General features: G+C 44.0%; 2 protein-coding genes across 3 annotated transcripts; one reads left to right on the top strand and one right to left on the bottom strand.

Moving 5' to 3' along the window:
* Nucleotides 1-5,514: 5,514 nt before the first annotated feature.
* Nucleotides 5,515-67,801, bottom strand: IFT81 (intraflagellar transport 81). Its single transcript, XM_080940771.1, has 19 exons — nt 67,728-67,801; nt 64,201-64,365; nt 63,353-63,456; nt 62,402-62,582; nt 60,207-60,296; nt 56,722-56,787; nt 56,304-56,414; nt 54,604-54,688; nt 49,086-49,249; nt 47,916-48,011; nt 45,884-46,030; nt 30,662-30,811; nt 27,343-27,471; nt 25,867-25,956; nt 16,988-17,074; nt 15,932-16,003; nt 15,385-15,474; nt 10,492-10,530; nt 5,515-6,150 (listed from the first exon to the last, which is right to left on the bottom strand). Exons 2-19 carry the CDS (start codon nt 64,342-64,344, stop codon nt 5,968-5,970), a joined length of 2,028 nt encoding a protein of 675 aa, XP_080796897.1. The 5' UTR covers nt 64,345-64,365; nt 67,728-67,801; the 3' UTR covers nt 5,515-5,967.
* A 21,200-nt stretch (nt 67,802-89,001) lies between these two features.
* P2RX7 (purinergic receptor P2X 7) lies at nt 89,002-122,164 on the top strand (the record flags this gene model as incomplete). Of its 2 annotated transcripts, none has more annotated exons than XM_080940732.1 (13): nt 89,002-89,126; nt 98,521-98,689; nt 99,872-99,940; nt 102,706-102,778; nt 104,161-104,257; nt 107,481-107,561; nt 108,216-108,345; nt 109,657-109,793; nt 114,418-114,508; nt 115,728-115,793; nt 116,147-116,296; nt 117,597-117,698; nt 121,667-122,164. In XM_080940732.1, 13 exons carry the CDS (start codon nt 89,002-89,004, stop codon nt 122,162-122,164), a joined length of 1,788 nt encoding a protein of 595 aa, XP_080796858.1. The 2 variants fall into 2 exon arrangements, with proteins under 2 accessions (XP_080796858.1, XP_080796859.1); XM_080940733.1 differs by lacking the exon at nt 89,002-89,126 and adding an exon at nt 96,410-96,525.
* Between the last annotated feature and the right edge of the window lie 3,723 nt (nt 122,165-125,887).

Genomic DNA, 125,887 nt, shown 5'->3' with positions numbered 1-125,887 from the left:
TGCAGCACCCTCCATAAGACATAAAGGAAATAAACTAAGTCACAAGACGGGTGTCTGGAAGTCCAATGAAACTGTTCTTTGTAATAAATGTTGATATCTTCAGATACTGTGGTTTTCAGGAAATCTGGGTCGTTCTGCTATAAGCCACCACTATTGTGGGTCCCGTTGCCTATACTGATACCTAGACTTTATGCTTTTCTCCCATGGCATGCCACCTCCAGCTGTCCCCACTGCCATCTCGACCACCCTCCAGGCCCGGTCAACTCCCACTTCTTTGAGGAAACCTCCTTGACTTTTTTCATCTTCTGGTCTTCCCTAGACCCCCTTCTCATTCTTCACTTCACCACATCTCCACCTGCTTTTATCTCATTATTGCCCAGGCTGGTTCTGAACTCCTGAGTTACGGACCCTCTTGTCTGGTTTCAGCTCCCGAGAAGCAGGACAGTAAGCATAAACCACTGTGGCCAGATCCAGATGATGTCTTTTTTTGTTTGTTTTTTTGTTTTTTAGCATTGTGAGTATAGATTTATTTAGGAGAATTGAGAAAGAGCTCCCCAGAATGGGGGGGGGGGGCTTACGGAGGAATATTCTAGATGCCTGTTTCGGCTGACATTCCATAGCACCAGAATATTTAACACCTGGTTATTAGGCCTGGATATTTATTGATGCTTAATGTTATTTTAGATCTGTTTAATCCTACAGCCATACATTTTATTTTTTCCTGTGCCTTTTTGTATAGTCTAGTTGAGAGATGCTTTGGTGGGTCCTTGAGGCCAAAGGCAATGCCAAATCATTCTTCTTACTGCATACTGCTTTCTTTATATGTTCATACACGACAACTTTAAACTTAATGGCAGTAACAATAAACTATGATTTAAAATCAGATACTATGATAAAAGCTATTTAAAGTTTATGAATTATTATGACTTTTTCATTTATAAATTTTGGAGTACAGCTGACCAAATGCAATTGAAGCATCAAAAAGTAAATCTGTGGGCCAGGAGGGGCTCGTGTACAGAGCACAGGAGCTGAACTCACAGTGGTGCTCCTTCCTCTCCCGAGGCCACTCAGCCATGCACCGAGATCTCCCATCACTTCCTGAACATGCCATATACTTACATAAATTTTAAACTTATTTACCATGTGTGTGTTCTTATATTTGTACATGTGTATGTATCCTGCATGTTTATATGTGGACTCTGTGTGTGTGTGTGGGGGGGGTGTGCGTGTGTGCACACATGTAGAGCTCCAGGAGATCAGAAAAAGGAACTCAGTTCCTATAAAGCTGGAGGTACAGGCAGTTGTAAGCCTCCACATAGGTGCTGGGAACCTGAGCCAGCCCCTCTTAACTGCTCAGCATCTCTCCAGGCCCTAAAGTGTTTTTATATCTTCCTTTTTTTTCTATAAATTTTTCATAAGATTTCCATAAAAATCTTAACATATCCTTGCAAATCTAGGCATGTCTCACTTTTTAAAAAGTAATTCCTCAAACCACTCAAAATATATAATGATACTTTTCTACATAGTATTTGAGTCTATGCATTTGGAAAATTCTGTTTATTGTGTTATACAACTTTCATTTCCATAAGGGTTCAAAGGTCAACTCAGACCACCTTTCCATTTCATAACTTAGTAAAGAGTCACACACAGAAGATAATACTTGTATGTAAGTAAATATTCTCCAATTCACAAAGAAGCTATGTCTTGGCAATTTTATAGGAAAATGGCAAGGAATGTTTATAAAGTAGTTAAAATAGTTATGATCAAATAAATGTAATCATATCTTGTAGTATTGCTTATTATGTTTTCTTTTTATCCAAAAAAAATATTGGAGTTACAGATGGCTGTGAGCCACCATGTGGTTGCTGGGAATTGAACCCAGGACCTCTGCAAGAGCAGCCAATGCTCTTAACTGCTGAGCCATCTCTCCAGCCCCAAATCCACTGTTTAGTTCAGAAACAGATGCCAACTTGTTTACAAATAACTACTGGTTACAATGGACCCACATCAAGCCAGCAGTTAAGAGCACAGGTTTTGGATGCAGGCTCTGCCACAGCTATTACCTGGGCCACAGTGTGAAGTCTCTCTAACTGTCCTGCCTCACTGTAAGAATCACCTTGCTTCCCAGACGCTTCTGGGACGATGCCTGGCACACGCCCGGCACTCAGCAACAGTGCAAGCCTTTTATCTTCATTGTGACTGCAGAGCTTTGGGAGATGGTATCTGCTAATGCGCTGCTTTGTTTAATTAATGTTTTAGCCAAGTCCTTCGTCTGATCCCACAGTTCTGTGCCCGAGTCTCTTTAAGGAGGGAACTGCAATGCAGCTCCTCTTCAGAGCGGGGGAAGGCAATCTGCAGCAAGGGCAGCAGCAGACCAGCTTTGGCTGGCTGGCAGGGCTCCCTCAGAGGTCCCTCCAACAAAGGAAGCCAGGGGTGAGTCACTGAGCACCAGAGCCTGCTGCTCTCTGCTCATTTCTAGGCTGCCCACCATGTGCTGCACTAAGCTCCTCACAGGGACAGACTGTCACATCCTGGACCCAAGAGGAAACTTAAGACCTCAGTGGGAAACAGGAATCTTTCATTTCTCTCCATATTCTGAATCGTGAATTTCCATAACAGTAAACCAGCTTAGTGACTGACTCATGGCTCTCTGGTTCTAGAAAGGAAATTGTGAAATTGCCAGTGACCAAGAAAGTACTTCCAGTTTGCCAAAAGAGGGAGCACGGGAGCAGAAAGCACGTGTTTGTCCAGGCCTCTCAAAAAAACTACTTATTTGGACTCTGTGTTTTATTTTTTTATTTCTTTTGCAAGGACTGGGTAAGAACAAACCATATTCTTGCCCAGTGAACTTGCTATTTTTTTTTCCAAAGACTGTCTTAAGACAGAAGAATGAAACATTAAAACACACAGATCACCTTTAATGATCTTTCTCTACCCTCCGCAGACAAAACAGTCACCACATGCCTAGCTGTCACCGCAACCAGCTCTAATCAGACTGCCCTCGTTTAGGGGAGAGGGAGGAAGGACTCGGCCAGCATAAGTACCAAGGTGATTACACCGGTGACAAAGGTGCAGATCTGTCTCTCTTCTGGCTGCTGTTGACTGTCTGAAAGACAGTGCGGTACGCATGCTCCAGACCTACCTCACCACAACATGGCGAAACTGTGGGCAAGCAAGTTATGGGGAAGGCTAATCATCAGAGTGGGCACCCATTACCTGCTCCCAGAGGCAAACTCCTTCCTGCCAAGCAAGAGGCATGATGTAAGCACCTAGAGCTCTTTGTGGAAACAAACCTGTTATTCACCCTCATCAGGCGCCAACGTTGGGCGAGGACCTGTGTAAGATGAGGCTTCTCTGAGAAACAGTTATTTTTTTAATATAAACCTTGCCTTTGTGAAGATAGCTTTGTCTGTGTTACTCATGATGCATTTTCCCCCCAAATTCAAATCCAAAGAATCCTGCCAATTTACACATTTTAAGTTTGAGTACATATATAGCCTCTTATTTTACTCAAATTATTTTAAAAAATGCTTGGTTTCATCTTAGCATTAAAAAACTTAAGAAATACACTTGGAAAGTGCATAGACCTTAAAATTTTCCATATATATATATATGTCATGCATGCTAAGAATTCAGCAGAATGGCAAACATCAAATAAAAGCAAATGTGACTCAATAGCTTGTTTTAGAATTGCCGCCTGCTATCAAAGCTACACAGCAGCCAGCATTAGCCTTAGGGGAAAGCTAGCCAGTTCAGTCTGGGTCCCTTCACTCTCCAGTGTGCTGAGGTCTTCTAGCCTACTCCCCAGCTCTGGAAATGTGACCTTGAATCCAACTGATTATAACAGGAAGTACATCCGAAGTCAAGATTCTTCTTAAAGGGCATATTTACAGGGTTAGTTCCTGAACCAACAGTGAGAGAGAGGATTGCCACGGACAAAGTCCTCACAGCAGCTGGCAGCACCAGCCCCAGAGAAGGAAATCTGACTGCAGAGGCAGATTCGCAGCCGACATTTTTCTCCTTTATTTGGGCCATCACATGAAAGACAATTATTTTCTAAAATGATTAAGTGTGCTCATCAATTAGCCAGTTAGCATATTAACCTTGATGGAAAAAAATGGAGCAAGAACTTCTTTACTAAGTACAAGCTGTCAAAACTGTCAGGGCTAGTCAAAGCTTCTTAATGTTCCAATCAAGTCATGGGCAAGTGGAAGGGAAATTCTGCATGAAACCCATTAAGCTGTGTTACTAAGTGTCCAATGTTACGTAAAAGCTATAAATAACTTGTTCTTTTAGAGGTTTTTTCCAATTTGCTTTTCTTGAAGTGATAACAATGTTCTGCTTCAATTATTAAAGCCATTTTGGAGCTGCCTTTGTGTGTAATCCACACACTTGCTCTGTGCAGAGGAAAGATGGCAGGTGAGGCTCAATCAGAACCTGGAGTGGCCTGGGGCTGTCCGTCACAATTCCAGAACTTAGGAAAATGTCAGAATGTGGGGCTAAAAAACAGATCTGCCTCTGGGTGCAGCGATCTCATGAGATTCCCTCTGGGGAGGTCAAGTGCTGTTTTTGAAAAGCCATCTAGTCTTTCAAGTCTTCACTACAGGATTCACATTCTGGTTAATGGGGCATTACATGTGACTAAAACCACGCCAAGCCTACAGCTGATCCCACACAAACAGCATCTGTCTTGGTGAGCAAAACTGATTACTGAATTAAGAAGGGTTTCTTCCCTTACACTACCAATGCCGGTAGCTGACACTTGTCCAGATAAGAGGGCAATTAAACTGAGGACCAGGCTTAGTCACAGATGCTCATTTTCTCCTTCCTCCTCTTCTCCTTTCTCTCTGTGTGTGCCCGTGTGTATGTACACACACATACATGGATCATATGCACAGGCACACATGGATGTATGGAAAGCAGAGGTAGACACTGAGATTCTGATTACTAACAAAGAAGCTTTCAAACAATTGTTGAGAGCAGATTAAACTTGGGACAAAGAGATCCATGTCTGTATATTTTACCCAACACATATTTTCATTACTTTTTAAAAAGAGTAGTTAAAAAGAACTAGTCTACAAAGGGCATACTAACAATTTAAAACCTGGGTTTTCAACTCTAAAGACATTTTAAAACTCAGATTGAAGCAAAAAACAAAAAAGTAAGAGAGAACATGCAAGTTTAATATCTTTCTTTAATGAAATCTTTAAGTCTGCAGTCCCCATGCAGCAGAGGCTGGGAGCACCTTATATTCTTAACGTCACTGGAAGCCTCGTGTCAGCCTCCAGCCTCTGCTGCATCTGTATTTTATGACAATTTCATATTTGTAATAACAACCCTCAAGACAACACAACCATTGCATTACGAAGTCCACACCTGGTGAAAATGAGTGAGAATCCTGAGATGAGACATGAATGTCATAAGACATTTTTAAAAGAAAACTTTTGACACAACTATGTTATTTAAGATCAGCAGCCATGACAGGTCTCAGGCTTTATTTGTTTTGAACTCACATGAACAACACAAATGCTTTTCACAACGTCAATTGGTTTGCATTTTATAGAAGAGAAAAGCTGAAGTGAAACCACAGGGACTGCTGACTTCAGACAAGCGTTTCCTCAGTCCTCTAAGTCAGAAAACGAGACTGAGAAAAACATTAATCCATCGGTTATTACAGCTTTAAAAACTACATGGTTCTTAATGGACACATGTTTACATTACAGAGAGCAAGCTTAGCCCTTTCTCATAAAACTCAGGAGACACCACTCGATGACTAAGCTAAACAAACAACGAAAGCCTCTTCTTCAGTTAAAAAGCCCTTTAAAACCTGATCTGCCTTCACTTCATTTCCAAGACAACTTTAGAAGGGGCAGCTAGTCTGAAAGCAAAGGATGAATAAGTCACTTCCGAGAAGGAAGCACGTTATGCAGATGCGCAGATGTGACCTAAGCCCAGCGGACACAGGGCTCAGAGAACCAGTCGGTCCTCTCCGCCCTCCTGAATTACCTGGCCAATAGAGGCTGGGTTCTGCTGCTTCAGAAAGCACTGTTTTTTACATTCCATCAGTTGTTCAAGATCACGCCACATTTTTGCTTGCTTCATGTTTGGACCATGACTTTCTCGTACAGCTTTTTGTTTTTCCCGGAGTTTCTATCATTAAACAAAAGAAAACAAAACACCAAGAATAATAAATTATTGGTTAGAGGGATTTACTTCTGTCATTGTGACTCAGAGGAACATGGTATGTTTTGAACATCTCATGAGTGTTAATAAAGCAAATATGCTCTCCTCTAAAACACACAAAGAATATTTAAAACGTTAACTAAATTTAAGGTATATGTAGAATAACCTGATGCTAAAAAGGTCAGAAGAAGGGGCTGGAGAGATGGCTCAGAGGCTAGAAACACGTGCTGTTCTTGCAGAGAACTCAGGTTTGATTCCCAGCACCCACATGGTGGCTCACAAACATCTGGAACTCCAGAGTTCAGGGGCACACATTTGGTACACTTACATAAATTTAGGCCACTATTCATCCACATAAAACAAACATATTGCTTCTTAGTCTTTTGGCTAAGATCAAGGGAAAGAAACAAACAAATAGGTCATGAGAGAAATGAGAGGAGAAGGGATGGGGAAGGGAGGGGAGGGAAAATTCACAGGAAGTACAGAAGCAGACCATCTGCCAGCACAGAATCCAGACCAAGTCTAAGGGCCTTCGGGCCAGCTGAGGTCCTGTCACTAGTTATGAACAGGTACTTAGGTTCCCTGGATATTGGTTTGCTTTCCTTTCTTTCTTTTTTTAAAAGATTTATTTATTTATTTTATGTATGAGTACACTGTCGCTGTCTTCAGACACACCAGAAGAGAGTATCAGATCCATTACAGATGGTTTTGAGCCACCATGTGGTTGTTAGGATTTGAACTCAGGACCTCTGGAAGAGCAGCCAGTGCTCTTAACCGCTGAGCCATCTCTCCAGCCCAGATCTTGGTTTTCTTAACTGCCAAATGTAACTAATAATCAGGGACACAAAAAACATGCACTTTATACTATTTTTCTTCATGTAAAAACATACTTGATAGGCTAAATTATGTTGTGTATGCTATTATCATTAAATATATGTCTGTACCTTGAAATCATACACATTCTGTGTAAGTTCAAGTTATCAAATCACATGCATATCTTCTTCAGAGAAGTCAATGATTTTTTTAAAAAGGTGTTTACCATTTAACAGGCCAAAATCTTTATGAGAAATATTTTTAAAAAATAAAACTTATTGCTAGCCTGACTATAGAGCACAGGACAGCCAGGGGTACATAGAGAGACCCTGTCTCCAACACAGAAAGGAAGGAAGGAAGGGAGGGAGGGAGGGAGGGAGGGAGAAAGGAACAAAGGGAAGGAGGAAGGGAGGGAGGGAAGAATGAAGGAAAAGAAAAGAACACTTATGTTTTCCTTTGTAGGTATGGATGTTCTGCTTGTAGGCATGTCTGTGCACCAGATACATGTTTGGTCCCCATGGAGACCAGATGGGTGTCTAATCATCAGTCTAGAGTTACAGAAGGACATGAGCAGCCATGTGGGTGCTGGGAATTGAATCTGGATCCTCTTAACCACTGAGCCATCTCTCCAGCCCCCAGAATTATTTTTATTACTGTCTGGATGATTCCACCTGCTAAAACTGGTTTACTTATTGACTACTATTATAAATAGAAGTGAAAATGTTTTCAATGCATTGTAAAATTATACTTTGGTTCTGAAGGAAATGAAGGAAGGCTGACAGGAAAGAGGAGTCAGAACAAAGAGGCAGCAAGAAAGAAGGGTGGGGTGGCAGCTCGTGTGTGTGCACGCACGCGCACACACACACACAGGGAACCACTGTGACAGAAACGTCAACAGATGCGGTGTGAGGAAATCATCAGGAGGGTGAGAGACAAGCAAGCACACAGCCACAAGGAACACACTCATCTTTCCTCTTTTAGGACACGGCTCGTCTACCGATCTTCAGGACAAATGAGAGCCCTGGTGACTGCTGCTTGCCCAAATAAGAGAATGAACCAGGATGCAGGCGAGATTTAAACCACTGATTAAATACTGTCCACCCAGCTATGGGTACTGAGAAATACAACAGTTAACAGTAAGAGAACACACAGGGGAATTTTCAGAAATAATTGTAATGTAGCCAACCATTTTAAAAAATGTTTTACAGAAAGCACAGGCCTAGTATGTTGTGAGTGATGTATCTCACCACAAGCACTTTTGTGTTCACAAATTAAAAGTATTTAAAAAGACCACTAAAGTATCCTAAGATTTTTAAGAGTTCTGAGCATGACCTTTTCAGATGTGGTAAACTTAAATTATAATTTTTCTTATATTACTGAAATAATTTCTCTCCCAAAATGCTAACAACTTGTAAGAATTACTTAAAGACCAGCTACTGGCTCAGTGGCTGAGCACATTTGTTACACTCAAGTGTGAGGACCTGAGTTAGGATCCCCAATACCTACATCTGTAACCTCAGCACAGGAAGGGAGACAGATGCAGGAGAACCCCCAGGCTTGGTGAGGGGGACCTGGGAGCTCACAGTTCAGTGTGAGCTCTTCTCTCCAGGGACCAGGTGGAGAACAATGGAGGAGGGCAGCATGGGGCCAGGACCTCTGTTTGTGTGTGAGCACACACTTGGAAACACTAGCTCTACTGTGGGGCTATCTTGGAAATCCACTCTAGAAGTGAGAGGAGTAAGAAGTGTTCAAATTCTGTTATGGGTTAGTCACTGACTCACTCTGCTTAAAAATCCTTTATATCTGATCGATCCTAAAGCTTTCCCCCAGATCTTGCTTAAGAAACATTACACTGGAAGGAGAATTTCTTCTTAGTGCTGGAGACTAAAACCAGGCTTTTGCAGGCCTTTTCAGCATGTACACTGTCACTGAGCCTCACCCAGCCCAAGGAACAGCTGTAATTGGGCTTAGAAATTAAGCTTGTAGAGATATTTAAGGTTTTATAAGTGCGTTTTTATACTCATCAACATTCATCCAGATGTTCTAAATTAAAAGATTACATATATGTCATAACCCATAATGAACAGATAAATATACATTCATATCTTTATTATATCATATATTAAGATAATATGTTCATTATATCATTAATATATTATGAATATAATAAATATAACACATGATATTAATGTATAAATATTTTATATATTATAAAAATATATTTATATATTCATAGTATATATTATAGTTCAGTGTGAGCTGTTAAATACAAATATTTTTATGGTATATGAATATATATTTATATAATATAATAATATATTTATAAAATATCTAATCAATAAATATATTACTGTATATTTATCTATATGTGTTATGAGTGGTTTGCCTACATGTCTGCTGGTACCACATGTATGTCTGATTTGCACAGACACCAGAAGGGGACATGGGATTCCTTGGAACTGAACTTAGAGACAATTGTGAGCCACCATGTGGTTGCTGGGAATTGCACATAGAAGAGCAGGCGGTGCTCTGAATCACTGAACTATTTCTCCAGCCCCATTTCTTCCTTCCTTCCTTCCTTTCTTTCTTTTTTTTTTTTTTTAAAGATTTATTTATTTATTTATTATGAGCACACTGTAGCTGTGTTCAGACACACCAGAAGAGGTCATCAGATCCCATTACAAATGGTTGTGAGCCACCATGTGGTTGCTGGGAATTGAACTCAGGACCTCTGGAAGAGCAGTCAGTGCTCTTAGCCACTGAGCCATCTCTCCAGCCCCCCTCCTTAAGCCCCATAGGGAATAATTTCATATTAACATAACATGGAATTTTTAGATGAAAGCCTACTGACCTACTGACATACCAAAAATCTAAAAAACCTATTGTTAAATGCATTATTATACAAATGAAGGTTTATATAAACTAATTCAAATACATTAATTTCTAACATGAAAATTCCATTTTTTTCCCTTTGGATGCAATTCTGACACCCTATAACATAGCAGTTCTCAAACTGTGGGTTGCCATCCCTTTGGGGACCAAGTGACCCTTTTACCAGGGTCACCATCAGAAAACACAAATATTTGTATTATAATTCATAACAGTATCAAAATTACAATTATGAAGTAGCAACAAAAATGATTTCATGGTTGGGGGTCAGCAGCACACAAGGGACTGACTGTATTAAAGGGAAGGTTGAGAACCACTGCTCTAAAGAATCAGGTATAAAACTTACAAGTTCCTCTCCCCCCTGTATATGTGTGTGTGTGTGTGTGTGTGTGTGTGTGTGTGTTAGGACTTGGCTCTCTAGCCTGTGAGTCCTGGACGCTGACCTCAGGTCATCACACAGGCTAACACTCAGCACCACCTCACTGGTTCTTTATAGTCTTCAGAAAGGAAGCAGTGACCCCTCGAAGCTGTAGCCTCCAAAAGAACGAGTGTCAGAGCTATGCAATAAAAAGTCTGAATCAGAAACATTAAAAAAGTACTTCTTACCTTACCGAGGTTTTCTTGTTCAGTAATATTTCTGGTATACTGTTCCCTAGGGAGTCAACAGAATATCCAATCTTAGCTTGACTGATTTAATCATACAATGGAATTATAAATCAACACATCTGTATGCATTTACAGTTTAGGGCAGGATCAGAACGGGACTCATCAGACACTTTGTTTTTCTTCATGTTTAGTCATTTCTTCCAGCAAACAGTAATTTAAAAGGGAAAAAGGGACAAAGCCTTATATAGGAAATTAGGAAGATTAAGATATAATACTATTTCTGGTTAAACTACCCTTAAAACTGGCAACCCATTTGCTTAAATTACACATTGCATTTTAGAGTCTATTAAATAAACAAGTGTCTGACTCTCCAACCCTGCTTCCAGGAAGCCAGCCTGCAGAAGAACTCCCACAACTTCAGAGACATGGAAGCAAATACTCATTATTTCAGCGGCACAGAGAACACTGAAAGCTGTGCACGGGACGGGCTCATGCAGATGCAAGTCATCTACTGAAAGGACTGACAGAGTGTGAAAACGAGGCAAATCTGTACACACTGAAGTAGAAAACTCTAAACGAGTATTTAGATAATTTAAAATTATTTTTGTACACACACATGTGCATATACATATATTTCCCATGTATGTGTAGCATGTTCATGGTTGAATACTGTACAGTGTACACTGAAGTGTTAACAGTAGACTGCTAAAGCATGAGCCATGACAATATGGCCTGCACCTTTCAAATTTCTTATTTTATTTCATGTATTTGGGTGTTTTGTCTGCATGTATGTTTGTATACTACATGTGTGCCAAATTAGTCTGAGGCCATAAGTGGGTGCTGAATCCCCTGGAACTGAAGTTATACATGGCTGTGAGCCACCATGTCGGTGCTGGGAATCCAGCCCAGATCCTCTGGAAGAGGAGACAGTGCTCTTAATCTCTAGGCCAGTGTTCTTAACCTGTGGACCTCAACTGCTTTGGAGGTTGAAAACACATCCACAGGGATCACCTAAGTCCATTGGAAAACATAGATATTTACATAATTATTCATAATAGTAGCAAAATTCATTAGCTGTATGGCTGGGGGTCACCACAAGGTGAGAACTGTATTGGGGCTTCAGCATTAGGAGGGTGGAGAACCACTGCTTTAAGCCATCTCTCCAGTCATTCTCCACCCCCATCTCCTTCTTCCCACCCTTTTAACAGGATCTCACAGAGCACAGTATAGCCTCAAATTTAGCTGGCCTTGAATTACTGAGCCACCTGCCTTCACCTCTTAAGTGCTGTGTTTACAGGGGTGTGACACCACACATTAGGTCCTTTTCTTTCCTTTTCTTCCCTTTCCTTTCTTTTTGCCTCCCCTCCCCCTTTCTTTCATTCTTTCTTTCTTCCTTTCAACAGAGTCTTACTAGGCATTTGGTTGGTTTTGAATTCACTCAGGTAAACAAGGCTGGCTTTGAGTCCACAGCGATCTGTCTGATCTGTCTGCTCCGCCTCCTGAGTGTTGGAACACACACACACACACACACACACACATACACACACACACACACACACAAAATCAAATACACACCTTAACAAGGTCCTGCCATTTTTCTCAGGCCCAGTCCTAAACCCATGATCCTTTAATCTCAGCCTCCCAGTGCTGAGGCCCCAGGTATGTGCCACCATGCTCACCACATTTTGTCTGGAAAGCACTCCCTTTCTACTTATAATGATTAATTTTTGGTTTTACAAATAATTTTATAAGCTAAAAATCATTTAAAGAAAAAATTCAAAGAATTTAAAAATTAAAGTATAATTATATTTTAATGCCGTGTAAGAAAAAAGTAGGATTTAAAGTAGGTGACATGTTAAGGTTAAAGGGTTAAGGAACAGATGGAAGTGTCCAGAGTAGTTTATGCCAACCTGACCTCTGACTTTTATGCACATTGTGGAAAGTGAGTTTAAAGTCCTGCAGGCCATCCTGACACAAGTGTGCTGTCTGTGCTCCTAGCCTGGTACCTCCTGTGCATCCCCATCCTAGCCCCTCCTGTGCCTCAGACTTCGAGGATGAGATGGAGTCTTTTAGGGAAAAGGACTCTCAACTGAGAAATTGTCTCCATTAGATCAGGTTGTAGGCAAGCCTGGAATTACATTTTCTTAATCAGTAATGTGTGTAAGAGGGCCCTGCTCAGTGTGGGTGGTGCCATCCCAGAGTTGTCAGTCCTGGGTGCTCTACAAACTCAGGCTGAGCAAGCCATGGGGAGCAAGCCAAAGAGCAGCACCCCTTCATGGCTCTGCATCAGCTCCTGCCTCTCACTAATTGGATTCCTGCCCTGAGCTCCACTGATTTTGGTGCATAGTATTTTATCACAACAATAGAAACCCTGACTGAGCAAGGAATGTGGGAGGGATCTTTAGACTCTGTATAGTTCTTTGTTTATTTAGGGTTTTGTGAGACAGGGTTTTTCTGTGTAACAGCTCTGGCCTCAAACTCATAGAGAACTACCTGCCTCTGCCTCCCAAGTGCTGTGATTAAAAACATGTGCCAACATGCCTGGCCAACTCTTATATTTAAATGCAAATACTGTTTTTGTTTCTCTGTGCAAACTTAGACTGTACTATTTGAAGAATTAAGCAAGATAAGACAGAAATCCCAGCAGCACCACCCGAGCAAGGTCGTGCCCCAGCAATGCAAGGCACAGGAGTGGCGAGAATGGGGATGCCCAGGAGGGACCCAGGGTCTTGCTGAGAAGCACAGAAGGCACACTTACATCAGAGGACGACCTGCAGGACCTTACTCATGTCGCTAGGCTTGTTGGCAAGCAGCTGTAACCTCTGAGCCATTTTGCAGGTCCCTTTTACAATGTGTATATGCACTGTGGTAGTCATGGCACAATACTTTTCTACAAGAAAGCTTGGGGAACATGAAAGTTTATAATTATGTGTGCATGTCATATGGGGATGTGCACCTGCACGTGGGCTGTGTAGAGGCAGCTGGCTTCAGGGACCTCCCTCTTTCTCTTCCTAATGTCTAAGCCAGTCTCTCTCCCTGAACCCAGAGCTTGATTTTCTGGGTAGACTAGCTGGGCAGTGAGGCCTGGGAAATGTCTGTCTCTGACCCTCACTGCAGGGGTTACAGAAACATGCCATCGTATCTGCTCTCTGTGTGGATGCTGGAGACTCACACTCAGGTCCTCACACTTGTGCAGTGAGCACCTTGCCCACCGAGCCATCTACCATCTTCTTCCCATGTGGGTTTTGGGGACAAACAAACAAACCCAGGTTGTCAGGGAGGAAGGAAATATACCCTTATCCACTGAGTCGTCCTATGGGCTCCATGCTGACATTTTTAGTGATGAAGTAATCCTGTCAGAAAATCATCACATTTAACAGTTCAGAAGCAATTATATAGCCTTCTTTATTTTATACTGATAACCTTGAAGAACTAAATGAAAACTCTAAAATGTCTGTTCTTAAGAACAAATCAACTATTATTTTTTACCACTGACAATATGACTGTAAGAACAAGTATGGGCTGAGCAGTAGTAGTGAACACCTTGCTACTTGGAGGCAGAGGCAGGTGGATCTCTGTGAGTTTGAGGCCAGCCTGGTCTACAAGTGAATGTAGTACTCCTGGTTTGAGGCTAGGAGTACACAGAGAAACCCTGTCTTAAAAAAAAAAAAAAAAGAAAGAAAGAAAAGAAAAAGAAAGAAAGAAAAAAAACCCAAATTTTAAATTGTTTGAAAGAATCTGAATAAAGACTTTTATAGTTTAATGCGTGAGAGCACGTACTAAATCATTCTATTTATAGGAGATCTCCAGGCTGCCTTGCCTTCCAGCACACTACTCAGACTCTGCAACAGACAATTTCTACAACAGAGAAGTTCCCAGGCTCCTTCTGGTAACACTAACGCATGCACAGTTGCTCAAAATCTCAAGTGAGGGCTCAGCCAAATGTGACCCCTCCCTTTAGTGTTCTTTCTGGAGAGCAAGAAGAAAATGTCTAACTGTGACGATGGGCGAAAAAGGCTTATCTACCATGACTGCATTTTTCCAATTTGCAAATATTTTGCAAATAAATTATTTTAAGGCAAGACTATGCCACAGTTGAGACTACAACAACTTACCCTTCAAGGACTAAGCAGTGTTTACATATAGTTCTCATTTCAGAGGCTGGCATACTGTAGTCACATGCTTCTAGCTAAAAGGCAGTTGTCACACTGCATAATTAGCAGGTAGATGACCAAAGTCCCAGCCATGTGAGCTTAAAGAGAGGACATTAAAACGCTAATGCTTATGGAGAGCACATATAAAAGCACACATACTCCTGGGGCTTGGAGTGGGGTTAATGATTGATGATGTGAAAGGCTTTGGAACCAGACAGTGGTGATGGCTCAGCATGATGAATGGAATAAGGGCCACTAATCACATGCTTATAAATGGCTAAAGTGACAAATTTTATATAAATAGATATATCTGCTACATTAAAAGCAAGGAAGAAGTACAATTATGTGCACTCTTACCCCATTAGGAGAGCTAGACTATCCTACAATTCAGTCTTCAACAGGAGCTTAGCATCTGATAGCTAAAATACTCTGTTCCTATTGCAAATATAAACCTTCTATAGGTAAAGACACGGAGTCAGTTTAATCTATACACACCAAAAAAACTTTGACTATTTCCATGTTATGTTTTGTTTTACATGTACTTTATGCTTATTGTAACTAATAAGATTTCAATGCATATTATCAAACCTTTTAAAATATCAAGTACTGACAAAAATACATTCATATAGTTTTATGCCAAAATTCTTTTAAAAAATCTGGACATGTATCTCTGTTTTTAAAAATAAAGTTGTAAGGGAAAAAAAAGACATGGAATCAATCATATAAAAACACAAATCACTTGCCTAATTGCTTTCCTCTTTTCTTGTTGATCAGAAGAGACGTAGGCCTTCATCTCATCGGTAGCTCGACGAAGCTGAACTTCTAGGTTCTAAATACAAAAATGAGTTTCAGGAAGTTGTTAATATGAGGGAGGGTCATTTCAGACTGGGCCTACAAAATGGTTCAGTGGGTAAAGGCCCTTGCCACAAAGTCCGACAACTTACGTTCAACCCCCAGTACCCAAAGGGTAGAAAGAGAACACTGAGTCCTGTAAATTGTTCTCTGAACTCCACATGTGCACCAGGGTATGTGGTATATATAATCACATACATACACAATCAATAAACCAATGAAATAATTTTGCAGTCAGTTATGGTGGTGCACATCTTTGATTCCTCTCAGGAAGTAGAGGCAGACAGATCTTGTTGAGTTTGAGGTCAGCCTAATCTATGTAGTCAATTTCAGGACAACCAGGACTATAGAGAGACCATGTCTCAAAACACAAACAAACAAAAGAAATGACAAAATTTAAACGTATTCAGGAAAGCTTCAGACCTTTGCCTTACCTTGATCATGCAGTTTGTATAGTGGTATTTACTTTCTTCTTGAAGACATTCTTCACGGAGTCCTCGCACTTCCTACAGTGTATAACGTTACATGGGCAACAGATTATTAAAAGAACAAAGACACATCGGCTGCAAATGCACAAGAGAAGAGCGACTATCAGAACCATCTCCTCGAACAAGCTCATTTATGACAACATTGGAGGCAAGCAGCTCTGGTCCTGAGACTAGTCCTAGCATGTTTTAACCTCAGGTGCAGTTAGTCATTTATTAAGTTCTATTGAATGTCTAGCACTCTTGGAAGAGCTAGGGACACAGTGGTGAGGAAGAAGGTGGGGTCCTTCCCCTCATAAGTAAGGAAATAGGAATGAAGACTGTTCCTGATGGAGGCAGGTTCCTGTGGACAACTCAGCACTGGGGAGATGGGGCAGGGAGGTGGGTCAGCCTGGGGTGGGGAGTGGGAAACTTGAGGCAGAGTGATCAGAGGTGTGCTGAGTAGAAGCTAACTTTCAGGCTGAGATCTATATGCTCAAGGTAATGGGGAAGAAGACACTGAGTGTCCCAGGCAGACAGGAGCACACACAGTAACCTCGAAGTAGAACTGAGCTTAGCCAGTTTGGAGTTCAGACATAAGGCCACTGTGCTGGACAAGGAGGAGGACTACAGGAAACAGTATAACCTTGACCAGGCATCTGGAGCTCCATACAGGTCAGCCTGAAGGTTAGCTTTACTTCAAGTATACTGGGAAGCCAATGGAGGGTGGCTTATATATGACACCATGTCTGCTCTAGGAGATTAAACATAGGAAGACACAAGTGGATAGATGGTTATAACAGGGGTCTGGCCAAGAGAAAGTGGATCTTAGGCTTTGATGGTGGTCATACAGATGGAAAAATTCAGAGTATACATATCAAGTTTAAAGGGATAAGAATTTCTGGTACTTTGGAGGCATGCTAGGAGGCGTCGGTAAAGATGCAAAAATGTAATGACACTGAGGGGGTGAAAATGTGCACTCGGGCAGCTTTGGCTCAGCTGTTAGAACAAATGCTCTCTTCTTACCTGCTCTAATTTGGACCGGTTGCTTTCAAGGCCTGCTGCACAGCTATCATACTGGGCTTTCTTCTCATCGCACTCCTGGGTCAGTTCCTAGTTTGAAAGGGCAGATGATTAAGTGAAAAACAAAGGCAGAAAACGCGCCTCGGAAACAATGCGCGCCCTTGTCAGTCCTGTAACTTAACTCTAAGTTTCCTGGCATACTTACGAGTTATTTATACAACTGGACATTTGAGAATTATGACAGATGGAGGTGCTGATAAGAACAATGGCTTCCATGTACTGATCTGTGTGCCAGGCTCTAGCTTAGCAGCTGGGAAGCAACAATGAACAAGCAGCACCCCAGTGATGCTCAGAGCCCCAGGAGCACCTCAGACCTAATCCAACTTCCTGGAGAAACCTAACCAAGAATGAGGGATTAGTAAGATTGGTTAGGGAAGGTGAGCAAGGGAAAGGAGGTGCTGGGAAAAAAGAAACACTGTGTTTCCAATAGGGTTGGAAGCGAAGGAGAACAAAAATTCAGGGATGTGTGAGTAGTCCATTTCTGGACCGAGCCTGGGAATAGGGGGTGAGGAGGATGCAGAGGGATGAAGAACTTAGAGTCCTATTAGAACCCTGGACAGTAACTAAATGTACAATACTGAAGGAGGTGCTGACTGTCACCTCCACATACAGCTTAGAGAACATCCAGGAAGGTCAGAACCTTGCCAAGATTAGACTGCTGTAAAGGGCAGAGTCGGTGAATTCAAGCTCATTCAGTAGTTTCAAAGTTTATTTAGATATTTTGAAGGAGATAATCAGAAATCTCCTGCAAATACACAGGGATGATAAATATCTGCAAATGCTTGTTAAGGAAAAACAAATGTCTCTTAAAATCCAAGGCTGAACTGAATTGCCAAGGAAGTAGAATCATCAGTCTTAGACACAAGAGACTGGCAGTGGTTATCTTGGGAAAAGGAGTCTGCACAGCAGAAGGACAGGAACATCCATGAGGTAGGAGAAACTACCGGGAACATGAGGGTGAGGAACTGGCACTGAGGACCCTGTGGCAGACCCAAGCTGCTAACAGTTTGGAAACTCCCAAAGGGTTAAGGGTTAAAGAGGAAGGGTTAAAATTAGCCTGAAGACAACTGTAGTTATACAGTAGCATCCTTGGAAACAGGAGCATACATTGAGAAGTTGCAAGCTTGAGTCCTGCTGCACGTGCTGTCTGTCTCTGTGGCATGGGACTATATATGGCTGGGTGTAACGAGAACAGTGTGAAAGCAGCAGAGAGGGCTGTGGTTCTGTGGGTTACATAAGCTAAAGCAGTAGCCAGGGAGGTGGCTCAGTGGGTAGCACACTTGTTGATAAGTCTGATATCCAAGTTCAACCCCTGGGACCCACACAGTGGGAAAAAACTGACTTTCACAAGTTGACCTCTGTCATCTATGCATGTATACACACACACACACACACACACACACACACACCATACTCACACACACACCACACACACACACGCACACACCACACACACACACATGCACACACCACACACACACATGCACACACCACACACACACACACAATCCATACACACACACAACACACACACAACACACTCACACACACAACACACTCACACACCACACACACAACATACTCACACACCACACACACACACACACACAACACACTCACACACCACACACCCCACAAAATAAATAAATGAATGTAACAATCATATGTCTTTTACATGAGAGAAAAAGCAGCAACTGTATGTGCTTAGAAAGCTTCTCACTAAGATGAACTTGCTACAGTTGTTTATAGAACCTTTTTTAAAAACAAACCAAAATAACTGGGAACATGCAGTTCTAGTTTGTCAAGAACTTAAAACTTATCTTGTAGACCGAGTGGTCTTGAACCCACAGACATCTGCCTGCCTCTGCCTTTCAAATGCTGAGATTAAAGGTGTAAACAACCATGACTGGCTGATAATAATAATAATAATAATAATAATAATAATAATAATAATAGTAATAGTAATAATATGTAATTTAATAATAATTATTAAAACTGTGAATCTGAAATGCAGATCAATCAAAATATACTGAGGCTGCCATGGGTACATGAACTTAGGCACATGAATTAAGGTTTAGATTTCTCCACCTACATGGTCTAAGAACTTGCAAGCTCCTAGCTTATGACTGTTGTAAAACACTAGGCAAAGTAAGTGGGCAGCACCACCTTCTGCCAGGATTCAGGAGACAAGACCTCCACGGGGCACGGCTGCACACAGCTGCTACCCTGGCTCTCAGAAGGCTGAGAGAACAGGGGTGAGTTACTTGGGCATTTTGTTTTACACAATGACTGAGAAACAGACATGAGTGTGCACACATACACACAATAAATGAGTGAAACAAAACTGAGGGCTGGAGAGATGGGTCGGCAGCTATAGCACTTGCTGCTTCCTCAGAGGACCTGGGTTTGGTTCCCAGTGCCCACGTCAGGAGGCTCACAGCCTCTTTTACCTCCAGCTCCAGGGAGTCTAATGCCCTCTTCTGACCTCCATGTGCCCCCATGCAAACAAGCAAATGAAGGACCAATGAATGAATGAATTACTTTTATGGAGGGTGGCTGCTTAGAAGGAAGGTATGAACCACAGGCAGCAATGGTGAGCACTGGTAACTATGGGGCGAACCTAAAGCAGACATGACTGTATAAAGTAGGAACTAGAATAGTAAAAACTCTCAAAGATAGAGAAATAAGAAAAAAAAAATGCCAGAGGATAACAACACGTGTGTGATGTTTCTGTGTATGTGTGTGTGTTTGTGTATGCATGTGTGTGCGTATCTGTGTGTGTTTATCTGTGTGTGCATGTCTATGTGTGTGTATGTATGTGTCTATGAGTGTGCATGTGTGTGTGCGTGTGTATGAGTGTGTGTGTTTATGTGTGTGTATGCATGTGTATGTCTATGTGTGTGCATATGTGTGTATATGTCTATGTGTGTGTATGTGTGTATGAGATCATTCTAAAGTCTATATACCGGCACACAATGTTAATTAACCTTAGTCTTTATTAAGTGTTGTGACTAACACCCACCTCTAGAATGCTTTCCAGCTAGAAAGGTTTCTGAAACATTACTAAATATAACTATCATCCACCAGAAAGTTCAACAGTTCTGCAAATCTGGTATTCAACAGTGGGATGAACACATTCTTTTCATGATCAAATTACCAAAATCATGCTGGCCTCATGTTTCGGTAATTATTAAATTGGATCGCTTGGCCTTTTATCGGCCCCCTGCAGTCTCACTCTGTGGACACTTTTGGTCCCCACACCACTTGGCACTCCAGGCTGCCTCTAGAACTCAGGCACTGTTCACTCCACCACCCCTGTTGTTTCTGTCCTGCCCCGGTGTGTTTCTTTCCTCTACTGCCCAGCACGGCACAAACATGACTCCAAAGCCCGGCAGCTTTTCAAACACATTTATATATTAAATTCTCAATCCACAAATTCTCTACACAATAAGCTTACATCCAAATGGCAAAGATACAAACTGCCCTTTTATATGAAATAAAAGACCCATAGAAACTCAGAAAGAGTAACAACAAACTTACCAATCTAGAGATAGGCTGAGAGAAGCATGCACGTCTGCCTCCATCTTGTCTCCGCCTCCTGCCTCTACTTCTGCTCCTCGACTTTTCCCACCTATCTCTCTTCTGTCCAATCATATATCGCCTTAACATAAATCTACAGCCTCACATCTACTCTACAGCCACATCTAATTCCTGCAGTTTACAGAACTACATTTTACAAAAAATGCCCAAGGAAAGAAAGCATGACTGACTAAGCTGTTGTAAAATATGCAAACAAACCCTAGAACACACAAGGACCCATGGCGGGGGCTACTGGTCTGTGGAGTAATTTTTGAGGCCTCTATTAGGAAGAGCACCAGACTTGTAGGTACAGACATACGAGCTTTTAAAAAAAAAAAAAAAAAAAACACTAAGGAGGAATGACTAATGCCTGAAGGGAGAAGGAGGAAAAAAAAAGGCAGAAGACGACAGAGATGCTGGTTTTTCTAATTAAAAAAATCTAGGAGTGAATGGGAGAATACAAAGACACCACAGTGTAAGCACAATCAAAGCACACAGGCAAACACTAAGATAACACACCAAAATAAACTCCATTGTCAGAGGAGTGGTGAAAGAGTTGAAATGAGCACAAAACCAGAGCAAACCAGTTTCCTTACTTTTCTGGGAGGGAATTAATAGACACTATCTGATGCAGCAGGTGACTGATGGTAAAGTTAGACACTCAATGGCTAGAAGAAAACCACACGCTGGAACACAGTCACTCCAGCACACACACAAAATGAGAGCTAAAGAGAAAAATTTTGTACAGGCTTTAAACTCAAAATACAAACATAATATGGTACCACTAAGACTAAATATGTCTGTATGTCAGGAAACAGAAACAAGCTAAACCTATCTACAAAAATACACCTTTCAGATTATATTGCACAGCACATCTAATTTCAGATTTGTCTCAAAATGTGTAAAGCAGAAGAAGGAAAAAATGTATAGCAAAAAATTTTCACCATGTCAATCAGGGTTGATTGTCTGCTTTCAATAAAAATTAGTATTTAAGATGTGTGTGTGTGTGTGTGTGTGTGTGTGTGTGTGTGTGTGTGTGTGTGTGTGAGTGTGTATTTGTGAGTATGTTAGAGAACTTTACACAAGGTTCTCCACATGCTATATAAAGCTCTACTACTGAGCTACATCCCTAGCCCCTAAAAATAGATTTTTAGAAAGTAAATATATATATAAAACAAATTCAAGGCAGCCATTAAATAATTATTAGGGCCTGTCACAGATGTAAAGAGTGCTGACTACTCTTCTTCCAAGACCTGAGTTCAGATCTCAGCACCTACACTGGGCAGCTCATAACCATCTATAATTCCAGATCCAGAGGATTCAAGGACTTTTTTTTAGCTCTTGTAGTTGTCCCCCACACACAGACAAACATGCACACACTAAATACAAGTAGTAATAATAATAATAAATCTTTGTTACATGTCTTTAATCCCAGCACTCAGGAGCAGAAGCAGAGGCTGGTGAATTTCTGTGAATTCAAAACTAGCCTAGTCTACATAGTAAGTTCCAGGCCAGTCCAGGGTTACACCATTAGACTCTGTCATTAAGTAAATAAGCAAATAGACAGGCAGACAAAAAAAAAAAAAAAAAAAAAAAAAAAAAAAAAAAAAATCTACTTACTAACTCCCATAAAATTTCTGGAAAACATTTAAGGCCCTATTAAGTTATATTCTCTCTCTTTGATGAAGAAACAGATACGAAAAATAGTATTTCTGAGACAAGGTCTCAGATAGCCTTAGCTGACCTTGAACTTTCCTTCCTTCCTTCCTTTCTTTCTTTCTTTCTTTTTTTTTTAATAGGGTCTCTCTGTATAACAGCCCTGGCTGTCCTGGAACTTACTATGTAGACCAGGCTGGCTTTGAACTCACAGAGATCCTTCTGCCTCTGCCTCCTGAGTACTGGGATCAAGGGCATGTGGCACCACTAAGACAGGGCCTTAGTGACACTGTTTACTCACAACTGGGACAAGAGATCCACAGAAGAAGGAAATTTCTTACATTTATAGACTTGAAAAAAGATTTACTTTTATTTATATGTACATGTATGCATGTCTCTGTGGGAGTCTATCACATATGTGCAGGGGCCCATAGTGGCCAGAAGAAGGTATCAGATCTCTGGAGCTAAGTTACAGGACATAGTGAGGCGCCCTGTGTGGCTGCTCTGACCTAGACTCTGGTTCTGGAAGAGCAGCAAGTGCTCTAAGCCACCTTGAGACTGTAAAGGGGAGAAGAAGGCTCTGTCTAGAAATAAGACCTACAAGGTAATCTGGGGTTTCTGTGCTCTAGGAAGCACAGCGCTTAGTGAAGGTACTAGCTGGGATATAAGGCCACACCTTAACCTAGGATGGAGAGAAAGCTGCAGGGGGTGTGGCTGTACCCCACTATAGCATCAGCCTCTGTGGTCAAAGATGACCTCATTTCCCTTCCATCCCATCCTAGCCCCAGTTCTGGATTACAGCTGTCTGCCACAGGTCCAGTTTCGCTTGGTTCTGGGGATTAAAGCGAGGGATCGGGCATGTTAGGCAAGCACTCTACCAACCGAGCTCCACATCCCCATCCCTCCATACTTTCCCTTAAACAATGCTGTACAGCTTGAATCATGTATAATTTTAGGGCTTGGAGAGTCTTTTGAGACAGGATCTCATGTAGCCCATGGTGGCTTCAAGTTCAATATGTAGATGTAGCCAAAGATGATCCTCCAGCTCTACCCCTTCCAGCTTAGTCTTACTTTTATAAGAAAAGAGCAATCCATCAATAAAAAGTATTTTAAGAAAACTATTAGATTGCATACTCTAAGTTGAGCGTACAGTCACAATTGCATGTAAGTACTCCTTTTAATTACACAGCTATAGAATTGCCTCTAAGAAAATAAACTTTTTCTTATAAAAATTTAGATAAATGTTAAGTTGTGAATCTTGAGTTGATAATATTCTTGATTTTAAAAAGTTATAAAATTTAATCTTAGAATGCTTTCTAAGAGAAATAGAAACACTCAATGATAGCTCATTAAAGTTGAAAGTATACAATAGATTAAAATACTCTTGGTCTTTAAACATACGGTAGTGTCACTGGGCATGGTGGCACAGGGCATGGTGGCACAAACCTTTAGTCCCAACACGCTGGGACTGGGGCAGGCTGATCTCGATGATTTCAAGGCTAGCCTGGCCTACATACTGACTTCAGGCCAGCCAGAACTACAGAGTAAGATCTTCACTTAAAACAAATTGAAACAAAATAAAATAGAAAGGCACCGCCTAAGGGATGAGGGATTTCCTTAGCTCATGAGTTCTAAGCAACAGTCAGACCCTCTTCCAAACACTGAATGTAAACAATAGCTGTTAAGACTTGGGGATGTAGTTTACTGGTGCAACACTTTGCTTAGCATATGTCAAATGTTGGACTCCATCTGCAACATCATAATAGTAAAAACAAACAAACCAAACCTTTGAAAGGGTTTAGTGGTAGTGCTTGTCTAGCATGTGAAAGGTTCTGGAGTCCATCTTTAGCACCACAAAACACACAAATAAAATCAAAGACAACAGAGAAGTTAGTAGTCGACATTTTGGCACAGCAGGACTAAAAAGGCCATCGTGTGAGAACTTAAGAAGGTATTGGGAGCTGAGGTTCAAGCATAACTAGCTCCTACAAGAGGAGGAAATCACCATGATATGGAAAAAAAGAAATGGTGGTAAGAAGACTGGCAGATGGCAGAAATAGAGAAAAATCCCCAAAGACTCCAGGGGGTCACGTTACATTACTAGTGCACCGTTATAGACACATGCTCTGCTGTTTGCTACCATACAATCTTAGACAAATCCCTAGTCTCTATGTCTGCCTCCTGGCCTCCTTCCATTCTTCCCTCTCTTTGTTCCTTTCTTTCCATAAGTCCCTGTCTCTTTGGATTGACTGTAAGGTTTAAATGAGAAGTGTCAGAATACAGGGTACATTGCTCGTGCTTAATAAATATTGTTAATATCAAATTACCATCACTACCTCTAAGTCCCCATTGCTAACTCCCCTACAGCTTCTCTGGTTTAAAACTTCCTTAGAGTTCCTCTGTCCTGTTCTACAATATATTAAGTAATATATATATATATATATATATATATATATATATTACTTGCTCTTTAGACGTGATTTCTTTTATCTTGCTTGAATTTTCTTATGTGCTGCTACTATATCACTTAGAGTATGAACCAGAGAGAGCAGAGCTGTCTCTTCCATCTCCTCTGTGATGGTAGCAGTGTGTAGTGAGACAGACTGAAATAAGGCATCTTAGGTCGGACATGATGGCATTCACCTTTAATCCTAGTGCTTGGAAGAGGCACATGGATCTCTTTAAATCCAAGACCAGTCTGGGGTAAACAGAGTCCAGAACAACCAGGGCTATGTAATATGGGAGAAAGACCCTGGAGAAAGAGAGAAAGGGAGGGAGGGAAGGAGGGAAAGAAAGAGAAAAAGGAAGGAAGGAAGGAAGGAAGGAAGGAAGGAAGGAAGAATTTGCAGACTAGAATAAGACCCCTACGTTTGCCTCCCATTTGTCTATCTGGATAAGCTTCTAAACCTCTCTCAGACTGCGTGGCATTTTCTATAAAAAGGAAATGATATCTATAACTGACTTCAAAGTCTGTGATTTTCCATTCTGGAGCTAACTCTGACAGATGGTGTTCACGTAGAACTGGGTTTCTAGTTCCGTCCTCAGGCACAAGCAAGATGGCTCACACTCAAACTTAAAATTACTCCAGAGACTGATGAAGCAGCAACTCTAACCAAATGCTAGAGGCCGCTGGATCTTGCTGAGGAGGGCACTCACCTCTGACAGCTCTTTAAAGCTGTGGTTAGAACTAGCCTCCACGTGACTGCACTAGTACTTATCTACTGCGTTTGCCTGCTGTGCCTGCCAGAACAGTAAGCTCGTCCATCTAAGGCTGCCCTGCTAGTGCTGAGATATTTTGCCTTCACTTGGCCACAGGAGAATGAGATTTAATATTTACAGCTCTCAAATGCAAATGACTTTTAAAATTTTCATTTTGGATTTCTGTTTGAATTCCTTCTCCTCAGCCCTCACTGATTTATGACAAAGTAAGTGACATAAATCCAACAAGACCTTTGTGGCCCCATCATCACTGCCTTATGTCATGTCAGTACAGTAACTGATTTCCTTCCTATTACCTCCAAATCAGATACGTAGAGTCCACCTAGTATATCCAAGCCGACAGCTAAAACCATCAAAATCAAACTTACTTGACATTTCTGACGCAACTGCCGTAGTTCTTTTATAACTGGGGCTAAAGCTGACTTCTTTTCTGATACCAGGGAATTCAGTTTTTTCACCTGTCATTTAAAGCAAAAGGCATGACATTTTAAAAAATGAAAAAAAAATGCTGCATACATAAAAATCCTAGTACAGTTAAATACAGATTTAAAGAAGTAAAACCTTTAATTACTTTAGTGCCAAATAACAGGAAAGAGATTGAGTAGGTGTTAATTTCTCATTTTCTTATTGGGAGGGGCACAGGGTCTCACTAAGTAGCTCTGTCTGTCCTCAAATTCACAGAATGAGAATCTGCCTGTCTCTGCTTCCCAATTGCTGGGATTCCAGATGTGTGCACTAGGCCTGGCTAATAGATGGTTAATAATTCCTGAGCAAGGTGAAGGACAGTTGTTGGTTCTAAATGTCAGCTATCCTGATTACACACCATTCTGAGGAGATGTCTGTAAGCTAACACTGAAGGCACAAAGCAACTACAGGATTGCTGTGTACGGTTATATCGTTAATGTCTATAAGACATATGAAACACAGGCGGTCACGTAAAGTAAACACAAATACACATGGGTGGTTTTCAGTGTATGCAGTGTGGAGAACCCAACAGAACAGGGGTCCTGGAGGCCTTTTCTATACTAAATACTATTCATTTTTAGAAACTAGCTTTGGGCAAAATCCAGAAAGTTCTAGGATATATTCAGGGAAGTCTTTGAGTTTGGGGATGCAACTATTTACCAATAATAAGATTTTAATATCATGATGCTTGATAAAAATGTCCCAGTGCATTTGTGTGATAACAGCCCTGAACCTGGAATTTCAAAGACATACACAAAGATGAAATAATTCTAGCACTTATTTTTAACATAACTATCTCTTTAATGTTACATTAAGATACTAAATAGGCACTGTTTTAAGTTGAACATTACAATGGAACAATTCCTTGATAAAAACACCACATATGAGAGGATGTGGGAGAGAGTGAGGTCTCCAGTGCGTCTGGGCTGCTGTCAACACGAGCAGAGCATGTCAGGACCGATGCCTGCGTCCCGAGGGCGAGGTAAGGCCTTCCCCAGTCAGATCCTTCCTCTGCCTGAGCATGAACGCTGACAGTGTGTGCAAAAAAATGTCCACCATAGCTTTCTCCCGTAGATGTTGAAGCCTGAAGATGGCTCCCCTACAGAGACTGCTCCTAACAAGAGTAGCTAAGCTCCCTCCTTGTTCCTCTGTTCACAATAAACTGCTTAGTGGGGGTGCAGCGGCAGCTTCTTAGAGCCTGGATCACCCGATTCCAGCTTTTCTCTATATGTGCCTGTGTCTGTCCTTTGTTTCTTGCTGCCCCAGGAAGTCAACCCCTGTACCATACAAACATATAGCAAAAGAGATGAAAATTTAAATGTTTAGCTGAAAATTACACACACACACAAAGTAAGTCAACAGGACAGAGGCGCCATTACCATCTCTGACATGTCGTCCAGGGTCCGGCCTTTCATCTCATCAACCTCGCTCTTCAGGGCTGACACTCTCTCAAGCTCCTCTTGGGTGTAACTGTATCCAGATATACCCTTCTTTTCTTCAATAGTTCGCTATAAGAAATCAACAGGCCATGAGTACTGGCATCTTCTTCTCACAAGAAATACTTCCTATTTCTGCTGAAAAGTTGTGAAGAACATACAGTTGTTCAGAATCCTAACAGACAATCTGCACTGACTTCAATTATGATTTCCTCCAGAAACACGTCTTTATACACTATAAACTGTTCAAAGTTGCCATACTGTCTTCAGATGCATAGGAAACATACCTAATCCACCAGTGACAATGCACTCATTCACCTATCTGCTGCTTCTTATAGACTAGCTTTTCTGAGCATAGTTCTAGTCACTCATATAGAGCTGTGAGCAAAAATGAGGGGGTTCTTCTTTCTGGTGGAACTAGCTTATTTCTAATAGAAATAATAATAATAATAATAATAATAATAATAATAATAATAATAATAAACCAAGTAAGTAGAATACATTCAAGGTGAGAATAGATTTGCTACAGAAAGAATGACATCTGAGCAAAGCTCTACTAGAAGTGGGACCCATGCCATGGAGTAGCAACCTTAGTGTGGAAGAACAACACGAGAGTGCAACATCCTGGCTGAGTGGAACAATGTGTGTGAGGTTGCACACATGTGAGGCTGCACATGTTTGCAGAGGCTGAGCTCCGGTGTCTTTCTCAATTGCTCTCAACCACAGTTTTGTTGTTTATTTCATTTTTTTGAGCAGTGTTTGGACTTCACTGATATGAGTCCAGCCTTGCCAGCAAATGCCTACAATCGTCTTGTCTCTGTATCCCTGGTGCCAGCCCTGCACTGGTGTAACTGGTGTGCTTCACTCTGATATGGTGTGAAGGACTGAGCTCAGCTCCTGCTGACACGGCAAGCACGGACTGAGCCAGCTTCTAATGCCTGTGAAAATGTTTCAGGGAAGAGACAATGGTCAACCGTGTTAAAAGCTGCTTAAAGGTTGAGTGGGGTGGTGGTGCATGCCCACACTCAGAGACAGAGGCCAGCCTGGTCTACAGAGTGAGTCCTAGGATGGCCAAAGCAACACAGAAATACCCTGTCTCAAAAAACTTGGGGGAGGGTTGGTAGGGAGAGAGAGAGAGAGAGAGAGAGAGAGAGAGAGAGAGAGAGAGAGAGAGAGAGAGAGAGAGAGAGAGGGAGAGAGAGGGAGAGAGAGGGAGAGAGAGGGAGAGAGAGAGAGAGAGTGAGAGAGAGAGAGAGAGAGACCCTCAAAATTGAAAGCACTTGTAATCTAATGAGAAGTTTCTGAGGAATGGCAAATTTTAAAACCTTATTGGAAGAAAGCCAGGCATAGTGGCACATGACTCTTAATTCCAGCACTCAGAAGACTGAGGCAGGAGGATCAGGACCTCATGCTCAGACTATCTAGTGAGTATCAGGGCAGCCCTATCTCAAAGAATAATAAAAAAATACTGAAGAATATTCCAAAGGGTTGGATTTCTGGGCTGCCAATCGAACTAGCATAAAAGAGAAGAAGGCACCACAGAGAATTAGCCTGCGGCTCTGCAAGTAGCTTCACTGTGGGCATGATCAGCATCCAAGCTGTGTGCGGAGGACGACGGCACTCAGGGAGACAGAGCGGAAACAGGGATGTAACTGCCTAAGAGAGACACAGACTTCAGGGTTTTCACGGTACTATGGAGACAGATGTAGAACTCAAGACTTGTCAACATACAAGGCCCCTGGCAAATGCCTTGGCTTCCAGCTAATGCCTCAGAGGGTTACATCTCAGAGATGTAGGGATAACCTAACCGCCAGACTCAGGCCCAACAGTAATGGCCAATTCCAAGAAATAAAGTCTCTGCTTGTGGTGTAAGGACTACTGTCTTTTGAGTAAATAAAAATTAGAAAAATGCCAGCTCTAACATTACCCCTCAGTTGGATTAAGTGAGAAAAAAAAGTTAAATCTTCCTTTTAGAAAATATAGCTAGGCCATGAAAATGTAATTATACTTATGTCTGATATCCAATAAATATTATGGATAAAGAAACTGGACCAAGCCTCTAAAAAAAAAAAAAAAAAACCAGAAAAAAATAGACAAGAGAAATGGGTATCTGAATAAACTTCGAAAACAGGACCTTTGAAACCAAGAACTAGGATCTATAAAACTGAATAAACTGGAAATTCAAAGATGGAGAAACAAACAATTAAGATTAATAACTTTGTAACTGTTTTAAATAACAAAGTAAGCACATATACATAAACAACATGTGGCACACACACATATATGTAGGCTAAACACTTATGCACATAAAAGTAAATCAATCTAAGAACCAAAGAAGGCACAAAGCACAAGACAATAAAACAAAGTAAATCACATTGAGAAACAATAGTGTGGAATGAAAACACAAAAAAGTGGTACACATAATTAAAAAAAAAAAAAAAAAAAGACAGGGTGGATGAGGTGGCTCAGGGTAAGGATGCTTGCTGCCAAGTCTGATGACCCGAGTTGTCCCTGGGACCCATGTGGTGGAAGGAGAGAGCAGACTCCTAGAAGTCGTCCTCTGACATCTACACATGTCAATTTTTAAACTACTGTCATTGGGAACCATGTTGGGTTCACAGTAAATTTTAGTCTTAAATCTCTACAAACAAGCTGTTTATTATCACAACACTGAAAAGTGAATGCCCTTGACCTCAGCCAGGGGTGCTGTTCACACAGCATCCTGATGAAATAGCTTCCCCCATTGGGAAAAGGAGGGGCAATGTCACACCAAGAGGACTGCAGGGACCTGGCGTTCAGAGCAGCTCAACAGCAATGCTTCACCTATTACGTGCCAACCAAAGCACAAACACAGGAACAAGCCTGCAGGCAACCTCCACACAGCACCTTCCCTGGATATTTCTTTCCAAAGCTCCTTGGAAGCGCATGTGTAAGCCACGATAAATAAATGTCTTACAGTCACTCGCTTGGAATGATAATTTTACTCATATTAACTAGCTAACCAAAAGAAAAATCCACTTGGACTTCCAACTTCTATTAATAACCCCAAAGTAGGCACACATATTTTTTTTAAAAGGCAGTACTTACTGCTGTATTTTTTTAAAAATGAATCAGCTTATATGACATCTCTGTAATTAATCCAAGAAAATTAATAATTGGATGATTTTTCCAGTAAAAACAATGACCTCAGCATAAAGCTACAAGCCGTTAAATAAGCCTCCTGACATCTGTATTTTTAGTAGCCATGATAAAGCTGTATTACCAGTTGATGTTGAATGGTTTCCTGACGTTGCTTTAGAAGTTCTTCAGTCCTCTGCAAGAGCCCAAATTCAGCCTTAAATTCAGCTATTATCTGATGCTTCTTTTTGAAAACTGTGCTTTTGCTTCGAAGTTTACTGACGTATCGCTTGAACTGCAAAAAAGAACCCAAGCATTATAAATAAAGGCATTGTATTAGAAAGCCTTTCTTCTCTTTTTTAGAAGTCCATCAACCCCAAATACATAAACACCCAGCTCTCTTAGAAAACTAGTAGAGATTAACTGCTTAATATTTAAGCACTCAATGTGTATGTGCCGTATGCAATGCAGAGACAGACGTCAGAGAGGGTGTCAGATCCCTAGGAACTGGAGTTACAGATGGTTGTTGTGAGCTTCCACATTGGTGCTGTGAACTGAACTTGGCTCTTCTTTGTTTTTTTAGATACGATCTCTCTGCAGCCCTGGCTGTTCTAGGACTTGCTATGTAGACCAGGCTGGCCAGGCATGTGCCACCATACCCAGCTATGAACCTGGTTCCTCTGTAAGAACAATGAGTGCGATTAATCACTGAGCCATCTCTCCGCCTTAAGACTAACTGCTTAATTAAACAATAAATATACATCTTCATTTTTGAACTCAACTAAACATTCTGAATCCTCAAATAAAAGCTCTTCACTTTAAACTTTACAAATAAAAAAAAATTAGAAGAAAAAAAAATTCAGAAACTGAACCTCGACCAATCCAAAGGCCCAAAGCAGACAGCAGATGCTGAGCAGCTCTGGCCCTGGTCTCCTCATGGCGTCTTGCGACTGACTGTGTGCTGCTAGAAGAGCTCCGGACTCGCTGGCTCGACACTGAGTACCTGCCACCTGAGAAATGCCTGTGCCTGTGTCTTTAGGAACCATTTTGCACATCCTAAAATCTGAGAAGTTGAGCACACTGCATGTTAGCAGGAACTCATTCACTTTAATTCAGCCACTTACCTCCATGAGCCAAACTATGACTACAGTACGCTAATTGAAGATCCATTATTAAGAAATACCAACTAAAGTCTGGAAAGCCAAGTGAAATGAAATGTTTCAAGAAAGTCACACGATAAACATTATTTATCACATATTACAGCACTGTGGCAGAGACTACTACAACAAACAAGGCTCTCTACTCTTAAGCTTAAAGAAGTCATCCGGGTTTACAATTCTGGTGAGAACTATAAAGAACCGAAGGAACCCTGAGAGCACAGGGTAGCTAAACCTGTGCTGAGGGGAAGATAGAAATAGAGATGTGGGTTAGAGGAGGGGTTCATAGGAAGCTTAGTAAGTTATATCTAACCCAAAAGGGAAGGCGTGGTCCATCAGTGACGAGCATCCCAGGAAGTAGGAACAGCCTGTGCACAGGTCCTGAGACACTGGCTCCACAAAAGTACTGCTCAGTGTGAGAAGTGAAGGCAAACGAGAAACTACTGCTAAGGAACACTAATACCAGCTCCTACCATATCCAGGTCTGTAGTGTCTCTAACACAAGTAGCATTTCATTAAATACGTAATCAAAACTTGTATCGTAGGAACCCGGGCTGCCATAAATATATAAGTATACCACTTCCACAGGACAGAGAGCTCCTGTACTGCCACCCGAGATAGTCACCGGCACAGAGAACGCACACTGCTTCTTCTCGTTTTGTTTTGTTTCTTGATTTTTGGAGACAGGCTCACTGCCTTTGCTGTCCTGAGCTTGTGATGGAGACCTGGCTGACCTTGAACTTACAGAGATCCTCCTGTCTCTGTCCCCCTAGTGTTAGGATTAAGGGCATGCGCCATGACAGCCAGCTGTACAGTGCTTCTTAAAACTAATTGTTTAAGATGGTGAGTTTAAAAAATAACATACTTAATAAAGCAATGAGCATACCCATGAATAAAATCTTAGAAATGAGAGACAATTTTGTCTTAATCCTAGGCTAAAGTTAATCTAACAACATTTTTCAGTGCCATTCAAGACAGCAACTCAGACAGCCATGCTTAAGACCTTAACAAGGCTGCAGAGAGGCCCTATGGCACGTGGGCTATAGCACTAGCACTGCCAGAAGCACTGCAGACTCATTACACATTTGATCCTGAATTAATTTTTGGTTACCGTATGTTCGAAACCTTTTACTGCTGTCACCTTTGTGTGTGTGTGTCTGTCTGTCTGTCTTCAAAATTCTGTTACATCATCCCATAAACTTACCATCCACAGTTTTAGAAAATAAGCCGTAGAGGAAGGAAGTTCTTCATTTTCTTTGTGGATTTTTGAGATAGGGTCTCTAGTCCAGGCTAGACTGAGCCTGGACATGACACTTGGCCTTGGCCTCCACAGTGCTGGATCACAGGCATGTGGTAACACACTGAGTTTGATTATATATGGGGGAGGGAGAGGAGCTGATTGTTTCACTGACCCTTGTAGCCAAGGCTGGCCTTGAACTGACCCTCTTGCCTCTCCTTTCCAAGGCTAGGAGTACAAGCATGTACCACCATGACTGGCTCCCCAAATATTTCTTTATAATTAAGTTAGTCTTGCTACTTAGGAATCCAGTCCCTACACTGCAACTTTTCAATGTCTGGGTTAGAAAAGCTGCTGGAAAAAAAAAAAAACTTTGAGCAGTAGCAAAGTACCTAGAGTCTAATAACTTGCTCATTTTCCCTTTAAAGCATAAATGTGTAAGCCACATATAAGCACAGCCTCAGAATCCTTAGAGTAACTATATGTTCTATTAAAAGTGTCCTGGGCAAAGCGCCCAGGATGAAATCAGCCCTCCTCATCTGGTACCCCATGTAACATCCAGGCCAGTTTCCCTTCCCTATCTTGTGCTCCACGACTATTTTTAAAAGCTAAACGCTAGAAATGCTTTTGGTGGAAGAGCAATCCCACGAGTTACTCACTGCACTCTATGAGAACCAGTTATTATTTAGCCTTCATTGTACATTGTACCTAGGGGAGGGTATAGTCAGGGTCACATGACACAGTTCCACACAAGGAAGCAATAGGTGGCCTTCTAAGTACTCTGCTGCTCCTGACTAATTAAAGAGAAAGAGACACATCACCAGTGTTTTCATTCCTGGACACTCCTAATTACTGCCTGAACTTTAGGTTATTTCTGGGCTTTAAAATAATATACAAAACAACACAAAGTCATCGACTCTTCAAACACTTAATTTTTTTTTTTTTGAGATAAGTATTTTGCTGTGTAACAGAGAAAGGCCTCCAACCCCAGACCCTCCAAGTGCTGAGATTACAGCTTTGTGTCACCGTGCTACCTTAAATATACACTTTATAACTTCTATAGGATATTCTTCCAGACACAGTCAAAAGGAACTTGTGTTTCCCATATTCTGCCAAACTACTCTTCAGAAGGCTATTTATAATCTATTGTAATCTATCTAAAAAGTGAACAATGTCCTCTGTAGCCCGTTCTTCTTTATTAGGACGCTCGGCTCTCATCATTGCCTGAGCACCTACAGGGACTTGTGGAACAGCCTGCCTGCCTCTGGCTCATCTTGTCACCAGTCTTGTCACCAGCCTGCTGTGTCTTGCCTCTGCATCTGCAACAGTGATTTTCAAACTTTCGGGTCTCAAGAACCCTTTATGTAATCTTTTTTATCTGCCCCAGGCTGGTCTTGAACTCATCCTCCTCCTAGCTCATTCTTCTAAGAGCTGAGATTACAGAAATGAACCACCATGCCCAGCGATCCTCTTAAAATGATCAAAGATTTCAAGATTTTATGTAGATTCTATCTATTGATATTTACCATACTAGAAATGAAAATCAGCAGTGCAGTTACCACAAATTCTAGGACACAAGAAAAGCAAGCACATGCTCTGCTGACTCTCACAGACGCTACTGCGAGCTCAAGAGAAGGTCGGGGTAAGCTCTCCCCTCTGGCTCCTGTCTCAGAGGGGTTACAGTGGTGCCTGGAGGGACGGCCAATGACAAAAACTCAGCAGCAAAGTGGCAATGCCAGAGTGTCCAGACACCAAAGACACAGGGAACCGAATAGACGGAGGAATCGCACAGAGGCTATACGTGAGTGGGCTGGAATGCTTGCAGGAGTGAGATCAGCAGGGTCAGCTGGGTACCAGGATGGAGAATGATGGACAGAACTGAGGGGCTGAAATGACACAGACACAGACTAGTTAGTAGTAGGCATGGGGAAGGCTCAGTGAGAACATGGAAGTAAAGACACTAAGAACATAATGTGAGCTGGGATGGCATGTGGAAGAAGAAGCTGGAGTAATTGGTATGTTGACTAAATTAAGCACTTCGTGAGGGGACGCATTAATACGGGCATAGTGGCACATATCTGTAATCCTGACATTCAGGAGTCTGAGGGACAAAACAACAAACCTGACTTTGAGGCCAGCCCGAGCTAGATGAACACATTGCAAAACAAAACACAGCAAAGCAAAACAAAAGCAGACACTACGGATGTAGCTCAATGGACAGTGCATATGCTAGCATGCTTCTCTCTCTCTCTCTCTCTCTCTCTCTCTCTCTCATATTCTCTGCCTGCAGATCAGGATGTAGCTCTCAACTACTTCTCCAGCACCATGCCTGCCTAGCCTGCCACCATGCTTCCTGCCATGACAACAATAAGCCTCTGAAACAGTAGCAAGCCCTAGTTAAAGGAAACTTTGTAAGAGTTGCTGTGGTCATGGTTTTTGCTTCACAGCAATAGAACAGTGACTGAGACACATGTTATCATCTACTGCAATCAGAGCACTTGGAAGATGGATAAACAGTTCAAAGGTCCTTTTTGACTACATGAAAGGTCAGTCTGAGTTATAAGAAACTCCATCTTAAAAAACAAACAAACAAACAAAACACCAGAAAAGCAAGTAAGCAAGAACATACACTGCTCTTAACGAGGCCCTAAGTTTAGTTCCTGTCACCTGTATTAGCAGCTCATGGCCACCTGTAACTCCAGCTCCAGGGCATGACACCCTCTTCTGATCTCTGGCATATACATACAGGTTTTTCAAAAACCAAAAGTTAATTGATTGTGTAAATAAGTAAATCCAGTAGGGAACAAAAGTTATAGGCCCCTCCCACTTCGATACTGAAAAGTGCCTGAGGATGGGCTATGACTGTGGCTACTGCCACTGTCCTGTGTCTGTGAGCACTTGGAAAAAAGTGCTTCAAAGTGTTCTCGTTAAAGTAACTGCAAACATATTTCCAAATAGTGCTAAATTTTACAAGTATCAGACTGACCAAAGAGGTAAGAAAATGACCTTTAGAGAGAAGAGAGGTGGTACTGAAAGTTGTATGACTTTCTTATTTTTATTCCAGCAAACTTGGATTAAAATATCAACAGTGCATTTCCACTGTTTAAACGATGACACCTTTCCTAAAGGAAAGGGCTGCTGTATTGTAAATAATTTGTTGTTTTAATTTTTCGAGACTGGGTCTTACCATGTAGATCTCTCTGGCTGTCCTGAACTCACTATGCAGACAAGATCAGACTTGTCTCAAACACACAGAGATCCAACTGCCTCTGCTTCCCGAGTGCTGGGATTAAAAATGTACACCACTACATCTAGCCAATAAATGCATCTTAACTTAAAAAACTAGTTGAAAAGTTTCTTGTCCAATAAAATCTTGGCTAGGCATGGTGGCTCAAACCTTTAATCCAAGCACTGGGGAGGCAGAGGCAGGCAAATCTCTGAGTTTGAGGCCAGCCTAGTCTACAGAGTGAGTTCCAGGACAGCCAGGGCTACCCAGAGAAACCCTATCTTGAAAAACAAAACCAACAGCAAAAAAACCCCTCCACCACTGCTGCCTCAAAACCCTAAATGTTCTTTGCTTAGTTGTAAAGGTTTTAAAAAATATATCCTCAAGTGGGGTTGGAGTTAGAAGCACTTGTCACTCCTACAGAGGCATGGGTTCTTAGCAGTCACATGGGCATTTACAGCCACATAGCTCTGGTTCTAGGGGATCTCCAACCCTCTCCTAACTTCTGAGCGTACCAGGCATGCATGCATACATACATGCATACTTACATATATTCACACATATGTGTTACAAAAACACACATGTAGGAAAAACACTTATACACTTTAAGTAAATGTTTAAAATTAAAGAAGATATTTAGTATAGTTTTAAAAAAATAATTTCAAAGTAGATATTTACAAGAATCATTTCAAGCAGCCGGAAAGACAGCTCAGCAGGTGAAAGTCCTTGCTATGCATGCCTGATGACCTGAGTCCAGTACCTAGAGCCATGTAGGAAGCCAGATGTATCCGTGTACATCTGCGATCCTAGCACGCCTGACAGGTGACGGGAAGCAAAGTGGAGAATCGGCAGCAAGTACCTGAGCTACGCTGGGGTGTGTGGCTCAGAAACAATAGACTTCAATGCAAGCAGGAGGAGAGAACCAGCTCCCAAAAGTTTCCTCCTCTGTCCATGTGTGTGCTGGGGCATGTGCATACTTACCCTCAAACTCATGATGAATTGATACATGAGTCTTTTATTAAAAGAAATCAATTTCATGCTAGTGAGGCACTTCAGTGGGTAAAGGTACCTGCAGCCATGCCTAACAACCTGAGTTCTAACCCTGGGACCCAAAGAGTAAATGGAGAGATTCGGTTCCTAATGCCATCCCTGGCCTCCACAGTTGCTCTGTGCACACAGATATATACACATGTAAATGAATGAAAATGTAAATTTAAAGTGAGATGAATGACTTAAAAAAGAACAATCTAAACATCATATCTTTAAAGATACAGTGTTTCACTGTGTGTGTTCATGTGTGTGAACTTGCACATGTGAGTGTTAATGTCACACCTGGATTTTATGTGGTGGTAGACACCGACTGGGCCCTTTTATTTCAACAGCAAGCACTACTGACTGAGCCACCTTCTTAGTCACAAACGTAACTGTAAAGGTTCCTGGTGCCTGGGAAGGTCAGAAGAAGGCAGCAGATCCCCAAGATCTGGAGTTATGAACAGTTTTGTACCACTGTGTAGATTATTGGAATTGAACCTGGGTCTTTTACAAAAGTACCAAGTGTGCTTAACCGGAGAGCCATTTCCAGACTTTAAAAATGTTCATTATTATTATTAATATCATCACCATCATCACCATCATCATTATTTATTTGTGTATGTGTGTGCGTGCAGGTGCTCAGAGGCCAGAAAACAGCATCAAATTCCCAGAAGCTGAAGTTAAGGTGGCTATGAATAATCAGGTTATGTCTGATGTGGACTCTGCGCTTCTAACCAATGAGCCATTTCCCTAGTTAACAGACTTGTTTGAAAAAAAAAGAAAGTCATAATTTTAAAGGTGGAAAAGAAAGGCACTGGCTATAAGCAACACATCTGTGAAGATTAGAAAAAAGCTTCCCACCCACCATACACGGTGATAGGTCCCTCAGACAAATATGCCATCGTTACAGTGAGTGAGAAGCTTGCCACTGGGCAGAAAAGTGCAACTCAGAGCTATCACCAATCATGTGGCACTGCACACATGGGACAATCGTGTGTACACATGGAACAATCATGTGTAACCACTGCACATAGGGAACCAATGTTGTCATCTGGGAAAGATCAGCCCCCACTTTCAATGCTCAGGTCAGTAGGAGTCGTGCTGTTGGGTTTAGGCTGTAGGTGCTAAGGGAACACTCTCTGTGTAGACACTAGTCTACCTGCAGGCACTGGTGTGGGTGATGGATCAATGATCTACAGCGCTAGCTCTGTCTTTAGAAACAAGATCACAGACTCAGCTCCTTCATGATCGAGATGGAATTTATCGAAATGTTCTTCCTCCTTTCATCTGTTCACTGTGTCCTAACCTTTTACAGTAATGATCAGAATCAGGGCTAGTTTACGCCTGACACCTTTCAAGCCTAACGGGAAAAGAATTACTGGGTTCTCAACCTCAGTCTGAGCACTTACACAAAACCAAGCATCTGCCCCACTCCAAACTTTTTGCTTCAATATCCAGCATGAAAATTATATTCCAAGTAATTATGTGGAAGGGTTCCACAAGACAAGTACACAGTAAGCACACTCTGCTTCCCAAGACTATACAGAGCCATGCATATTTTAAAAGAGAAATTAGAAATTCCACCAAGCCCTCAAGTTTCTTCTCACAACCACTGGGCCAGAGTGAGTACCGTTTGTTCTCACATCCCATCAGCCCAACTGCCATGCTATTTTCCATGTCTCAGTTATCACATCTTTGTCAGCTCTCTGGTCAAATGATACTTAAATAAGAAGTCCATAGAAACAAGCTTGATGGAGCTAAGGAGTTTGGAGACAGGATGCCACCAGGTACATGTGGCATGGCTGTGTCAAAGGCAGCATCCCTGTGGGTCAGGCTAGTTTTTCTCTCACAGGCTCAGGAGCTTGCTCTCAGAGCTGCTACCTGTTCTAAGCAAAAAGAAAATGTTTCAAAGCAACCTTTGTTTTCTACTAAAATGGCTGGCTGTCTGTTCACAACAGCCAGCATAACACAACATAAACATGTACACAAAAACTATCCCAACCTTTCCCAACCTGTTAGTAGTACATTTTTGACTTTAAATTAGAAAGTCTCAGCAGGCAAGCATGAACGATGTAATTACGTGCATATGGTAGCAGCTAGTTAGCTGTGCCTTCTTTACAGTCTATAATGAACAATGTTATATATGCTGGTACCAATCAGCCTTAAGCAGAGGCTGGCCCAGGACCGTCTATCTGACCACACCTCCTAGTCTGTGCCTCTCCTGTCAGACTTCCTCACAGCTGTCCCTACTCTAATGAGTCTTCAGCTGCCCTCCCAGTGGTTTCAATGTTGCAAGAAAAAAGATGAAAAATTTTAAATCTAATACCACATGCATCCCATACTACTTTTATTATACTAAGCAGAGCCAAATTTATTTGGTCCGGTTTTGTTCTATCTCATAGGAAATTTTAGGACCTACCAGCCCCGCCATGACAAAGAGAACAATGTGATTTGAAAGGTTCTAAAAATATCTCAGGCTTGCTGAGGCTCACTTGGAAGGGTGGATGATTCAACCACAAGTGTCAAAATCTGGTTCCCAATCTTTCGGGAACTGACAGCTGCAGCGATCTTGCCAGGATTCCCTTATCTCCACGCTGCCTCTCTTTGAAGTCCTTAAAGAAGATTTCATAACCTTCCCTATTTAGCTCTAGGATTTCTGGTGGTGGCTGTAGAATGAAATGCTTGGCTGTTTTTAAAGCTGCTTATAATAGTGTTTGACTAAGCACATTTTCCGCTGCAGAGCTGCTTGTGATGGGGAGGGAGAGGGTGCGATGGGCTGCCCCCAGCAGTGACCTGTCAGCCCATCGGCCAGAGGAAAGTGACTAGAGGTTCATTTGGTGCTATAAGGGACTTAGACCCAAAAGACATGAGTCAACTGGAATGAAAACCCTGGGAACATAGCCTACAAGTTTAGATTGCTGACTAACAAATGGCAAAATATCACACCAAAAGAATTGGCTACATGCTACCAGATTAAATAGCAAATTTAAGTTTGTGATCAGGAATATAAAACTACTTGAGGATGTAGCTAGGGTCCATGGCTAGGGTGCAGAGTGACTAATTTTTCATATCAACTGAAGCTTGCAAAATAGTGCCAAGACATTTGTTGATATTAATATCCTGGTTTAAAAAAAAAAAAAACGAACCTTTCACTGGGCAGGCAGACCTCTGTGGTTTTGAGACCACCCTGGTCCCAAGTTTCAGGCCACCTAGACAGCACAATGAGACCATGTACACAGAAAAAAGTAAGGAAGGAAGGAACTGAGGTGGGAGTGGGGAGGTGCAGGAGGGAACTGCAGGGTGGAAGGAAGCAAGGAAGCTAGTTTTCATTCCCTGTCTGTACCCAAGCTGCATCAGACCACAGCTGTCCACAGAGACGCTGTCTGCACACGCACCAGAAGGCCACCGTGACAATGTGAGTGGAGAACAGCATCGGGGAAGCGTCTTGGAAGAGGCTCCACTTGAGCCTTCTACTAGCTGTGGAGGAAGGAGCACACTGTCAGCAGCACCTGTCACCAAGGGCACTGTCACAGTCCCGCCTCCTCATTATTGCAGATGCTTGTGCTGCTGCTCCAGCTCCATGACAATGAGATATTTCGGTGTCAATGCAGGTAAACACTTCCAAACACAGGTAAGATCACTTCATCTTAAGATCTTGTTCCAACATCTGAAGTTATCTTAACTTGGAATAATGGCAGTGATTTGCATTTAAAACCATATATGGATTTATGTTGTTTAGATTAAATATTATTTTTACATTATGTGTGGATTGTGTGCCCAAATGTATCTATGCATCACTGGTATGTGGTGTCCAGAAGAGGATGTTGGATCCCCTGGAATTACAGATTCCATGTGGCTGCTGGGAACTGAACCTGGGATCCTCTGGAAGAGCAGCCAGTGTTCTTAAACATTGAGCTATTTCCTCAGCCCTCCAAATGAAGACTTTTAACTAGAATCTAATATCAAACTAACTTACAAATTAAAATGTGTTTTCTCTTATAAGTGATAAAATTTAGAAAAGTCACACTGAGAAATTTCTATATGTTCCTTGCAGAGTGATTCCCACTTATTTTACTCATTGACTTTTAAATCTTAATTAATTAATGTATTTAGGTTTTTCAAGACAGGGTCTCTCTGTGTAGCCCTGGCTGTCCTGGAACTCACTCTATAGACCAGGCTGGCCTCCAACTCAGAGATCATCCTGCCTCTGCCTCCCGAGGGCTGGGATTAAAGGTGTGTGCCAACACTGTCCAGTGACTTTTAAATCTTTTTTTTCCTTACAACTTTATTTTTAAAAAAACAGAGATACATGTACAGATTTTTAAAAGCATTTTGGCATAAAATTATATGAATATATTTTTGTCAGTACTTGATTTTTGTAAAGGTTTGATAGTATACACTTTTAAATCTTTTTAATGTGGAATTTTATTCTCAAAGTCTTATTTTCACCTTAAATATGTGGTTCAGAGAAAAGAAGAACTGAGGTAGCTGTTCTCAGGAGAGGATGAGAACATGTCCCAACTGTCTGCTGAGACACTTCTTCAGACCCTAGATGCTGCTCTGCTCTACTGTGGGAATACAATTTTGAGCTTGAGAAAAGGCTGTACACAAACCTCAGAAACCCTGAGCCACTCAAAGCCCATAAAGTTACAGAAAAAGTGTTAATATAATCTAAAAATTACAAAACAATTGAGGAAAATGAAAGAAACTAACACCATAAAGGAATTAATTTGTTAACTCAAATAAAAACTAAGCTAATAGTTAAAAATGGTTCCATTGTTAGAACAAACAAAACTACATCAGAATGTGTCAAAGATATATGCAATTATTATTTTTAGACTCTACACAGGTGTTCTGGGAGATTCTTTGGCTCCTACTCAAAACACAGTACAATGCTACTCGAATTTCTCAAACCCACAGAACATTACTTCTGCTTCTGTCTCCAGAGACAGGCCTGACATGATTTACAGGTGTGTTATCACTGGTTTCTCTCTGGAAGGGTTGGACTGGGGATAGGAAACAGCCCGGTTTTCATACTATGAGAATCTCTTCAGGGAGCTCTGTGGGTGGCTGCTCTTCCAGAGGACCTGGATTCAATACCCACAAGTGGTTAACAAGTCTCGGTAATTCCAGGGGCTCCACCTCTTTCCTCTGGTCTCCACAGACACCAGGCACGCACGTGGCACAGAGATATACACATACAGACAAAACACCCATACACATAAAGTTTTAACTGGGCATGGTGCCTCACTGATCCTCGGCATGTCTCTTACCCTAACTATATTAACAAGATTACCATCACAAGTGCATTGCTATTGTTGCACATCCATTACCAAAGATATGAGTGTTTGGGGGTTTTGTTTGTTTGTTTGCCATTCATTCTATTTATTTATTTACCAAAGATATGTTTTTAAAGACATATCTTTATGTGACATGATAACTGCTCAGTGAACAGCTGCTGTGATAATTCTTACCAGCACTATCTTACTCCATCTTGAATCTAGGTTATGTATCAAGTAGAAAGTTCTTCATATTTTTTTAATAGCTCCAGTTTGAAGATTGGTTTCAAATTTTAAGCCGTGAGCTAGAGTTCTAGCTGTCACGCTCTCCACTTAGTGATAACATGAACATAGTCTCGGGAGCTTCTGGTGTTCTAAGGACCCTGCCGGCCCTAGAGCAGTGGGTCTTCAGAGTGAGCAGGGAAGATACACTACCCTACACACTCAGTACAGTCACACTGGCAGGCGCGTGCCCAGTGGGTGAGAGGCACTCAGAGGACCGACTCCCAGAGCATGGGTTCTCACATAAGTTCCTCCCAGATGCATTAGCACACTACAGAATGATGGCTCCACATGCAATATGGTGACTCGGCCCGCTTTGTAAGAAGTTCTGATGTTTATTATTTTTGAGTTGTTTCTAGATACAATCGTCCCCATTTTATAGACAGAAAATCCTCAGAAAAGTCAAGAATCTTTCCAAGGTCAATAGAAACATAGATTCAACTTTGGACAAGTCTCAGCTGTGCAATGCCATCGTCTCCCTGAATGCACTTAAACAGTAAAATAAAGATGAAAATAATGTTCTCATTAGAGCAAACAAGTGAAAACCGTCCAGCACAGTGCTCTGCACGAGGAAATCGCAAAACTGGAGTCCTGCTTCCTCACTGTGTGATGGTTTACACAGGGAGTGGCATCTTAGGAGGTGTGGCCTTGTTGGAATAGGTGTGTCACTGTGGGCGTGGGCTTAACACCCTCACCCTTGCTGCCTGGAAGCTAGTCTTCCACTAGCGGACTTCAGAAGAAGATGTAGAACTCTCAGCTCCGCCTGCACCATGCCTGCCTGGATTCTGCCATACTCTTGCCTTGATGATACTGGACTGAACCCTTGAACCTGTAAGCCAGCCCCAATTAAATGTTGTTCTTTATAAGACTTGTCTTGGTCATGGATCTCTTCACAGCAGTAAAACCCTGACTAAGATACTCTGCATGAGGTTTAGTCACAACATTCTTTACAAACACTACACAGTCTCCCTCTCTGTCTCTCTCTGTCTCCTCCCCCCCCCCCCCCCGACAGTCTAGGTAGACTCAGCTAGCCTGGCACTTACTATGTAGTAATCTTCCTGCCTCAAGGCACTCCTGAGTGCTGAGTTTACAGGCACAAGCCACTACTACCCAGTTTTGTGCCACTATCTCTTAACACCTTCCCACCAAGTAGTTTGACACATAAAATTTTAAATAAGAAGGGTTTGGGTGACTACCATGTGATGCCAAATAGGAAACTTCAGAGAAGGCCATCTATCTTACATAATTTTAAGTAGAACGAGCTTCCTCCTTTTTGCCCATATGGCCTATCACTCTATCAAAGTTGAAAATAAAATTGGTCTACCAAGATTTGGTCTTTAGAAAATTATGCATAATGTTCCCCAATACCTTCTGTTCTTTTAGGTAAATGCCAAATAATTTATTTGATGTGTTCTGGATTTGATCACACATTACTCACAAATTAAGTTGACCATAGCAATTCCAAAGCTATCTGTTTCCACTTAAGCAGTGTTCTTGGTCTGCCATCAGATACCTCTATATGACACGTCTGGAAAACAAAGGCCTACAGCTTGTCACTGGGCTCCTTCCCTCACATCTGCATAGAGAGAATGTCTAGTGAGCCTGAAGCAGAATTCACAACACTGTGGTCCCAGCACTTAGCTTTTCCTGTGACTGGGACTTCACTTTGATAAAAACACTGGGAAGCCGCACAGGTCCCGTAAGGACAACGCTGGGAAATTAACCTTTTTCTTTCTTGAACATCAAAGATGCCAAGAAGCACACATTCAGCTTCTAAGTATCACTTAAAATATGCTGTGTCTTATAGCCAACTGGAAATAGATGCTAAAAGCCAAAAAAAAAAATGTTTTTGTTTGTTTTTTGAGACACTGTAGCCTACACTAGCTTCAAAGTCCCATCAGTCCCTGCTGCCCAGGTTCCCAGTGTTGTGGCAACAGGCAGGGGTCTCTTATCTCACTCCAGTTAATCCTTTTTCACTCAAATGTTGCTTTACTAAGGTTGCTAGTTCCCCTTCAGACTAACAGCCACATTGGAAGGCTACACTCAAAAGCACAGAGAGAAAATCTGTAGCAGAGAAAGAATTCATTTGTGTTGGGCACAGTGAGGGACACTGCCAGTTTTTCACAGTATGAAATCAAGAGCTTTTCAAAGTCCAGAATAAGGTTTGGCTATGAGAGCTTTTCAAAGTAGCCTTTGCTGAGGTCTAGAAGCTAAATACAGGCAAGGTGTCAGAGTCAACCTGTGGCCTGTCATTTGAATTGCTAAGAAAGCGCTAGGCTGAGACAAGACTCTAGGCTTTATTCAAGCTGTCTGGCTCTACCCTCCATTGCTCTTGAGCTAACTTTATGGAAAACACTGAAGAACAGTGTTTACTGCTTGAGTTCAGCCACCAGCAATCAGTATTAACCGCCCCACTAACTTACAAGTCTGACGAAAGAAATCCAACTATTAAAGCGTCGCTCAAAAACGTAAAGAACACAGAAGTGTAGCATTTTAAGCATGTACGTACGTTGAGGTCATTTTAATGGCTGTAGGTCAAATACACACTACTGAGTGGTTTAGTGATAATGCTCTCTTAGTTCTTTATTCATCAACAAAGACAAATTTTTATTTTCTATTTAATTCTACTAGGTTCGCTTTACTTTTATAATTTAATATGTAAATAAATCCAATATAAAGTCATTAAAATGTGAAAGTATTGGGGCTGTACTTAGAACACGCCCTGCTTTTCCAGAGGACTGAGGGTGAGTCCCAGCACCCACCATCAGGTGGTTCACAACCACTGTAACTTCAGCTCTATGGGACACAACAGCTCTGGCCTCTGCAGGCAGCACGCTCACAAGCACACACAATTTAAATCAAAAGGCAAGTGAAACTCTAGAGTACTGTTTCAAAAAATACCAGTCTTTCATATCTCAAGAAATTTTCAATATTACCTCAAAAAGACATTTAATACTTCAGCTTTCAGTACCTTTTACTAAATAAGATTAACCTCACATCAACATACACTTAAGAAATAAACACATCGGTGATTTCAACAAAACCTACTAAATAAGATTAACCTCACATCAACATACACTTAAGAAATAAACACATCAGTGATCTCAACAAAACCTCACTGTCATAACCTTGATCCAGGAGATGCTTCAATTACCTCATCTCCCTTCAGAACCTCAGTGCCATCGAATTCCCGGGTCTGGTTTGTCTTCACCGACACCTCTCTCTCAAGGCTTGCCAGCTTCTCCTTGGTCTCCTGAAGTTCCTCAGCTTTGGCTTCTTTCTTACGAGAAATGATGGATGCCTAGTTGGATATTATTAATGAGAATGAAATAATAAATACATTCAGTTTTCTGCTTTCTTGTAAAATTATCTTTTTAAAAATTTTCACCAATATAAATTTTCAGGATCAGCTCTGCGTTCTTGACCAATATTGCCTGCTCAATTGGTCCTTCTCCTCAGTGGTTATCATGAACAAATGTGTACTGTCATTCATGACATTCTGAAAGGCAAAAGCCCTCGGGGGGAAACCCACTAAAACCCCCAAATATGCTGGAGTAAAACTATCCAAGTCTTCTTGAGTAACGGTGAAAGGCAATGAAGACACCTTCCAAGGAAGTACTCAGAGTGAGACCCGGTCTACAGTTCGTGGATCCCCACTCACTGGAAGAAAATGTGAACACCTTACTTTCAGACACAGTGAAGTCATTAAGTCTTGTCTTCATGGACCTCCACATACACACATGGCAATGAAGTCTCACTAAAGTCAATACCAATATTTTAAAAAACAAAAGGACAAAATATCTACTACATTTGGTACATTTAATACACTATTTATTCTGAGATACTTCTGCTGTGTGTATGAGTGTATGCCTCAGTGTCTGCATGCACCATGTGTGTGCATGAGCTCATGGAGGTCAGACGAGAGCACTGCACCTGAACTTACAGGAAGTTGTTGGTGCTGAGAACCAAACTGAGGTCCTCTGTGAGGGCACATGCTCTGTACCACTGAGCCTTCAATCCGCCCAAGATTCATTTGTGTGTGTGTGTGTTTGTGTGTGTGTGTGTGTGTGTCCATGGACACCAGAGGCACTGAATCCTCTGCAGCTGAAGTCATAGGCTTCTGCCTGGCCTGGAGGATTTTAATAAATAAGATATAGGTTAAAAGTCAAATTCAGAAACATAAGAATTATACTATTTACATAATCCAAATGGATGTTAAAGATGAATAAACATTTATATGAGCTAGAACTCTAGAAATTTCCTTATGTCTTTCATTTGTTTGTTTACTTTTGAGACAGGGTTTGTGTTTGTTTGTTTGTTTATTTTTGGAGAAAGAGTTCCTGTATGTGGCCCTTGCTTCCTGGAGCTTGCTATGTAGAGTAGAATAACCTTGAGCTCAGAGATCCTTCTGCCTCTGCCTCCTGAGTGCTGAGACTAAAGGCATGCACCGCTATACCCAGCCTTGGGGAGTTTTGTTAGATTCTTAGAATAGTATCAGTCAAGGACACAGTACAACTACCGTAGAGTAAAACATGACAGGAAAGGGGTATGCTTTAAGAATTCTATTTTTCTTTTTATTAATAAATAGAAGTAATAAAGGAATGTGTCCCCTTATGCAAGAACTCTACCTTAAAAGACAAGGGAGTGAAGGGCCACTTTGTGTGGTAACTGCAATCTCACAAAACAGAGAAACATGAGAATCCCTCCCAAGATCAAAGTGCCCAGGATCTCCCTACATCCTACGCTGTGTTGAAGCTATTCGTTAACTCCATCAGACAAGTATCAGAAGACTATGAAGATGGAACCTGTGTACCATATGAGTTATAGTTTGAAAAACGAATAGCAACACTAGAGCTAAAACATAGTACTTTAACCTGAGAGTGTGCATATACTCAGACTTACACCATCTAACATGATGAGAGTATGTATATATTCTGACTTATACCACCTAACATGACAAGTGTGCATGTCCAGACTTACACCACCTAACAGGGACTTGCCTTTTAGCAGAGAGAATCCCACATTCACAGAAACTGAAACACTGCCTTTCAAACTTCAACTGCTGCCTTCCTAGGGTCTCTGCTACTTCTCTGTTGTAACGTGGAGATTAGCAGAGACTGGATTCCTCTCCTCAGGGTAGACTAGAGAGATAAGTAGCCTTCCCCGGCAGTTCCAGATCACCTTACCTGTTGTCTGTACAACGAGAGCTTGCCTTCAATTGGCTCGTTTCTCATCATTTTCTTCTCAATCAACTGATTGATCTCCGTGTTTACTTCATTGACCTAAAACAGCATAACAGTGAAAGATGTTAAAACTCTGACAGCCAGGAGTAGTAGTGCATACTTGAAACTCTAAGCACTAGGGAAGCTGAGGCAAGAGGATAGATACTTCAAGGTCAGCTTCAGCTACTCGATGGAACTCTCTCAAAACAATAACAACAAACAAGCCACCAGACAAATAACCAGACAACTATAACATGGTCCCTGTGCACTAAGTGAGCTCGGTGTGTAAGCAGGCCACTCACGGCTCGAGTGAGCCATTATGGAAGCCACTAGGAGCAAAGTCCCAACTACTGTATGAATGGACTATTATGAGCACTTTTAGAAGCAACTTAAAATTAATAATAGATATTATAAAATTTGATTATGTGTACAGATTGAATCAGAATGCCTACATGATCCTGAAGCATTTATAGGAATTATTCTTACATTATTATATGAAAGGTGCTTTCTATAAACCTGAAGTTACGCAAACACCTCTGCTATGACTTACAAGTTGCCAGGTAACAATGTGAACCCAGACAGACATTCCCCAGAGGAAGAGTACAGGGAGTCCACAGACCCACTGAGAGCCAACATGGAACATCTAAAACTCATTGATAGGTACAATTTACGTCAGTCACTAACCCTTTCTAAAGTAACAAAACTGAGTAACATCATTCTCTCAACAAAGAAAAACAAATAAACCATTACTTGGTATATCCATCCTTCAAAAGTCTGAACCCCTAACCTGTGACCTTCAATTTAAGCCACATCTGACTTGGACATTCATGTTGTCTAAGTGATTTAAAAGGGCAATATGGTGAGAATTAGACACTTAATTGGGGAGTTTATTAAATAAATTAAAAAATCAGCAAGCAAAAACCTCTCAATTTTCATGATAACTTTTAAAAATATACAAATGATTAGTGTTTTATTTATAGGGAACAAGATGTTATAATACATTAACATTCAATGAATCCTAAAGCAAAGTCTAGTCAAAGTACACATGAAAAGTCTTAAATATAGGACATCAGAGAAAGAGTGCAGGTCCCTGTCACAGGACAGATACAGCTGAACTAGAAGACCATCACTTACTTTAGACTCAAGTTCGAGAAGGTCAGCGTGGCCCATAGCTGGCTCAGAAACCACTTTTTGTAAAAAATGTAATTCCTTTTTCTTGCTTTCTAATTCTTTTGGAAATTTTTCAGTGACCATATATGAATTAAATTTTATCTCCTCCTCTAGCCTCTTCATTAAACCTTCAAAAGACAAAGTAAATGAAAGTTTAGTTCAAAAGGCATGTCCTGTGATATTCTGTATCCTGCTTTGTGAGTGAGGCATGCACAGTGCAGTTCTGTGTTAAAACTCTGTGTGCAGCATTTATACAGTACCGTAAGACATCACTGAAACTCCCCAGGTTAATGAGTATGACTATAAATCACAATTCACATAAAAATACTGAGATAGTTATAGCAAAAGTGATATTAGGCTCTTTCTAAGTTTTTCCTTAAATTAAAAATACGCACAAATCACAGTTACAGAAGCAGATTTATTAGTGTCCTATTTAGCCTTCTAAGTATTTAAGAAGCCAGTGGGCCAAGAGAAAACACAAATAAATCTACTCCAGGAATTCTCCTACACATGGGTGTTTCTCTTCCCTTCCCTCCCATGCCCTCCCCTCCCCTTCCCTTCTCTTCCTTTCACATCTTTGTGTGTATGTATGTGTGGGCGTGTATGTGTTATTTTTCAAGACAGGCTTTCTCTGTGTAGCCCTGGCTGTCCTGGAACTCACTCTGTAGACCAGGCTGGCCTTGAACTCCCAGAGATCCACATGTCTCTGCTTCCCCACGCTGGATTCAAGGCTTGCCTGGCTTCTTTTTCTTTTATAGCATCTCAACATCTAATAGTTCATAACCAGCAATACATGGTAACGCGCCAGCTTCTGACCAGTGCAGATAGTGCTAGAAGTCAACAAGTTGAAATCCGGGAAAGGGAAATCAAAGTGCCTACTTCCATACATGTTTTAGATTTAGTTGCTTTTAATTTTTTAAAGTATTAATTTATAGTAAATATTTTTAAGATTTAATAGTTTTCTTACTTTGGCAGATGTACAACTATATACAGATTTTCAGTGCATAATGGTTTTATTGTAAGTTCCCAGCCTGGAGAGATTTACACAGTTTATTTCTGATCTTTCCGTTACACATTTACAAATTCTGACTTGACTTTTAAAAATGATGAGTTTCTAGCTTAAGTAATCTACGTATGAAGATTGCGTAACAAATCTGGCCCAAAGCCTTAAAATCATTTTTAGTTCTGTTGTACAAATAGGACATGGAAATTTTTATTAATGCAAATTTACAACTTTTCCAGAAATTCATCCTTTCAGCACCCCCCTCCACTCTTTTCAGGACTGGAGAAAGTTAGAGAAAGGAAGATTGCTTTGTGGCCCTCCAGGGCACCCGTCCCCTCAGCCTTCTCATTTACAGGTAGTGACACATTCCCTGTAAGAACAGGTGCATGGAATCAAAGCCTGAAATGATTTTTACATGTAAGATTCTTAAATATTATTTTTATGTGCATTGGTGTTTTTCCTGCATGTAGATTTGTGTGAGGGGGTCAGAGCCCTGGAACTGGAGTTACAGACAGTTGTGAACTGCATGTGGTTGCTGGGGCTTAAACCCGGGACCTCTGGAAGAGCAGCCAGTAATCTTAACCACTGAGCCATCTCTCCAGCCCTAATTACTTTTCTATTTTAAAAAGTTTTGAAAACACAAACTAACCCTACAGTGACAAAAAGTAGATCAATGTCTGCTTGAGGAGGGGAACAGGGCCTAAGGGAGGCATCGAAAAGGCCACAGAGAAAGTTCAGGTATGAGGCATGTCTGTTATCTTGATTAAAGGCTGATGGCAATCTGGGGACAGAGCTCAGAAGTATGACAGAGTGCCTGCCCAGCATGCATGAGCTATAAGCAGGGAATCCTAGGCCTCAGCTCCTGTCCACTTACAAAGTACATGTATAACATATAATATCTTATTTTCATCTATGCTTTCAGCCAGTTTTTCTCACTTGATTTTTCCCTCCTGTCTGTGGAAAACATTGTGTCCTTTTTTCAAGGTTAAGCTTCAGATCCTACTTCCTACTGTGTAACTGCTTCCTAGAAACTGTACACTGAAGCATTGCATCCTACAGGGAAGCCCCCTAACAGGAAGGTAAACAACTCTAAATGACTTCAGAAAGTTCCTGAAATTGACGAGATTCACCAGGCCCCTCCCTCCTGAAGTAAGCAATAAAGCTGCTGAGAGTTACTGCAGACTAGTTGTGATGTATTCTTGGTTGTCAACTTGACTACATCTGAAATTAACTAAAACCCAAAATTGGAGAGCATGCTTGTGAGGTTTTTTTTTTGTTTGTTTGTTTTGTTTTGTTTTGTTTTTAGGTTAATTGGAAATAATCTGGATCTTTGAGGTAGGAAGACAGGCCTTTAATCCAGATCTTTTGAGCTGAGGAAACCCACCTCTAATATGAGCCATACCTTCTTCTGGATGCCTATATAAGGAAGAACATGGAAGAAGGAAGTTTTACTCTTTGCCTGTGTGCTCTCAGCTTGCTACCAAGTTCACTACTTCACTGGCATTAAAGTCTACTTCTTTGGGATTCCAGTGAAGACTAGTTGAGACATCCAGCTTCAGGAACTGATCGACTACTAGATTCTTGGACTTTTCTTTCATAGCCACCATTGTTGGGTTAGCTGGACCATAGCCTGTACATATATCAGTATACACACAGATACACATACATACATATTCCTTCTATAACTTACGTTACTCTAAAGAACCCTGACTAGTCAAACGCAGTCAAACTTCGTAGAAAACTCTAAGGCAGGCAAGCTGTCTGAAAGGAGAAATTGTCCTGGCTTCCTGGGAGAGGTTCAGACCAGAGTCACTTGGAAAGGACATTCTCGAACCCATTGAGCTGCAGTGTGCACCAGACTCCCAGCTTCTGTGAGCTGTCACCCATTCTGGTGGGCTTTGGTGATATAGCTGTCTTTGAGTCCCTCCTGCTCCTGTAAGGAACCCCTCCCCTATATTCCTCTAAGATGCCCTAAAAAACTCACGGCTCACTAGGCTGGACTTTAGCATCTTTACGTTGGTCTGTGCGTAGACTCGTGTTACACCTCCCCAGGAACAGTTTTATGACACAGCACCCCTCCCACTACTGACTTAATATTTACTAAATTTCTGACACACAAACTACTTTTTGATATTGTAATGTAGATGTAATATAGTGAAATCATTAGGACGTCCATATTCATTTTATAAGAGAAACATGAAGAACATGTTGTACATATGTAGGGAAAATCTTTTGAGATTTTACATCCTAAAAAGTAAAGTTTAGTAAACAAAGAATTAAATAAAGGACACACACAACTAAATGTATGTATGGAACTTCGGCTGAGATGAATGAGAGATTATACAGAAAGTCAGAAACAGACAACTATTAGCTACTCATCCTGTAAATACAAGTTTTGTATTCATTTTTTCTTTCCTTTTCTTAGGGTTTATTCTATTTTATGTCTGGATATTTTGGCTACATTGTATGTCTGTGCACCACATGTGTGCAATGCCCACAGATGTCAGAGAAGGGCTTCAGATCCCCTGGAATTGAAGTTACAGATGGTTGTAAGCTGTTGTGTGGGTGCTGGGAACTGAACCTGGGTCCTATGTACAAGTGCTAAGCCATTTTACCATTTTAACTACTGACCCATTATTCCAGCCCATGCACTGTCTCTTTTGATAGCTTTATTGGGCTAGCACTTACTGCTGAAAAGTTCACCTATGCAGAGGTATATACAATTCAAAGAGTTCAGTATATAAACAGTTAACCAACCACCAGAACAATTCATTAGGTTATTATTAGCAAAGAAGTCCTGAACTTATTCTGTTTCTTCCTAGCACTAGACAACTATTGATTTCTATTTCTATGAATTTTCTCTTTTTATTATTATTATTATTATTTTATTATGTATATGCATGTTCTTTCTGCATGTACACCTGTGTGCCAGAAGAGGGCATGGATCCCATTACAGATGGTTGTGAGCCACCATGTGGTTGCTGGGATTTGAACTCAGGACCTCTGGAAGAGCAGACAGTGCTCTTAACCACTGAGCCATCTCTCCAGTCCTCTGAGTTTTCTTATCGTAGATATTTCTTATAAATAGTACCATACAATACATGGTCTTTGTGATTGGCTTCTTACAGTTGTGTTTATGAGATTCATCTACTCCATAAGCATGTATTAGAACTTCATCCACTTTGGTGGCACAGCAACATTCCACTGTATAAATACTCATTCTAGGAACATGTGGGTTGCTTCAACTCTTTTGTTTATTACAAATAATGCTGCTATGGATATGTATGTTCAAGTTCTTGTGTGAACAGATGTTTTACATCTCTTAAGTATATGCCTAAGATTAGAAATAGTGGTTCCAGAGCTGGTGAGATGCTGGTGAGATGGCTCAGCAGTCAAAGTGCTTACCACCCACCAGATGTAACGACCTGAGTCTTATCTCTGGAGCCCACATGACAGAAGAAAACCAACTCCCACAAGTTGTCTTCTGACCCCAGACTCATATGGTGGCACATGTGCCTTCTCACAAATGAATGTCAAAAAACAAAAAAAAAAAGTTAGAAGTTCATATGGTGATAATTTTTAGCATTTTGAGGAGTTTCTAAACTGTTTTTCAAAGCAGCTACATCCTTTACATTTTCACACACAAATATGAGGACCCCAATTTCTGTACATCTTGCCAATACCTGTGACTGCTGTCACTTTATCACTGGTATTCTATTTGTGGTGTTCTATCTATAGATTATTGCTTCTCCCTTGGCTGGATATTCACATTGTAATAGTTCCCCAACACAAAGCACCAATGAGGGCTTTGCACTGCTCCTTGAGCTTGTGTGATCTCCTTTCTGATGAGCAAGGACACTTTGGATACCTGGGATGGGATTGAATGGGTCATGGAAACAGCTCATCACCGCAGAGAGCTACAAAGAACTCAGCCAGGGACACCCATGTTATTAGTCATCATCCTACTAACTGGGCCATGGAAAACATTCAGCTTAAAGCTCTAGTATTTGATTTAAAAAAACAAAACAAAACAGGGTTAGTCCTGGCTGTCCTTGAACTGACTCTGTAGTCCAGCCTGGCCTCAAACACACAGAGATTCACCTGCCTCTGCCTCCCAAGTGCTAGGATTTCAGGTATGTGCCATAATCACCAACTTTGACTCTTTTTCTTTTTAGCCTTGACAAGGATTTATGATTTTTCCACCCATCACTTTTACAACACCCATTGTAAGCACACAGGGAAGAGCCTACTTCCATAGTTAACATTATTCTCACCATCTGACTGAAAACAGGAGGCAAAAAACTATTTTTGAAAGTTCATGGATTTTGTTTTTTAAATCAGGATTCTCTTGGACTGTCAAGGAAACGAACTGATGCTCTAAAATGCTGAGACAATTACTTCCCACCGACCATTCTAAGGAATACCCTGGTGTAGACTATGATCGTCTAGTCACCTGCATGACGTAATGATCTCACTTACTCTCAGGCTTTGCATCCGCTGCCGCGTGCCGCATACTTTTCAGCTGGTTTTGCACTCTCTGCAATCTCTGCACCGCGTGAAACAGCTTTAAACGACAATTCAGCTTGTTACTTGCTCATCCGGTGAAGTAACGCTTACACAGACAAGCAAGGGGGAGGGAATACATGATTCCTGCGCTACAGAAGACACGGAGAAATACTAACAAAATAACTGCACTAAACCAAAAATGTATATAGCTTTCTCAACATATTTTCATGTTACATATAAATTCATTAATAAATTTGTGTGTGTGTGTGTGTGTACCTAAGTACGTGCATGTGTGCCTGAAAAGAGTGTCAGATCCTATGGAATTAGTTACAGGAAGTTGTGAGCCATCTTACATGGGTGCTGGGAACCAAACTTGGATCTTGTGCAGCACGTCTTGTTCTTATCTACTAAATGCTCATCTCTAGCCCCTCATGAAAATTTAAAAAATGCTACCAGAGGACTTTTCTTTAGTTACTATTTAAGTTAGCAATTGAAGAAAAATCTTCAGTTTGGATGTGGTGGCATGCACCTTTAATCTGAGCACTTGGGAGACAGAGGCAGGAGGATCTCTATGAGTTCAAGGCCAGTCTACATAGCCAGTTTCAGGTCAACAAGGACTATATAAGAAAATCTGTCTCAAAATAAATACATAGTAAAATTAATAAAAAAAAATTTTAAGGAACTATTCCTTAGAGAAATGCATGCCTTCCTTTGTGTAACAAGGTTTTCTTGACCCTCAGGAATGTAAACATTTGTAGTAATGCCTCAGCTCAGACCCTGACCTTAAATAACCATCCGAGGCTCAGGGAAGGAACCTGCAGTGAACTGCTGTGCTGCCAAGTCCGCTCCCATGGAGCTCAATAGCTCACTGAAAGCACGCCGATTGGAAATACATGTTTAAAGTGCAAGGCAGATTTTTAATAAATTGAAGTAATACTTTAAAGCTAAATATTTTCTTCTTTATGGAGAAGTTTCAAAGCATGGCAGTGTGGGTGACTGTGAGCCCCCAACTACTCTTGCTTAAGAGTTTCTGTGACACTGTCAGCAGTAGCAGCAGCCAACCAGGCTCTGTACGGTGTGTGGTGCTGTGTTCTGGACTGTCCTTGGCTCAGGTGGTTTCTGTCCCTCTACTGCACAGCAGGAAGAGTAGCTGCTGACCACATAGTGTTTACTCTGCATCTGAGGCGGCGAGAACGTCCTTTTGCTTTCAGTGATCACAGGGCCCTGTACGCTTGATTTCAGTGGCAAATAAGCAAACTGAGTCTCAAAACAAAAGTAAAAAGAAATCTAGAGATACAGCTCCAGTGTAGAGCTTGTCTAACATGTGTCTGAGGGTCAGCCCCCAGATACTAAAAAAGGGGGAAAAAGGAAGGAAGGAAGAGAAAGGAAGAGAGAAAGAAAGAAAAACAGTAGTCTTGACTAAGGAAATAACTCAACTATATAGTACTTGTGTAGCATAAGAAAGGCCCCTGGCTTAATTCCTAACAAAGCACACACACACACACACACACACACACACACACTCATACAAAATCAGTCCTAAAGAAAAAGAGTAGGTCCATCGTGATACTAAAAAGAAATGAAAAATTGTAAAATTCTTTTTTTTTTTTTTTTAGTTTGAATTTCAGGAGGAGCTACTTCTGTGGTCCTGAGAATAGACTTCCTGTGGATACCTGATTCTTTTGTTCCTGCTTCTGTTGTGCAAGAAATTCTTCTCTCTCTTTCTCAACCCGAAGCTGTCTTGCTATTTTAAGCATTCGCTGATGGTTCTGGACAGTCTCCACCTACAGTTAAAGAAGAAGCAGTACATGTTACTGTCACGCTTGGGAAAGGCATTAGCAGGTCACATGACCCTAGCATCCACTTATCACTTCCTCTGGGTAAACAGTACTCCCCAGAGAAGACAGCCAAGCTTTCAGCTTAGGTCCTTCAAAGTCTTGGGCTACTGCCTAGGAGATCCCTTTCCTTCTGTGTTACTTGAGTCTGTTCACCACTAGATGCCCATGCCTGGCTTATTCTGTGTGTGCATTCCTAAGTCTCTGCCAGTCCCTGGGACTGGGGCTGAGATGTACAGGGAAATTCACCACTTACCCTCTTCTTCAACCGTTCAACTCTCTTCATGAGCTGATCCTTTTCCTCCTCCATTGCGCTGATATCCTAAAAAGCAGTAAAGAGGCTATTAAAACACACTCAGTCTACAGGATGAAGTGAGGCTTGCCCAAGCCCTGCATCTTCCATCCCATCATAACCAGATCAGCAAGTAACAAAGATCCTCTTTTGATTTAATGGCATTCTCATTTTCCCCAGGTTTCTTTATGCAAAAAAAAAATTTTTTTTTTTGGCAGCGTGGCATTCATCTAGAAAAGTAAGTAAAGCAGGTTACAGCACAGCAAGGTAAAGCTGCCAGTCGGCACATTTGTGTTCTGATTCCAAATATGCCTACATGAATCTTCCAAAAGCTTCCATAATCAAATGTGTGCAGGTCTAAATGCATGAACAGCTGCTGACAGCCCATCTGCTGTTAAATGCTGACCACACATCCTGCCAATTTCCCATCAAAACTATGTTTGAGGTCACGATGAGAATTGTTGTTTGTTTGTTTGGTTGGTTTTATTTTGTTTTTGAGACAAGGTCTTCCTAGATAATCCTGTCTTTAAACTCACTCGGTAGACCAGGCTGGCCTCAAATTTAGGAGATCCATCTGCCTCTGCCCCCTGCTAAGTGCTAGAATTAAAGGCATGTGCCACCATGCCCTACCCATAAGGTATTCTTAAGATGTAAAACTTAAGCTTGTCAGTGGTGGGGGTGCACACCTTTAATCCCAGTGCACTGGAGCAGAGGCAGGTGGATCTCTGTGAGTTTGAAGCCAGCCTGGTCTACAGAGTAAGTTCCAGGTCAGCCAAGAAACCTTGTCTCAAAAAAAAGAAAGGCCACCCATAGTGGCTCGTACCTTTTCGTACCTTTGAAACTGTTTTGCCACCTCCCTAAAAATAAAAATAAACTACCTTCTTTTAAATAGCTCTACAATAGTTTGTAAGGAAAAAGAGAAGCAAACAAATTTCTATCTTAAATAGAAAAACAAAACAAGACAAACAAAACCCAAAGGCTCATGCAGAAATACTGTAGACATACAGTGGTAGCCATTACTGGTAGGGTTTCAGGAAATATTGATAGTGCTGTGTTAAAGAATAATGTAAGAAGTCATAAAATAAATGTGCATCCCTTCAGGCTATGAACTCTGCACATAGTGTTCTAGTAAAATGTCCATAAAGGCAAACAAGATGGCTCATTGGGTACGGATTGGGTACAGACACTTGGTGCCAAGCCTGATGACCTGAGATCATTTCCTGGGACTTACATGGTGAAGAGAACTGACTCCCTAAGTTGTCCTCTGACCTCTACATTGTACACTGTGCACATGTGTGACACACACACAGACACACACATACATGCACACACGCACACAAGCACGCACGCACTCGAGTGACTCAAACTCAGATATCCACCTGTCTCTGCTTCCCAAGTGCTGGGGTCAAAGCTACCACTGCCCAGCAAAGCCAGACTTTCTATAAGAATTCTTACTGATGCAATGAAGCTAAAATTTTAAAGACATGAAAGTCATTAAAATGATACAGAAGACTATTTAATGACATGGAAGAGTCATAAAATGACACTGCTTAAAAGAAGCAAATTACAATCATTTTATATAATTCAATTCCAAGGAAATCTGTCAACAGCAGGTATCTTGAGAGCGTGTGATTGTGACTGAATTTTTATTGCTTCTGTCACCATGTTTTCTAAATCTGTTACAGAGAACAGGTTTGAGGATATTTAGTAATAATGAATAAAATAAAAGTCAGACTCAGGATTCTTTCATCACTGTGGTTCAATCACAGGGCACAAGAGACGGCCTCCCTTCTGTCACCCGTCCTTCTTATCTGAAAGAGCTGAGCTCATCTTCCATTTCTAATATTCAACAGACACCTACCGAGGGCCTGCCATACGACAAGCACCATGTCAGGCACTGGGAATACAGTGAAGATGCGCAGACACAGTCCTTGCCTTCTTAGGCTTCATGCAATTAGAAAGACAGACATTAAGGCACTTATAAGGGCAATGAATGCCATCACAGGAGGAGAACTAGGGAAAGTGATCTATTTAGGGAGTCAGGGACGGCTTCCCTGAGGAAGAAACTTTGATGTCCCCGATTTAATGAGAATATAAAGATAGCACTCATAGCTTAGGAATTCTAAAAATACAAGATTCATGCAAGTCAGAATAGCAAGTCTTTAAGGAAAGTACTTAAATGCCTGGGCAGAGTTTAAAAAATATTTTCTGGAGAACATGTATAAAATGCCCTAAAATAATTTATGCATGTTAATAAGCAAGTCTACATCTAAAATCTATTGTAAAGACCAAACCCAGCCACGCAGAAGTTATGTTGGTAATCATGGCATTATTTATAATAGCAAAAAAAAAAAAATGAAGCCAAAGCATATACATGATTAATGTATATGCACAACAGAAAATAGATTTGGTCATTGTAGCAACAATGAAAATGCACTCACAATGTAATGATTACAAAACAGCAAGGGGATGGAGAGATAGTTCAGTTGCTAAGAGAATGTATGCACAAGTTCAGTTCCCAGCACCCATGTTACACTGCTCACAACTGCCTATAGCTCCAGCTCTTGGGGCTTATATATCCTTCTCTGGACTCTGCAGACACCTACACTCACATGCACACACTCACTCACATGCACTCACGCACATGCAGAAATGCACACATACATAAAAAGGCTGTGAGACTCACTGGTGAGACTGTGGGAATGGCTCAGCCAGTAAAGCTTGCCGAGCAAACTAGAGCCAGGACCTGAGTTCAGGACGGACGGAACGAGCAGGCGTGGGAGCTCACACCTGTAATCCCAGCACCAGGGAGCTGAAACAGGAGGATCTCAGAGCTTTGCTGGCCAGACACTGTACCCTAATTAGTGAGCTTCAGGCCAATGAGAAACCCTGTCTCTAAGGAGGATGATATCCTGAGGGAGTTCTCTGACTCTCATTTTAAAAAGCAAAATGAGTAATCATGTGGTCTATGTTCTCACACAAACACAATGTGACTTTTCCTTCTTTGTTCTTTTCGCATTTTCTACATCACATGAGGAATACCTATTAAATAAAGATTCAAAATGAAGTATTTCTAAATCCCTGCTAGTTATGAGCATAAAACATGTGCTGGGTGCCCTCACTGATGAAGAGAATGACAAAGGAAAGGCAGGGCACGGCTGAGTGAGCCTCTGCTTTCAGTGCTGGGGGTGGAGACAGATGGGTATTGAGAGCTTGCTACCCAGTCAGACTAAGTTTCAGGATCAATGAGAGATTCTGCCTCAAAAAATAATGTACAGAGAAGAGAAAGACTCCAGATGACCTCTAGTTTCTACATGCACACATATTAAAGGTCCTACAAAAAAGCAGCCATTTACCTAGTTTCCATACAGTTAACACTCATGCTGAATTAACTAAAATCAGAAAAGCTGAACACAGCATTATTCAAGTCCAAATAGATATTTCTTTACCCTTCTTATTTCTGCTGTAGAGAATCCAGATGTTTTGAGCTGCTCACACTCTTTGTGCAGAGTTTTAAAGGCTTCCATCAGCTCTTCATACTGGAAAGGAAGTCAGCAGGTTAGCAGCTGCACCTTCACGCAGCAGCACCTCTTCACAGCCACCCACTAGCTCGCAGCAGTCGCCTCAGTCCTTAGAAGAACACTAACATTACGGCACATGAATACAGTTTAAGTCCCTGGAAGGTTGAGGCGGGATCATGAGTTTGAACTCAGAATGGGATACATATCAAAGCCATGTCTCAAAAACAAAACAAAACCCCCTCACATTTTTGCAATCTAAATAGTATCTAAAAACCAAAATCTGCCTGGTCTCCTCACTAAATACCTCTCCACTAAGTACTTTCTCACAGACCACCCTCTAGCTGTGTGGACCTGGAGCAGTCCATGCTCCCACCTCAGGTGGGTCTCATACCCTCTGAGAACACTCACAGCACGCTCCCTCCCACTCTGAGTCACAGATTCATCCCAATAAATGGTGGCATAGATACCACTATCCTAAGTCTGCAGTGGTTGATCAGAGAGATATCATGTTATAACGGAGGAGTCACCTCTCTGGTTCCCCCTAGGAAACAGCAAGAGTCAGGAGACTAAGAAATGTCCTTGTTATACAGACCTTCACAGCCCTAGGACAGACTGTAGGACATGATCCACACAGGTGCTTAGTAAAGAGTAGCTGGGTTAATGAAACTTACCACCCACAGCTCTTATCCTAATTTGTAAATCAAGGGCACTGTAAGGTCTGAAAGTGTAGCTCAATGGTAGAACATGTGCCTGGCATGCCTAAGATCTGGTCAGCCTCTAGAATTACACACACCACAGTGTTTATTAAAATGACAACATCAAAAAAATCAATATTTGTGACTAATAATATGCTATAAATCTACAAAGTATTCATTCTAAAGCTTTTCATTCAGAAAGACAACATACAATCTTTATTAGTGTTTTGCTAAATGTATCTCTTCTTAAATACAAATACCTCTTGGACATGCTTTAAGAACACCTTTATTACCTCTTATCCCCTTAATTAGCTGAGCATGTGAAAAGATACTATCAATAAACTTCCCCTAGAGGGTTTATTTATATTACCAAATACATATTAAGCATATATTCAAAATGTAATCTTTTCAAATCCCTGCTAGTAGTCTATGTCATATACATGACCCATTAATGACAGGGGAGGGGAGGAGCAGACACACCCACGTTTACACACCTGTCTCCTTTATCACCTAAATGCCTAGGCATCTGACCTAGGGACTTGTACAGCTGCAGCAGATGACACCAATATTAACAACAGGTTTAGTGCCACCTTTAACAAGACACAGATGAAAACTAAAAGCCTTCAGTGCATTATTATGATTCAGTCCCATACTGAGCAATCAACACACGGAAGCCACTGGATCAAATCCTGGAGGAAAACAAAGATGGATACTATAAACTTGACACCTGTCTCCATGGACCTCACAGTCTACTGGAAAAGACAGAATGACAAACTCTGTAACAAACTGACCCATCAGCCTAACTACTATGAAGTGAAAGTATAAAAAACTAAAATTGCTTGAGACCCATGCTGGGTGTTCTGTCTCTACAGTCTCTGGTCAGCCACGGACTTTGTGGCAGGACCCAGGCAGCTGAGTGCTCAATAACCACCCGCCTACAGACCTGAGGTCAGACTCCAGCACTGATGAGAGAAATGCATTGCAACTTCAAACTTCCCATCCCCCTGCCCTGAGCAGCTGCAGGCCTCCATCAGCTGCAACGGCTCACATGCTCCAACTGGCCAGAGGTAGTATGAATGTCTATCGTTTGTCCTGGTGTAATTATGACGGTGGTGGTCGGTTTCTCTCTCAATCGATGACAAACTACACCACTGCCTTACTGATCAGCATGGTGCCCTGCCATCTCAAGCCATGGCGCTTGTCTACCCAGAATTACTAAGCCCAGAAAGCACTTAAATATCTCCATTTCCTATTCACAGGTCCTCACACTAAATAGTTTTGTGGGTCAAAAATCATAGTTTTAGACACAGCTACAGCTGGCCATCAGCCGATACTGTTTCCCTTCTGGTACCATTGGAACTCTAAGATAACGATTAAAGAGCGATTGACATTGTACTCCGGCAGCCTTGATCATTTCTGTGTACCTACCTGCTTATTGGTGTCAGCCACGGTTTCATCTTGAAGAAACTCACTTGGCACCTCCAGTTTTATTAAAAAACGAGCTAAATACGCCCTTTTCTTTAGTTCATTACTCCGCTGAAGAAGCCAGTGGAGCACTGGGTAAATGACAGGTTTACTTCCAATTACCAAACCCTGACGGAAGGTACTCCTAAAACGGAAACACACACACACAGAGAGACACACAATGCTTGTCAGCACAGCTGGAAAAGACAACCGTAATTCAAAGTGTGATTTACAGGGTCCTCACTCTTTATATAACTACATTTAAAATATGAATATGAGGCTAATGTGGTCTTACATTAGTCAGAAAATGAGATCCTCAGTAAAGCACTAAAGCAGCCACGAAGTTGTGTTGAAACGGTTAGTTGGCAGAGTTAACCTCAATACTTTATTGGCTAGGCAGCATTTAAGTTCTTTTGGTTTCTTAAGATTTATTTTTATTTATGTGCATGAGTATATTTGTCTAAATATATGCCGTGTGTGTATGTGTGTGTGTGTGTCTGTGTGTTTATGCCCTGAGAAGCCAAAAGAGAAGCCAAAACATATGATCCCCTAGAGCTCAAATTGTAGGTGGTTGTGAGCCACCAGATTCAGGTTCTCTGGAGGGATGGCAATCAGTATGAGCCACTGAGTCATTCGTCCAGCACCAGGACTGTTTTTACCTAATGACACAAATCATAAAGTGGTGTTTGCCTGACTGCTGGTGAGAGGGAAGAACTGACCCACTTAAGACCGCTACAGCATTAGAAGGATTAAAACTGTTGTTTTGCAAATTCTGTGACATCCTAAGGCCATCCGATGAGGGAGGACCAGGTGTTACCCAAAAAGGCCAACTGCATCACCTGGAGTTTGGACTGTAAAGCATGGCTTTAAGAGAGCATAGCTTTAAGAGAGCACGGTATGTGAGCAGATCCTTACATGTCTGTGGCATTTCCCGGAGGTTTGTACTTAAGGATACCAAGGAGGTTCAACATTCGCTTGGCTGTCTGCTCTGGCATCTCCTCTCTGATATCAACATCTTGCTAACAAACAAAGAAATTGAAAAATATGTTATTCCTGTTTGTTTAACAAAGAAAGATATTTAAACTCATCGACAAGTTTGTTCTGCTAGAGCATACCACAAACAAAGGTCTCTTCATAAAACAGATTAAGTACAGACTCCCTAATTTCAAGTCAGATCAGGACTCACATTTTTAATGTCAAGCTTCAAAAGTCTCCATTGGTTGGGAAAGTGAATAAAAGACAGGAACTAACTTGCAATACAATAAAACTTTTTTTTAATAAAATGAATCTTTATTCCAGGACCAAATCTATTTGTGTCTAGAAGTAGAGAAATAATGTCTAAATAAGTAGCTAATTGAGGAACCAGTGGAAGGGCTCTCTGGGTAAAAATGTGTCTGCCAGCAAGACTGGCAAGCTGAATCTGATCACAGGGATCCACGTGATAGAAGGAACTGATACCTGCAGGCTGTCCTCTGACCTCCACATAGGTTTGGTAGCATGTGCATGCCACACACACATGCACACAGCATGTATACACCCAGCACACATGCACACAAAATAAACGAAATGTAAAACCATAAAAGCTTCAGCTAGGTAACTGAAATGGGAGTTAGTACAGAGGCCTAAAAGTTCATTTACTACTCTTTACAAGTAGGCACATGAAGCCTGGGCATGGACTTTTCAACACACCCACGACAGTGAATTACGAGGCAAAGGTGGGCTGTGCTGCTACAGTTTTCATGACAAAGAAAGAGGAAACTTACCTTGGGGTCTATCTCAGCCAGGACATCATTGAGAACTTGTAATAGCTGCATTGGTCCCAAAGAATCAAATGTGATTAAATTATAGTTCTTCTTAAAAGGCTCCTTATTGAGGCTGTCCACGATGAATTTGATTTGGTCACTCATGATTAATCTTATAGCTTAAAACTAAAGAGGGAAAAGAGGAAAAGAGGAGCAAGGAATTAGTAGCTAGCATGTTGGAGAAAATCAGAATTAAATCCCTAGGAAGTAGGCAGGGAAGGATACTTCTGCACTGCATACAAAATGCCATGACAAGGCCAGTATTTTGGGGAGAAATCAGAATACAAAGATTTTATTATAAAATCTGTATATGCTCCCAATATTCAAATCAATTGTTTTTGTACCTGCACCAACTCTGCTGCACCTAGAGACAGACAAATGGATGATAATGCCCACTCACATTAGAACTGCCCCCAATATAGTTTTTAACCTGGTTGATGGGTGGAATTACAGGCAAGCTTCCTGGTTTTTTGTTTTTAATTGGTAATTTATACTAAAAAAAAAAATCAGATTTTCATGATAAAAATCCAGATCTTATCTTTTTGAAAATCAGATCTGGCAACCCTGAGCCCATATCTGTGCTTTGCCTCAGCCACAGAATGCAAATGGGGCGCACACACTTGGGGCTAGGCTTATTCTGTGCTGTTTAGGTCTCCTCCGAACACTCCCCCCATTAACAATACTGGATTAGCCTGGTAGACCTGAACCCTACCACCCTGGGTATTTCAGGCCTTGGGTTCCTTTTACCTTCAATGAGGAAACTGTCTCCAGAGTTCTGGCCTCCACCTCTCCTCAAATCAATTGTAATCTTCTCATTTCTTATGAAATAAAGCCTAAACTTTAGATCTCAAGGCCTTTCCGATCCAACCTTTCCCTCTGAAACCTGAGCCCAATCACTGCTCCTGCTTCCGCCTACGCTCAATCGTTCGATCGATGCTGGTCTCTCTCGGCCGGGCACCATTTCTCCTCCTTCGCCCTCTCACCTCTCTCCAGGCCCTGCTCAGGTTCAGTCTCTCAGGAAACCCTCAAGTTCTGCAGCAAAGGCACACAGCCTGTCCTCCGTGCCCATCACCCCATCCTCTCGGCTTTCCTCAGGCTACTCTTTATGTTGTTCTAGGTTCTCGGGTGCCTTCCTTCCTTTCTTTGCTAGACTGTACATTCCTTGAGGCGTCTATCCAATTCCATCGTGAATACATATCAAGCCTTTAACATTGCCGTCTACTAGACTGAATGAACTTGTTCATTGGCCTCAAGCAGAAAAGCAAAACAAACAGCCCAGATACTTAAGCGTAAAAGAAATAAAGCTGTTACATAAGACCATATCCTTAAAGACTACCCTGGGTTTGGTTCTCAGACCCCACATGGTGATTCACAAAAATCCCTAACTTTGTTTCAGGGGATCTAACACCCTCTTCTGAACAGCATCAGGCTTCCATATGGCACACATACACAATGCAAGCAAAACATTCACGTATAGAATATAGATGTACATTTTAAAATTATTTTTAATTTAAAAAAATTGAGTAACCGATTCCTTAACAGCTGAAATGGCTTTATCGAGGTAAATTGCTTTACTGAAATGAACTGCTGGGTTAGGGATTTACCGCTCGCCTATAATGTAGGAAGCTTTGGGTTTGATTCCCAGCACTGAACAAAGTGGAGATGGGTGTGTGTGCCTGTAACTTCAGCACTCAGCGGGTGGAAGCAGGAAGATCACAAGTGCAAAGTGATCTTTGGCTACTTAGTGAGTTCAAAGCAGCCTGGGCTGCTTGAGACCTTGTCAAAAATCACAGCAACAGAACTGCTGGTCCTAGGTACCGCGCCACACATCTGTAACCCGGAACTAGGGAAGCTGAAACAGAAGGAGCCAAAGTTCAAGGCCAGCCTGGACTGCACTGTAAGGCCTTATTAAACTAGAAAAGATAAGTTAAACAAGAGGACAAAGTTATCTCAATGCTTTGTTAGTTAAAACTATAAAATAGTGTTTCAGTCAAGACTCAAAGTGAGCCCTGAGCATCTGACGACCCGCTCAGGCACAGACCCACACTCCTGTTAAAACAGGTCTTGCTGTGTAGCCTTAGCTGGCCTGGAACTCACTCTGTAGACCAAGCTTCTGCCTCCTGAGCGCTGAGACTAAAAACAAGGGCCACCAAGTTTGGCCTGAAGTAGGCTCCTTAATTGGGTGGGTGAAGCTTACATGTAGAAAACATTAAAAAGAAAGGAAGGAAGGAAGGAAGATCTTACTATTTCATAATAATATAAATGAGTAAAAAAATTTAATAAGTAAATGAAGTTGTTTAAAAAGACAAGAAAGGACAGCACAACCAGTACAGTTGCTAAATTTAAGGTTTCTTTTAAGCTTATATAAAAGAAATGTCTCAGCCAGGGATAGTGGGGTGCAACTTTAATGTCGGTGCTAGGAGGCAGAGGCAGGAGGATCTCTGAGTTGGAGGACAGCCTGGTCTACAGAGTGAGTTCCTGGACAGCCAAGGCTACACAGAGAAGCCTTGTTTCAAAAAAGAAACCAAAAATAAATAAGTTAAAAAGAATATCTTTAAGTTTTAAAACTTGGGAGGTTCAAACTTTTAACTGTAAAAATATAATACACACCCTTATATTCACATACATTTAAAACAATTTAGAAGTTGTCAATAAGCCCTTTTCTTCTTTGAAAAACGCAAAATCAAACCAAATATCTGGATAAACAAGTAAATGTTGCTAAGAGAAAAAAAAGGGGTCTTAGGGGCTCCTGAGTATTACCAGGCAGGTAATGGTTGCTAGGGGAAGGAGACAATTTTCTTCAGTGCTTTTTGCCACTGGGAAGTAACCCATGCTCCTGAAAGAAACCCTAATTAAACTCACTAGATCGCAAAAAATAAACAAACAAACAAATAAATAAATAAAAGGGGGTGAGGTGAGGGTTTAAAAAAAAAGTCGAAGAGAGAGGAGTTAGGAAATGAAATCAGTGGGAGCTAGAAGGTGATGAGCAAGAAATGGGGATGGGATGGTCGAAATACACTTTATGTATGCACGAGTGAATATAATGGTATCCACACGCCAATTTTCAAAACTTTTTTTAAAGAAAGAAATGAGTTGGGGTTCCCGCACCTCACGTCCCCCACCAGCTTGCAGAGGACAGAGATGTTCTTGAACAGGTAGGGCCGTCGGTGCCCGCAGGGCGCTGCGCGCTAAAATTAGCAAAAGCAATTACTCTCCCTCTTCCAGCGCGACCGACCGAGCTAATTCACCAGCACTCACCCACAGCAGCACCCAGGGGGCCGGGGCAAGAATTAAAACCAGGACGCGCGTGTGATCTGGCCCAGCCCGGGCAGCGCGCGCAGGCCCACGCCTCCTGCGAGGCCCGAGGCCGAGGGGGACCCGCGCGGCCGACCCCCGACAGTCTCTGCTGCCGCCACCGGCCGGGAGCGGGCGCAGCTTGAGGAGACTTGGGGTTCACGGAGTTCCCGACCGAGAGTTGGCGGGGTTACCTCAAATCCTCCTCACGAAACCACCTCCCCACCCCCGGGAGGCACCGGGGCGCTAGCGGGTTCCTAGAGACCGCTCCTTGGCAACGGTTGCCATGCGGTGATGTCACTTCCTATGGCTTGGGGCGCGCACCGGGGGCGGGGCCTCGAACTGGGAATCAGGGCTCTGGTACCTGGGGTTCGGAGCCACTGCAGAAAACCTAGGGTGACCAGAGCTGTTAGCCCCACTAAGACTCCTGCTGATAATAACCTCAGCGAACCATCTACAGTTCGCACTTGACAAAGGATTTAACCTGGGCTGTTTGCGTCTGCTGTTTCAGTCCTTTATTTAATCTACCAAATTTGGGGCAACGACTTGTTTGAAGCAGGATTAGATAGGGTTTGAAGGTCTGCAAGCATTGGGCGTGGCTTCCGAATTTAGGTTTTCGCGAAAGAATCTTCAGATTAAACTAAGCGTGGAGCAGTTATAAACTGAATTAAGAGACCCAGACATGGGAAAGAGAGACAGACAAATGGAGTCCTACACTGAAAACTGGGTTAGATGCGCAGACCAGAGAGACAGTACATTTAACACTAGATTTGCCACAACCTAAAACTAACAAATGATAAATTGGGCATTTCTTACATGCCCCATACAGCTGGCTGCTGGGAATGCAATAGACAGCAAGACCCAGTAGGGTTGGTTCTGTCCTTATAGAGGTGATGGGGTAAGAAAGACAACAGGCTTGAATAGCCCAGGACTGAAAGAAATTTAACAAGATGTCCCAGTGATGACTGAGCACATAAGATGTTTACTGAGGGACAAGGATGGCTGAAGGAATCATACTGTCAAGTCTCTATTAGACAGAGCCATGTTGAAAGAGCAGTAAAAAGAAACCCAACGAACCGGTGAGGTTGCTCAGCTGGTAAAAGTGCTTGGCACACAAACCCGGTGACAGGTTCCACAGAGACAGATTGTAGCCCTGTCTGCTACACACCAAAGGAAGAGTCGACTTCGCCCTGTGGTTCCTTGGTGGGATTCATTGAGGAGTCAAAGAAGACATTCCCAGCAACAGCCTTACCAGAGGCATTGCTTATTCTGCCCCAAACAATCTGTGGGTAGCTTTCCTTTCTCCACCAGAGATGCCAGGTCGGGTCTTGTATGTAAGCTTGTATGTGCCTTTTAACGGAACTGCGTTTGAGACTTTGAATAGATTTTTGACAGGCTCTAATCCTAAGTGACAATGGTTCTGAAAATTGTTGCTTCTGCTTCACCTTCACCTCCTCACCTCCCACTCTGCCGCCTCTTCCTCTGCCTCCCCTTCCTGTTCTCCTCCTGGCCTGTGCTAGGAATGTGCTCTACCCTTGAATTTCATCTCCAAATTCACTTTTTTACCTCTACTGCATCATTTATTTATCGCGTGGAGGAGGACCAGGCCCACTGTGAGCAAGGCCATCCCTGGGCATGTGGGCCTGGCCTATGTAAGAAAGGTAGTTGGGCATCCCAGGAGGAGCGAGCCAGTAAGAAACATACCTTTTTGTGGTTCCTGCTTCAAGCTCCTGCCTTTTCCTTCCTGGTGACAGACTGTGATCTATAAACTAAGTAAACCTTTTCCTCCCCGAGTTGTTTTTGGGTCATGGTAGTTTATCACTGCGACAGAAAGCAGACAGGAGGTTAGATGCTGTGTACTTGGGAAGTTCAAGGGTATCTCTTCTGTATTCCTCCTGTATCCCTTCTGTATTATCTAAGAGCTCACTGTCATCTTGCCTTGCGTTCTCCCTCCATCTCTCTATGTCTCCTCCCTACTTTGCTCTGAATAGGCTGCTAGTATTTGTAGGCTTACTCCTGCCCTGGCAGCCTGGTGTTTCAGAAAATTCTCAGAGTAGAGACTCTGATTGGCCCTAAGTATGTTGTTAGACTATATCCCACCCCCCAAATCTTCATTTTTATTTTATGTGTACAGATGTTACCTGCATGTGTGTTCACCTCTTGCATGCAGTACCCATGGAGGCCGGAAGGGAGCATCAGACTCTTGGAAATGGAGTTAGAGACTGCTCCAAGCCACAGTATGTGTGCAGGGAATCAAGCTTGGGTTCTCTAGAAGAGCTAGCAGCACATGATTTTAACCTCTGAGCCATCTCCCTAGCCCCCAGATGATCCCCTTTTTACATTTTTAAATGTAAATCATATTTGATTCTGAAGCAGTCTTGCTAAGTCACCCCATGCTGACCTTGGATCTTCAATCCTCCTCTCTCAGCGGGGATACTCCTCCTGAGTCGCTGGGATTAAAGACATACATGCCACTGTGCCACACTCCATTCTTCTTGCTTGTTTTTTTTGAAACAGGGTCTTTAACATGTAGCCCCAGACCTGTTTAGAACTCATTGTGTGGACCAGGCTGGCATAAACTCTGCCCGGCCTCCATTTTACTGAGGTATGTACGCCACACCCAGTTCAAACCATTCTTGAATCAATCTGCTCTTATAGTAACAGTAACAGTGGGTGATTCTGAGGCTCCTTAGCAAAGGAAGAGATGTTGTGTCATCCAGAGCAACATAGGACAGTTCAGTTGTGTCAGGAGAGAGATTCTTACAGCTCAAAAAGCTAGGAATGTGGCTCAGTTGGTAGAGCGCTTGCCTAGAACGCACAAGCCCTGGGTTTGATCCCTTGCACCACATAAAACTGAACATGGTATTACATGCTTGGCATCACAGCACTGGGGAGTTAAAAGTGAGAGTATAAGCTATTCTAAGCCATCCTTAACTACATAGTAAGTTTGAGGCCACTCTGTGCTTGGTGGAACACTGTTTCGAAAGGGGGGGGGGGGAGAGGGAGCAAGATGAGTCAGTAATAAAGGCACTTACTGCCAAGCCTCATGACCTGAGTTTGATCCCTGGAACCCACAGAGTAGAAGGAGAGAACAGACTCCTGAAACCCGTCCTCTGAGCTCTACATATGGGCACACGAGCTCATTTAAAACAAAAAGAAATGTGCATGTATTCATTGAGTAGTGTCTATATCAGTGGGATACAATGTTTCTTCTTTGTTTCCTCTTGTTTGAACAATTATCTGTCTCTCGTGCAGGCCCCCACTGTGGGACAAGAGCCTTCTTGGGATAATAGAGTCCCTAGATCTTCATAGACATGGTGGGGGTGGGGGGAGACACATGCACCATCTCCAGCCCCTTTCAGTTCCAAACTTCCAAACAAAAGCTCCCCTGTGCAGAAGCCAAGGAATCAAAGCCAGTTTTCTGTTTGGGGCCTTAAATTTAGACTTATCATCCTGACTAGGAGGTATTTCTGAATCCTGAAGGAGCATTCAGTGAATGCCAGTTTCCAAGATGCCATCCCATCTGGGGTGGCTCTGCACGCTGCCCGAGTTATCTTATCCTTTGAAAACAGGGGAAAGTGACCCGGACGCCGGAACCCACTCGGAAGTGGGTCGTTTCGTTACCCATGAATTGCCATTTAACGCTGTTGCCATCCAGGTTACATAGAGATTGAAAGTCATTAAATCTACGTGGGAACCTGGATTGAGGTTTGAAGATGCCCCAAGCTCTCTCTGCTCTGGCAGTTGGATCTTGTGGGCACATTTGGTAGCAGGATGTGCTTTCTTAAAAGGCAGAAAGATAAATATTCTGTGAAACATTCAGCCAAAGGGATGGGATTCCAAAGGCCTAATTAAATGCATGCCTGGTGCTACACTTTGTCAGGCTTCCCAGTAATGGATTTTGTGTTTGCAAATGGACTACACTTTACAAAGGCTGAAAATCACCACCGAGATTAATGGGCTAAACAAAGTAGCCAAATTCTATTACAATTTATATGGACTCCTTGGTTATCCATTTGGATTGAAGTATAAGCATCACCTGACATTCTCCTAGGGGTTCAAACCATCACCAGGGCTGAAAGCTTATTATTTACCAGCAGCTTTGAGAAATACTTCACAAACCTGACAGAACTGACTCCAACACGAACGTGTGTGGCACGGCCCTATTTCTCCTTCTCTGGAAGCAATTCCCATTGCTAGAACCCCAGAATCCAGGCTGACCTTGAACTCATCATTTTCTTGTCACAGGCACCAGATTACAGGCGTGTATTGCTACACCCAGCCCAAGCACCCTTGTCTCCTACCCACGTGGGGCTAATGGTTGAAAACAAAAATCCAAGCACATACTTCAGAGTCAAAGTAGAGGAAGATGGATCAAAAAACATTGGCCAGTGATGGAAAAGCGAGAGTGTATTTTCGTTCTGGATGCTTCTCCAGTGCTATTTTTTTCCCCTCTCATCTTCTTCTTTTCCTGAGCTGAATGTTTGGTGTATTTATAGAATTCAGGGGGAGTATTTAAGGGTAGCCAGCGATAGAGCTGCATTTGGGGCCATCAGAAAACTCAGAACCATGCTGGAAAAGGTTGATGGGAGTGTGGGAGGGGGTAAGAAGAGGCCAGGAACAGAAGGACACAGATGGGCTTCATCCTTCACGTGACCGAGACCTTCTCAGTCTCCTAAACTAATGATGGCAAGGCAAGGTCTTTGGTAGGGCCACAGATGGAATGACAGAACCCAGACGATGGGTAAGCCAATGAATGAACAAGGAAACCATGGTTGGTGCCTGTGTACAGTAAAACGAGAGTCTGCCTTTAAAATGAAATAGAGAATCTAGGGGCTGGAGAGATGGCTCGGTCAGTAAGGTGCTTGCTATGCAGGCATGAGGACCTGATTTAGATCCTCAGAATCCATGGGGGAAATGCCAGGCATGGAGAGGGAGAATCGGGAGAATGCTTGGAGCTCACTGGTTAGTCAGTCTACGCCAAAATGATGGGCACCAGGTCCATGGAGAGACCATATTAAAAAAAATAAGGTAGAGGTGGGCAATGGTGGCATCTACCTTTAACCCCAGCACTTGGGAGGCAGATCTAGGAGGATCTCCGTGAGTTCAAGGCCAGCCTTGTCTGCAGAGTGAGTTCCAGGATAGCCAGGGCTACACAGAGAGACCCTGTCTCAACAAACAGAAAGCAGAAAGAAAGACAGTAATGGAGAAAGACAGTGGACACTGACCTCTGGCTTCCATTGGTACGGGCACACACATGCACCTGCATGCATCTGTGTGTGCAAACATGCACACACATGAAGTTACTGGTACATGTTGCACCATGGATAAACCCAGAGGACACTGTGCTGAGGAAAAGAACACATCCCAAAGAGCACATATTGAACAAGTGAGCATTCAAACAATCGAGCCTCCTTCTAGCCCTCTCTGCCTTGTTCACTGTTAGATTGTTCAGTGCCTAAAATGACCTGACACTTAACTACTGTCTGTTAGATGCCCATGAGCATGAAATGGGCTACGGTCAAATCAGCTATTATTTCTTGGGTGCTGCTAAACAAAAACATTATTTCATGGCGTTGTTTCATACATATATGCCCACCTACTGTGTGCCAGGCATCTCTAATCCAAGTGTCACTGCCACAGCACAGAATAAGACAGACCAAAAATCCTGCCTGGTGGAGTGTGCTTTCGTTATGACAACGGAATAGTATCAAACAGATGCATTGTTGCTATTTTGATAGAGAAGAAAACAGAGTGAGGTCTTAAAGAGTCACAAGGTTTCTCAGTTCATCACTCAGATACCTAGTTTCACCCCATGTCCTAGCAGGTGTTGAGTTTTGCCCAGAGATGGGCTTCAATGGTTACAGATCCTCAGGCCCTGACATTTGCTTCTCAGAAAGACAAAACTTGCCCTTCTGGGAACCGGACCCAGAGCAACGGGAACAGGCGAATCCCATGACCTCTGTGTCCCTGCCTGTTCCCTCCTCTCCATCTCAACTCCATGACGATGGCTCACACCTGGGGTGTTGTAGATTTGAGCCACAGATCTCAGTCACCCCACTAGCTTATCGGCATGTGACATCCCGGAGTGGCTGAGGCCCGCTGGCCAGGCAAAGAATTCAGCTTGAGTAAAAATAAACCTGCCGCATTCCTTGGCAGCCCCCTGCCCCTTCCCGCTCTCAGCAGTCCATCCAGGCTGCAGAGGCTGCCAGGGGAGTCGGGGTGGGGGGAGTGGAGGGGGGGAGGAAGCTAGCAGTGTTGCTGTCCAACCCTGAGAAAGAGAAAGAGGGAGAGGACAGAGGGAGGGAGAGAGAGATGGCCTTATATGGGAACATAGGCAGACAATATGTGGCAACGGCTTAGAGGGCAGCAGAGGTCAGATACTAGACAGATGGAAGAAATTAAACATGGGACAGAGCAGGTTCTGGGCCCAGAAAACAGCTCTTGTTTCACAGCGAGGCTGCACAAAGCCTGGCCTGGTTTCCTTTTTTTTTTTTTTTTTTTTTTGCCTAAACGGAACAAGACTTTCATCCAAAACTCTCTGAGACTTTGTTTCTGGCTCCCTGCTCCATGGTTGGAAGTAATTTCTTGGATGAACCATATACCTTGTCTCAGAACACAAGGAGAAAGAAGACCAGGCCTGTGTCTTACAAGTCTCCCAAAGTACATACATTAGTGGGTAATGAAGATAAAGAAACAAACAAACAAAAAAAAAAAAAAAACCCAAACCAGCCATTCAACAAATACTCAGACTTACTTACTTTTGGGCATTGATCCAGGGACTGGAAAGACTTGACAGATATTTCTAAAGATTTATTTATTTATTTATTACATATAAGTACACTGTAGCTGTCTTCAGACACACCAGAGGAGGGCATCAGATCTCATAACAGATGGTTGTGAGCCACCATGTGGTTGCTGGGAATTAAAGAGGGTCCCTAAGGGTCACGTGACCACGAGTAGCCTTCATACCCTGTCTTGCCTGATCCTAAGCCTGTGACAGCTACAGTGTGGAACTCTTGTCTCTTCGGGAACAGACAGTCATAAGTTTGGATGGCTGAACCCCTCCCCCCCCCCCCCCCCCCCCCCCTGCGCTCACTCCTCAAAGAGAAGAGCTCTGGCCATTTGGATCCTCTAAGAAGCAAACACCAAGGAAGGAGCAAGCCCGGAAGGGAGCTGTGAGGGGTCAGAAGTTTATATCCTTTCCTTTTCTTGTCGCCATGACCAAAATACCTGACAAGAAGTACCTTAAGGGTGGAAGAGTTTATTTTGGTGAGGCAGCGGGTGACACTGTGCCTGCAACTAGGAAGAGCCAGGATAGGAAAAAGGGTCTTCCTATCAAACCTCGAGGCCCCGCCTCCAGTGATGCATTTCCGCCAGCCATGCTCCACCTCCTACGTGTTCCACAGCCTTCCAAAAACCTGCAGTTCTAGCTTATGGACCAAGAGTGCTCACACACTTGAAACCAAGATGGAAGAGACAGTGGGGCAGGGCAAGAGGAGGGTGGGTGACAGCCTCTGCCCGCTGTCAGTTTACCAAAGGTATCTGGCCTCCTACTAGGGTGCACAGGTAAAAGAAGTCACAGATCTGGCAGCAGAGAGGCTGCACAGGTTGGGCCCCAGGAGAACGAAAGGGCGGCTTTAGCATGAACTTGGAGGCGACGCTGCTCTCAGAATCAGAACCCTAGGAGGAAACATGAGCTAGCTGTCACAAAGCACGGCCCAGTGGTTACATGAGAGGGAAAGAGATCAAAAAAAGGAACCAATAGGAAGTCGGGGAGCTTTCTTATCCCTAGGGTTACCTCACTCCTTCCCGTGGCCAGTTAGCTCCTACAGCGCCTGTGTTTACTTTCCGATTTGCCGCCCTTCTGGGATCTCTAAAATTATCCCTGACATTTCAGAAGAATTTTTTTTTTTAACATTTTTATTTCTCATCCCATCCATGAAGCACTGTCAGCTACAGAGAGTCAATCACTCCTCCCACCCCTCCCCCAAAAGGTTTGGGTTATTTCTCCTACTTGCCAGCACTGAACTTGGTCAACCGCACAGCTGACTGGCGGGGGGGGGGGGGGGAGTGGGGGATGGGGCGCAGCAAGCCCCCTCGGATTTAGTCCTGATACTCCCCCCCCTTTACTTTTAGTAACAAAATGGATTCGAGCTTTTGTTGCACAAGACAGAAATGTTTTGTTCGCTTATAATTATTGTGTGTCTGGTGTGTTTGAGTGCGGGGGCACACATGCCGTAACGTGTATGTGTGGCCAGGGGCTGTCCTGTAGGAGTCAGCTCTGTTTTTCCACTGTGGGTTTTGAGAGACTGAACTCAGATCATACAGGTTTATCCAGCAAGCACTGAGCTGTCCCACCAACCCACAGGACAGACTTTAACTAAAATGTGCATATGCAAAGACAGGCAACCGAGGAGGGGTGGGGTATATAAATCCCGGTATTCACCAGGCTGAAGCAAGAGGATTGTAAGTTCAATACCATATGAGCTATATGGAAAGACCCTATCTCAAAAACATAAACATACATAGGATAAACGACAACTGAATTTACTGCATAGCTGAGTACAACTTTGAACTTCTGAGTCTGCACTTCCCAAGTAGAGCCATTTACAGGCATGTGCCCCCACACTGGGTTCATTCTGTACAGGGGATCAAGCCCACGACCTTGTACCTGCAAGGCAAGCACTCAACGAACTAAGCCACATCTCCTTCCCCCCCCCTTCGGCCCTATAGATAAGCAACCAATGTATTGGAAAAGGCGAGATAACTATCGGCTCTCAAAACCTTCAAGTTCAAATTATTGCTCCCGGTAAGCTAGAGCAGTGGCTACAGCAGGGATCACCAAGACACCACTAATTGCCTTCTCACAAAAACCAAGTCTCTGGTTGATAACCGGATCTAAGTCTTTATGGCAATCTCATTGTCCCGGCTTGAGATTGGTTTGGGCGGGGCCATGTGACACGCTACTGGCCGACGAAATGAGAGAGCAAATGGGTTCCAGACCCTTGGAAGTTGGTGAATGGCTGCCCGCACCACCTTGCAATCTTCTTGTTAAATCCAAGTTACATGTTCCTTATGTTGAAGCTAATTTAAGTCGAGCTTTCCTATTACATCATCCTCTCCAAACCCAGGCGTCTGTTAAAGACTTTGCACATGCAAACTGGCCAAACAGCCATCAGCAACAGGGAGTGGGCAGCAGAGGGTGGTGGGTAGCAGCACCTGGTGCAGAGTTCCACTGATAGTCCCGAGGACTGTGGTTGATCAAAAAGGATTCCAGTTCTAGAAGGAATCGGTAACCACTGGTGCAGGCGCTGAGACGGAGAAGCAGCCTCCCTAGCTATCTGAAGACAGGACTGATACTTGGACTAGAAATCGTCTTGTATTACCGCATCAAAACAATGCACAGGGGGCCGAAAGGACTGGTAGAGCGCTTGCTACCCTTAGAGAGGGCCTGAGCACAGTTCCCAGTACCCACACTGGGGGAGGGGAGGTGTCTCACAGTCACCTGTAACACCAGCTCCAGGGAATCCTACACCTTCTTCCGGCCTCTGAGGGTTATCTTGCACTCAAACGTGCACAATCAGACACAAACTGGCACATATGCAAGCAACTAAAAAAACCCGAACAGACTGGAGAGGGTTAAAAGAACTGAAGAGGACCAGAGTTCAATTCCGAGCATCCACAGCAGGCAGTTCACACCATCTACAATTTCAGTTTCAGGGCATCTTATGGTCTCTGGACTTCCCGGGCACTTGCCTAGACACGGTATTCACAAGACACAGTGTATATAAACATACACAAGTACACACACACACATTAAATTAAATTAAAAACCCAACATGCCACAGAACATCTAGAATGTAATGTTATCCCTGAGAATCCACTGTTAGCCTCTGAGATTATGCCAAGTGCCAAAGCAGGTGAGTTTTAGGGGCCCCGGTCTCCTCACCCGCAAACTGGGGGAGTTAAGATTCAAACTCTCTCATATGGAGGCTCAGAAAGAGCTCTGTGATACATAAAACAGGTAAACATCAACGCTCTGTAGCCCAGACACACAGCGATCATGCCTCTCAGAAGGTCTAAATTTGGGCCGCTGGTGAGCCTATGGCTATGGTTTAGCCAGAGCCTTGCTATGTTTCTTAGGCTTTGAAGACTCAACCTTTTCATCTGTATCCAGTAGGGAGACCTTGTTCCAATGCGCACTGAGGGTAAAGGAACCTTATCTGGAAATAGAGACGTACTGTATTATTATTATTTCACCAGGTTTTCTGTCCCGGTCAGACAAAAAGCACCTCTGCCTCCATACTGAGTGTTGGTGCATTGCTGCCCTCTGCTGGCCATTGGCCATAACAGGCAGGCTGAAGGCAGAGGTACCTATCCTTGGACTGAGCAGACAGAATGTTGATTTGGGGACTAATCTCCCATCTACATAACAAGAGAGAAAAGAAACCCAGATATTGTAATCTGCTCGGGCTCACTCTCTCCTTCTCCCTCCCCCTCCCTCCCTCTCTCCCTCCCTCCCCCCTTCCTTTGCTACCTGTGATGGCTAGTGTTAATTGTCATGTTGACATAATCTAGAATCACCTGCAATAGATATATTCCTGCACATCCGTGAAGGTGGTGGGGGGTGGGGCTATCCTAACTTGGCCCACCGATGTGGGAACATACTCCTGCTGTGGATGACACCTATTCCCAGAGTTGAGCTTGTTGAGAAAGAGAAAGGGGGCTGAGCACATTCCTCCTCCTTCTTTTGAAATGTTATTTATTAAGTGTATATGAGTACACTGTCTTCTGACACACTAAAAGAGGGCATCGGATCCCATTACAGACGGTTTTGAGCCACCATGTGGTTGCTGGAAATTGAACACAGGACCTCTGGAAGAGCAGTCAGTGCTCCTAACCACTGAGCCATCTCTCCAGCCCCCAACACATCCATTCTTATCTCTCTGCTTTTGAAGTGTGGATGTGATGTGACCTGGTACCACAAGCTCCCATTGCCTTGACTTTCTCTGCCATCCTGGACTCATCTTCAAATAGTGATTCAGAATAAACCCATTCTCCCTTGGGTTGCTTTTGTTAGAGCAAAGAAGCTAAGACAGCCTCAAACGGGTTGGAGTTCTTGTCATTTTACATAAACCAGAGTAGCTGCCCACAGTCCTCAGGCTCTAAGTTCTGCTGAGTGCTGAGTGCTTACAGCTAGGAAACCAAAGCTCAGAGAGGTTGAGACTCTTGTCTGGGGTCCCAACAGGCAATAAACAGAGATGCCAGACTTGAACTCTCGGTAGTTCAGCTCCAGAGTAAAGATTCTTCCATCAAAATACAAAAAGAGGCAAGCCATCATGGTGACTGTATCAAGAATATTATGTAAGAGCTCGCTGAGATAGTTCAGTGCGAAGAGGTATACGCCAGCAAGCCTGAAGGTCTGAGCTCAGTTCCTGTGTCTCATATAGTGGGAGCAGAGAGATGGCACCCATAAATTATTCTCTGACCTTGACATACAGTATGGCACACATGAAAATGCCATGTGCTCTCATTCGAATAGACTTAATATTTTTTTTTTTAAATAAAGAAACCCCCAGCCTGATCTACATCGGAAGTTCCAGGACCCTCAGGTCTACATAGGGAGATCCCGTCTCAGAAGTAAACAAAACAAAATAAAAACTATGGTTTAAAATAAGGTGTGTTTTGAATACCTAAATGCCCCCCCCCAGATGGTATTTTCTGGGCAAACCATGATGAAGCAACGGTGGGGGGAAGGTCTTTAGAACAGCTGCTGTGTGCTGGTAACAGTTTGGTGGAAGAATTCTGCTCTTAGATTTTTACCCCCAAAGAATTGAAAAATAGCCACTCAAACACATCCTTGCAAAAGAGGGCTGGCCTAGAGCAGCGCCACACACAGTGACCCTCCCACCTTATTTATATTCTTCATAGAGAAGTCATGACTAGCCTCTAGCCAGCCAACAGTCTGACAACACAAGGGTCTATCGATTTCAGGTTGAGGCTGGAAAGGGAAGCAGGGCATTGTTATCTGTGTTGTCTTGCTGGGACAAGACACTATGACCAAGTCAACTCTTAGAAAGGAAAACATTAATTAGGGGCTGGCTTACAGTTTCACAGACCATTGTCATCATGGTGGGGAACATGGCAGCAAAGCAAGTGTGGTGCTGGAGAAGCAGCTGAGAGCTGGCTACATCCTGATCCAAAAGAGAAGAGAAGGGTGGGGGTGAGGGAGGGAGAGAGAGAGGGAGACTTTCAAAGAGTGACTTCAGTGACTAAGCATTCAAATATGAGATTATAGGACCGTTCTTATTCAAACCATGGGCATGTGTGGCAGAAAAAAAAATATTAGTCTTCACAACAATTAAACTTTTAAATAGTGGGGTTCTGAATCTGGATATGGACCGGCCACTATCCTTATTTTCCATCATCGTCATCACCATCATTGTCAGTACAATCACCATCACCATCTTCACGTTAATAGCTGCAGTTAGTTGGACTTTGGGCATGGTGCTTATTTTTGGAACTCTCACAATTCCCTTAATGAGAACTAGGCAATCAGAGCTCTTTCTTTGCGGATGGCAGCCCCGGGGACATTTGAGATTTAAAATGAGCATTTCTGGGGAACAAGTACCGATATTTAACTTGTTCTTAATCAGAGCCACTGAGCGGTAGGTAGGTGGAGCCTTAAGGGAAGGTAAAAGGCAGGACATGTAGACACTAAGTGGGAGAGTGTTACTGGAAGTGGGTAAGCAAAAAGCAAGAGAGAAGAAGACTGTAAGCACCAGGGGAATGGCTTGAGTCGATAAGACGGGTGGTGAAAAGAAAGGTTTTAATGGGAGCTGTCTTAGTCAGGGTTTTACTGCTGTGAACAGACACTATGACCAAGGCAACTCTTATAAGGACAACATTTAACTGGGGCTGGCTTATAGGTTCAGAAGTTCAGTCCATTATCATCAAGGCAGGAGCGTGGCAGCATCCAGGCAGGCATGGTGCAGAAGGAGCTGAGAGTTCTACATCTTGTTCCAAAGGCAAACAGAAGACTGGCTTCCAGGCAGCTAGGATAAGGGTCTTAAAACCCATGGCCACAGTAACACTACTCCAACAAAGCCGCACCTCCTAATAGTGCTACTCTCAGGGCCAAGGATATGCAAACCCCCAGAGGAGCAAGGAGTTGGATGGAAAAGCAGGAAGCCCTGGGCTCTGCAGCCATGCCCTCTCCTTTTCAGCAGGGGCCAGGATCTGGGGCTTCCTTCCATTTCTTATTTTTGGGTCCCCCACAAATCCTGAGCTTAGCCTCCTGACCTGTTCCTTGGCTCTCATCTCTCTTCCTATTCATGTATTCTGCCTTTTCTGACATAAGTACCATGGCATAGGCACTTACTCCTAGCTCCATCCTATTCCACTGGTTTCTCCCTTTAGTCTGGCCCTCTTGAGACCTCTCTGATGGCAACCCACAACCCAGGCCCAAGAGAGTCATGGTCACTGGCATGAAGGTGCTGTCTGTCTATGCAGAACGAGTTTTCATAGTTAAGTATGTAATTGGTGGTAATCCTAAGTCACACGATGAAGATTTATTATGCTGAGGTAGAGTGGTGGGGGAACAGGACTCACAGGGAAGGGGAGGAAAGCTGCACTTAGGTAAGGTTGGCTTGGGAGCAAGTCTCTGTTGAGGATACTCTGGGAAGAGGTAAAGCTGGTGGTTCCTCACTTTGCAGCCTCTCCCTCCTTCCCCTTCTCCTTGCTTCTTTCATTCCTTCTTCCTCTCCTGCCTTGAAATGTCATCCATCCAGGATGACGCCATTTTGTCTTCCCCTCTGGAATGCCCTGCTGGAATCAAATCAATGTCTCTTCATCTCTGCTTCAATGACAGCCTTGGTGGCTCACTAATAGGGCAGTGTCTCCTCCCCTGAGAGAGAGAGAGAGAGAGAGAGAGAGAGAGAGAGAGAGAGAGAGAGAGAGAGAGAGAGAGAGAGCAGCTTTGGGGTTAAAAAGGAGCCTCTGTCATGTGTGAATATTCTGGTAGGTTAAATGAAAGCCAACACCGGTCCACAAAAGCTTAAATAGAGAATTACCATATGACCCAGCCCCTCCTCTAGTGGCTGTTATACCCAAAAGAATTAGAAGCAGGAGCTGGATGTGCCTACTCATGTCTACCATCTCAGTACTCAGGAGGCTGAGACAGAATTGTTGCGAGTTCAAAGCCAGCCTGGGCTACACATGAGGCCAAGATAGACTACAGGTTGAGGCTTTGTCTCAACAGAACAGTTAAATGTGGTGGTTCAGACTTGTAATCCCAGCATTTACCAGGCTGAAACAGGAGGGTTGGAGGTCAAGGTCAGCTTGGGCTACATAGGAAGATCCTGAAAACAAAGGAGTCAGGGAGACATCTAAGACACATACTTGCCTTCCTCCCATGTTTTGATGCAGCAGGGGGCCCTCACAAAAATCCCAAACAGATGTCAGCACCATGCTTCTTGACTTTTATTCTTTACAAATGTCCTGGTTCCAGCCATTTTGCTATTGCAACAGTAACTGGGCTAAAAGGTGTTGTAGGCAGTTGCATAACAATGTGTTCACACTTAATGTTACTCCACTGTATACTTAAAAGTGATTCAAGGGCTGGCAAGAAGGCTCAGTGGGTAAAGGAGTTTGCAACCAAGCCTGAAGACTTGCATTTGTCCCCTAGGACTGACATGATGGAAAGAAAGAACTAACTCCCACAAACTGTCCTCTGACCTCCACATACATGCAATAGCATGCATGTGCACAAACACACACGCATACACACACACACACACACACACACACACACACACACCAATAAAAATAAATTCAAGCTTAATGTACTGACATGTGCCTGAAATTCTAGCACTTGGGAGATAGGACCTAAGATGGTCAGAAAGTTGAGCTCATCCCCAGTTTCATAGGGAGTTTTTGAGAGTAGGCTGAGACCCTGTCTCAAAGGTAAAATAAAATGAAAAAACCAGGCGTGGTGGTGCACACCTTTGATCCCAGTGCTTGGGTGGTAGAAACATGTGGATCTCTGTGAGTTCGAGGACAGCCAGGACTGCATTGAGACCCTGACTCAAACAACAACAGGATCCTTTTGATTTATGGAAGTTAGAGGTTGTCAACCCATCCATCACTGGAGTGAGATATTTTTAATGCATTAATGAAGAAGCTTGCAGGCAGGGCAGTAAGAAAGGATTTTTTTTTTTTAATGGAGCCTCATCTTAATCGAAAATCAAAAGGTTCAGTGCCAAAGAACTTCCAGGGCAAAGTCGCTAGGGGAAAGATGACAGAAAGGGTGGCCTGCCGTGAACTGGACCTGTGACAAAGACTGTAGGTGGTAGCTGCCACCACACTGCAGAGCACACTGGCTATAAGTCAAAAAAAAAAAAAAAAAAAAAAAGTCAAGTCACATGACTTAACATTGAAATAAACAAAATAAACAAAGAAGTCCCACGGTCCCATGACTCCTGAGTCAGACAACTCCAGCCAAGCCCTTCCTATCTGCTCTGCTGCTCAGAGCACGTGATACAGAAATCCCGCTTCTTGCCCCCACCTCACCCCCCCCCCCGCCCCCGTCTTTCAGAATAAAATCTTTCTTCAGGAGCCCCTTCCCCATAGTAAACTTTCCTTCGTGTTTTAGTGGCCACATGAGCTTTCATACCCGTTACCTTACCGATCACAACCAGGTAAACCGGGGCCAGCGTGATACAACTTAGTGAGTGGAGAGAGGTATCTTTCCCAAGGGCTTGAAACTCAAATAAAATTGGGAAATCTGAAAGGGAAGGTTTGGTGGCACGTGACAGAAGTCTCAGCATCCTGGAGGCTCGGGCAGGTGGACCATGAGTTGGAGGCTTGTCTGGGCTGCGTAGCAGAACACTGTCTCAAAAACTGTGGGCCACAAGGGGTGTCTATTACACCTGGGAACTGGCCGTTTGAGGAGGATAGAGAGGGGAGTGAACGGAGGGAGTGGCGGTGCGGGTCTTCATTCCTGGGCTGACTTAGAGCTCTCATCCCTGCATCGTGGGGCCATCAAGGGGTATAAGACTCAGACAAGTGTGACTTAGAGATAATGGACATAGAGTCTTCCTCCCAATGCTCTGCTTGCAGTTGATGCCTATAATATACCCAGATGGTGCCAACAGTTGCACATCCTAAGAGCCGCTCAACTTTTTGGGAAGCACCGGTAGGTTGCTGGGTTGTGCAAGGAGAGAGGCTCAATCCTGTCTCCTGTTCAGCCACGCAGACCATTGCAATAGCAGCTCCTGTGTTCCCTGGTTCACCATAGCAACCGCTCTGACTCTTCTGCCCTCTAGTCCCACCGCTTAGCCCTGTCTCTTCCCTCCCAGCAGGCTACTCTCCTCCGTGCAGAAAAGGGAGGCCACCTGACTTGGGATTGTCACTGTATGCTCTGCTTCCTGCCTCCCAGCTCGCACAGGTAGTTGCTCTGTCCCATAGAACTTTCTCTACGGTCACCGTCTAAAAGGAGAACCGCTAGACACATGCAGCTCACGGGACTGAACACTCAAGTTTTAAATTTTATATGTTTTCATTTAAATTAATTTTTAAAACAGCCACACTCGGGAGAGGCTTGAAACTCAGCAAAAAAATAACCTCATTTGTTTATTTATTGGAAAGCATATTTAAATCCAGAGTGTCCCCTTTAGTCCTGTGCCACCGCTGAGCAGCAGGGTCCAAGATCTCTGGATCAGGGGCGGAGGAGGAAAGACTGAGAAAGAACCAACTGGCATTGTTCTCACCAGATGATAGATGGCACACCTGAGGGACAGTGAGGGGCTTCCACCAGTGTTGATGGGGATGAAGAACCTGAGCTAGAAGGATAAAGAGTCCACCCCAGATAGATGTCATCGGTGAGCTATCGCAAAGGGCGACAACCTGTTACCTTTATTTTCTCTTAATGCCAAATTCAAGCAGTCGAAACACAAAAAAACTCATCTTGTGTAGCCGAACCGGATCTCTGCGGGTGCTTCCACCCCATTTCCTTAGACCTGATGAATTTGGGTACCACAGTCCTGGTCTCCAGCCACCTCCACACCACTTGGTTAGCCTGTTCTATCCAGAATGTGTGACGTAAATGAATTTTTTCTCCCCAGATGCTGGAGGCTTTGCTCCTACGCCTAGCTCCCACTCTTAACCACGCTTAATCCTTGACTCTGTCCTGTCCCATGGTTCATCTGTCCCCCCTTTACTAAGTGCTGTGACCACTGGTTCATTGGAGCAGCCTTCTTCCTAAGGCTTCTGATGGCACAGCGCCCCCTGCCCTCTCTCCCTTCCCACTTGCTAGTGTCCTCAGGGTACTTCAGATTTCCTTTGCTGGCCCTACTAGATGCCTCCCCTGAGGTTTCCAAGCTCAGCAAGTCACTTAATGCCAGGGTCTCCCTCTATTCACACATACCAGCAAGGGTTTTAGAATCAGTAGTTTGCTCAGGGAGTGACAACAGGAAGATAATGGAGAAGTGGCTCAGGGCTTGGGGGCTAGAGAAAGCGGAAGCAGCTGGGGCCAAGTCCCCACAGATGGCCATGTGGGTTTACTGCCCTGGGGAATGGCCTAGAGAGTTCACAAAGCTGTCCTACCCAAGAGAGGAACTGGGGTCCCCTGGGTCTATTCTGAGAGAAGTGCCACCATTCTCATTCTCTCTTTTGGAATGTAGCTCCTGATGACATCCGTCCTGTGGCCCCACCCACAGTCATAACTGATGGGTCAGGGAGAAATGGCCAAACCAACCAGATTTTCTTTCCTTGGATCCCCGAATCGCTGGGTCTGGATTTAGAGCCCAGTGGGGTGATGCTTTCCAGGAAGCAGAGAAGTCAAGTGCTACAGAGACACCCAGAGAGATAGGACCACACAGCTCAGACAAATGGAATTGAAAGAGCAGCCTCAGCACAGGGAGATTTTAGCTTCAGATTCTACTCATAGGTCCTTAGGAGATCTGGGCACATTTCAGACACTCCCATAGCTACACAGAGATACTGTTTCCTGTCATCTTCCCAGACAACTTTATCTGTTAAGATAAAGAAAACCTCCAGGGTCCCCTAAAAAACTGGGCCTTTAGTAACTTGCAACCAGACAACTACATACCACACACACACACACACACCAAATATAGACATCACACACACATACATACTACACTCACAGATATACACCACACACACACACATACACACAGACACCACATGCACATAGACACACACAGACATGCAGGCCACAAATAGACAGCACATACACACACACACACACACACACACACACACACACATACACACACACCACACATACCACACATATATTCATACACAAACTACACACACAGCCATACACAACACCCCCCCCACACTTTTCCAAAAAAGTCATCCTTCAAATCCTACAACCTCTGATCATATCACAACCTGGCTTTCTACTTCACAAAGAAAGAGGCCACCAATGATGACATTTTTCTGAAGCCAGCTTATTCTTTGAAAGGCTCCACTGCTTCTGCCTCAGTAGCCCCCTGCCCAGTCTACCCTTGGCTATCTCCCAGTTAGATCATCTCCTATACACTCAGGAGGCAGAAACAGGTGGATCTGTGAGTTCAAGGCCAGCCTAGTCTACAGAGTGAGGTCCAGGACAACCAGTGCAACACAGAGAAACTGTCTCAAACAAAAGAAAACAACAACTCAACTGCTGTGTTTCCCTCAGGGCCACACCTACACCGGATTTGGCAGATCTCTGTTTCCTGCTCTCACGACTTCTTACTAAGATGCTTGTTTTGCTGGGAATGTGGCTTTGACTGTTTGGTGGGTTTGGGTGGGACAGGGGCTAGAACCTGGGGCCTCAGACACAACAGGCAAGTGCCTAAGGCTGAGCTACAAACCCGTGCAGAACAAAGTGGTTTTGAAGATGTGATTTGTCTGTGGGATAGCTAGGTACTACAAGGGTTCAGGCCTCAGAACTCCTCTGGAGTTGGAGGTTTTGTATTTGGTGCTTCATCAACAAGAATGAGAAGCAAATACTCTAAGGGGGTAAATTAGCAGAAGAAAGGGGATAAGGCTCTTGTTAAACAGGAATTTCCTCCAGTTACTTCCTTCCTAGAGAACCAGCTTTCTATTCTCCCAGATGCATCTGATTCGTAGTTATGGGACTTGTGTGTTCACAGCAAGTCCTACCCATGGTTAAAGGGACCAGATGTGGCTTTGTTGCCATCTTGAAACTCTTGATTTTTTTTTTTTAAATCAAGAGGACTTGAAAAATTATATAGCAGGCCCTGTTTCCAGCCATACTCCATGCCTTATTAAATATATAATATCAAACACATGTGTCCTGCTTTCTATCCTTTTGGCTTTTAGCATCTGGTGATGATTGACTAATTAACTAATTAATTAATTAGGTGTGTATCTATGTATGCATGCTTATATGTATGCTGTTTAATGAGAACCCTTTGATCTACTATTTTAAATTATTATAGTCATATTTGATGTGTGTGTAGCTTGTTTGAACATCTGTGCATATGTGTGTACAATTTAATGGAGTTAGGTCTCTCCTATTATTTAGGTCCTGGGGATTGCGCTCAGGCCATCGGGCTTGGTGGCAAGCACCTTCAGCATCTCACTGGCCTCATTCTTTCTACAGATGAACGTTACTGTATTTCTCATCGTTTTGGAAGAGAAATGACAAAGGTGGGGGCAGAGTTAAGAGAAAGCAATAAGGGTGTGCTGCCTGGGGAGGGCAACAGAGGGAAGCCCTTACTGTGCCCAGGTCCAAAGGATGAAGCCAGGGAGTAAGCATCTAAAAGGAGAGGCTGGGAGCCTCATCCAGCATCCATGCCTTCGAGTCCCTTGAACTAGAGCCAACTGGGGCAGGCGCCTTGATGTAGATCAAGGAGGAGAAAGTACAGATTAAGTTAGGCTGGAAACATGTAACCCTGTCTGGCCCAGTAATCCGGCAGGAAAGTCAGCAGTAGGTTGGGCTGCTGGCAGAGAGGTGGTTCTCTTTAGCTAGGGAGGGATACCATCTGTAAGGGAGGAGCACTGTACTCTATGGTCAGACTCTCCGAATGGAACATTCTACTTGTGCCTGGAAGATCCTAAGTCTTGATTTGGAGAAGCAGCAGTCGTAGCCACGTTAGAACGGAGCCTCAGACACCAGGGTCTGCAGGTACCTCGTCGAGGATGACCATGTCTTTATTACCCAGGGCCAGGGATCCGCTGTGTAACCCATGTGGGAAACTGCCTGCTTTTATGCAGCCTGCTTTCCTTCAGCCTGTGGGAGCAGGGTGTCAGCCCAGGTGTGGTATCTCACAAAGATAACCCCAGAATTTGATAGGTGGGGATGTGGGGGTTAAAGACCAGTCTCAGCCTCTAAATTACAGAGAAGCCTAAGTTACCTGAGACCCTGTTTCAAAATAAAACAAATAGACAACAAAACAAAAACAACAACAAACCCAAAGCAAAAAAACAAAACAAAACAAAAAAAAACCCCAAACAAACAAGATTTTCTCTCAACTCTACCTTCCTCTGAAGCCTACAATGACACCACCTCCTCTCCTGTTTGGAGACAACATTGGACCTTGTCTCCCTTACACATGGTCAGGAGAGCTACTTTTGCTGGATGCAGCAGCTTTGTTCTCGGTGGTCACGGGATGACCTCCCAGGGCCCAGAGCAGGATGCAATCTAGACAACAGAGGGAGTGAGACTAAGCGCGGATATAGCCTTCCCGTGCCACCATGAATCTGCTCGGCCGCCATCTTTGCAGAGCAGAGTATCACCTGGAGCGGAGGAGGACAAAGCTGCCCTTTGGTCACCGGGTGCATCTGTAGGTGTGGATTGAACAAAGGATTGAGAGGAACAAATGGATAATCTCTGTGGGGTGTGGTGGGGCTCACCTGTAATCCCAGCACTTGGGAGGCAGAGGTGGGGGAATCAGAAGTTCTGAGCTAGCCTCGGGTAAATAACAAATCTGAGGTCACCCTGGCTGCCTGATAACCTGCCTTAAAAACAAGCAACGAAAAGACATGGGTGGGTCTGAGCGGGGCTTGCGGCAGGGAACGCATCTAGGCCCTTGTCTGAGTGAGTCACACTGGGTCTTATGACATTTGAAGAACAGCCCCTTTCTCCCAAATGAAATGAGTCCGAAAGAGCAAAAGGAAAGGGGTGGGGAAGGGGAATTTTAAAAATGCTCATCTTCTGAACACCATCTTTGTGCGGGCGTCTGGGGGAGGGTGGCGGGGCGGGGTCATCTGCCAGCCAGGCCTGTAGGACTTGGTTCTTGTTTATTCCACTTTGGGGCAGTTGCCAGGGCCCGCCCCCGCTGCAGTCGCCAGAGGAGCTGGAAGTTAAACGTTCCTACTGAGAGTCAGTGTGTTTTCTTTGGCTACTCCTAGGTGGGGGCTCGCTGTGGTCTAGCCTGGGAAGAAGGTCTAGCTCAGGTCCAGCCTGAACAGAGGGAGCCTGTCACCATGCCAGCTTGCTGCAGCTGGAACGATGTCTTGCAGTACGAAACAAACAAAGTCACCCGGATCCAGAGCGCAAATTATGGCACCATCAAGTGGATCTTGCACATGGTCGTCTTTTCCTACGTTGGGTAAGAGGGGCGTGGGATGGGCAGATCTCTGCAGCACTGGACAGCGCCGGCAGCCCCACGGAGCAGCTGCCGGTGCGCTTGCTGGATTTCATGTGGTCATTAAATCTGAGACACACTCTCATAGCCCGCTGGGAAGAACCGGTGGGAGGAAGCTGTCCTTGGCTGTAACTGGAGGAAGCCGCAGAGAGAGGGTGGCAGGCTGTGTGCCTCCCTTTGTCCTTTTCAACTGCCAAGGCCTGAAAGATGAGCAAGGCTGGGCATGCCTGGGGAACCTGGGCTCCCACAGAGATGAAGGGATTTCCCTTGTGGGCTCTGAATCATCCTCCTGCTTAGGAGAGATAGAACCAGGTTTGAAAATCTCATTTTAGAGCATCTAGGGGGCCCTTTAAAAATGCTTATGAAGGTACAAGATGTGTACCCCAGACTTTCACTGACTTACAGGGTTCATGCCAACGGCTTTTGGTGTATTCACCGAGCTGTAACGGGATCACCAAAGCCGAGAACATTTTCAGCTGGGTGTGGTGGCCTTTAGTCTCAGCACTGGGGAGGCAGAGTCCAGCCTATCTACACAGCAAGTTCGAGGACAGGCAGGACTATACGGAGCAACCCTGTTTTGAAAAAACAAAACCAAACGTTTTCATCCGCCTAAAAGGTTGTCCCTTAGCTCAGGTACCCGCCAATCCATTTTCTTTTCCTGTGGGTTTACATCTATGCATTGTTTGTATGCATGCATGTATGTATGTATGTATGTATGTATGTAGATATATTTATCATATAAATAGAATCATATGGCATGCAGTCCTTTGCGGCTGACTCCTCCCCTTTGTGTGTTTTTGGTGTTCAGTTATGTGTTAGAGCGTGTGTATTGTAGTTCTGTAGACTTTTTGCAGCTGGATAACAGCACTCTGCGTGTACGTACTGTAAGTACTGCAGCCCACTGAATAAGACCACTTCTTACTCATTCACCAGATGATGAATGTTGGGTCGTTTCTCTCTTTGTCACCCCGACTTGTGTCCTAATCTCTCCTGGGTTTACGTAGGAGGGGGAAACTTTTTAGGTCACATGACAACTGCATGTCACCCCCCGGAGGTGCTGCTGGACTGTTCTTCATGGCAGCTTTTCACCTTCTCACGGCCTTGGAGCGTTCTGTCCACATCCTTACCACCAGTCGATACTGTGGCTTTCGGACTGTAACTAACCTAGTGGGTGTGAAGTGCTCTCTTATTGTGGCTTTGGCTCGTGTTTCCCTGACGATGATAATGACGATGCTTTTGACACAGTGAGTGGAGGTGCCACGGTTCACAAAGAGTGAGAGGCCTCCGAGTATGTATCTGTTTGCGTGTAAGGGGGTGCACGCATGTGGAGGCCAGGGGGAGCTCCAGTAGTTCCCCCCCATTTTGAGATGAGGTCCCTCAGAGAACCTGAAGCTCACCAATTCAGCTACACCATCAAGCACCGGAATCTGCTGTCTCTGCCTCCCGGTGCTGGGATTACAGCACCTGCCGCTATGCTCAACTTCTACAAGGATGCTGTGGGTTGAAGGTGCATCTCTCTGGCTGCACAACAAATGTTTAACCCACGGAGGGGTGGCCTGTTCTATGATCCTAGACACATCACTTAACCTGCCCGAGCCTCAGTGTCTGTGTCTTTGGACAACAATGGAAGAAAAAGTACATCCCTTGTCATCGATGCTGACGGTGGTGGTTGATCGTAACTGGCAGCTGTTTCCCGAAACCATCTTCGTGAACAGAATGGGGAGTTTCATATTCATCCTCTATTTTCGAGTCTGAGTGGATTAACTACAAGCAGGCTTGGGTTTGAGTGGTGGAAACGTGGGTTCAAAAACCTTCATTTGTGTGTGTGTGTGTGTGTGTGTGTGTAGATGTCATGTGTTGATGTTTCACCTGTGTGTGTGTGTGTGTGTGTGTGTGTGTGTGTGTGTGTGTGTGTGTAGATGTCATGTGCTGATCTTTAGATGTGTTCTTCGGTTGCTCTCCATCGCCTTGCTAGCACTGAAGTTATAGGCACATGCCACCAAGCCTGGCCTTCCTGTGAGAACACAGGTCTTCAGGCTCCTGTGACAAGCATTTTACCAACTAAGTCACTTCCCCACCCTCCTTCACCTCTTTGGGCCTCAGTTTTCCCATCTATAAAATGGGAACTATATGGCATTTGGCTAGCCCTCCTTTGGCTTTAGTTACTATTATTATTAGGTAGGTTAAATAAATACATCTTTAAAAATAATAACCAGTTCCTTTCATGTGGTGGAATCAAGTCTTCCATGTACTGAGTAGGTTCAAATTCAGTTACATGGATTCTGCAGGACAGGACAATCTCACAGGGTCATGGCCCAGCAGTTGGAATAAGCACGGAGTCGGGGGGGGAACTTCCTGACCTGGGGGTCCCTCTATCAACTCTCACTCCTCCCTGTTTCACAGTATAAACTCCTCATTGTCCCACCTGCCCATCTAGACATAAATCTCCCACCCAGTAGGGCTCCTAAAATGAGTCAACCCACCTTTAGCTCAGGTAAAACTGGAAAAGCAGCAGCCTCTCCCAGAGCTGCTGTGGGGCCACTGCCGGGGAGTAAGGCTTTGGCTTTTCTTTCTGGGCAGGTTTAGGGTTCACCAGTGTAACAAAGCCGGCCTTTGATACATATTAGAGTTTGAAGTGAGTGTGGGCTATATAAAACCCTACCTCAAAGGGAAAAAATGTCACCAAAATAAATGGGGGGGGGGCGCTGAGCAGTGGTGGTAGCACACACCTTTAATCCTGCACTTAGGAGGCAGAGGTGGGCAGATCTCTGAGTATGAGGCTAGCCCAGTTTACAGAGCTAGTTCCAGGACAGCCAGAGGCACATAGAGAAACCCTGTCTTGAAAAACAAAACAGAAAGAAAGTGAAACAACTTATAAAGTCATTTCAAGAGATTGGAGGTGAAGAGCTGATTCAGTGGTTAAGAGTACTGGCTGCTCTTATAAAGGACCTGGGTTCAGTTCCCAGCACACATTCATAACGAAATGGCTCACAACAGTCTGTAACTCGAGCTCCAAACCTTGTGGCCTTGGCAGGCTTCTGCACATGCATGGTGCACATAAACTCACACGGGCACCCCTACACACAGAAATAATAAATTAATTAATTAAATAAATAAGAAAGAGATCTCGGAGACTGGGGCCTCTTTGTAGTCCTGGTTTGTCAGTATAGCATCAGCCCTGAAACAGCTGTGGAATCTGTGTTTCTGGCTGTTGCCAAGGCTAGCCCCCTTCTCACTCACAGCAGGAGCCCACAGGAACTGTTGATTCTCCCCTGGTACTACATTCCTATTTGGTTTGCTGTGACTGGGACCCAAGACATTTGTTCAGAAAACTGGCTCCACCGACGCCAAGTCACCTGCAGTTGTCACTATTTTGAATTTTGTTCCAATGAACTGAGAAGCCACAGGCCACTTTGATGCAGAGTGGGGAAAGATTTTGACTTTCTATTGGGAAGATGTTTTCCTCTTCCCCGGAGACGGAGCTCGGAAACATGTCAGCGGCCAAAGACGGTCAGAAAAGGTTGATCTCATTTACAGCAGCTTCCCCTGGCCCAGCTAACCTCCAACAGCAAGCATGCTGCTGTCCTTTGAAGCCCCAGGTTGTCTTTTGCTGGGGAGAGGAGCTTGCTTATTTATGGGTTTTAAAATGTACTCCCAGATTGGCTGGCTGTTTCCCAAAGGGTGGCCTCATACCTGTAAGGCTGGGACTCTTCTGTGAAGCTTTGATGTAGGTGAGAAGATACCAAACCAACCCAGGGCAGTCTCTATGGCCTCGGGGGAAACGAAATGTGCAACTCCTCACCTTGGCCCTGGATGATAAGCTACAGTTTGGGCAGCTGGAGGATTAGAAAAAGCCCACCCGGGAAGAGACCCCTGTGGGTGAAGAATATGGCCATGTAACACATGGGACAGAAAGAACAGTAACTGCAAAGAGCAAAGAAGCAAACAGGAGGGACGGAGGGACGGACGGCAAGGACTACCGCACGCCAGAAGCTCAGGAGATGGGGAGGAGCAGGAACCAGGGCGGATCAGAATGCGATTCTCTGCAGAGCCGTCTTTCATTGGGGAGTGGAACCTTCAGAGCAGTGTAGTGGAAGGCTCTCCAGTGGCTTCCGTGCAGAGGGGGTGGGGCATTGGGTAGGACAAGTATAGGGTCCTAGGGCCACTGAGAGTCTGCTGAGTCACCCAGCTGATAGAAGGTTGCAGCTTGGGCTAGAATGGAGTGGTGGAGGTGAGATGGCTCTGGGGAAAGATGGCTGGAGGGGGAGGTTGAGTGGATGAGGGTGTCTGTACTTTCGATACAAGATCAAAGAGAGACAAGCTTGCTCAGCACTGTAGGGAGAGACGTTGAGTGAGCAGTTCAAATCGTTCTGTTGCTGTTGTGGGGGTTGTTTGTCTTGTTTCATTTTTTTCTTCTTTGATTTTGGTTTTGTTCTTTTTTTCTGAGACAGGTCTTTTCTCTGTAGCCTGGGCCGTTCTGGAACTTGCTCTATAGAACAGGCTGGCCTCAAACTCACAGAGATCCGCCTCCCTAGTGCTGGGATGAAAAGCATGCGCCACCACTGCCCATGTTTTGACTACTACAGTCTGGGATATCCTTTTATAGGTGTCTAGCCCCAAAATGTTAAAAAAAAAAAAAAAATCCGAAACACCTTATCTAAAAAACAAAGAAAATTTGCACAATCCCTTTCTCCTTTAGCTTTATGAAAGCTGCCCAGGCTGCGGGGTCCTCTGCTCTTCTCTGCCACTGGGAGACTTCTGAATAGACTGCTGCATACCCAGGGGACTTCTGGAGCCCACGCCAGCCCAGGCTCCCTGGCTGCTGACATAGCACTAGGCCATGAATTAGCAGCATCAGGCTGATGTATGGTGTCTCTGAGGGAAGGCCCAGGGGACCGCAGACACCAGCAGGGCCCAGACTGTGGACAGAATTGAGCTTTAGTTTGAGGGTACTGGGAAATAGGAAGAAGAAGGCAACCTCTTCCTGTCTTCTACCCTCTGTGTTTTCATGATGTCTCCTTTTCTTCCTGTTAGGCCGCCCAGGGTCTCTTTTACAGGGACACACAGTCATTTGGAACTCACCCAGATTACCTAAGGTGAACTTACACCTCAAAGTCCTCAGTCACGTGTCCAGACTGTTCTCCCTGATAAGGTGCCACTGCCTGGCTCCAAAGATGAGGATCGGTGATCCTCAGGATTGTGCTACAGGATGGGAGACTGGTCGGATCCAGTACATTCAGGGGGCAGCTGCAGCTGAGGTCCTGGTGCCTGGTTCTCACATTACTAAGGACTGTTGGTTTTGTGGGTTCCCATGGGGCAGTGGCCCACAGAGACCTTTTTCCTGGAGCACTCTCCTAACTGACTGTGTGGTGTCCAAGTGAACCTGGTCTTTGACCATGTGATAGACCACATGATAAACTGTCTTAATAATATTTGCAAATCTCTACGGTGGCCAAAGTCACATAGCCAGTCAGAGGCAGAGCCAAGATCGAACATTCAGAGTTCAATCTCAGACTTCAGTTAGTCCAGACTTCATCCAGAGTTCACGCTCAGCCTGGAGACTTGGGGGGACAGGACCAGGCCTGGAGGGAGACTAAACTGTATTGGATCATTCGGTTGTGAACTAATGGTGACAAGGACTGAGGAGGTGACCGTGACAGAGGACAGGTGGAGTTGAATAATCTGAGGAAGATAAAGTAGTAGAATTTTGTTGATTTTGGCTTCCGAGACAGGGTGTCAAGTAGTTCCATCTGCAGCTGCACCTAACCTTAAATGGCTATCCCCCTGCCTCTGCCTCTACCACCAGCCCAAACAATAGGGCTCATAGAATGGATGGGCAAGGGGGAGGGTGTGCCACATTCCTGTCTCGGGCAGCTAATGAGAAGTTGGTGGAAAACCTTCCTGGGGCTAATAAGTTCAGGAGAAAAGGTAATTGGTGTTAAAGGCTGAGCTCAGAGGTTAAGGTTTTTAATTACAAGGGTACATGAGACTCAGAACTAGGCATATTAGTGTTGTAGTTAGATGTTCTGGAGCTTTAAGATGGAGTATATCCTACCGGCCATGGATGTCTTCAACTGACCAGCAAGAGAGGTAGCAAGGTGAAAGCAGGAAGCCTGAGTTGGCGCTAACATTCAAGGGGCAGAGGGATGCAGAACTTCCCAAAGGATTCTGGGACAGTCTCCAGAGAGATCCAAGGAGGTCAGGAGAACGGAGGCTCCTTGAGGCTGTGGTTAGAAGGAAGTGGTCCACAGTCACCGGAGTCGCTCGCCTGCTATGGGGAGAGAGTGTGTTGGTGGGGGAGGCGCTGGAGAAGTGGGGGTGGGGAGGTGGTGGGAGCCAGACTGGAGTGGGTGGAGGAGTGAATGGAGCTGCGGAAATGGATTCGGTGACTCACTCTTTCAAAAGACTGGGCTCCACAGGAGGAGCCAGGCACTGCGTGGCAGCAGCGGTAGAAGAATGTGGGGTGGAGGGAGGGTTTATTTTTAAGATGGGAAATTACATTATGATGGCATAAATGAAAAATCACCACCACCACCATGGTTGTCTTCATGGGGACCAAGACAGCAACCACGGGGGGGAAGCTTGCAGGCCCTCTTCCTTCTATATTCACCAGTGATAAGACTGATACCTAAGGTGCTGTCTGGACCCTTTACCATCTCAGCCGTATCCATGTAGACATGACAGTCAAGACCCTTGTGGCCAGGGGTGGTGGCACATGCCTTCCATCCTAGCACTCAGGAGGCAGAGACAGGAGGATCTCTATGAAGCCAACCTGGTCTACGAAGCCAGTCTAGGACAGACAGCCAAGGGATGTTACACAGACAAACCCTGTCTCATAAAACCAGAGGGAGTGAGAGAGAGGGGAAGGGAGGGAGAGAGGGAGAGGCGCCCTTGTGAAAGGCAATGTGCACACTTTTGCTTAGCTGATGGTCACTGCATGAAACAATGTATCCTTCTGTAGTTAGATGCAAGGAGCTGAGCCACACATGTCTAAGCCTTTGACCTGACAGAGAAGATGCTCCCACAAAATGTTCCTTCCCCAACATGAGTCAGGGTGTGTGTGCAGGCAGCAAAGCCTGAAGCTAGGCCCCAGCTCTCTGTGGATTAAACAGAAGGGAAAAGGCAGGTTTCTCTCAGAGCTTTCACTTTAGAGTTACCTTTGCTCAGAGCTCTGAGGTTCCTAAGAGATAGGCAGGCTTTGCTGCAAGTCACTTCCTCCCCCGGGGCGCTCTGAGAACCTTCTTAACATGCCGCCAGTGAGACACTTATGCAGCTACAAATCAGTGAAAGTTCTTCGAATCCATAGCATATGGCTCGGGACTCTGAAGAACACCTTCCTGGTGGCCATCTGCATCTACATCTGGTGAGTTCAGCTACAGCCAGTCTCGGGCCTCCAGGACCCAACCTATTTCTCTACCTCCACGAGATCCCTGCTCCTCCAGGCTACTACTTCTTTGGCCAGGGTCTCTGGGTGACCCTAACCTCTCCTGTCAGATCTCTTTTACCTGTCAGGTTCTCCAGCTCCTCTCAAGCCTGCCCATCCCATCAGGCTTGCCTAGATCCCGGCTCCTAGATACTGTGTTTGCTCCAGGGGCTGCTGGCTTTGCATGCACTCAAATGCACTGAACATCCGTTTCTTAGAGCTAAGAGCCACTGGGATTAGAAATTAGGGAATTATGACCCCATTCAAGGACTGAACCCATGTCCCGGAGAAGAGGTCTAGCTTCGTAGTTATCCTATGTCAAGAGTTGGTGACTGAATTGTTAGACTATTCTTTCGAAAGGACATACTGCAGACTCTCTTTGCCTCCCCACTTCTTTGATGCATCGCTGGGAATGTGTTAATATGGATTTTCGCGATCGTTATGACACAGAGGTCCATTACGTTTGCAAAGCCTTCTCTAGTTTGACAGGGTTGGATGTAACTGGAGAGAGCATGTGTTGCATATTCTAGAATGGAGATGATGCACCAGACTGAGCTTCTCCAAATGGCAGGGCATGTGTTACTCTGGGCAGAAGTTGCAATGGAAACCCTGAGTGGTCTGTATGTGTTTTGAGGCCGGGATGAGGCTGGGCAATTCATAACTCTGTCTTTGTCTACATGTGTTCTATTGCACTCTCTATGAAGCATGCTGAGTGGGTCCCAAATCTGGCTCTCTAGCTCTAACATCTTTCTGAAAACTGTCTACATTTTGTGTGCAGCCACGTGCTCATGTGCCACAACGGTATGCATGTGGAAGTCAGGGAACAATGTTCAGAGGACAGTTCTCGCCTTCCATCATCCTGTGGGTTCTGAGGATTGGACCCAGGATGTCTGACTTGTCAGCAAGTGATTTTACTCATGGAATCACCTCACTAGACCAGTTTCTTTCTTCTTTAATCCCTGGTGGAGAAACACTAGAATGTCCTGTGTACCTCGGTGCCACTTAAGAAGCAAAGCACACTGACCCAGCTCTGCTCCCCATAAACTCATCCTTCACCCCATTTCATTGCCTTTCTCCATAAGCGTCATCCTGAATTTGATTATGTCCCTCTGTTTCGATATTTTTATAGACCTTGTCTATGTTTATGAAGACGTGTGATATTCATCTTGCCTATTGAAGTGAAATTTATATAGCATAAGACTGACCACCAAAAAGAGGGCAGAATGAAGGACTATTTTAATGTAAACATACCAGTTTCATTTAACAGGTGCATGATATGTAATAATGCCTTTATCTACCAGTGTATTTCTGTCATCTTATAAGGAAGTAATATACTCATTAACTGTTCCTCCCCTTTTCTCCTCTCCTGGCAACTATCCATTTTCTTTCTGTATAGATTTATTGATTCTGTGCATTTCTTATAAATGCAGGGTATGGTGGCACATGCCTTTAATCTCAGCATTTAAGAGCCAGAGAGCTAGGAGGAACTTTATGAATTCGAAGGCCATCCTGGACCACACCATGACAACCAGGACTACAGTAGAGAGGCCCTGTCTCAGATAGATAGATAGATAGATAGATAGATAGATGGATGGATGGATGGATGGATGGATAGATAGATAGATAGATAGATAGATAGATAGATAGATAGATAATGTAATTTCTGAAACAAGAGCAAGCCGAGTCAACGTGGTACTGAGTAAGGGACAGAGTCACTCAACCCACCAAGAGCCATGAGCATCTATAGTAGGGAATGGTAAAGGGAGGGACAGGTACAGCCGCTAGTCCTAGTTTGCCGCAGGGAGAGTCACAAGGAAGCAGAAGCGGACTGATAACAGCAGCAGGCTCTCACGGCACCCCTTCCTCCAGAGTCTGAAGCCCAAACTGCTGCCCTCCCTGTGGGAAAACCACTCAAGCTTTTTCATCTGTCCCCAGCTTTGCTTTGATGAGCGACAAGCTCTATCAGCGGAAAGAGCCAGTTATCAGCTCGGTGCACACCAAGGTCAAAGGCATTGCAGAGGTGACAGAGAGTATCACCGAGGGTGGGGTGACGAAGTCAGTACGCAGCATCTTTGACACTGCTGACTACACCTTCCCTTTGCAGGTGAGTGGGGGGGGGGGATGACGCCAGGTCATGTCCCTGTCCTCATCCTTTGGGGTCTAGAGCCTCATTTCAAAAACAAAGTTACCTTGGGACTAAGGATATGTAGCTCAACTGGTGAAACCCAGTAACCCCAGGAGGTCAAGGCTGGAGACTCAGCTGTTCAAGGTCACCCTCAGCTGCATAGTGAGTTTGGGGCCAGGCTGGAATACATAAAACCTTGTCTCAAAAGAAAAGAAAAACATTGGCCCTATTTAAAACCTGTGAAAAATCCCAAATGAGAAAACCTAAAAATTGCAAAACTGGGTCACATCCAGCTACTCAAAGAAGATGCGTCTTTGCTTCACTGAGTCCTACCGGGCTGCTCAAAATAGCACTGAGCCCTGGCACATTCCAAACAGGATCTCATTCACTCACACTGAGGTGCACAGAGCCTTAGGGGTAGGGTTCAGAAGGGCAGAGAGCTTGTCTTCACAGCTTGTGTGTCCTGTGGCTGAGAAGGTCGCCAGGAGATGGTTCTTGAGTCTTTAGAAAGAAAGGATGTGGGTGATGAAAAAGAAAAGGTGTAGGCTATGTGTGGCTAGCGGAGTCTGCAAAGCAGGGAAAATGGAAGCAGTTACCAAAAAAGGAGAAATAAAAGAGGGGCTAAGGAGTTAGGAACAGATGGAGGGGGAGGAACAAAAAGGCCCATTTGCAACCCTGGGGAGCCAGGGCACTTGGCAAAACCATCGGGCCCAAGTTGCTATTTGTTTCTAGCTGAAAACCCGTAAAAGCCACTGATTGCCCAGGTAGTGGGAAGCCCCATGGCCTTCCATTAAGCCTTGAGAAATCTGAACAGCCTGCCCAGGGTGCAGCCCACATCCCACCTCCACATCCCCAGCTTGCCAGGGTCTTGATTTAATGGGATTTTACTGTGTCAGAAAATGACACAGCTGCTTGTGAGACTGGCTCTGGACATGACTGCTCCCTTGTTTGAAAGCTCCTCCGCTCCCTCTTGCCCGGTGGGACACTTCCTGCAGCTTTGATATTCAGCCCTTGGCAAAGTCCACGCTGCCCACGGCATATTTCTAAAGGCGGCCCAGAGTACAAAGGCTCGCCCCCGGCACTTAGCAAAAACATATTATGAGGCTTAAGGAGTTCTGCCTCCCTAAGGCCTGGCCTTTGTTCCTCCATTTCTCTCTACAGGGGAACTCGTTCTTTGTGATGACAAATTATCTCAAGTCAGAAGGCCAAGTACAGAAGCTGTGTCCTGAGGTAAGCAGGGGACCCACTCAGAGAGTACGAAAGGCTGAGATGCATTCTGGGAACCAAGAAGTCTTTGTCTACCCCAGTCTCCGGTGGCAGCACAGGGGCCTGTGTGAACACCTGCTCTTTCCCTCACAGGCTCTCTGTGCAGCTCACAACAATGATCCCTGGTGTGTGTGTATGTGTGTGTGTGATCTGTTTCACACTACACTGGAACCTCACAAATTCAGGAGGATAACTCCTAGGCCCTATTTTATACCAGAGAGCGCTTCAGACAGAGCATGATACACCCCCAGAAAATGAGCTGCTATTGGAACCAAAAGGATCACCCACAGCAGATAAAACCTAAGCCAGCCTGGAGGGCACCACATGACTCTGGAGAGGGGAGTTTAGCCTACACTACATTCTGGCCTAGGTTATTCCACCTGGATGAGTGTCTCCTCTCCATGTTTGTCAATACACTATCTGTTTGGCTCAGTAAATGTGGCCAAGCCCTATATACACGGTGTGTTTCAACTATCCCAACTCCGGTGGTCCTGAAGGGCTTCAGCTGGAGTTGTTCTCACAGTTCAGTGACGGGCTGAGCTCAGCTGGGTGGGGTTTCTGCTCATTTGGCTTGTTTCCCATAGAGCTGTCTTTAGCATCCTTTGAAGGCTCAAAGTGCTGGGCTCCTCTCCACTTCCAGAGACTCTTAAATAAGAGTTTTTTTCTCTTCTCAGGGTCTTTCCACCTTCCAGGAGAATAGCCAGATTTCTAAACTGCAGTTCAGTAATCCCAGAGCTGAGAAGGAGGAAGGCCTAAGCCTGGTGCTGACACAGTGCTTTTTGCTGCCTCTTGGTGGTTCTGAGATCACAGATAGGCCCAGCTCAAATGGGAGGGAAGTACTTGGTCTATCAGCCAGGAAAAAGATCAAGAACCGTTCCAATCCATGCAACAATTGCAAAAGAGTTTCTTTTAGAGATTTAAAACAAAAAAAACAAAAACAAACCCAAACCTAGAATTGGTTTATCCTCTTTCCTGGGAGTTCCTTCTTATGGATAAATGAAAACCACAACTGCCCAAGAGCGGTAGTATGTCATAACTCATTCATTTGTTCATTCCTGCATGCATTCATTCATACTATCATTATCAAGACCTATAATGAGTCTAGCAGGCAGTTAGACTACAAAGATGTGACTTAGGCTTTGCAGGCAAATGATTCATTCTTGAATTTAGGGGTTACCAAGAGTAGAACCCAGGCACCTGGTGGGTCCCAGAAAGGAAGCTGTCGAGGCAGTAAAGAGAAAATGAGTCTGGAAACAGTTCGAGCTATCCACTGAGCAAGAACTACATGCCCTCTTTCCCAAACCCATTCCGCCATTACAGTGGCCATGCCCGACAAAGCATTACCCTCCTTAACAGAGGGATCAAAGCTCCCAGGACATGAAGTGACTCTGCCAAGGAAGCACAACCAACATGGAGTACCTGGGCTCAAGACCTGAAACCTTGGCCCGGATCTTAGACACAAATGCCCAGAGCAGAGGCTATTGTCACCTGTGTTTGTTCTGTCTTTCCTGAGACTGCCATTTGGCCTGCTGCAGACCCATTTTCTCCAGCCAGGAGCGAGCTGGCCGAGTCCTTTCTTTCCACTTTGCCTGCTGCATCTTGGTACCTGTCTGCTCATTCTGTGGTGGCAAGGTCACTATAAACCTCAACCTCGCCACCTGCTCTCTGCCCCAAAGACCATCCCGGAAAGTACCTCTTGGCTGCCTTGACATCTGCTGTTTATATCTTGATTTATTCTTGTCTTTAATTGGGATAGAATCATATACTCTAAAACCCATGACTTCCAAGTATACATCGTGCAAACCATCACCTGATTCCAGAAATTTTCTATCACCCCCACTGCAAGAAAACTTTGACTCCCATAACAAATTGACCCCATTAACAACCTCTTCCACCCTCCCTTCAGCCACTGACAGCCACCACCAATCTGCTGTCTCCATGGATTTGCCTATCCAGGACATTTCCCATCTATAGAACCATCCAGAATGTGGCCTCTTGTGTCTCTCTCCTTTAGCCCCACACCACAGTTTGAAGGTAGTCCATAATGTGGCATATGTCAGGACTTGGCTGAATAAGATGCCAAATATGGGGTCCTGGGAAGATGGATCAGTCACTAATGTGTTTGCTATCAAGCAGGAGGATCTGAGTTTGATCCCCAGCACCCACATAAAAGGCAGGGTATAGGAACACTTTAATCCTAGTTCTGGGGAGGCAGACTAGGGGAGTCCTAGGCTTGATGGCCAGCCAGCCCAGTCAAATAGGTGAGCTACAGTCATAGTGGGAGACCCTGTCTCAAAAAAAAAAAAAAAAATATATATATATATGTGTGTGTGTGTGTGTATACACATATATATACACATATATGTGTGTATGTATATATACACATATATACATGTATACCATCTATACATATATATGTATGTATATGTGTATGTGTATATGTATGTGTGTATAATATATATATATATATATATATATATATATATATATATATATATATATATATATGGGGAAGAGTGATAGAAAAAGACAGCTGATGTTGACCTCTGGCCTACACCATGAATGTGCACATATCTGCATGCAAACACACACACACTGCTCATGTGAGTGTACCACCTTTTCTTGTCTCCTCTCACACTGAGGGATCTGCCCACTGTGAGCAGTGTTGCAATGAGCTGTGCTGATTCTTGATGGCTCATGAGGCAAAGCTCAGTCTGCTCTTCCTGCAGTATCCCAGCCGCAGTGCACAGTGCTATTCTGACCGGGCTTGTAAGAAGGGATGGATGGACCCACAAAGCAAAGGTACTTTTCTATGTCTTTCCATGAACTGCTGGGAGGGGGTGGTCTGGCATCTTTGGGGCACTCTCTTTTTTTAATTAAACAACTTTATTTTAAAAAACAGAGATAAGTGTACAGATTTTTAAAGCATTTTTGCATGAAACTACATGAATATATTTTGTCAGTACTTGATTTTTTTAAAGGGTTGATAGTATGCATTGAAATCTTACTAGTTACAATGAGCATAAAGTACATGTGGGGCTCTCTCTCTGTGACACTTGTGACGTCCAGTTTCGGATCCTTAGTCTCTGGCTTTTGGCTGCTTTTTGCTCCAACAAATCATAGGCGAGACTGTCTGTACCCTCATTTGTCCCCAACAGCAGGACTTCAGTTCCCAGCGAGAGAGACTTCAGGGTGTAGTTGTTGGAACACTTCCCCAAAGGTGGAAGAACATGAACCTCCAAGGACCTGGGGGTTTAACTTTTTCATTTTTATTTCTCCTTTCTTCCCTCCTCTTTCTTCCTTCCTTCCTCTTCCTTCCTTCCTTCCTCGTTCCCTCTCACTCTTCTCTCCCTTCCTTCTGCTTTCTTTTCTTTTCTTTTTTCATTCTAGAGATTGAAGTCAGGACTTCACACAGGCTGGATAAGCATTCTACCACGAGCTACAACCCCAGCCTTGCAAAAGATCCTGCCTTGTGTTTTAACTTTAAAAGGCAGTGGCTGTTAATTCCAGCACTCCTGAGGCAGAGGCAGAGGCAGAGGCAGAGGCAGAGGCAGGCGGATCTCTGTGAGTCTGAGGCCAGCCTTTCAGGCCAGCCAGAGCTAAAACAGACAGATCCTGTCTTAAAACCGGAAGTGACAAGCTGTTACAATGTATACACTTACACTCACAAAAAAACACCTGAGTGCTGAGTTCCACTCCTTAACATGTGTTTGTGAGTTGCCATGGAGATTATTGTACTGTGGCTTGCCCTTTATTAAGTTTTCTACTTTCCTCATGCTTCAGAAGGATGCTCCCTAGTTCATCCTGTGGCTTTACACATCTCCAGGCAAGCTGTGTACCCTGGAGGTACTCAGATGTCATGTAAGAAACTATACTTTGGGTCCATGTATAGTATACACTGAATACAGAACTCATCTCTCAGACATCTCTCCCTGCAAAACACCCAAAGGGTGGGCAGACTCCAGTATCTCTCTGTGCCATCTCTGGGCCTTTCTAAGGATGTATTGTCAAGTGTTCAGTTTGGTTTGGAGTGCATATGTATTAAGGGTGGGGTTCACAGATGAGGGGGCTGCTTGGGTTTAAGAGTGTAGAGTCTGCATGGGCTGAGTGCGTGATGCCCCCTAGAGATAATCCTCTCCTGGTACATTCACATCTGTGGTTCTTCAACCCCTTGGAACTTGTAGGAATCCAGACTGGCAAGTGTATACCTTACGACCAGACCAGGAAGACCTGTGAAGTCTTTGCCTGGTGTCCTGCTGAGGAGGGGAAAGAAGCCCCCCGGTGAGTTGCATGGTTGGGTGACAGTGGTCTTGGCAAGTGCTAGCCTTTCCAAGGTTCCTAAGCTTCTCTGATCAACATAGCCCAAGCTTGGAGATCTCTGTGCCATCTCTGGGAAGGCTATCCCAGCTCTGGGGTTCTGGGTTCTGCCTCTTCCTGTGGGGTGCCTGGATGCCACAGGTACACCAGCTCAGAGAATATAGGACAAAGTCTGGAACAGGTGGGGTCTACAGTTTGCCTCTTGCCTCCAGGATATCAGATACTGCTATTTTATGCAAGTACCATGAACCCAACTTTAGTAAACAGAAAAAAGTGTTATTTATTTATTTATTTATTTATTTATTTATATTCTTACTCTTTTTTTACGTTCAGAGCCCCTGCAAATCCCCTGCATCTCCACAGGCCTGTCCCAGGGCCCCATTCTTCATTCTTTTTGTTGTTACTGCTGTTGTTGAGACAGAGTCTCACTACGTAGCCTTGGCTGGCCTAGAACTCATTCTGCAGACCAGGCTGGCTTCAGACTCAGGGATCCACCTGCCTCTGCCTTCCTCAGTGCTGAGATTAAATCCCACTCTTCCTTGGTCCTTTTCTCAAATACTTTCTGCTTACAACTATGTGTCCCGCCCCTTTCGTGCCCCACCCACTTAAAAATAACTCACCGAGTCCAGTTAGCTGTGTCTGCATGAACATAGGTGTAGGCTCATTCACCTCAGCATGGGTAACATAGCATGAAGAGAAAAGATCCCTCTGCAGACAGCCATCATGGTTTGCCAACAGTTCCTCAGCTGTGGGTGGGGCATCATGATCCCAGCTCTCATCTATGCTTTTGTAGGTCTTGTGTAGGTAACTCTAGCTGCTATGAGTTTATGAGTTCGACAGCCATGCTGTGCCCCATCCTCTGCTTCTTCGCAGTCTTCCCATGCCCTCTTCCCTGATGTGTCGTGACCCTTCGGGGAGTGGGTGATAGACATGTCCCATTTAGGGCTGATTGCTCAACCGTTACTTTCCCTTAGCACTTCGACCACTTCTGAGTCCGTGCATTCGCTGCAGTCCACTGCAGACAGGAGCTTCTCCGACTGAGGGTGACAGGAACATTCTCGGGAGTAGAAGCAAATACATAGACAGCAGTTTGACAACACGTTTGTTTAGAAAAACAGTGGTAGTGTCTCCCTAGGGTTTGTAACCTAAGCCATGGGCTTTTGATTGGGTTTGCAGTACCAGATGGGAAGTCCCTCCTGTGTCTCGGGCTTCAGATCCAATCAGAAAGCACTTGTAACCTTCAGGCCAGTATGTGTGCAAACCTGGCCTGGCAGGTTGGTATTGTAACATGCAGAGCTCACTGCTGAGGACTTTCCTCTCCCAGTGGCCAGCGTAGCGCTCTCAGGCGCTGTGGAAGTCTCCAGAGTGATAACTTATTTTGAGGACCCCAAAGTTCCTTTCCCTGAGCAGTTTCTCACAGGGAAGTATCACACACCTGACACTTTCTTTTAATAACCCACACCTCCTACCGGCAGCACTTAGGTCTACCCAAAGTGCGAAGTTTAAAATAAGTTTAAGGCCAGAGTCCAGAACAAGGCAAGAATTGGTTGTAAATAAGGCTATTTTATGCAAGTACCATGAACCCAACTTTATTAAACAGAAAAAAGTGTTATTTATTTATTTATTTATTTATTTATTTATTTATTTATTTATTTATATTCTTACTCTAGTAAAGGAGACGTTCAGAGTCCCTGGTTCCAGGCTCCAAAGGTTCCCCCCCCCCAACTCTTTTAGTTACTCTCTTTGGCTTTCCTCACATTGGTAGTTCACAGAGTTCAAGCATTACTTTAGCCTTTGGTTTCCACTTAAGCTCTGGAATGTTCTCATCAGCCTGACTATGTCTTATGACCTCTGTGACCCAGTCACTATGGTCAAGGTGATGATGGCAGTTTGCAGCCAGCCTTAGGTCACATGTTCATGGAGGATAGGGATGAACAGGAAGTCGTAGTGTTGTCCCTACCCAGCCACCTGGAGCCTCTATGCGCTGGAGAACCCAAGAGGGAGAAAACTGAGACTATATGTCAAAAGGGGATGCTGGACAGGCAAAAACAATATTATTCTCTATAGCTTTGTCCCAACAGAGCCAAAACTAGGTTCCACATCCTGGAATGAAGCTGAGAGGGCTCCTGGTACCCCTTCTCCCCTTATCTGCTACTGTTGAGGTGTCAAGAAACAGTACCAGAGATTTTGTTCTGTTTTGGTTTGGTTTGTGAAGCTGTTTCTCTGTGTAGCCAGGGCTGTGCTGGAACTTGCTCTATAGACTAGGCTGGCCCTAAACTAGTGGATTCACCTGCCTCTGCTTCCTAATTGCTGGGATTAAAGGTGTGCACCACCCACCGTCTGACATTTGTTTTTGTTTTTTTTTTAAACTTCAGCCAGTTTTCTTCATCTTTTATAGATTATCAACCACTTTAATAGATTATTGTCCATTGCTGTGTCCCAGTGCCTCCCTCCATGTCCAATACCATAATTACTTGCTAATGAACGGCTGGGTGGGTGCCCTTCCTGTAGCCTGAAATTTCCAGTCCTCCAATTTGGTGGAGAACTAAATACTTCCCACAGCCTCTGATGAATGAATGAATGGATGGATGGATGGATGGATGAATGATATAGACAATTCTGTGTGTACTTCTGTGATAAAGACTGGGATACTAAAGTAATTATTCAGCCTCGTAGTAACTTCAAGTCTCTTCAGGAAGCTACAAACATGGTTGCTCAAGAGCTGACCAACACTGGCTCCAAGCCAACTGTGCTGTTCATTCAGTCTCAGTTTCAAGTTTACTGATGGGGGATGGGGATGGAGGGATTGACTTCTGCCATGGCAGTCACCAAGTGCTACATTTGAGGCCCTTTCCTGCTTCTCCCTTGCAAAGCAAATTGTCGGATGTTAGCATATCACGGCACAAAGGCAAATATACAGTTCTATCAGTGACATCATAACTGCCCTTCTCTCAAGAAGAGAGAAGGCTTCTTGGAGAAGCTGCAGGCCTCATGGGTAACTGTGGAACTTTACTAAGTTACTAAGTTACTTTGGGAATGCTAGCCCAACTTAGTAACTTGGTTTACTTAGTTACTTAGTTTAGTAAGTGACTGTACTTGTTTCTCTTCACTCAAAACTACAAAACCATAACCCTCCGGTCCATGCACTCTGTCACTGAGGTCACGGATGCTCGTCTTTCTCTCCCAGGCCTGCACTCTTGAGGAGCGCCGAAAACTTCACCGTACTCATCAAGAACAATATTGACTTCCCGGGCCACAACTATACTACGTAAGCATCTCACATGCCTGGCTGTCCATGTTTGTTATCTGCAGAGGAACAAATGATCCCAGACCTAGGAGCCTAAAATTAAAAACGCTTCTTCTCACTTTCTATGGATCAGGAGTCTAGAATGTGTCTGGGCTGGGTGGATCTGGCTCTCGTTCTTTCCAGTCAGACTGAGCTGTCAGTCAGAGGTACTTTTGGCTCTAGGCTTGACTACTGCAAAGCCCCTCTCCAGCCTCACCATGTGGCTGGAGCAGGAGGGCTGAGTTTCTTGCCCAGGGACTGTTTTGAGCATCCTTAGGACATGGTGGGTGCTCCACTTGAGCAAGCAATCTGGACAGCAGCAGGTTACCAAGGGCAACTGAGATGGAGGCAACAGCCTAGGGAATGCTGGCCCACCAATACTGTAAAGTGCTGATCGTTCTTAGCACAGTGTAAAAGGACATTCTACAAGGGTCTCCAGCTGACAAGGGGGCGGCCTCTCTACCTTTGTTGTTGATCAATGTCAAGTTCAATGCTATATTGGAGGTTGGTAGCAGCTGAGGTGGAGAGATTTATACCATGGTAACCAGAAAACACTATGTATGTATCAGCCATTTATTTTCCTTCCGGTTAGAGAGGTGGCTGTTAAAGCATCCATTTGTTTGCGATTCTGCACAGGAGAAACATCTTGCCAGATATGAACACTTCTTGTACCTTTCACAAGACTCGGAACCCTCAGTGTCCCATCTTCCGACTAGGGGACATCTTCCAGGAAACAGGAGAGAACTTTACAGAGGTGGCAGTCCAGGTTGGTAAGGTCTTTGGATAGTGAGTTTCATGGGGGTGTTGAGGGAGGGTGGAGGTTGTCAGATGTCAAGAGACAGTGTCTAATGGCAGAGGCTGACATTTTGGGTTCTGAAGTCAAGGCTCACATTTATATTCAGTAAACTCTACCCAGTGCCCAGGGCTTTACCTGCATTCTTTCAAGGATTCCCACAGTCCTGAATGAGCTACAAGGCGCATTTCTCCCCTGATTGCTATAGCAACTTACCACTAATGTGCCAGCTTAAAGCAACAGATGTTGGGGCTGGAGAGATGGCTCAGCTGTTAAGAGCACTGACTGTTCTTCCAGAGGTCCTGAGTTCAATTCCCAACAACCACACAGTGGCTCACAACCATCTGTTATGGGATGCCCTCTTGTGCTGTGTCTGAGGACAGGGACAGTGTGCTCACATACATAATATAAATATGTAAATCTTTTAAAAAATATAGTAACATATGTCTTTTCTCTGTGCCTGGAGTAGAAGTCCAGACTCAGAGCTGACCTTCAGGGGACAGCAGCAATGCATTCCCCCTGGACGCTCCAGGGGACAGCGAGTGTTTGCGTTTCCACCTTCCCCAAGGCTCCTGTATTTATGTATTGGTTGGCAATCCCTTCCTCCATCTTTAAAGCCAGAAAACAAGCATCTTGTTTCAGTGACCACAATGACTTCTTGTTGTTTCCATTTGTTTAGGTTTTTTTTTGTTTTTTTTTTTTTTTGTTTTTTTTTGAGACAGGGGTTTCTCTTGTGTAGCCCAGGCTGTCCTGGAACTCACTCTCTAGACCAAGCTGGCCTCAAACTCAGAGATCCTCTCTTCCCTAGGCATGCTGGGATTAAAGGCAAGCACCACCACTGCCCACCTGACTTTTTGGTTCTTCCAGAACGAGTCTCATTAGGTAGCTCAAGCTGGCCTGGGATTCTCTAGCCTCCCAAGTGCTGAGATTCCCAGAGTGTGACATGACATTTGCCTGGTTGTTCTCTGTCTCTCTTAAAACACGTATCCAGAGAAGGCCTCTGATGCAGTCCCCTAGATCCCAGGCTAACCAGTTCACTTTAATCTGTGCCGGGAAGGAGTACCTGTGAGGTGAAGGCCCCAGATGGGAAGCGTGGGGAGGCATGCCTGCTGCCACCATGATACTGACCCATGTTTATGGCACTGAAACCTTTTAATGAGTATTTTTGAAACCCAAGGAGGAAGACCTTCCTTGTCATGATTACTGAGCAGGACAGTGTCTGGTGGCTGCATAAGCCACACCCAGACTTGGTGACTTCTCTTTTTAACTGTCCCCCTCTCCCAGGGAGGGATCATGGGCATCGAGATCTACTGGGACTGCAACCTGGACAGCTGGGCCCATCACTGTCAACCCAAGTACAGCTTCCGCCGCCTGGATGACAAGTATACCAACGAGTCCTTGATCCCTGGCTACAACTTCAGGTAACAGTATCAAATGTGACATCAGCAGACAGAAATGACAAGGTGCTACTTAATGCTCACTGGTGTATTTGAGTAAGGGCACACAGATGAAACTGTCAGTAACATTATAACTCACCAACATTATAACTCATTATGGCAATGCAAATGAAAACCACAATAAGATGATATTGTAGAGCTCAGCGGGTAAGGGCACTTGCTGCCAAGCAGAGGCCTGAGTCCAATCCTCAGAACACACACAGTCTAAGGATAGAACTGACTCTCACAAGTTGTGTTCTGACTTTACACATACATGCACTTGTGCACACGCACCCCCCCCACACGCGCACACACACACACACACATCCCATCCATACCTGATAAAGGTTAACACTGAAAAAAGTGATTCAACTGAACATACATTGGAATAGCTACAACTTTAAAAGACAGGAGCTAGAGAGATGGCTCAGCAGTTAACAGCACTGACTGCTCTTTGAGAGGACCCAGGTTCAATTCCCAGCACCCATCTATATACCCATTTGCAGGGATTAATCTAGTAACTTTTTATGACATACATACATACATACATACAGATAAAATACTCATAAACATAAAATAAAGATAAATTTAAAACTTACATCAACATAAAGCAAGTATTTCTCTTTAGGGGCTTCTCCCACTCTCAGGAATTCTCTCATTTTTTCCTCAATAATAAATCTACATTTACTCTGTTTACAGAGTAAATAAAATTTAAAAGTCAAACAAAAAAGCTTTGTACACAAGTATTCATAATAGTGTTATTTGTTAGCAAACTAAGAGAAGCCAATGGCAGGTACAGACAAATGAACGGATACCCTTCGGTCTATTGGTACAGGGCAAAGCTACTCAGTGTGAATAAGAAAAGGGGGAAATATTGACACATGTGCCACCTGGGAGTTAGTTCTCCAGATGTTATGTTGAGAAGCCTAAGTGGTGTGTGCTATATGACATGATGCCACTCAGATGAAGTTCAAGAATAGGCAAAACATGGCAAGATGGCTTGGTGAGAGGGGGGTGCTTGCTGCCACGCCCAATGACTAAGTTCTAGCTCCAGAATTCATCCAATGGAAGGAGACAACCACTTCCTCCATAAGTACCATGGCATGCACACAGACCACATACACATTCATCCTCTCCCCCCCCTCTCTCTCCCTCCCTCCCTCTCTCCCCCTCTCTCTTATATACTCACTCACAGCCCAACCTCTCTCTCTCTCTACACACACACACACATACACAAACATACACACACACTCTCTCACACGCTCTCTCTCACACACATACTCTCTCACACAGACTCTCACATACACACACACACTCTCTGTCTCTCTCTCTCTCATGTTCACTCAGAGTAACATTTTAAGAAGAGCAGGCACGACTCATCTCTGATGAAAGTGAACAGAATAGTGAATTCTGGACCTGATAAAAGAGTCAGAGAGTTTTCTGAGAAAATAGAGTGCTCTGAGTTGAAGGAATTTTGATGATACAACTTTTCACTTGTCAAAACTCATTGCCAGGCATGGCGGGAATTTAATCCCAGCATGCAGACGCAGAGACAGGTAAATCTTCGTGAGTTTGAGAACAGTCTGGTCTACACAGCATGTCCCCAGCTAGCCAGAGCTAGGTAGAGAGACCTTGTCTCAAAAAAACTCAAATACCCCCCACACTGAACAGAACCTTTAAGATGTTTGCACTGTTCAGACATGTAAATGGTATTTCAATAGAACAAACAGATAAATCCAAGTGGAGTATATCTCACGATGATAAAGTACTCTGAAGAAAATTAAGCAAGATAACAGGATAGAAAGACATGGCTGGGGAAGCCTCTCCAAGCAGGCTCTCCTGCAGGCATGGCTCCCTTTCTTAGTGAAGAGAGCAGGACTCTTGAGAAGCAACTTGCAAAATAAAGTGACGTCTGTGACTCCCTTTCGTGTCTACAGCCTGGACTAGCGGCTCTCAAAAAGCAGTCCTGATCACCAGCAGAGTGACTCAAAAATGCACATTCCCGGGCCCAGCCTAGATTCTCACTGAGTCAGACTGCACAGGGGCGGGCCCATGACCAGCATTTTCCCAAGTCTCCATGGGGCTCTGCTGCTCACTTGAATTTGGACACTGCTGACCCAGATGCCTATCCTCAGAGCTCCATCCTAGATCTTGGGTCATGGGCCTCACCTGGATACTTGCTGATCATCACAATACCCCACCTTGCTACCCTGACTTAGCAAACACCACCACTGGAATAAGATCCTCTGGAGACACCATTTACTTCTTTGCACATGCAAAGTATCTTAAACTTGGTGATATGCTACACAAAGATCTGGGCTATTTTTCCTGAGAAACTCAAGTGTCTGACAAAAGGTTTACAGCTTTTAAATAACACTGGTCTCATATCCCACGTGACAGCGTTGGCTGGAGCTGGGCATTGGCTTCTGTAGAAAGAGCATGTGGCTTTTGTGATGTCACTGTCCTTGCCACTCCTTTGTGTCTTTATATGTGACTGTCGTGCTTTATGTCCAGCCCCTGTTGAGACACTTGACTCAGCAGCAAGCTGGCTGAGGCTTTCTGCCTCCTCCGGGTCAGTGAAGTTTCATCCTGGGCTCGGGAAGAGGCTCTTAGTTCAGGCAACTTTTTGATCAGCCTTGCTGAACAGAGTGATGTGCTGAATAGGTGGTGGCCCTTAGCAAGGAAGAGAGGACAGGATGAATGGTCTTCCTGGCTGTCCTGGGCATTTTTATTTAGCAGGAAAACAAAGTGTGCAAGGACAGTGTGTCATTAGCCAGCATCGCCCTGGTCGCAGAGCTAAGCCAAAGAACATTCGGTCCTGGTGGGATCTGAGCTCTCCTGAGACTCTTGCGACAGTGTGACATCAATATTCTTTTAGAATAAAGCGTTGGCCAGTTTGTTATTGAATGAGCACCCGGAGAAATCTTTGGCCAAAAATAAATTATGGAGATCTGATAGGCAAGCGGACAAGTTGTTTTCAAAAAGCATCACAAAAGAGAAGGAAATGACTGGCTCTATGAGGTATTTGGGGGGAAAATATAGCTTTCTGTTTTACAGGAAGTTTAAAAGTTCACATTATGTAACTTTGGTCTTCAAGAAAAAGAGGATGGCTCAGTCAGAGAAGTGCTTGCCATGCATGAGTCCGTATCCCTAGCATCCTTATAAAAAAAAAAAAAAAACTAATGTGTGTGCACAGGTGTGTGCCTAGAACCCCAATGCTGGGCTAGCAGAGACAGGAGGATTCCTGAGGCTTGCTGGCTAGCTGATCTAGACAAACTAGTGTTCAGAAGGTTCAGAGAGAGACCAGGTCTGACTAAATAAGGTAGAGAGTGATTGAGGAAGATTCCTGATGCAGACACTGGTCTCCACACACACTCACTAACATGAAGGGATACACTATTGTCTTAGGGTTTCTATTCCTGCACAAAACATCATGACCAAGAAGCAAGTTGGAAAGGGTTTATTCAGTTTACACTTGCCACATTGCTGTTCATTGCCAAAGGAAGTCAGAACTGGAACTCAAGCAGGTCAGGAAGCAGGAGCTGATGCAGAGGCCATGGAGGGATGTTACTTACTGGCTTGCTTCCTCTGGCTTGCTCAGCCTGCTTTCTTATAAAACCCAGGTCTACCAGTCCAGGGATGGCACCACCCACAATGGGATGGGCCCACCCCTTTGATTACTAGTTGAGAAAATGCCTTACAGCTGAATCTCATGGAGGCATTTCCTCAAGGGGGACTCCTTTCTCTGTGATAACTCCAGCTTGTGTCAAGTTGACACACAAAACCAGCCAGCACAACTATAGAATATCTTCCATTGGTGAGCACCTGATATAGTTGACTTACATGTGATACAGGGATGTAAGATGCACTTCTTGGGTCCAGGACATGTATGGATACTTATTACTTCCCTTTGGCACTACAGCAGATTACTATAAAGGGCATAAGGCAGCAGACATTCTCTCACAGAGACTAGAGGTCTGAGAAGACCAGGTGTCAGAAGCCCCTCCCCCTGAAGGCCTAAATAAGAGGTCTTCTCTTGCCTTCTCCTCTTCTATGTGCTCCCAGAATCTCTTACCTTGTAACTGAATCACTCCAGTCTCTGCTTTCATCCCTGACTGGCTCCTCCGTTTAATTTATAAAGATGCCTGATAATCATGGGATGTAGGACCACCCTGAACCCAAAGGAAGCTCATCTCGATATGCTTATCTATATTTGCAAAAGCTCCATTTCCAAATAAGGTCATGATTGTGGTGCTGGCCTGGAGTAGGTACATGAGCCTAACTTCTTGGGGGTGATTATTACTCAATCCAGTAGGTGCAGAAAAGCACTTTGTCCAGTGTTCCTCACCGACTCAACACCTGCCTGTACTGAGGTAGACTCCTAGAGCTACTCAGACCTTCTGAAACCCCTCTTTGGCATCCATTCAGGTCCAGGGGCCTCCTTTTTGAATAGTCTTCCCCATTTAATCTTTGTCCTCCATTACAATCTAGAATGGCCTCAAGAGCAGACGAGGAAGACTGGATTGCCTAGTGGTTTGTTCTTTCTCCCCATAAAACACCAGCACTTTCGGAGAGGCTGCTATAAAGATGTCTGCTTTTTTTCCCATAGATACGCCAAGTACTATAAGGAAAACAACGTGGAAAAGCGGACGTTGATCAAAGCCTTTGGCATCCGTTTTGACATCCTGGTTTTTGGCACTGTAAGTCTCTCCTGGTCCCAGCACCCCCATCCTATGACTGTCTAATCATGGATATAGTGAGGAATGATAACCTTTGGTACTTAAAAAAATAATAATGAATGAATAACATTTTCTGCAAAATATTTTGTAACAGACTCTAACTCAAACAGGCTTAGGGAGAAGTTTTGTATTTTGGGGGTGGGGGGGGCTGGGAAAACTACTTAATAGAAAAATCCAGACAGAATTACAGGCTTTAGATATGGCGGAACTGAGGTGAACAAAGAAGATAATTGGGAACCTGCCTCTGCCCTTCTGTCTGCTGTTTGCTACTTTCCCGGGGTTGGCCACTTATCCACAGTGGTGTTGGATAGCTTTTGACATTTAGCAGGCTAGCAACTTCAATGGAAACAAAGTATCTCTTTGCCAGATGTCTCAGCTGAGGCTTTAGGCAGAAAGCACTGGTCCTGCTTGGCTCCTGTCCACTGCACCCATCACTACGATCAGACTCATGCTGCATGTTCAGTGGCTACACTTGGACCAGTGCAGACCTGGGCAAGGGGCCAGGGGAGAGGACTGGGCCATGTACTAAGGATAAAGTAGTTCTCCAGAGGAAAATTGGGGTGAAGGAAGGAAGTGATACCCAGGCACTCCGAAATCAACAGGTACAATAGGATCCTGTTTGCCAGCACGTGATTTTTGTCACATTGTAGCATAAGAATCAGTAAAATGTAAATCTGGGTGTGGTGGTCCACACTTCTAATTCCAGCACTCTGAAGGCAGAGGCACATGGATTTTGGGGGTTCGAGAGCAGCCTGGCCTACGCACCAAATTCTAGGCCAGTAAAGGTTACACACATAAAACCCTGTCTGTAAATAAATAGGAAGAAAAGAAGAGAAAATATAAAATATAACAGAAAAGCCAACAAGAAAACAGAAGCATGTAGACATCTCTGCTTCCCAAGTAATCACACACTACGGTAGAGCTTGTCTGAAACCCTCATCTCACGTAGAAAACACCCTTTAGTGCTCCTCCCTACTGGCCACATCTCTCTAAAACATTCTAGATGGTACAAAGGGGAGGCCTGGGGTCTTACTGCTTCTGTGACAGTGACAGTGAGCACTCAAGTGCGTGTATCAATGCCGTCCCCAGGCTCTGCACATGTTACATACAGCAACTGCAGGTTAGCAGGGAAAGGCACCACCCTGCGCTCAACCGATTAATGCTTCCTGCTCTGTTTCAGGGGGGGAAATTTGACATCATCCAGCTGGTTGTGTACATTGGATCCACCCTGTCCTACTTTGGCTTGGTAAGAGGCTCTCTTCCCCATCCTTTAACATAGTGATCCAGTGGGCTGGAGAGATGGCTCAGTGGTTAGAGCACTGACTGCTCTTCCAGAGGTCCCAAGTTCAATTCCCAGCAACCACATGGTGGCTCACAACCATCTGTAATGGGATCTGATGCCCTCTTCTGGTGTGTCTGAAGACAATGACAGTGTACTCATATACACTAAATAGTGATCTGGCTTGAGGCAGATCTCTGTGAGTTGGAGGCCAGCCATGGTCTACATGGGGAGGGAGACCCAGACTTGAGAACACATTAGCAACAAAAAGGACGAAGAAAATGATGTGGCTCACCGGCAGGGTGTTTGCTTTCTCGCAGGCCACTGTGTGCATTGACTTGCTCATCAACACATACTCCAGTACCTTCTGCAGGTCAGGCGTTTACCCCTACTGCAAGTGCTGTGAGCCCTGTGCAATAAACGAATACTACTACAGAAAGAAGTGTGAGCCCGTCATGGAGCCCAAGCCGGTAAGGCAAGCTGCTTCATACACACACACACACACACACACACACACACACACACACACACACACACAGGGCCTTCCAGGTGGCTAAGAAATGTGTGGGAAAAAAAATAGGCCACAATCACAGTTTGATCCCTAAGTTGGTGGGTTCCTTGACAAGCCGAACACCTGACTCTCTGATCCTTGGTTTTGAGAAACAAGAGATGTGAACATGGAGACCCTCGATACCCAGGGACACAAACTGCCTTGTTCCTGTTTCTGTCGTTTATTACATTGGCACAGCCCACCCCCTCCTCCCATCACCCCATGAAACCCAATGGCTTCAGAGAACAAATCATTTGTCAGTTAAAATATTAAGTAATATTTAAACAGGGATGCTTTACATCCCAGATTTTCCATTTTCCAGTACTTGTCTAGAGAGACCGTCATACTAGTACGTGTGTTCAGGATGTTCACTGAATTTTTGTTAAATTACTAATAGTGAACAAGGACCAGGGAATAGTTTTTGACAGGGGATTTGCTCAGCACGAGTGAGGCCTGAACTTGATCCCCAGTATTGCAAAATATATAAATAATTAAGAGGAAAAACAAAACAAAACACATCTACTCAAATGGGCGAATAGTGAAAGATGCCATGAAAAAAATCCATAGTGAATGATCAATCAAGCCTAGAGCCGAAAGTACCTCTGACCGACAGCTCTGGAAAGAGCGAGAGCCAGAACCACCCAGCCCAGATGTTGTAGTCCCCTGATCCATGGAGAGCGAGAAGAAGCATTTGTAATTTTAGGCTCCTAGGTCTGGGATCATTTGTTCCAAGGCAGATAACGGACACAGATAGCCAGGGCTACACAGAGAAACCCTGTCTCTAAATAAAATAATAAAGAGATGAAGAAAATAAGGAGAGAATAAGAAGGAAAAAAGAAAAGAGAGAAGAGGGTGCAGGGAATGAGGAAGAAGGGGAAAGGAAAGAGGAAGAGGAAGATTAGTTCACCTTTGTAACTAAAACTCTCACAGCCTGTCTGGATGTGTAAAATTTATTAAGCCCCACCCCCCCCAGAGTCTGCATCTGGGTAAACTCAACTGAGTAGAGAGCTCAGCACTGGAGCGTGGGTACAGGACCGTGGGCAGGATGACTCTTCAAGTCAACGTGTGGGGGGGCGTGTCTTTGTCTGACTTCTCTTTGGGTCTTTAACCCTGCCTCATCATGTGGTAAATGTGATTAGCAGATGCGTTCACGCATGCCTGAAGAGGCGATTCTTGAAACTTCTGTACAGAAACAAACTTTTTTAACCTTCATTCTCTAGACGTTGAAGTATGTGTCCTTTGTGGACGAGCCCCATATTCGGATGGTGGACCAGCAGCTGCTTGGAAAAAGTCTGCAAGTTGTCAAAGGCCAAGAAATTCCAGTAAGTGAAAACATTGAGTCTTTTTTTTTTTTTTTAAGGAGATTTTGCTCTTATATATAAACACTTGTAGATATTTATATAAATCACAGTTGATGAATGTTAGCAAAATAAACATACTTGTGGAACCAACATCCAGATTAAAAAATTAGTTGTTTGGAGACCGGTCGGATGCCTCAGAAGGTAAAGGCAGTTGCTGCCGAGGCTGATGACCAGGGTTGGATCCCTGGGACCCACATGGGGAGGGGAAAAACCAATTCCAGCAAGTTAGCCTCTGATCTCCTTACAATTGCATGTGGTACATATGCATGTGCACACACGCACACACACACACATACATATACATACACACAAATCCAATAAAAATGATTTAATATTAGATGATTAGGGGTATAACTTATAGTAGAGGTTTTTTGGGGGGTGAGGAAGAGTTAGTTTGGTTTAGTTTGGTTTTTCGAGACAGGGTCTCTCTGCCTGCCTGCCCTAGAACTCCCTGTGTAGACCAGGTTGACCTTGAAAATGAAGTTCCACCTGCCTCTGCCTCCTGATTGCTGGGGTTTCCTAGTAGAGTATTTATCCAGAGAAGAGACAGGGATGTTGTGGTAAATATTTTAAAAGTGTAACTTTTTATCCCGAGCTTTGCCGGCTCCGGAGGGGCCATCTGGCACTATGGGGATCTCTAACTTGGCGATCCATGCCGCCTCTAGGAACTCAGGTGAGATTCACTCCACCGCCCCTGTTGCCGGATATGACTGCACAGCATGTTTTCACTCACTTCCCCTGGGTGTTGCCAAGCCTTAGACACACCCATCCCAACTTGTGGCGGGCTTTATGCTCTCTGCCACTACACCCTTCAAACTCATGTAAGTAGTCACATCAAAGAACACACTAAACTACTCTGATCCAATAGGTATAATATAATTTGCCAACCTAGATACGTCAAATGATCTTGTACAATTCCATCCCTTATAAAACATTCCTAACAACCTTATTTATGAAGAGATGCACTGAGAGAAACATACACATCTGCCTCTAAAAAAGACTGAATATTCCAAAAGTCCCTTCTGTGCCTCTACTAAATTGCTGTCTCCCCTTCAAAATGGTCCTCATCTTACATTTAAGGATTAGGTTTTTGTTATTGCTCTTTTGAGACAAGACTGTGCAGCCTTGGTCAGACTGGAACTCTTATGGAGACCAGGTTGACCTAGAACTCAGAGATCTCCCAAGGGCTGGGATTAACCAGTTTGATGATTATTTTTATTGATTCTGGAATTTTATAAAAGTTGACCTGTACAAGCTGGGTACAGCTGTCTACAGCTGTAACTCCAAGACATGAGAGGTTGGACCCAGGAGTTCAGACCATCTGGCAAACCGGGTGAGACCGTGTTACAAAGGAAGACTGAACAGCGTATAAAGACTCCTTATACACACTGTTTACAAGAGCTACCTCACTGTATATGGGGTAGTTCATTCTCACTTTTGTATAATTTCTGCTTTGTAAATATTCCATTTATTTGCCCATTTCATCACAGAGGGGCATTTGGGATGTTTCTAATATGGGGGAACTAATGCCAATCACACCGTAATGGCAGACATCCAGCATTGTCAGGTGATCACCTGAGTCTCGGCTGGTTCAGTGTCAGTGGATACTAACAAACAGCCACAAAGTGGCTGGGTTCATTTGTGCTCCCCACAGTTCTGGTCCTTGGGCACCTTTACCAGTCGTATTGATTTCCTGTGGCCATAACCAGGGACCACAAATGAGATAGGGCAAAACATCAGGCTTATTCTGCTAGTCTGGGCATTGGTTCCCCCTGGAGGCTTCAGGGGAGAATCCTCCCCCAAGTCCCAGCATTGGCTAGGCCCCAGCAGGCTGCCACACTAGTGTGGGAAGCAAAGACCTCTACCTCATTTCCTGTCCCAGCAGACAGCCAGTCTAGTTCATTCTCTGCCACAGTTTTTGGTGAGCTTTTAAGAATGTGGTACCAGATTGAAGAAAATTCCATCTCATCTTTAGATTGTCAGGAATTCTTATCAGGCGTGGATTTAGAATTTTTAAATATTTTTTTTTTCTTTTGAGACAACCGGCGAGGTTTTCTTTTTTCTGTGATGTGGTGAACTTCAATGCCTGATCAAAGTTGGGGAATCCTGGGGCTTGAACTTAGGGCCTTGCAAATCATAGGTAAATGTAGCACTACTGAGTCACACCCCTCCACATGTTATTTTGGGACAAAGCCCTGTTGGATTGCTAGGGAAGGCCCAAATTGATGATCCTCGGCTTTCCAGGCTGCTGGAACTGACACACTTACAAAGGCTAAGGTATGTGTGCAGGTATGTGTGAATGCACGTGTAGGTGCGCAGCAGAAGCTGACACCACTTGTTTTCCTTAATTGCTCTCTCTATATTAGTGTTTTGAGACAGAGTCTCGCTGATTCTGCTAGACTGGCTGGCCAGCGAGTTCCAGGAATCCTCCTGTCTCTGTGTCCTTGGCACTGGGACCTGAGGTGCACTGGGCTCAACTTGGGATGTAACACGGGTCCTTATGCTTGCGTGACAAGTGCTTTACCGACCGAGCCATCTCGTCCTTTCCATTTTAATGTGATGTTAACCATTCTTTGCAATTATTAATGGATTTGATTACATTATTTAGGATTTTTATTTAATAGCTCATCTTGGGGAGAACCTGATCAAAATTGTCCTTTCTTGTAATGTCCTTGTGGACTATGGGTAGAAAGTGAACTATTTAGCTGAGTGTTCCGATACATCTCTGTAATCCCAGCATTTGAGAGGCACAGACAGGAATATCAGGAGTTCAAGACCAGCCTTACATAGTGTTTGGGATCAACCTGGGCTACAAGAAACTCTGTCTCAAAAAAAAGGTTCCCATCTCAGCACAAAGTTTGGGAGTGCAACCATTTACCATTTTATGGCACATAATTCATTTATGTTCCATACGTTCCAATGTTATTCAGGCAAGGGCAAGGTGACCAGCCCCAGAGTGCCTGTGTCTTCTCAAAAAGAAATCCCATATTCTTCAAGAAGCCTCTTTCTATCCCCAGTGGCCCCTGCTAACTACTCACCTACTTCCTACTGGTCTGTTTCCTCTTGAAATTCTGCCTAAGATGGGTCATGTACCATGTGACCCTTTGTGTCATTTCTGTCACTTAGCATTGTGTTTCCAAGGCTCATCTACATTACTGTGTGTGCCCGTTTCCATCTGTCTTGTGGCTCCATAAGTATTCCTAGACAGACAGACTGCCTGGATAGATCACGGTCTGCTTACCCACCCACTGGTTAGTGAATGGATGCTAGGGTTGCTTCGGCCTTTTGGCTATTAGGAAAGGTGCTAGGTTCACGTACACAAACTATTCAACTTGAATGTATTTGACTCAGGTCTCCAGCCAGGAAATAAAGGCATACGTCACAAAGACTAGACATGGCCATTCTGGCAAATTCTTTGGAAGATAACAAATGGTTATACCAGTAGAGAGAATCTGGCAGGCAGGGAGAGAGTAGGAACACATCAGTGAATATTTCCTATCTGCTGTGTACCAAGCGCTGTTCCAGCACCAGGGAAATGCAGCAACTAAACAGATTTTCCTGCTTTCCCATGGAAGACAACAGTCCACAAGGAAACATACTAACTAGTTAGATCTTCTCAGAAGGGGGCCCATCCCATAAGAAGGCAGCCCACTATCTTGAGGTGACTGGAGACTCACCCAGGGAGAGACACACCTTCAGAAGGCAGCCAGGGCAAGGGGCTCTGTTCCAGCTGATAGCTGCTTTTTCTGAACTTCATTTCCCAAAGATAAACATCTAGACTAGGAGAGGTTCTTAGCAGGCTTAACAGCAGCCCAGCCCTGATACAGACGTCTGATAACTGGTATCTGCGCCAGACGCTGTCATTTTGAATGCGATTACGTGGGTTGGTAGAGTTGTTGCTGATGGGTCTGGAAACTTGACTTTTTCAGAGACCCCAGATGGACTTCTCCGACCTGTCTAGGCTGTCCCTATCTCTCCACGACTCGCCCCCGATTCCTGGACAACCTGAGGAGATGCAGCTGCTCTGTGAAGACGTGGACCCTAAGTCCAGGGACAGGCCAGGCTGGTGCCAGTGTGGAAACTGCCTCCCGTCTCGACTACCGGAGAATCGCAGGGCCCTGGAGGAGCTGTGCTGCCGAAGGAAGCCGGGACGGTGCATTACCACCTCCAAGCTCTTCTGTAAGCTTGTGCTGTCCAGAGAAGCCCTGCAGCTCCTCCTGCTCTACCAGGAGCCCCTGCTGGTGCTGGAGGAAGAGACCATCAACAGCAAGCTGCGACACTGTGCGTACAGGTGCTACGCCACCTGGCGCTTTGGCTCCCAGGACATGGCTGACTTTGCCATTCTGCCCAGCTGCTGCCGCTGGAGGATCCGGAAGGAGTTCCCCAGGACGGAGGGGCAGTACAGTGGCTTCAAGTATCCCTACTGACAATATGGCTGCCACACTACGGTGGCTCATAATACAGCTTCTCTCGGGAAGACCTAGAGACACATTTTCAGCCAACGGGAACTGAAGGTGCCCTCCCTCTTAAGCTGTGTTGAAGACCTGACTGGACCAATGGCAAGCACCTCATGGATGAGAAACAGATGCAGATCTGAGCCTGCAGCCTGACCCTGGACTAAAATGTGTTCGTAGGCTTCTCCTCCTATACGGACATTCCCGACCTACTTTCTCTGAACTAGCATTTCGGAGATGATGAAGGCATTCTTTCCCATCCATGTTTACGTGGCTCCAGGGATGCAAGGGTCCAGCCCTGAAAACCTAAACCTTTTGAGAGCTGAAAGTACTCTAAAAAATTAAACAGGGCCACAATTATTTGACATAACCCCCCCACCCACACACACACAACCCAACCGTCAAGACCCAAAGGTGTTTTCCTTCATCATTATGGGCAACTCTGGAGGCTTCATCCAGTAGCAGACGTGACTTTGCACCTATTATTTCAGGCCCTGGCTTTAAGGGGGTTAACAGCTGCCAATTCCTGTCCTTGGAATGCTTGCTGAGAGGAAGCCAGGCAAGTTCAACTATAGGAACCTCTCTGCTGTGAGGAAGCCCAAGCAGCTCCAGGGAGATGTAGCCAACCTGAGCCAGCTTGTCAACTCTCAGTCCAGTCACCTCACAGGGAGAGGAGCTGCCACTTTCAGGTGATTCCACACAAGACTGAAACTGCTGGGGATGAACTGCCCAGGACCTGGGTTGCCACAGGACCACTTTTCTGCCTCATCATTACATTTGGGGGAAGACGGTTGGCACATAGCAATAGGCAGCTGGTACAAGAGATGCTGACTGAAGCCCGGAGTCACTACAAAATGTAGTGACTAATTCTACTGGGCAGTTATAAGAGGTCACATTGATCAGACTAGAAGCCATCAAATCTAACTGTATAGAAGATACAGTCTGACCCTCATTGCTATCCTATGGTTCCAAGTGACTGCTACTGTCAGAAACCGGTAAAAGCAGCCCCCTGTGCCTTTAACATCCTGGACCGTACAGCTGATGAGGCCGAGGCTATCTGAATTCTACTTTAGAAAGCAGCCCACGCTGCCAGGTGCGGAGTAAACCCACGCTCAGAAGGCTGACTCGGGAAAGTTCGGTGTTCCCAGCCAGCCTGAGCTACATTGCAAGATCATGTCTTTTTCTTTTAATTTGTTTTTATGTTTGAGTGTTTTGTGTGCACCGTGTGCGCGCCTGGTGCCTGGGGGTGGGGGTGAGAAGAGGGTGTCAGATCTTCTGAAACTGAAACTGCTGATGGTTATGAGCTACCATGTGGGTGCTGGGAAGTGAACTTGAGTCTTCTGCAATAGCAACAAGTGCTCTTAACTACTGAACCATCTCTACATCTTCAAAAACTCCTCTTAAAATCATAATAATGAAGAGTAGGGAAGGGTAGCTAGGAAGATGGTCCAGTGGCTAAGGGCATTTTCTGCACAGTGAAGGGTACTGGCTTTCTTTCAAAATTAAATCTAGTTTATTTACTATTAGTGTGCGTGTATGTGTGTGTGCATGCATGTATGTGTGAGGTCCATGTGGAAGTCAGAGAATATGGTTGTTCACCAGGCATTTCAAGGTCACCAGATTACATGGCAAGCTCTTCCCCATCCTGACCCCTGCCAAGCCATCTTGACAGGCCACTTCCAGAGTTTATGTGGATGCTCTGATCCCAATATTCTCTAGATACATCCATTTTCCTAGGAATTTCATAAAGTCATTGTTTCTAATAGCTAAATAGTACTCCATTGTGTAAATATACCACAATTTCTGTATCCATTCATCTACTTCAAGATTACTTTTTAAAAGTTTTTTTTTTTTTCCTCTAGACATAGATACTTGTTTCTAACAGAACAGAAACTTTGAGTATTATGTGATACCACTGAGTGATGACCTGAGACCTTTAGATCTAGTCTGAGACTTGCCATTTTGAGGCTTTTAAGATGGAGAGCAATGCTCTTAATGAAGAGGGTGGGGCTGGGTCGTTAGCTCACAAGCCTCACAGATGACCTCAGCTCCATCCTTGGGACCTGCACAGTCAAGAGAGAACTGATTCCCACAAACTGTCCTCTGACATCCGCATGCAAGCATGACATATGGCCACCCCCAGGCCCCCAGTAAATTAACATAAGTTTTAAAAACAAACTTCTACAGTAGTAATATAAAACAACATGAATAAAACCCTTTTTTTTTTCAAAGTCTAGAGTTTTATCTAGCTTTAAACTCAGGAATCACAATAATTGTACCAGCTTTGATTTCCATTTTTACTATATTTTGGTTTTTTAAGACTGGATGGAACTCATGGGTAGATCAGGCTGGCCTCGAACTCAGAGATCTACCTGCCTCCCGAGTGCCAGGATTAAAGGTATGTGCTACCACCACCAGGCTTGGAGGTATTTTTTCAAAGTAGACTGTATTTGACTTCAGAGTCAGCTTTTTTACTCTAAGAACTCTATGTAAGAGCTCCCCTTCCTGTGGCCTCTGAGTCTTTACGCCTTCATCTTTGATGCCTCCTTCCTAGTACGTCTCCTTGTTAAGGCTTCAGACAGTAAATGACCACTGGACTCTGCTAGTGTTTCCTTTTGCCTTAGCCAATTGGTGCTCTCCTGAGGGTGACATGCTACTCTGGATACAGGATGCTTTCTTCAGCAGCAATGATAGTTGCATCTTCAGTCTACCACACGGGCAGTGCCATGGTTGGAAGCCATGAGCAGCTCGTTTTGCAGGATAGGTTCTTGTTGTTGGACGCATTCTGTTCTGTCAGTTGCCCAGCATCACTGCCTTCGGCGGTCAGACCTGAGAGCTGCTTCTTGACACAGACCGGCTTCCTGTATAACTCAGGGTGGATTTCACTTCTTCCTTTAAGGGAGCTGCTGTCTTCTAAACTCTTCCTAATTTCAGGTTGGCTGTGCAAGGTTTGATTTTTTAAAAAACTTTTTTAATAATAAAAATCTATTTAAATGCATTTATTTAAGTCTTCTCTTTGATTCCTTCATTTCAGAAGAGTCCCAAATCTTAATGAGTTCATTCACTTTCTGGGTGGTGGGTGACGTTATTCCTCCCGTGGGATAATGGGCACAGATGATCTGAGCAACGACAACCTATATAACCTGTGGTGCATTGCCATGACGAAGGCAGGTGATGCTCCGAGGTCCCTTAATGGGAGAATTTGACTTACGTGGGGAGACTAGAGGGTTCTACCCGAGGAAGGAACAATTTAGCCAAAATATGCAGAGAAAACCCCTAGTTAACTAGAATTCTAAGTGGGGCAGGATAGATCATTCCAGCTAGTGATAACAGCATGTGTCCTACCTGGTGTCCTTGTCATAAGCCTGAAAAGGCTGTGTATGTGTATATATGCACACACACACACACATTATACTGTTGCAGTAAATATTAAAAAATAAAAATGGTTTATCTCTTTACCGGCCCTGAGGTCTCACTCCTCAGGCCCGGTTTTAGTTCGGAACCCCATACACCTCTGGAGCCTGGTCCAAGCCACACATTGAGCCAACACGGCCCAACTCGTCTGCGCAACTCCCTTCCCTGGGTGGTTTTCTACCACCTGTTCTCCACCTTTGTCCCGGGATATTTCTGTACCCCAAAATCCCACACAAACACAACCCTACAGCCCAATAGCTTTTCATACAGCTTTATATGTTC

The sequence above is a fragment of the Micromys minutus genome (assembly GCF_963924665.1).
Source record: "Micromys minutus genome assembly, chromosome: 29".
Taxonomy (NCBI): Eukaryota; Metazoa; Chordata; class Mammalia; order Rodentia; family Muridae; genus Micromys; species Micromys minutus.
The sequence above is the reverse complement of the archived record's forward strand: the minus strand, read 5'-3'. Positions and strand labels throughout refer to the sequence as shown.

What these genes read in the sequence shown, in the direction of transcription:
- IFT81 (XM_080940771.1), bottom strand. Translation starts at nt 64,344, where the DNA reads ATGAGTGACCAAATCAAATTCATCGTGGACAGCCTCAATAAGGAGCCT. An exon ending in AGGTTCTGAAGGGAGATGAG is followed by an intron (nt 30,812 to 45,883) that starts GTAATTGAAGCA and finishes TCTTTTTTGCAG; the next exon opens with TTCAAGCGATACGTCAGTAA. An exon ending in ATACAAACTGCATGATCAAG is followed by an intron (nt 15,475 to 15,931) that starts GTAAGGCAAAGG and finishes TTTTGTATTTAG; the next exon opens with AACCTAGAAGTTCAGCTTCG.